Source organism: Nomascus leucogenys, chromosome 10 (genome assembly GCF_006542625.1).
Source record: "Nomascus leucogenys isolate Asia chromosome 10, Asia_NLE_v1, whole genome shotgun sequence".
Classification (NCBI taxonomy): domain Eukaryota; kingdom Metazoa; phylum Chordata; class Mammalia; order Primates; family Hylobatidae; genus Nomascus; species Nomascus leucogenys.
Window position 1 is genome coordinate 89714353 of NC_044390.1, and position 144179 is coordinate 89858531.

At 42.7% G+C, this 144179-nt stretch overlaps 1 protein-coding gene and 2 pseudogenes across 2 annotated transcripts; all 3 read left to right on the forward strand.

The window, feature by feature from the left end:
* Positions 1-2405: 2405 nt before the first annotated feature.
* Positions 2406-96688, forward strand: KNTC1 (kinetochore associated 1). Its single transcript, XM_030821571.1, has 63 exons — positions 2406-2534; positions 5839-5959; positions 9459-9574; positions 10792-10870; positions 13139-13216; positions 14680-14714; positions 15254-15364; positions 17264-17357; positions 17710-17762; positions 18513-18628; positions 19328-19382; positions 21140-21238; positions 22724-22767; positions 22863-22928; positions 23030-23105; positions 28747-28872; positions 28963-29052; positions 33249-33302; positions 33975-34036; positions 39679-39790; positions 41102-41245; positions 42290-42346; positions 42439-42540; positions 44645-44764; positions 44854-44997; positions 45995-46093; positions 47280-47383; positions 47537-47636; positions 48674-48808; positions 49482-49601; positions 51347-51419; positions 52048-52115; positions 54154-54434; positions 55744-55916; positions 56359-56456; positions 57119-57257; positions 58189-58245; positions 59229-59392; positions 60270-60374; positions 62175-62303; positions 62921-63037; positions 64474-64583; positions 67896-68103; positions 71309-71398; positions 72339-72510; positions 72599-72657; positions 72797-73013; positions 74319-74392; positions 74629-74839; positions 75072-75181; positions 79171-79217; positions 80600-80678; positions 82895-83013; positions 83409-83544; positions 84769-84864; positions 85248-85304; positions 88428-88482; positions 88574-88637; positions 90190-90319; positions 91895-91984; positions 92451-92596; positions 94887-94977; positions 96480-96688. The coding sequence occupies exons 1-63, from the start codon at positions 2406-2408 to the stop codon at positions 96498-96500; spliced, it is 6627 nt and encodes a 2208-aa protein (XP_030677431.1). The 3' UTR covers positions 96501-96688.
* A 41214-nt stretch (positions 96689-137902) lies between these two features.
* LOC101178893 lies at positions 137903-138649 on the forward strand (annotated as a pseudogene). The gene has a single exon (XR_178929.2). The product of XR_178929.2 is annotated as a glutaredoxin-1 pseudogene (transcript).
* Positions 138650-139227: 578 nt separating this feature from the next.
* Positions 139228-139339, forward strand: LOC115837178 (annotated as a pseudogene).
* Positions 139340-144179: the final 4840 nt, after the last annotated feature.

Consider the following 144179-nt stretch of genomic DNA (forward strand, 5'->3'; position numbering starts at 1 on the left):
ATCACTGTTTCCTTCAAATCATTTAGCACTTTTTGTAATTATTTGTGCATTTGCTTTTCTGTAGAGGTAGCGTAACAAGCTGCATATTAACTATTTTATTTTTGTCCGTTTTTCCCGCAAAAACATAAACTTCATAATGGCAAAGACATTTTGTGCTTTGTTCAAGCTATATTCCCAGTTCCTAGAAAGGTGCCTGGCACATAGTAAATAGGTATTCAATAAACATTTGTTGAATAAGTAAATATGGCAGTTATGGGCGGTTTCTCTATTTCACAGATGTGGGAAATTGAGACCCATAAAGGTATTCATTCCAACCTGTCCCTCCTTCTTCATCTCCTCACTCCCACCCAAACACCAGCCACTGAAACTGTTCTCTATTCTCCAAACAGGTTTTGTTTCTATTCCCTTGCTTGTGCTCTTAGGAAGAACTCTTTAAACGTTTGTAAAACTATGATCTTCAATTCTCAGCCCAAGTGTTACCTGCTTCCACCAATAACAAATTAGCTAACACCTAAAATTGAATGTTTGCCATCAACCAAGCATTGTTCTGTGAACATTTAAAACTCAAAACATTGGGAGGCTGAAGCAGAAGGATTGCTCGAGCCCAGGAGATCAAGGCCAGCCAGGGCAAAATAGTGAGACCCTCGTCTCTCAAAAAACCAGAAGTGAAAAATAGAAAACTCCTTCAGGTGGGTACAACTAAATTAGTCCCTTGGTGTTGGTATCCATGGAAGATTGGTTCCAGGACCTCCCACAGATACCAAAACCCTAGGATGCTTAAGTCCCTGTCATTAAATGGCATAGTATTTGTATGTAGCCTAGGAGCATCTGCCTGTATACTTAAAATCATCTCTTGATTACTTATCTTGCCTAACAATGTAAATGTGCTGTGCCTGTAGGTGGAATCTAGGGATGTGGAACACGTGGATATTGAGGGCCAACTGTATATATATATATTTTTTCCAAGACGGAGTTTCACTCTTGTTGCCCAAGCTGGAGTGCAGTGGCACGATCTCGACTTACTGCAACCTCCGCCTCCCGGGTTCAAGCAATTCTACAGCCTCAGCCTCCTGAGTAGCTGGGATTACAGGCGCGCACCACCACGCCCGGCTAGTTTTTTGTATTTTTAGTAGAGAGGGGGGTTTCACCATGTTGGCCAGGCTGGTCTCAAACTCCTGACCTCAGATGATCCACCCGCCTAAACCTCCCAAAGTTCTGGGATTACAGGTGTGAGCCACCGCGCCGGCCTGTATATTCCTATTTTATAAATTAGAGAATTGAGGAACAGAAAGATTAAGTGATCACCCAAGGACCGCTGCCTAGTCATTGGGAAAGAGTACCAAGTCAGAAATTGTTTCTTCCTTGTGCTATACCTTTTATAGATATTGAAACATACTTCTAGTAGCACTTATGAAACCAATTGTAATCATTCGATTATCATTCCCTACCAGTCTTGATCCAAGGATTGTTTTTTTCCTTAGTGTTCTTTTCCCACCCAGACTTCAGGTAATATGGTTTATGTAAACCTTTGCTTTTTGAGATGGGTAAACCTCATAAGGTTTCAAGCTTAGTCTTTGGTCCAGAAACCTAATTCATTTTTTTCTCCTCCCCTTATCATTTTTATTTGTTGTATAATAATACTATGATAGCATCAATGGACTTTTTCTGAACTTCATCTGGAATCTTATCATCCTATGATATCCCAGACAATCTGGCATCTAAACCTTCACTGTTTGCTGCTATACTGGTTAAAGGTTTATTTCTTTTTTTTTTTTGAGACGGAGTCTCGCTCTGTGGCCCAGGCTGGAGTGCAGTGGCACAATATCGGCTCACTGCAAGCTCCGCCTCCCGGGTTCAAGCAATTCTCCTGCCTCAGCCTCTCCGAGTAGCTGGGACTACAGGCACCCGCCACCACGCCCGGCTAATTTTTTTGTATTTTTAGTAGAGATGGGGTTTCACCGTGGTCTCGATCTCCTGACCTCGTGATCCGCCCGCCTTGGCCTCCCAAAGTGCTGGGATTACAAGCGTGAGCCACCGCGCCTGTCCTAAAGGTTTATTTCTAATGAAAACTTGGTATAATTCCAAACTAGACACACAAAGTAATGGAAGCTCTAGGATAAGATCAGAATTGTTGGTTTGTGTGCATAAACCAATATGTTGTTCTCTGGTAACCATCATAGCTCTAGTTCCATTTATGTTATTGGCCCAAAGTGTTTAGTGGCCACAGCAATAACAAGAAGACAAAGATGTCTGTATATGTTAATGTTAGACTTTTGTTTTTGTTTTGTAAGTAAGCGATCTCATTTCCCAAGGAACCGGGTTCTATGCAACAAGATAATATGGTGTCTAATTTTATGTTACAGGAAAGACAGTGGTTCCTGACTCAGGAAGGCAGTCTCAGAAACATGTGGAATGATATTGAGCTGCTAACAAATGATGATACCGGAAGTGGGTACCTGAGTGTCGGTTCAAGAAAAGAACATGGAACTGCTTTATATCAAGTAGATGTGCTAGTGAAGATCTCTTCTGAAAAGGTAGTGATTATTACACTGAGTGTTTGATTCACAGAATTTTTACTGAGTGCTTAGTAGGGCTAGTGGCCCACAGTAAATATTTTGTGAATGAATATAGCACTTCCTCAGGGAATCAAGATTCAATCTCAGATTGAATCCACAGGCTGGAGTGCAGTGGTGTGATCACGGCTCACTGCAATCTCTGCCTCCCAGATTCAAGTGATTCTCGTGCCTCAGCCTCCCAAGTAGCTGAGATTACAGATGTGTGCCACCATGCTCAGCTAATTTTTTGTATTTTTGTAAAGATGGAGTTTCACCATGTTGGCCAGGCTGGTCTTGAACTCCTGGCCTCAAGCAATCCACCCACCTCAGCCTCCCAAAGTGCTGGGATTACAGGTGTGAGCCACCGCGCCCGGCATACAAAGAATATCTACTACTGACTTAGGAAATAAAATGTTACCAATAGAGTTGAAGGCTCTGAGGGTCCATCCCTGAATCTGTGTTCCTCCTATTTCCTACCAGAGTCAAGCACCCTGCTGAGTATGAGGTTTATCCGTGCATTTCTTTCTACATTTTAACTTTCTTCTGTCAGTAATTGCACCATTCTTGCTCCACGCCTGAAACCTTATTCTTTGCTTTCCATAGAAGGTACTATTAGCTGGGTGTGGTGGCACGCACATGTAGTCCCAGCTACTTGGGAGGCTGGTATTTAATTCTTTCTTATTTTTTAACGAAAAAAATTTTTTTTTCACTCAAATGGAATCTGACAGATAAGGCAGGGCATCCACTGGGGACGTTATTCCTAAAGGGAATAAAATTTATGCTTTTGACTTTTTTTTTTAAACTGGCTGATGGGATTTAAAAAAGAAATCATTCTTTATGCAGCTTTAAGCTGGTGTCTGTGGAACTGTGCTGCTTTTTCTTTTTTTTTTTTTTTGAGACAGAGTCTCACACTGTTGCCTAAGCTGGAGTGCAGTGGTGCTATCTCAGCTCGGCTAACTGCAACCTCTGCCTCCTGGGTTCAAAAAATTCTCCTGTCTCAATTTCCCAAGTAGCTGGGATTACAGGTGTGTGCCACCATGCTACTAAAAATTTTTGTATTTTTAGTAGAGATGAGGTTGCCCAGGCTGGTCTTGAATTCCTGGCCTCAAGTAATCTGCCTGCCTTGGCCTCCCAAAGTGCTGGGATTAAAGGCATGAGCCACTGTGCCTGATTTGTACCGCTTTTAATGTACCATGAATCATGTTAAAGGCAGTATAATCCAACAATAAGATAATTAGTATAAGATAAACGTTAGTTATGAGTAGTACAAATCTCATTGTATTTTTTGTCATTAAATTATTTATTAGAGGCAAAAATTTAAAGTACAGCATAATTTCTTTTTTTTTTTTAATTTTTTGAATCCTTCAAGACATCTGAAAGCACAGTTTCTATAATGAGGAAATAACGTCTATTTTTTAGTATTTTTGTTTGTTTGTTTGAGATGGAGTCTTGCTCTGTCGCCCAGACTGCAGTAGAGTGGCGTGATCTCGGCTCACTGCAAGCTCTGCCTCCCGGGTTCACGCCATTCTCCTGCTTCAGCCTCTCAAGTAGCTGGGACTACAGGCGCCTGCCACCACGCCCGGCTAATTTTTTGTATTTTTAGTAGAGACGGGGTTTCACCGTAGTCTCGATCTCCTGGCCTCGTGATCCGCCCGTCTCAGCCTCCCAAAGTGCTGGGATTACAAGCGTGAGCCACCGCACCCGGCCTTAGGCTGTTCTTAAGAAGGAGAACAGTCTAGAGAGAAGAGTCTAGAGAGAACAGTGTGGACAGATCCCTAGAAGATATAGTGCCGTTCCTTTTTTTTTTTTTGAGGCAGAGTCTTGCTCTGTTGCCTAGGCTGGAATGCAGTGGTGTGATCTCGGCTCACTGCAACCTCTGCCTCTTGGGTTCAAGTGATTCTTGTGCCTCAGCCTCCCTAGTAGCTGAGATTACATGCATCTGCCACCACGCCTGGCTAATTTTAGTGTCATTCCTTGTTGGCAGTGCCTTCGTATAACCTTTTACTAGTTGAAGAAGCAAGTAAAAAGATAAGAAGGAGGCCGGGCACGGTGCCTCACACTTGTATTCCCGGCACTTTGGGTGGTTGAGATGGAAGGATCGTTTGAGTCCAGGAGTTCTAGACCAGCCTGGCCAACATAGTGAAAACCCCATCTCTATAAAAGAAAAAAAAAATTAGCCTGTTGTGGTGGTGTGCATGTGTAGTCCCAGCTACTTGAGTTGGGGAGGCATGAAGGTCCCTTGAGCCCAGGTGTTTAAGGCTGCAATGAGTTATGATGGCATCACTGCATTCCAGCCTGAGCAACAGAGGGAGACCCTGTCTCAAAATAAAGAAAAAAATAAGGTAGAAGAGGGATCAGAATGTTGGGGAATTTTCAAGGATTACACCTGGAGAAGATGACTTTTGAAATAGTCATAAAATGAGGTGATTAGCTGTATTTTGTCAGGGAAGAATAGGACTGGTTAACATTTATTGAGTATATACTATGTGCAGGACTCTCTCCTAAGCCCTTTACATGAATTCATTTAATCTTTATTCAGGTGAACCTTGTAGGTATTATTATTGTTACTCTTTTACAGGGAGTTAGTTGACGCATTTGCCTAAGATCACTTAGCTAGTAAGGGACTGAGCTTCCTCAACCACTAATCTGTCCAAGTGCTTCAAGACAGCTATGTGTGGGAAGCTCTTGGCAACAGAAACTGAATACTGGAGACTCTGATTTGGCTTGTCTAGTGTTTTTAAAAATGTTGACTTAGCTGCCAATATTTAAAAATCAGAACATTTCACATAAAGATCCAGCTTCTGTTGATGAATTGGGAGATATGGCCATGCCAGTGCTGCATCCCCACCGGGCTTCCCACTGGCTGGTGTGAAGTAGATTCTATTCTTTCGTGTCTGTGGGGGCATGGACCCTCCAGTTCACAGTTCACCACCGTTCCCCTGCCTAGGGTACCCACGGCACCAAGACTTTATGCCAATCTTGATTAATTCATTATGTTAATGTCTGGCTCCTGCAGCATAAAGTCAATCCTGGGGAAACAAGGACTTGAACATGAGAATCCTTTGCCCTTCCTGCTCATCCTAAACTGTTTTTCTACTTAGGATCCTGGATGGATTCAAGAGATACCATACAAACTCGATGATTAATTAGATAGAGGGGCTAAAGAAAAAAAGCCTGTCAAGTATTAAAGTGGGATATTTGGGAATTTGATGATACTATTAGTGAGTATTGTTAAACGCGTATAAAAATGTTTGAATTTTCGTCATGCTTTTCTCTCCCACAGGCCTCATTAAATCCAAAGATACAGGCATGCAGCTTAAGTGATGGGTTTATTATTGTGGCTGACCAATCAGTGATATTGCTTGACAGTATTTGTAGATCACTTCAATTGCATCTTGTCTTTCGTAAGTATAATGTAATGAAGTAAGATAAATTGGAAGTCAAATATATCTGCTGCCAATTTCTGCTGGATTGCCTCCTCTTTAGTCCATTATTTCTAAGATTTCAAATTAGACCAATTTCAAGTAATTAAGCTTGAGTGCTTAGTGCCTTATTTGCTTTGGGCACTAGAGTCAAAGGACACTGAGATGATCCCTTCTCTCAATACATCTGAGGGGAAATACACATGTAAAGCAACAACTTAGTTTACTTGCTTGTGTTAGAATACTGTGGAAAACACGAGCTCATTTGTGTTCAAATTCCTGAATCTTGTACAGAATTTCAGTATCATTAATGGGTATTTGCATATTTGTAGAATTAATAGCTCTCTAAAAATCCTTTAACATACTTATAATTATGAATTAATTCTTCATCGAGCTACAAGGCTTTAAGTACATGCAAATGTGGATTTGAGAGTGAATTAAAGCTGGGTGTGGTGGCTCATGCCTGTAATCCCAGCACTTTGGGAGACTGAGGCCACCGGATCACTTGTGGTCAGGAGTTCAAGACCAGCCTGGCCAACATGGTGAAACCCCGTTTCTACTAAAAATACAAAAATCACGCCTGTAATCCTTGTACTTTGGAAGGCCCAGGTGGGTGGATTTCCTGAGCTCGGGTTTGAGACCAGCCTGGGCAACACAGTGAAACCCTGTTTTCTCTACTAATATACAAAAATTAGCTGGCTGTGCTGGTGTGCGCCTGTAGTTCCAGCTACTCGGGAGGCTGAGGTAGGAGAATTGCTTGAACCTGGGAGGTGGAGGTTGCAGTGATCCAAGATCACGCCACTACACTCCAGCCTGGGTGACAGAGCAAAACTCTGTCTCCAAAAACAGCAACAACAACAAAAATTAGCTGGGCATGGTGGCATACGTGCCCAGTGAGCCAAGATTATGCCATTGTACTCTAGCCTGAGTGACAGAGTGAGTCTTGTCTCAAAAACAAAAAAAAAAGAGTGAATTAAGGGGTAAGTCAGTGATTGTACTGAGCTTAGGCAAGAATATTATGAAAGTTTTGTTTTTGTTTTTGTTTTTTTTTTTTTTTGAGATGGAGTCTCTCTCCCTCTGTCATCCAGGCTGGAGTGCAGTGGCACAATTCAGTCCACACCATTCTTCTGCCTCAGCCTCCTGAATAGCTGGAACTACAGGCGCCCACCACCACCCCTGGCTAATTTTTTGTATTTTTTTTTTTTTTTTTTTTTTTAGTAGAGACAGCATTTTACCATGTTAGCCAGGATGGTCTCGATCTCCTGACCTTGTGATCTGCCCGCCTCGGCCTCCCAAAGTGCTGGGATTATAGGCGTGAGCCACCACACCCGGCCCCGAAAGTTTTTTTCTTTCTTGAGTAGAATTTTTTTTTTTTTTTTTTAAGATGTAGTCTCGCACTGTTGCCTAGGCCGGAGTGCGGTGGTGTGATGTCGGCTCACTGCAACCTCTGCCTCCAGGGTTCAAACAATTCTCCTGCCTCAGCCTCCTAAGTATCTGGGACTACAGGCGCCCATCACCATGCCCTGCTAATTTTTTTTTGTATTTTTAGTAGAAACAGGGTTTCACTATGTTGGCCAGGCTGGTCTCGACCTCATGATCCGCCCGCCTCGGCCTCCTGAAGTGTTGGGATTACAGATGTGAGCCACCGTGCCAGGCCTTTTTTTTTTTCTTTTTCCTGAGACAATCTTGCTCTGTGGCCCAGGCTGGAGTGCAGTGGTGCTCTCTCAGCTCACTGCAACCTCCACCTCCCAGGTTCAAGAGATTCTTCTGCCTCAGCCTCCCAAGTAGCTGGGAATACAGGCGCCTGCCACCATGCCTGGTAATTTTTGTATTTTTAGTAGGGTCGGGTTTCACCATGTTGGCCAGGCTGCTCTCAAATTCCTGACTTCAAATGATCCACCCACCTTGGCCTCCCAAAGTGCTGGGATTACAGGTGTGAGCCACTGCACCTGGCCATTAAATAGAAATTTTAAGAGAAAGATAGTTGTTGAAACTTTTACATAAGAACTTAGACAACTGAAAAGGAAACAGAACGCATGCATTTTGGAACATATCTTGATTGCAACATGGAGGCAAGAAACTTGTGTTTTATGGAATCTTGACATATTGACCCTGATTGGTCCACAAGATTCACAGTTTCTTCTATGAAATGGTGGGATGTGTAACGATGATCCATTTGTGGAAAGACATTGTGGCGGAATAACCTGAGTTCGTAAGCCAGTTACATACTATTGTTTTTCTCTCTTGTCCCTTCTCTCTTTGCTTTGTTTTCTGTTACCTTGGCCTTCTTGCTTTTGCGTGAATACAACAGGCACTTCCGACTCGATCTTTCCTCGAGCTGTGCCCACCATCTGAATGCTCTGAATGCTCTTCCGTCTTAGTCATTTGGCTAACTTCCTCACCTCTTTCATGTCTCCTGTGAGCTTTCTAATTAACACTGCAAAATGCACCATTCTTCTGAGCTCTCTTACCTGGCTCTACATTCTTTTTCCCAGAACATCTATCACCTTTTTACATGTCTTACAGTTTGTTTATTATGCTAATTGTTTATTGTTTTTTTTTTTTTTTTTTTTTTTTTTGAGACGGAGTCTGGCTCTGTTGCCTAGGCTGGAGAGCAGTGGCGCGATTTCGGCTCACTGCAACCTCCACCTCCTGGGTTCAAGCGATTCTCCTGTCTCAGCCTCCTGAGTAGCCTGGATTACAGGCACATGCCACCATGCCCAGCTAATTTTATATTTTTAGTAGAGACGGGGTTTCACCATGTTGGCCAGGCTGGTCTTGAACTCCTGACCTCAAGTGATCGGCCTGCTTCGGCCTCCCAAAGTGCTGGGATTACAGGTGTGAGCCACCACACCTGCTCATTTATCAGCTATTTCTATCTTAGAATATGAGGTCTGTGACAGTGGTAATCTTTTGTTACTGTTCTCAGATATATGCAAAAGGCCTAGAACAAAGTTTACCATATAGTAAGTGCTCAGTAAATATTTCTTGACCAGCTGCATGCAGTGGCTCATGTCTGTAACCTCAGCACTTTGGGAGGCAGAGATGGACAATCGCTTGAGCCTAAGGAGTTCGAGACCAGTCTGGGTAACATGGCAAAACCTCGTCTGTACAAAAAATACCAAAAATTAGCTGGTCATAGTGGTGTGTACCTGGGGTCCCAGCTACCTGGGAGGCTGAGATGGGAGAATTGCCTGACTGAGCCCAGGAAGTCTAGGGTGCAGTGAACTGAGGTGGTACCACTGCACTCCAGCCTGGGTAGCAGAGCGAGATGCTGTCTCAAAAACAAAACAAAACAAAAAATATTTGTTGACTGAATAAAAGTCAACAACATTCTTTTTTACTTTCATCACATCTGTTTTGCAGTATTTAGAAGTAACTTAAGTAACCATTGGCTTTTTAATGAGAAAAATTTGTATTTTTTTGTATTGAAAATAAGGATTTTCGAAGGAAGCTTGTAACTTTGATTTGAAATTTTCAGATACTGAAGTGGATGTAGTTGGCCTTTGTCAAGAAGGAAAGTTTCTTTTGGTTGGCGAGAGAAGTGGCAACCTACATCTTATTCATGTAACATCAAAACAAACACTACTCACTAATGTAAGATCTTGTTATATTTTAATTTTCATTATTTAAATTCTAAATAATCTCTTAGACAACTAGAACTCTAGCAAACTATTACTCGTGTTTTAAATTAAAACAATGTTTTTTTGAACAATTAAGCTTTGAAGGTGTTACCACAGCTTGGATCCTGAGTTCTTGGCTCTCGTGTAAATAGAAATTAACACCAGGTCAAACAGAAATTTTCCCAGGGAATGTTTAGTAGGATTGTGGCTCAAGGAATCTCAAGGAAACAGCATATGGGAAAGGGATCCCAAGTGCTAGCTCCCTGAAGGGCTTAGCTCTTGTCATTTTGAGGAACCTGAGGTGAAAAAAGGAGTGATTTGTAGGCATGTAGAGGCAGGGAACTTTTAGCACCTGTGAATTTTGATTGCATCCTTTTTCATGTGTTGTATATCTCATTAGCATGTTAAATCTCCATCCCTGGGTGTGATTTTTAGTATCATAATTAGATTAAAATGAGGAAATACTTGGTGAAAGGCCAGAGCTGAAGTTCATCTTGTCTTCAGTTGGCTGGATCTGGTCAGGTGCTTAGCAGGACTGCTAGTGTCCTGATTTAGTAACCTTGGAAGATGGTCAGGTTTTTATTAGGAATGCTAGAGTCCCACTTTAACAACTTCGGGAGAAGTAACTCCAGGAGACAAATGATTAGGTTCTTGTATGGTTGGGAATTCAGCTTGGTCAGCTAAGTCAGGAGCAGGCAGCTTTCTGCTGTGTGATTCCAGTCAGCTTGTTAAGGGAGGCAGGAAGGTAGAGGAGGGAATGCCCAGACATATGAAGCCTTTGGGGTCTTGGTTACCATGTCTCCTGCCTGCCAGGATTGAGTTTCTTCCCTATACTGAATGGTATTTTAAATTAAAAGAATGTTTTTTTGAAAAATTAAGCTTTGAAGGTGTTACCACAGCTTGGATCCCGAATTCTTGGCTCTCACATAAATAGAAATTAACACCAGGTCAAACAAAAATTTTCTTAGGTCAGGTTTAGTAGGCTTGTGGCTCAAGGAATCGCAAGGGAGCAGTCTCGAAGGTTATTTAGTACACTTGTCCAAAATAGTTTTCCATTTTAAAAGTAAGATGTTTAGAATATAGGCAGAATTACTGCTAATGATAATTGATAACTCTAGAGTTTAAAGAATAAAATCCTTGATTGTATTTTTCTGTGTTTAATTTTATTATTTGAAATTAATTTGCATTTAGGCATTTGTTCAGAAAGCTAACGATGAAAATCGGCGGACTTACCAGAATCTTGTCATTGAGAAGGATAGTTCAAATGAAGGTAAGTTTTCTTGAATTTTTTTTGAATGACTTTTTTTTTTTTTTTTAAATGGGAGTCTCCCTTTGTCGCCCAGGCTGGAGTGCAGTGGCGCAATCTCAGGTCACTGCAACCACCAGCTCCCAGGTTCAAGCGTCTCCTGCCTCAGCCTCCTGAGTAGCTGGGATTACAGGCATGTGCCACCACGCCTGGCTAATTTTTGTATTTTTAGTAGAGATGGAGTTTCACTATGTTGGCCAGGCTGGTCTCAAGCTCCTGACCTCGAGTGAGTGATCCACCTGCCTGGGCCTCCCAAAGCACTGGGATTACAGGCGTGAGCCACTGCACCCAGCCTGAATGACTTCTGACTAATACCCAATCAAAAATTCAAATTTGTGGTTAATAAATTATATAAAATCATTATTATGCTACCTACATTTTTTCTGATTTTTTTTTTTTTTTTGAGACGAAGTCTCCCTCTTGTCCCCCAAGCTGGAGTGCGATGGCGCGACCTCTGCTCACTGAAACCTCTGCCTCCCGGGTTCAAGCAATTCTCCTGCCTCAGCCTCCCGAGTAGCTGGGATTATAGGCACCTGCCACCATGCTCGGCTAATTTTTTGTTTTTAGTAGAGATGGGATTTCACCATGTTGGCCAGGCTGGTCTCGAACTCCTGACCTCAGGTGATCCACCCGCCTCAGGTGATCCGCCTGTGAGCCACTGTGCCCGGCTTTTTCTGTATTTTTTTACACATTTTTTCCTATCAATGCAATTAATATCGTAAGAAACAATTTTTAAGTTTTTGAAAAAAATTTTTAAAGCTCTTTTTAGATGTTTAAATATATACTTTTCCTAAATATAATATTCTAAACTTATTTTTACAGTTTTGAGATTTCTATAGGTTACCAAGGAGACATTATATTCTTTTAAAATGTGTTTCTGGGCTTCAGTATATTTATTATATTTTTACTTCAACAAATGTTAACTGGTCCTTAGTTTATTTTGATATGTCTGAGATTTTTTTTTTCTGGCACATGAAGTTTGTTGTTTTAATAAAAGTTTCAAAAGAAGTTAACAGTGTTTTTGCAAATAACCTACTAGTTCTTTGTAAATAAGTTTTATCTGTAACATTACTATAATATTTGATCATTAGAATTTAAATGAGCAGGCTGTGTGTGGTGGCTCACATCTGTAATCCTAGCACTTTAGGAGGCTGAGGTGGGAGCATCGCTTGAGTCTAGGAGCTTGAAACCAGCCTGGATAATATAGAGAGACTGCCACCTCTACAAAAAATAAAAAATTAGCCAGATGTGTTGGTGTGTGTCTGTAGTCCTACTTTCTCAGGAGGCTGAGTTGGGAGGATCTCTTGGGCCTGCAGTGAGCTGCGATCGTGCCATTGCACTCCAGCCTGGGAGATAGATTGAGACCCTGTCTCAAAAACAAAAAACAAAAAACAAAACTTCAAATTGACATATTTTTAAGGTAGTTCCAGGTACTGTTTGTTTGTGCTTGCCTGCCTTCTTTCCTTCCTTCCTTCCTTCCTTCCTTCCTTCCTTCCTTCCTTCCTTCCTTCCTTCCCTCTTTCTCTCCCTCTCTTTTTTTTTTTTTTTCTGAGATGGAGTCTCACTCTGTCGCCCAGGCTGGAGAGCAATGGCGCAATTTCGGCTCACTGCAACCTCCACCACCCAGGTTCCAGCAATTCTCCTGCCTCAGCCTCCTGAGTAGCTGGGACTACAAGCACGCACCACCACAGCCAGCTAATTTTTGTATTTTTAGTAGAGACAGGGTTTCACCATGTTGGTTATGCTGGTCTGGAGCTCCTGACCTCGTGATCCACCTGCCTTGGCCTCCCAAAGTGTTGGCGTTATAGGCCTGAGCCACTGTGCCCTGCCTCTTTCTCTCTTTCTTCGAAAGCCACATTCAAACAGACACTGGTTTAAATTTTATATCCATGTGCCTTTTAAAGTAACTGATTCCCGGCCGTGAGCGGTGGCTTACGCCTGTAATCCCAGCACTTTGGGAGGCTGAGGCAAGCAGATCACGAGGTCAAGAGATCAAGACCATCCTGGCCAACATGGTGAAACCCTGTCTCTACTAAAACTACAAAAATTAGCTGGGCATGGTGGTGCACGCCTGTAGTCCCAGCTACTCGGGAGGCTAGGGCAGGAGAATCACTTGCACCCTAGAGGCAGAGGTTGCAGTGAGCCGAGTTCGTGCCGCTGCACTCCAGCCTGGCGACAGAATGAGACTCCGTCTCAAAAAAAAAGAAACTGATTCTGATTTTATTTCAATAGGTACCTATTATATGCTACTTCTTACATACAGTGGATTTTTTTGTATTACAAACCTTCAGCTTTTAAAAATTCAACAAGGTAAGTAATACATTATATTTTTGTTATTGATTTGCAGCAATATTTACTAGTTTTATTAATTTAATAGTAAAATTTTAAGTACTCTCTTTAAGCTTATTTTATCTTAATTGTATTTAGTTATAATTGGGTATACTTTTAAGTATTCAGAGTACACTTATTCTCTATTAGAGCTGGAACAGTATCTGAATAAATGTAATTTTGGTATGGCCTTCAAGGAGCTTAGTTTGGGGAGATAAGCTTCAACAGTTTGGTTGAGGAGACAAGACATATGCTAGCACAATAATAAATGCTTTTTAATGTGGTGAATGAACCTGGAAATGGAAATGACTATGTAGTGTTAATAGTGCAGAACAGGGCTGGGGTGGTGGCTCACGCCTGTAATCCTGGCACTTTGGGAGGCCAAGACGGGCAGATCACCTGAGGTTGGGAGTGCAAGACCAGCCTGACCAACATGGAGAAACCCTGTCTCTACTAAAAATACAAAATTAGCCAGGCAGGGTGGCAGATGCCTGTAATCCCAGCTACTCGGGAAGCTGAGGCAGGAGAATAACTTGAACCCAGGAGGCAGAGGTGCGGTGAGCCGAGATCGCGCCGTTGCACTCCAGCCTGGGCAGCAAGAGCGAAACTCTGTCTCAAAAAAGAAATATATAGTGCAGAACAATAATGTAAAATATGTTTTAAGCTAGTAGTCTGGACCATTTATCCCTCTGAGCCAAGTGAAATTATTTGAGGAATGGATTTGGAACAGGTATTTAACATTTTATTTTATTTTATTATTTTTATTTATTTATTTATTTTTGAGATGGAGTCTCGCTCTGTCGCCCAGGCTGGAGTGCAGTGGTACGATATTGGCTCACTGCAACCTCTGCTTCCCAGGTTCAAGTGATTCTTGTGCCTCAGTCTCCCAAGTAACTGGGATTACAGGTGTGCGCCACCACACCTGGCTAATTTTTGTATTTTTACTAGAGGCGGGGTTTCACATGTTGGCCAGGCTGGTCTCGAACTCCTCACATCAAGTGATTTGACCGTCTCGGCCTCCCAAAGTGCTGGGATTGTAGACATGAGCCACTGCGCCTGGCCTAAGTGATATTTTAAAAATATTGACTTGCCAGGCCTGTGCTACGTCTTGGGTATATGACAAGATCGAAGATTTGTTTTCCATAGCTTAATGGTGCAGCTAGAAAAGTAAGAGCTATTCCAAACAGTGAGAAGCGCAGGAGAGTTGGAGTATGGAGAAGATCCCCTTAGTAGGAAGAGAGGTGGTAAGGGTAGGTATGGAGAGGTACTGGCTGGTGCCCTGAATTTAACATGTCACAGCATATTTTGGTCAGGGGCAAAACTTGATTATCACCAGTGTTCTTTGAACTAGATTGTACTTAATTTTACCTTGACACAAAACAGGTGACTCGTGTTATTTTATAGATTAATACTATACATTTGGCCTGCTTTCTTTTTTAATGCAGCAATTGAGAATGTAGACTTCAGAACAGCAAAAAAGGTAAGAAAATAAATCCATATTGTCCTCTTAAAAAAATTACATTTAATGTAAATGTAGTAGAGTGTTTCTGTATATAATTGGTCTACTTCTTGATATTTTAGAAATTATTATGATATAATATTTTAATAACATTTTTATTTAAAAATACATTTAGGCCGGGCGCGGTGGCTCATGCCCGTAATCCCAGCACTTTGGGAGGCCGAAGGGGCAGATCACTTGAGGTCGGGAGTTCGAGACCAGCCTGACCAACATGGAGAAACCCCATCTCCACTAAAAAATACAAAATTAGCTGGGGGGTGGTGGCGCATGCCTGTACTCCCAGCTACTCGGGAGGCTGAGGCAGGGAATTGCTTGAACTCGGGAGGCAGAGGTTGTGGTGAGCCAAGACTGCACCATTGCACTCTAGCCTGGGCAACAAGAGCAAAACTCTGTCTCAAAAAAAAAAATTATAACTGATTGATATCAACTGATTTTAGTGATTTTATGGAGCATAAATATGTATTATGTATGAGACATTCTTGTTGTTTTTAATTTTGCAGTTACAAGGACAAATCAAGTCCAGTTTTATTTCTACTGAAAATTATCATACTCTTGGTTGTCTCAGTCTTGTGGCTGGAGATTTAGCAAGTGAAGTTCCTGTGATAATTGGGGTAATTGTTTTTATACAGTTTTGTTTTTTGTTGCCTAAAGCATTTTCTCACAAAAATGTTTTTGTTTTGGTTAAATTGCAAAATAATTTGTAACATATATCCGAAACAAGGAAATTATAAAATTAAGGTAATTAAAAATAACTCAAATAAATTTCTGTCTTGGAAAAAATATTGCATCTTTACTTTCCCTAGTCTTTACCTGAAGTACAGCATTTTTTTCAATTATGAGAGCAGACAAAAATGATAGAAAACAAAACCAAAAAATTCCATTGTTATAGTACCTGTGACTTTGTCATTTATGGAAAAACAGCACAGTATTGCAGGTGTCTTGAAATAAATATTTACACACCACTACTTCAAAATTATGGTCATCATAGGTTTTCTAATAGGAAGTGTAATTACTACTGGTGACATACTCACAGGGACTGCTGATTCTACTGCTTTTTGTTTTTTGGGGTTTTTGTGGCCTACATTCATAAGTGAAAGAAATTCTGTTTCAGATGGAGATTAGTGAAAATAAAGATGTAAATTTTTTGCCCATGCAGCTTCACAGATCCCTTGAATCTTGAAATAAGTCAGGTTAAGAACCTTGGTGTTAGAGAATGGTCCTAAAGAGTAAAGTGTATTTGATGTAATCCCTGCCTCCTAAGTGATTCTACGTTATTCTTAGTCTTGGCTAGCTAGGCTACTTGCAAGTTTTGTTATTAGTGAAATGGGAACGTGGACAAGGATGCACGTAGAAAAGCACAATTCATTCACAACCATTGGCATGTATACCTTGCCGTATAATGTCTTATATCTCATGTTGCATGTAAAAAGTAACATTTCATTATTGGTATGTCACTTCCAATAACCCTGATCATAATTTCTTTGAATTTTGGGGAAAAATACCTAATGTTATATTCAAAGAATAGGCAGAAACTCAATATAATTACGACGTTTACAATATTTTTACTTGCCAAATTTATATATTAAGAAGTAGTCAGCTGCGTCTCATGGCATGCCTCTATGGTCCCAGCTACTTGGGAAGCTGAGGCAGAAGAATTGCTTGAGCCCAGGAGTATCAGGCTGCAGTAGCTCTGATCACACCCGTGATCACGCCATTTCACTGCAGCCTGGCAACACAGTGAGATCCCATCTTTAAAAAGAGAAGAAACAAAACAGAGAGAAAAGAAGCAGTCATATTTCCACATTGAGCATATCTAATTTGACATTTCACCAGGGTTTCAAATAATTTAAAATTAATATTTATAAATTTTTTTCCAAATATTTATATTTTAATGAAAATACTTATCAAAGACTATATTTTAATCATAATCCTGGAAGAGGTCTTAAAAGTTCACTGCGTGTCTTTAGTGCTAGTTGCCTAAATAGACTCATTAAATATTTATGTGAAGGCTGGCATGGTGGCTCATGCCTGTAATCCCAGCACTTTGAGAGGCTGAGGCGGGAGGATTGCTTGCACCCAGGAGGTTGAGACCAGTCTCAGCAACATAGGGAGACCCTGTCTCTACAACAAATAGTAAATTAGCCAGGTGTGGTGATGCTCACCTGTAGTCCCAGCTACTGGGGAGGCTGAGGTGGGAGGATTGCTTGAGCCCAGGAGTTTGAGGCTGCAGTGAGCTGTGATCACTGCCCTCCATCCTGGGCAATGGAGTGAGACCCTGTCTCAAATTAAAAAAAAAAAAAATTGTAATAACCATGAATTCCAATAGTACACTGTTTTTTTCATTCTCTTCAGAAACCAGGAGAGGAACTAGAAGATGAAACCTAGTTAAGTTAGAATATGTAAATATATTTTAAAATTAGTAACCTATAAAACTTACATGTTTCTACTTTGAGGAAGGTTCGGGTCTAAGAATGAAATTTGCATTCGAAGTACTGTGTTCATTTTTCCAGGGAACCGGTAATTGTGCATTCTCAAAATGGGAACCAGATTCTTCCAAGAAAGGAATGACAGTTAAGAACCTTATTGATGCAGAGATTATTAAAGGTAAAATAAGTTAATGAAACTACTTTAGACAATTATTAGTAAGTTTTAATTTTTATGTCAGTGTACTTAGGCTGACATATGGGTCATTTTACCCTACCAGTCTTTGAAACAAACCAGAATAGTTTGATTGTTGTTCACATACAGAACAGTTCTTGACATGTTACAGTTGTTACTCTTCATTTTGGGAGGTTTTACATATTAGTAATCACCTAACAGAAATAGAGGCAGGAATAAATGAAAATGGGACCCAGTAATTATATAGTTCTGCCTTTCTGTGAATATGTTAGTTTACTATTTAGATATATGAAATATTGAAATAAAATCCTTAGACATCTTATTTTCTCTTTTGTAGGTGCAAAGAAGTTCCAGCTGATAGACAATCTACTTTTTGTTCTTGATACTGATGTAGGTTTCTTGTTTCTCCTTCAATATTTTTACTTGATATGTTTTACAACAAATATGTTGTCAGACTTACAAAGGCAAGGGTTTTAGCTAGGGTGGTTAACTATCTTGTGTGCTGTGCTTTATTTCAGTATACGTACCAAAAAGTTGATCCTGAACTGTAAATTTTTTTTTTTTTTTTTTTTTTTTGAGATAGAGTTTCGCTCTTGTCGCCCAGGCTGGAGTGCAATGGTGCGATCTCGGCTCATTGCAACCTCCGCCTCTCAGGTTCAAGCGATTCTCCTGCCTCAGCCTCCCAAGTAGCTGGGATTACAGGTGCCCACCACCACGCCGGCTAATTTTTTGTATTTTTAGTAGAGACGGGGTTTCACCATGTTGTCCAGGCTGGGCTCGAACTCCTGACCCCAGATGATCCACCCACCTCGGCCTCCCAAAGTGCTGGGATTACAGGCGTGAGCCACTGCGCCTGGCCTAAAATGTAAATTTTTAATCATTAAGAAGACGCGTAGGCTAGGTGCGGTGGCTAGCCTACTAAAAATACAGAAAATACAAAAATACAAAAACTTAGCCAGGTGTGGTGGTGGGCGCCTGTAATCCCAGCTACTCGGGAGGCTGAGGCAGGAGAATCTCTTGAACCCGGGAGGCAGAGGTTGCAGTGAGCCGAGATTGCACCATTGAACTCCAGCCTGGGCGACAAGAGTGAAACTCTGTCTCAAAAAAAAAAGACATGTAAATGAAATGTCTCTATTGCAGAACGTGCTGAGTTTATGGGATATTTACACTCTAACTCCTGTATGGAACTGGCCCTCTCTTCACGTAGAAGACTTTCTTCTTACTACAGAAGCAGACTCTCCTTCATCAGTCACGTGGTATGTTATGACTATGGCTAGTAGTCATTTCCCTTCTGTTAGTACCAGGTATCTTGTCTGGTTTTGTTCAGATCATTTATTTTTTTTATTTTACATTCTAAACAACACTGTGAGACAGTCTGACAGAGTAAAGACCGTTTGCAAAATTCATTGGGAACACTTAGGCAATATGAACCTCCAAGTCATTGTGTTAGAAACTGTCAGTCTGGGCATAAACATGGAGAAATGGAATACAGTGTCTATTACATTTTATTTATTTATTTATTTATTTTTTGAGATGGAGTCTCGCTCTGTCACCCAGGCTGGAGTGCAGTGGTGCAATCTTGGCTCACTGCTAGCTCCGCCTCCCGGGTTCACGCCATTCTCCTGCCTCAGCCTCTCCGAGTAGCTGGAACTACAGGTGCCCGCCACCACACCCGACTAATTTTTTTTTTTGTATTTTTAGTAGAGATGGGGTTTCACCGTGGTCTTGATCTCCCGACCTCATGATCTGCCCGCCTCGGCCTCCCAAAGTGCTGGGATTACAAGCGTCAGCCGCTGCACCTGGCCTACATTTTATTTTTTTATCAAGAGTGTTACTTTAACTTAGTTTATATCTTGTAATTGGCAAAGCTTTGTTTTTAAATTGATAGATAATATTGTATGTTTTTATTGTGTAAAAGCTTACTTGAATTATTTAAAGCTTCTTTTCTCTTTTAGGCAAGGAATTACAAATCTCAAATTAATAGCTCTGACAGCATCAGCTAATAAGAAGGTATTGGAAAATTTTATTTTGTGCTTGCCTATATTATGTGTTACAAAAAGCATTAGTGAATACAAAAGTAGACGTTAGATAGTACAGCATATTAGCTTAGTTCACACAGAAACTTGACAATCAGAAATAATCCTGCAGAACTCTTTTTAAAGTAAAAAGTTATAAATCTTGACTCCATATTTTAAATGGAGCACTTCAGGAACCAAAAATGCCCATAGGAAAGTGTTTATTTTATTTTGTTATTTTTTTTTTTTGAGATGGGGTCTCGCCCTGTCCCCCAGGCTACAGTGCTATGGCACAATCTCGGCTCACTGCAACCCCCCACCCCCTGGGTTCAAACGATTCTCCTGCCTCAGCCTCCCAAGTAGCTGGGATTACAGGTGCCTGCCACTACGTCCAGCTAATTTTTGTATTTTTAGTAGAGACGGGGTTTCACCATTTTGGCCAGGCTGGTCTCTATTTCCTGACCTCGTGATTTGCCTGCCTCGGCCTCCCATAGTGCTGGGATTACAGGTGTGAGCCACTGCACCCGGCCCAGGAAAGTGTTTATTAGAGTGACTCTTACGTAGTTCTGGCACTGAGGAATTACATTTCACCTTAAATACAAACTGTAGAATGGACTTAAGGCATATATATGGATTTTCATTCAACAGATTTGGAATATGGGGTAGAACATCATTTCATATGTAACATTTAAATCATATAGTAACAAGCTGGGTGCGGTGGCTCACACCTGTAATCCCAGCACTTTGGGAGGCCAAGGCAGGTGGATCACCTGAGGTCAGGAGTTTGAGACCAATCTGGACAACATGGTGAAACCCAATCTCTACTAAAAATACAAAAAATTAGCCGGGCGTGGTGGCGTGCACCTGTAATCCTAGTTACTCGAGGGGCTGAGACAGGAGAATCGCTGGAACCTGGGGTGCAGAGGTTGCGGTAAGCTGAGAGTGCACCAGTGTACTCCAGCCTGGGCAACAAGAGCGAAACTCCATCTCAAAAAAAGTAAAATGAGTCATACGGTAACAGACTTACTTATAAATGCTTATTGTTTTGCATTTAGCTTTGTACTGTGTGTTTTATTTATTTATTTAGAGACAGTCTCACTCTTTCACCCAGACAGGAGTGCAGTGGTGCAATCTCGGCTCACCACAACCTCTTCCAGGTTCAAGCAATTCTCCTGCCTCAGCCTCCCAAGTAGCTGGGATTACGGATGTGCACCACTATGTTCCAGCTAATTTTTTTGGTATTTTTAGTAGAGACGGGGTTTCACCATGTTGGCTAGGCTGGTCTCCAACTCCTGACCTCAAGTGATCCACCCGCCTCGGCCTCCCAAAGTGCTCCCATGTGTTTTTTTTGTTTTGTTTTGTTTTGTTTTTGAGACAGTCTCACTCTGTCGCCCAGGCTGGAGTGCAGTGGCGCAATCTCGGCTCACTGCAACCTCCGTCTCCTGGGTTCCAGAGATTCTCCTGCCTCAGCCTCCCCAGTAGCTGTGATTATCCCAGTAGCTGTGATTACAGATGCACACTGCCACACCCGGCTAATTTTTTGTATTTTAGTAGAGACGGGGTTTCACTGTGTTGCCCAGGCTGGTCTCGAACTCCTGAGCTCAGGCAGTCCAAAGTGCTGGGATTATAGGCATGAGCCACCACGCCCAGTCGCTCCCATGTGTTTTAATCTGCTCTTAATTGTGAAGTGCTGTTTTGTACTTGCACGTTTAAATTGATCTGCTAAATTAATTGCTCTGCTATTTTTCTTAGATGAAAAACCTCATGGTTTATTCATTACCTACAATGGAAATACTATATTCTTTGGAAGTATCTAGTGTTTCTTCTCTGGTCCAAACAGGAATTAGCACAGTAAGTTTATTTGCATTTTAAAGTATTCTTTTAACTACTTTTTTCTTCATCCATTATCTAATCAGTGATCATTAAAAGCCTTAATAATTAAGCTAAGCATTAGTGGAACCTAGTGGAAACCTGGATAAATTTCAGGTTTATAACTGTATTTATTAATAGAGATCCTCAAATATACTTACTTGATAGTCTAAGGTTAGTCATCGAATTAAAAAAAAAAAATCAAAACATCAGTTATCTGCTTATTCTTCTTTCTTGTGTCTCTACAGGAAGTATAGATGATAATGGGAGATGGAGACTATTGCTGTTACATATTTATGTAACTATTTTTCATATTTATGTAACTAATTTACATATTTAAAAAATATTTTACCATATTTGTTTAATTTCTTTTTACACACACACTATAGTTTTCCAAACTTTGGAAATTACTTGTAGACATCATGACCTGTCACGCCTAAATCTTCAGCAGGTATCTCCTAAAAATAAGGGCATTCTTCTATAATGCAATTATCATACTCAGAAAATGTAACATAAATACAGTACTATTTATTATAAACTCTTCTAGATTTAAATTTTACCAATTGGGCCAATTACTTTAAAGCTATTTTTTTTCTTATTCATGATCTAATCACGAATCACTCATCAAATTTAGTTCTCTATGTGTTTTTGTTGTTGTTGTTGTTGTTGAGACATGGTCTTGCTTTGTTGCCCAAGTTGTAGTACAGTCGCTCAATCATAGCTCACTACAGCCTCCAACTCCTGGGCTCAGGTGGTCCTCCTGCTTCAGCCTCCTGAGTAGCTGGGACTACAGGTGTGCACCACCAGGCCTGGCTAATTTTTATATTTTTTGTAGAGAGGGGGTCTCGTTATGTTTCCTGGGCTAGACTCAAGCTCCTGAGCTCAAGTGAGCTTCCTGGCTCAGCTCCCCAAAGTGCTAGGATTACATGTATGACCCATTGCATCTGGTCCGTTTTTTGTCTTTTAAGACATTGACAGTTTTGAAGAGTTGCCACCTTGTGGTTTTGTAGACTGTTTCTCTATTTGGATTTGATTGTTTCATCATGATTAGATTCATGTTAAGCTTTTTTGGCACAAACACTGCACAGGTAATACTGTTTTCTAACCACATCACATTAAGAGGCTCATGGAATCATTTGTCCTGTTATGGGTGATTTTAAATGTGACCATTTGGTTAAGGCAGTTCTGTCAGATTTCCCCATTTGTAAAGTGTTTTTCCCTTAATAGAAAGTAACTTGTGTGATATTATTTTGAGTCTATGGGGTTTATCTTTCCTAGCCATTTTTTTTCCAGTGTTTTTTTTTTTTCTTAAATTTTTGTGGGTACATAGTAGGTATTTATGGGATACCCAGTTGTTTTAAAGTCCATTGATGGATAATTCATGCCTGAACCAGTAGTTAGTCTAGTAATTATAAAATGCATTGCTCTTATATTGGAATTTTAATCATGTTTTTGTTGTTATTGTAGGACACCATATACCTTTTAGAAGGAGTTTGCAAAAATGATCCAAAGTAGGTCATGTTTTATAGTGTTAAGTAATAGCTACATTAAATTTCACGTATTAATATTAAAAGACAAGCGCATTTATAGTTAAAATTTTTTCTAGGTTGTCTGAAGACTCAGTCTCTGTGTTAGTACTCAGATGTCTTACAGAAGCTTTACCAGAAAACAGGTAACTTCTCATTTTTTTTTTTTTTAGCTTTACCCTTTAGTGAATAACTTAAATTCCCTGACTAATAAGCTTTTAACAAAATTTATTTTCCAACTTATCAGATTGAGTCGGTTACTTCACAAACACAGATTTGCTGAAGCCGAGAGTTTTGCCATTCAGTTTGGACTAGATGTTGAGGTAATCATTCATGTATTCATTTGTTCACCAAACAAGTATTTCGTCATGTGCTAGAGGCTGAGGGGACAGACATGTAATATATAATTGGAATTTAGTGTGATTAAGGCTGTAATTAAGATATGACTGAAGTTGATTAGAGATTCAGAGGAAAGAGTGACCCATAGTGGGGCTGAAAGATGTTACTGAGGAGGTCGTTTTCAGGTCAGGTCTTTTTTTTTTTTCTTTTGAGATGGAGTCTTGCTCTGTTGCCCAGGCTGGAGTGCAGTGGTACAATCTCAGCTCACTGCAACCTCCCCCTCCTGGATTCAAGCGATTCTCCTGCCTCAGCCTCCCGAGTAGCTGGGATTACAGGCATGCATCACCATGCCCAGTTAATTTTTGTATTTTTAGTAAAGATGGGGTTTCACCATGTTGGCCAGGCTGGCCTTGAACTCCTAACCTTGTGATCTGCCTGTCTTGTTCTCCCAAAATGCTGGGATTACAGGTGTGAGCCACTGCACCTGGCCTCAGGTCCGGTCTTGAAGGTGTTCCAGACAGACCAGGGAGGGGAAGGGATTCTGGGTATGAGGTCAGCATGGACAGAATGAGGGGGACTTGTGATGCTTCAGGAACTCCTGCTGATTAGGTGGGACTAGGATGTAGGTTATATGGGCAGCAGAGTAAAACAAGATGATGATGCAGAAGTAGGGGCTTCTGTCACCCAGGCTGGAGTACAGTGGGACAATCACAGCTTACCGCAGCCTTGACTTCCCAGGCTCAAGTGATCCTCCTGCTTCAGCCTCCCAAGTGGCTGGGACTATAGGTACATACCACCATGCCCAAGTAAGTTTTAAATTTTTTGTGGAGACAAGGTTTTGCCATGTTGCCCAGGCTGGTCTTGAACTCCTGGGCTCAAGAGATGTTTCTACCTTGGCCTCCCAAAGTTTTGAGATTACAGTCCTAAGCCACCACTTCTGGCCAGGAGTGAGATTTGATTTTGCAGGTGATAGGAACCTATTGACAGTTTTAAGCAGGAGAGTATCTTGATTAGGTTGTCATTTTGGAAAGATAAAGAATTTGGAGAAGGGTAAATACATTGGAACTAAGTACTTTTCTCTAGGAGACCTGAACCAGGGCAATGAAGTACAGATATAGGTGAGACAGAAGGCTGATAAGAGAGGAATATAGGCCGGGTGCAGTGGCTCACTCCTTTAATTCCAGCACTTTGGGAGACTGAGGCAGGCAGATAACCTGAGGTCAGGAGTTCAAGACCAGCCTGGGCAATATGGCAAAACCTAAAAATACTATACTAACAATACAAAAATTAGCCAGGTGTGGTGGCACATGCCTGTAGTCCCAGCTACTCGGGAGGCTGAGGCAGGAGAATTGCTTGAACCCAGGAGGTGGAGGTTACAGTGAGCCAAGATCACACCACTGCATTCTATCCTGGGTAACACAGCAAGACTCTGTCTCAGGAAAGAAAAAAAAAGAGGAATATAGTGGGTGAAATCAGCAGGACTTAGTGATCAAATGAAAGGGAGGGCAGGGGACTTGAGGTTGACTTGCTTTAGTCTGGCTCAGCATACACATTGGGTGACGATGTCATGACCTGAAATGAGGAATATGTGTGGAAGAGCAGTTTAGGGATAAAAGATGAAAAGTTCTGCTTTATGAAAATTGGATGTGAGCTGAGCACAGTCGTGCATGCTGGTAGTCCTAGCTGCTCAGGAGGCTGAGTCAGGAAGATTACTTGAGCTCAGGTGTTTGAGGCTATACTGCAATAAGATTGGCCTGTTAATAGCCACTGCACCCCAGCCTGGGCATCATAGTGAGCCTCTCAACTCTAAAAAAAAAAAAAAAAAAAAAAAATGGATGTGAGGGGTCTGGTGAAATAGAGATGTCTGGTGGGAAGTTGAGGAGTGGCCTACACTGCTTCTAAGGGTTGGAGACACCAGTGTAATGGCTCAGATGACTCCAGCAAATGCAGAGAGTGAAAAGACATCTGAGGATGTGATGTGGGGGCAACAGCATATGAGGGATGGAGGAGGAAGGGCTGTACACATATTTGGGAAGAAATAAGGGAGAAAAATTGTAAGAATGTATGATTATGGAAGCCAAGAAAGCAGTAAGTTTTAAATGTACTGGGGAGTGATCAGCAGTTTCAAGTACTACAGAGAAGATCAAGTATAAAAGCTGAAAGATGTCTGGAGGATACAGCAATTAGGTCATTGATAATCCTTGAAAAGTCAGTTTTTGGGGAAGCAATAAGAGAGAAAGCTTTACTGTAGTTGGTTAAAGAATTAATATTTACTAAGTGGGTGCTTGCTACTCATGTGCTTGTTTTAAAAATATAACGGTTTTAAACATACAGAATACCTCCTTAAAAATATATATATATATATATTTGTATTTTTTGTAGAGGCGGGGTTTCACCATGTTGGCCAGGCTGGTCTCGAACTCATGACCGCAAGTGATCCACCTGCCTTAGCCTCCCAAGGTGCTAGGATTACAGGCATGAGCCACCACGCCTGGCCAAAAAATATATATTTATTTCTATATATATTTTGTAAAGACAGGGTCTTGCTATGTTGCCCAGGCTGGTCTTGAACTCCTGACCTCAAGTGATCCTCCCTTCTCAGCCTCCCAAAGTGCTGGGATTACAGGCGTGAGCCACCATACCCCGCAAGAATAATTGCGTGTATTGTTTAGAAATGTATACAAGTTAAGAGACAAAGTAATCAATGGAATAAGTACAAAATACAAGAATAATGTATACTTCTGGTTGGGAGGAGGAGGATGATGTATTTGGGAAGACAACAGTGGGATCTGAAACTATTGGTAACAGCTGCTTTATTTTTTAAGCTAAAGGTGATGAGTACATTATTATAGTATTTATAATTATTACTTTTTTGAACATCTGAAAGATTTTAGAAGTAATGTTTAAAAAGAGACAATGGAGCAAAAAAACCAAACCAAAACAAAATCCGTGAAAGAAATGAGGGGAATATTCATGAATGAAACTACTCTTTGTTGTCATTTATAGTTTTCAGAACCAGAGAGTCCCTGTCAAAGTTGGTATTGTGTCCATAGGAAACAGAACCTGAAATTTGAGTATTTCTAACTTTAACCTTTAAAGAACTTTTAGTAGACTTAGAAAATTGGTTGTCTTTAAAATCCAGTTTCATGAGCTGGGTGGGCATGGTGGTGTGCGCCTGTAGTCTCAGCTACTTGAGATGCTGAGGCAAGAGAATTGCTTGAGCCCGGGAGTTCCAGGCTGCAGTGAGCTATGATTACACCGCAGCATTTTAGCCTGAGTGACAGAGCGAGACCTTGTCTCTAAACAGACAAACGAAATCGACTCTGTCACTTTTGGACTGCATAATTTCAGACATGTTACTTAACCTTTCTTGGGTCTCAGTTTTCTTGTTTGTAAAATGGGGATATTAGTACTTATCCCATAGTGTCGTGATGACGTGTAAATGTTTACTTCTTAGGTTTTCATAATTTAAAAAGACAATTCATATAAATCTCTTTCTTCGGTTGATAAATAATCGTATATACTTGACCGGGTGCAGTGGCTCACCTTTGTAATCCTACACTTTGGGAGGCCAAGGTGGGTGGATTACTTGAGGCCAGGAGTTTGGGACCAGCCTGGCCCACATGGCAAAACCCTGTCTCTACTAAAAATACAAATATTAGCTGGGCATGGCAGTGGATGCCTGTTGTCCCAGTTACTCGGGAGGCTGAGGCAGGTGAATCGCTTGAATCAGAAGGCGGAGGTTGCAGTGAGCTGAGATTACACTTACTGCACTCCAGCCTGGGTGACAGAGCAAGACTCTGTCTCAAAAATAAAAAAGAAGGGCTGGGCGTGGTGGCTCACGCCTGTAATCCCAGCACCTTGGGAGGCCAAGGCGGGCAGATCACGAGGTCAGGAGATCGAGACCATCCTGGCTAACACGATGAAACTCCGTCTCTACTAAAAATACAAAAAATTAGCCGGGTGTGGTGGCAGGCACCTGTAGTCCCAGCTACTCGGGAGGCAGAGGCAGGAGAATCGCTTGAACCCAGGAGGCAGAGGTTGCAGTGAGCCGAGATCCCGCCACTGCACTCCAGCCTGAGCGACAGAGCGAGAGACTGTCTCATAAAAATAAATAAAAAGAAAAGAATGATTGTATATACTTTTGATGTGCAATGTGGTGATTTTATACATTTACAATGTGCAATGATTAAATCAAGCTAATTAACATAACTCACCTCACTTATCTTTTTTTGTGGTGAGAACATTTAAAACCTACTCTTTTAGCAATTTTTTTTTTGAGATAGAGTCTTGCTTTGTCTCCCAAACTGGAGTGCAGTGGTGTGATTTTGGCTCACTACAACCTCCACCTCCCAGGTTCATGTGATTCTTGTGCCTCAGCCTCCTGAGTAGCTGGGATTACAGACGCACACCACCATGCCTGGCTAATTTTTTGTATTTTTAGTAGAGACCGGGTTTCGCCATGTTGCTCAAGCTGGTCTTGAACTTCTGAGCTCAGGTAATCCACCTGCCTCGGCCTCCCAAAATACAAGGATTACAGGTATGAGCCACCACGCCTGGCTCTTTCAGCAATTTTGAAATAGATATTATTACTAACTACAGTCATCATAGACCTCTGAAACTCATTCCTCCTTCTAACTGAAGCTTTGCAGCCTTGGAACATCTGTGACACCTCTGTATCCCCCAGCCCCTTCCCCTGGGCTCTAGTTAATCACCATTCTACTCTCTATTTTTTTTTTTTTTTTGAGATGGAGTCTTGCTCTGTTGTGCAGTGGCATGATCTCTGCTCACTGCAACCTCTGCCTCCTGGGTTCAAGGATTCTCCTGCCTCAGCCTCCTAGGTAGCTGGGATTACAGGTGCCCACTAACGTGCCCTGCTAAGTTTTGTATTTTTAGTAGAGATGGGTTTTCACCATATTGGCCAGGCTGGTATCGAACTCCTGACCTCAAATAATCCTCCCGCCTCAGCCTCCCAAAGTGCTGGGATTAGAGGCGTGAGCCACCGTGCCCGGCCTCTACTCTCTACTTTTATGAGTTTGACTATTTTAAGATTTCACATGTAAGTGAGATCAGATAGTATTTTTTTTTATTGTGTCTGACTTATCTCACCATAATGTCCTTCAGGTTTATCTATGTTGTTGTTGCAAATGACAAATTTTCCCTCCTTTTTTTTTTTTTTTAAATAGGGTCTTACCATGTTGCCCAGGCTGGGCTTGAACTCCTGGGCTCAAATGGTTGTCCTGCCTCAGCCTCCTGAGCAGGCTGGCACTACACCTAACTTCTAGACTGAACAATATTTTACTGTGCAAATATACTACATTTTATTTATTCACTTATCTGTTGATGGATATTTAGATTCCATATCTTAGCTCATATAAAGCTCTTAGTAAGTGTACTGCTTGACACGTTTAGTAAGGACTCAACAGAAATGGTTCCCATACCTGCTAATAATCTGGTTCGTCTCTCAGATATCTGAAAGTTACTTTCTTTGAATCTCATTCCTGGAGCGCATGAGGATTCACCTTTTTCATAGTAGTTTGTTTCACTCAGCTTACTCTGAGAATAAGCCATCTGCAAGTATTATTGTACATCAAATTGCTTGATGTGGACATGTTTATATTATAGCTTGTTTACAAGGTCAAGTCAAATCATATATTGGAGAAATTGGCATTGAGTTCTGTGGATCCCAGTGAACAGACCAAATGGCAACAACTTGTAGACGACGCTAAGGAAAATCTACATAAAATCCAGGTATGTTTTTCTTGTCACGTACTACAGTATTTAGATTGATGTGTTGATCAACATTAGGTTGCCTTACTGTATCTGGCATTTGTGAAACAGGACGATGAATTTGTGGTGAATTACTGCCTGAAAGCTCAGTGGATAACCTATGAAACCACTCAAGAGATGCTGAATTATGCCAAAACCAGGGTAGGTTCGTTTTTTTGTATTTGTTTTTTTGGGGCAGGGTAGAATTTGCTTTAATCTCTCATAATCCTGCCTCATATATTTTTTCCTCCTATCTGCTATGTGTATTATTAGTAAAAAAGTTTTTATAACAGCTTAATGGAGATAATTCACATCCTATACAATTCACCTATTTAAAGTATACAGTTCAGTGGTTTTTAATATATTCCTTGAGTTGTGCAAGCATCATTATTGTCAATTTTAGAACTTTTAAATCTCCCCAAAAAGAATCTCTATCCCAGGCCGAACGCGGCGGCTCACGCCTTAATCCCAGCAATTTGTGAGGCTGAGGTGGGTGGATCACCTGAGGTCGGGAGCTGGAGACCAGCCTGGCCAACATGGTGAAACTCCGTCTCTACTAAAAATATAAAAATTAGTTGGGCGTGGTGGCACGTGCCTGTAGTTCCAGCTATTGGGGAGGCTGAGGCACGAGAATCACTGGAATCTGGGAGGTGGAGGTTGCGGTGAGCTGAAATTGTGCCACTGCTCTTCAGCCTGGGCGACAGAGCGAAAATTTTTCTCAAAAACTAAAATTAAGGCTATGTGCGGTGGCTCACTCCTGTAATCCCAGCACTTTGGGAGGCCAAGGCGGGTGGATCACCTGAGGTCAGGAGTTGAAGACCAGCCTGGCCAACATGGTGAGACCTCATGTTGTCTCTACTAAAAATACAAAAATTAGCCGGGTGTGTCCCGTAGTCCCAACTGCTTGGGATGCTGAGGCAGGAGAATTGCTTGAACCTGGGAGACGGAGGTTGCAGCGAGCTGAGATCACGCCACTGCACTTCAGCCTGGCGACAGAGCGAGACTCTGTCTCAAAAGAAAAAGAAAAAATATTAAATTAAAAGATAAAACTCTTAAATGTCTGGGTGAGGTGGCTCATGCCTGTAATCCCAGTACTTAGGGAGGCAGAGGTGAGTGGGTCACCTGAGGTCAGGAGTTCAAGACCAGCCTGGCCAACATGGTGAAACCCCATCTCTACTAAAAATATGAAAATGAGCTGGGTGTGGTGGTGCACTCCTGTAGTTCCAGCTACTTGGCAGGCTGAGGCAGGAGAATTGCTTGAACCTGGGAGGCAGAGGTTGCGGTGAGCCAAAACTGCGCCACTGCAGCCTGGGCAACAGAGTGAGACTCTATCAAAAAACAAAAGAAAACAAAACCTCTGTGCCATTAATAGTCATTCCCTATTTTCTCCAGTCCCCCAGCTTTAGGAAGCCACTAATTTACCTCCTGTCTCTCTAGATTTGCCTATTCTGAACAGTTCAAATAAATGGAATCATATATATCTCCTTCATGTCTGGCTTCTTTCACTTAGCATAATATTTTCAGGGTTTAGGCTGGGCACGTTGTTTCACGCCTGTAATTCCAGCACTTTGGGAGGCCGAGGTGGGCAGATCACAAGGTCAGGAGATTGAGACCATCTTGACGAACATGGTGAAACCCCATCTCTACTGAAATACAAAAAATACAAAAAATTATCTGGGCGTGGTGGCATGCACCTGTAGTCCCAGGAGGCTGAGGGAAGATAATCGCTTCAACCTGGGAGGTGGAGGTTGCTTTGAGCCGAGATCGCACTTCCAGCCTGGCAACAGAGCAAGACTGTCCCAAAAAAAATAAAAATAAGAAAAATATTTTCAGGGTTCATCCATGCTGTAGCACGTGTCAGTGCTGTATTTCTTTTTATTGCCACATAATATTCTGTTTTGTGGATATACCACATTTTGTTTCTCCATTTATCAGTTGATGGACATTTGGGTTATTTATACTTTTTTCCCCAAATTTTGTTTTTATTTTGTTAAAAAATACATAACATGAAATTCACCATTTTAACCTTTTAAAAAAAATTATTTTATTTTATTTTTGAGAGGGAGTCTCGCACTGTCGCCCAGGCTGTAGTGCAGTGGTGTGATCTCGGCTCACTGCGACCTCCACCTCCTGGGTTCAAGTGATTCTCCTGCCTCAGCCTCTCAAGTAGCTGAGATTACAGGCTCCCGCCGCCACCACACCTGGCTAATTTTTGTATTTTAGTAGAGACGGAGTTTCACCATGTTGGTCAGGCTGGTCTCGAACTCCTAACCTCAGATGATCTGCCTGTTTTGGCCTCCCAAAGTGCCGCAATTATAGGCATGAGCCACTGCGCCCCGCCTATCTTAAGCATTTTTAAATTTAATGGTGTTAAATACATTCATAATCACATTCGGCCATCATCCGTCTCCCCAACTCTTTTCATCATTATGAAACTGAAACTCTGCCCATTAAACATGGACTTCCCATTTCTCCATCTCCCCAGCCCCTGGCAAACCATCTGCTGTCTATGTATATAATTTTGACTACTCTAAGTACCTTATATTAAATGGAATCTTACAGTACTTGTCTTTTGTGACTGGCTTATTTCACTTAGCATAATATCCTCCAGGTTCATTCATGTTGTTGCAAATGACAGAGTTTCTTTCTCTTTTGTTTAACCGTGGTCCCTGACTCTGACCCTAACCCTGACTTCTTTAGTTATTTCCACAGTTTTGCTGCTGTGAATAATGCTGCTGTAAACATGGGTGTACAGATGTCTATTTGAGTCTCTCTTTCAGTTATTTTGAGCATATACCCAGAAGTGGAAATGTTGGGTCATATGCTAATTCTGTTTTTTTGAGACAGAGTCTCACTGTCTCCCAGGCTACAGTGCAATGGCGTGATGTTGGCTCACTGCAACCTCTGCCCGCCCCCAGGCTCAAGTGATTCTCTCACCTCAGCCTCCCAAGTAGCTGGGATTACGGACGTGTGCCTCCACGCCCAGCTAATTTTTGTATTTTTAGTAGAGATGGGGTTTCACCATGTTGGCCAGGCTAGTCTTGAACTCCTGACTTCAAGTGATCCGCCTGCCTTGGCCTCCCAAAATGCTGGGATTACAGGTGTGAGCCACCACACTGGGCCCTAATTCTTTTTTAAATTTTTTAAGGAACTACCTTGTTTTCCATGGTGACTGTGCCATTTCACATTTCCAGCAACAGTGCATACGTGTTCAAATTTCTCCACATCTTTGCTAACACTTTTTGTTTTTGAGACAAGGTTTTGCTTTCACCCAGGCTGGAGTGCAATTGTAATGCATTGCAGCCTCAAAATCCTGGGTTCAAGCAATCCTCCTGCCTCAGACTCTCGAAATGTTGGGATTGGGCCAAGCACGGTGGCTGTAATCCCTCCACTAATGTATGTAAGGTGGGAGGGTACGTTTTGATATAGTTTGTATATACTAGTCTTATGCCAAAGAAATAATTTTTAAAAAATGGATTCTTGGCTGGGTGCAGTGGCTCACACCTATAATCCCAGCACTTTGGGAGGCCCAGGAGAGTGGATCACTTGAGGTCAGGAGTTCAAGAGCAGCCTGGCCAGTAAGATGAAACCCCATATCTACTAAAAATACAAAAAAATATTAGCCGGGCCTGGTGGCACATGCTTGTAATCCCAGCTACTTGGAAGGCTGAGGCAGGAGAATTGCCTGAACCCAGGAGGCGGAGGTTGCAGTGAGCAGAGATTATGCCACTGCACTCCAGCCTGGGTGACAGAGCAAGACCCTGTCTCAAAAAAAAAAAATAGTAATAATAATAATAAATAAAAAATGGATTCTTTTTCTGTCAGAGACCTTTTTTGACATGCAGTTTTTGCAGTGACCTGTGAGTATTGTTGCTATTTATTTATTTGTTTATTTTTATTATTATTTTTTTGAAACGGAGTCTCATTCTGTACCCCAAGCTGGAGTGCAGTGGTGCGATCTTGGCTCACGTCAACCTCAGCCTCTCAGGCTCAAGGGATTCTCGTGCCTCAGGCTCCTTAGTAGCTGGGACTACAGGTGCGCGCAACAATGCCTGGTTAATTTTTTGTATTTTAGTAGAGATGGGGTTTCACCGTGTTGCCCAGGGTCATCCCGAACTCCTATGCTCAAGCAGTCCGCCCGCCTCAGCCTTCCAAAGTGCTGGGATTACAGGCGTGAGCCACTGCCCCCAGGCAAATGCATTATTTTAAAAACATGTCAGTTCTTTATAGTTTACTATTCATTTCACACTTAAATGCAATTTATTTAAAAAATTTGTTATTTCACAGAAAATCCATCATTTAGGAAATAGCTAAAGAGGGATATTCTTCTAACTGTATTTCTTATTATTCTTACTTAGCTTTTGAAGAAAGAAGATAAAACTGCTCTCATTTATTCTGATGGCTTGAAAGAGGTAATTACATTAGATTTCTAGGTTAATATGTGGGTGAATATACCTTTATAATATGTTTTCCATTCAAAAGAGACCCATATTTTATCAAGAGCAAGTTATTTCAATACCTTAGTTTTCTTATCTGCAAAATGGTAATATTAATAGGTACTTACTTTATAAGGTCATTTTGAGATCAAAGGAAATAATTCATATAAACTGTTGTACATAGTACCTGGTACCTGCTAAACATTCAAATGAAGATAAACTGCGATGTTGATTATGATGGTGCCAAAATACATGTGTGTGTGTGCATGTGAGCATACAAATATTCAAATTCTTAGTTCAAAGTAAGTATTGTAATCCAGCTGGATTTTACCATAAGAACTCGATTTTACCATAAGAACTTAGAAATCAGTGAGAAAACTGATTTTAAAGAGTTCCTACAATTAATGGGTATGTGCCTTTATAATTGGATGTAATTGGAAATGTTTTTCTTGTCCCATGTTTTGTGTGTGTGTGTGTGTGTGTGTGTGTGTGTGTGAGAAATAAAGGCAGTCCTATGGGAATTGAGTTGTGAAGTGAGATAAACGTAAATGTGTATAGACATGTGAAATGTAATGATTAATTTTTAATGTTTTTTAATTTCAATATTGTTGCATATAAATTCAGATTATTAAATTATTTTTTCTTCAGGTGCTAAGAGCTCATGCAAAATTGACTACTTTTTATGGAGCATTTGGACCAGAAAAATTCAGGTGTGTACATTTTTTGTTAAAACTTTTTAGGCCAGGCATGGTATCTCACGCCTGTAATCCCAGCACTTTGGGAGGCCGAGGTGGGCAGATCACCCGAGGTCAGGAGTTCGAGACCAGCCTGGCCAACACAGCAAAACCCCATCTCTACTAAAATACAAAAATTAGCCGGGCGTGGTGGCGTGCATCTGTAATCTCAGCTACTAGGGAGGCTGAGACAGGAGAGTCGCTTGAACCCGGGAGGCGGAGGTTGCAGTGAGCTGAGATCGTGCCACTGCACTCCAGCCTGGGCGACAGAGCAAGACTCGGTCTCAAAAAAAAAAAAAAAATTTTTTTTTTTAGATTATAAGTTACATAGAAATTTGGAATGTCGTAACAGGTATAGCATTCCTCTTGCTGAATCTGTGTTTCTATGAGGGGTGTTGAGTGATAGAAAATACTATCTTTTCAGCAACAAAAACTGGCTGAACATCCTTGTTGTCATTTCTTCTTTTTTGAGACAGGGTCTCACTCTGTCACCCAGGTTCGAGTGCGGTGGTGCGATCATAGCTCACTGCAGCCTCAACTTCTTAGGCTCAGTAAAAATCTAACTATCCTGGATAAATCAAATATTTGGTTCCTTATCTGCAAAGAAGTAAACTCTCTTAAAACCATTTCTAAGTTTCAATGTTATAAGATTTTATAGATTTATATTGGTTCTGTAGCTGACATTACTATTTAACGGTAATAATTATGTCCTGTATGATGCTAAACATTGTTTATATTGCAAGGCATTATGGAAACCTTTGATGTACAACAGCTACTCCAAGACACCTGCTAACCCACAGCTCCCAGGTCATTCTCTGCAGGCTCAAGCAGCCACTCCAAGGCAGCCACAATTATTTTTTTTTTCCTAGTAGTAAATTTGCCCAGGAATTTTTTCACTAGGCCACCCTAGCAGTGAGAAGGGCAGATCTTCATATGTGTAAGTCCATCTTTTCTATCCTATTGATTAATAGCCATAAAAATTGGATTTACTTATATTAGTGAAAATATCACCTCTTTAGAATGATCTGGCTCTTCTTGTAACGCCAGTCGTGCCCATATGATGACTCTTTCTACAGTTTTCTCAGCTTCAGCAGGAGGCACTTCAACAGAAGGAGACAGTCTTCACCCTATAAACAGGGTTTGAAAGGAAGAAAAAACAGCTGGTATTTTCAAAGGACAGTGTAGCCTTACCTCTTTCTTTTCTATTTAAAGATAAAAATGCATCATTTGGAAAAACATTATGGTTCAATGTTCTTTATATATTTTTTGAAACGGAGTCTCGTTTCAAATGTTTTTTATATATTTTTGAAATATAGTTTATATATTTTTTGAAACGGAGTCTCGCTCTATCGCCAAGGCTGGAGTCCAGCAGTGCTATCTTGGCTCACTGCAACCTTTGCCTCTCGGTTTCAAGCAATTCTTGTGCCTCAGCCTCCCAAGTAACTGGGATTACAGGCACCCGCCACCATGCCTGGCTAATTTTTGTATTTTTAGTAGAGACAATGTTTCACCATGTTGGCCAGGCTGGTCTCAAACTCTGACCTCAGGCAATCCACCCACCTCGGCCTCCCAAAGTGCTGGGATTACAGGCATGAGCTACTGCACCTGGCCTTATGGTTCAATGTTTTAATAATCTGAAAATCCATTTCTGATGATAGCAAACAATAAAATAAATTTAAAATATAATTCTAAGTAATGAAGATTTATTTAATTCTTAGTCATTGCTACGATTATAGAATCGTATAAGAATAATGACATTTAAAAACACAATTAAAGAGAACCCACACTCCATTCTAGAATTAAAGGGTCCTAAAACATATAAAACTGAGTCTGGCCTAGGTGCAGTGGCTCACGCCTGTAATCCCAACACTTTGGGATGCCAAGGATACCTGGTATCCTCCCTGGTGATCCTCCTACCTCAGCCTCCCAAGTAGCTTGGGACTACAGATGTGCACCACCACATCTGGCTAATATTTTTTATTATTTTTTTAGAAATGCAGTCTCTCTATGTTGTCCACGCCAGTCTTGAACTCCTGGGCTCAAGTGATCTGCCTGCCTCGGCCTCCCAAAGTGCTGGGATTACAGGCGTGAGGTACCACGCCCAGTGGTCATTTCTTTAACACAAATATTTTTACCCTTGATCGTAGTCAGATTCTTACCATATCTTCTAATTGCTCATTTCCGTTCATTGTTAATTTATTCTGATAAATAGATTAAAAGTAAGTATACCTCTAATTTTAAGTAATGATATTTTGGTGTACATGGAAGTGTATCTGTGGATTCAATTTCTGGAGGTGCAGTTGCTAAGGCAAAAGGTTATTCACCGAAACTTGGCTTCCAAAGCATTTTTTCCAATAGAATGAGTAGGGGAGGGCCCATTTTCTCACTCATTCACCAACAGCATGTTATAGAACTTGTTTTTTTGCTAATCTGATATATGCAAAAAAAAAATTTTTTTTAAATATTACCACATGGATTTGATTTCCATTCTTAATTTTGGTTGAAATATTTACTTTCTCAAGGTGAAAAGCCTTTTGTTTTTCTCCTTACATCCTTGGTCCCTCTTTCTCTTGAGTTGTTTTTTTTAAAAAACAGCTATTTCTGTGGTTTTATTATTGTTGTGTTTTTAGAGACAGGGTCTCCCATGTTGCCCAGGCTAGTCTCAAATTCCTGGGCTCAAGTGATCCTCCTGCCTCGACCTCCCAAAGTGCTGGGATTACTGGCATGAGCCACCATACCTGGACCGAGTTGTTTTTTTCAAAATTGACTTTAAAGTTCTTTGTGGGTATTTCAAATTCTCCTCTAATTTGGCATTTTTTAATTGATTTTGTTATTTTTTTTTTTTTTTTACAAAAAATTCAGAAGTTTGTATTTTTATGTCTGTTTGGAAAGATATTACCCACTCAAAGATTAAAAATAAATTCTTGGCCAGGCGCAGTGGCTTATACCTGTAATCCGAGCACTTTGGGAGGCTGAGGTAGGCGGATCGCTTCCCAGGAGTTCAAGACCAGCTTGGGCAACACAGTGAAACCCTGTCTCTACATAAAATACTAAAATTTGCCAGGCAACTTGGCCAGGTGCTTGTAGTCCTGGCTACTAAGGAAGCTGAGGTGGGAGGATCACCTGAGCCTGGGAGGTCGAGGCTGCAGTAAGCCGTGATTGTGCCACTGCACTCCAGCCTGGGTGACAGTGAAACTCGCCTCAAAAAAAAAATAAATAAATACATTCTCTTGTATTTTTTCATTTTTATAGTTTCTTTCTACATTTAAATCTTTTTTTTTTTTTTTTTTTGAGACAGAGTCTAACTCTGTTGCCCAGGCTGGAGTGTGGAGTGCAGTGGCACGATCTCGGCTCACTGCCACCTCCGCCTCCCAGATTCAAGTGATTCTCCTGCCTCAGCCTCCTGAGTAGCTGGGATTACAGGTGTCTGCCACCACGCCCAGCTAATTTTTGTACTTTTAGTAGAGACGGGATTTCACTGTGTTGGCCAGGCTGGCCTCGAACTCCTGACCTCGTGATCCGCCCACATCAGCCTCCCAAAGTGCTGGGATTACAAGTGTAAGCCACTGCGCCTGGCCTAAATCTTTTTTTTTTTTAATGAGACAGAGTCTTGCTCTTGTCGCCCAGGCTCGAGTGCAGTGGCTCGATCTTGACTCTGGCTCACTGCAGCCTCTGCCTCCCAGGTTCAAGTGATTCTCCTGCCCAGTAGCTGGGATTACAGGCATGTGCCACTGCACCTGGATAATTTTTTTTTCTTTAATACGGAGTCTCACTTTGTTGCCTAGGCTGGAGTGCAGTGGCGTGATCTCAGCTCACTGCAACTTCCGCCTCCCATATTCAAGTGATTCTCCTGCCTCAGCCTCCCGACTAGCTGAGATTACAGGCATGCACCACCACGTCTGGCTAATTTTTGTAGTTTTAGTAGAGATGGGGTTTCGTCATTTGGAGCAGACTGGTCTCGAGCTCCTGACCTCAAGTGATCCACCCGCCTTGGCCTCCCAAAGTGCTGGGTTACAGGCGTGAGCCACTGCACCCAGCCAACTTTTGTATTTTTAGTTGAGACAGATTTTGCCATGTTGTCCAGGCTGGTTTTTTTGTTTGTTTGTTTGTTTTGCTTTTTGTTTTTTTGAGGTGGGGTCTCACTCTGTCACCCAGGCTGGAGTGCAGTGGCATGATCTCAGCTTACTGCAGCTTCAACCTCCCAAGCTCCGCCACCCAAGTAGCTGGGATTACAGGTGAGCACCACCACACTCAGCTAATTTTTTGTAGAGCCTGGGTTTCACCACGTTTCTCAGGCTGGTTTTGAACTCCTGGGCTCAAGTGATCCTCCTGCCTTGGCCGCCGGAAGTGCTGGGAATATAGACATGAGCCACTGTGGCTGGCTGCCATCTTTCGTAAAGGATGTGGTGAGGTAGCGATTAAAAAAAATTTTTTTTTTAATTTGAGACAGTTTTGTTCTGTTGCCCAGGCTGGAGTGCAATGACATGATCTCGGCTCACTGCAACCTCTGCCTCCCGGGTTCAATCGATTCTTCTGCCTCAGCCTCCCGAGTAGCTGGGATTACAGGCACCCCCCACCACACCGGCTATTTTTTGTATTTTTAGTAGAGACAGGGTTTCACCATGTTGACCAGGTTGGTCTTGAACGTCTGACCTCAAGTGGTCCACCTGCTTCGGCCTCCCAAAGTGCTGAGATTACAGGTGTGAGCCACCATGATCAGCTGATTTTTAAAAATGTTTAACCAGCTACCTTACTGAATTTCTTTATTATGCATAGTAATATTTAATTTGATCTTGTTTTTTCCAGGTATATAATTTTATATTCAAATAATGAAATTTTATCTTATCAGTTCTGATTTTCTTTTTTCCTCGTCGAATTCATTATAGAACACTTACTTATTTAAAAAAGAGGCCAGGTACGGTGGCTCATGCCTGTAATTGCAACACTTTGGGAGGCTGAAGTGAGTGGATCACTTGAGGTCAGGAGTTTGAGACCAGTCTAGCCAACATGGTGAAACCCCATCTCTACTAAAAATACAAAAATTAGCCAGACATGGTGGTGCACGCCTGTAATGCCAGCTGCTTGGGAGGCTGAGGCATGAGAATCTCTTGAACTCAGGAGACAAAGGTTGCAGTGAGCCGAGATTGTGCCACTTCACTGCAGCCTGGGTGACAGTGAGACTCCAGCTCAAAAAAATAAAATAAAATAATATAAAAATGCCTGTAATCCCATCTATTCAGGATGCTGAGGTGGCAGGATTGCTTAAGCCCAGGAGTTCAAGTCCAGCCTGAGCAACATAGTGAGATCCCACCTCAAAAAAAACAAAAACAAAACAAACGAGTGAAAAATAATTATTTCTACTTGTAGTGATTATCTGAGGAGGGTCCTACAGGAAGCTACATGGCTCTGAGGAAGATGTCGGGAGTTCTAGGGTCTGAGATAAGAAGGAAATATACTTTGCACTGTGTGTCTTTGGAACTGGGTTTTTTTTAGTTTTTTGTTTTTACCTTTATGAAGAAGAAAACTAATTAAAATGCATTTAAAGATAATCCACTTAAAAGGTATAACCTTAATTTTTTTTAAAAAAACTGACTTTTTTCCCTTCTTTGTTTATTCAGTGGCAGTTCTTGGATTGAATTTCTAAATAATGAAGATGATCTTAAAGATATTTTTTTACAGCTAAAAGAAGGAAACCTTGTTTGTGCACAGTATCTTTGGCTTCGACATCGGGTAACATGTTTTACATTTTTTCCTTAACAGCTTTATAGCTCCTGAGTTAGGTGATTGAATCAATGTTGGAAACTAACAGGGTGCAAGTCTGACTGGGTGATGGGGTGTTTTTTGATTGGTTCTTAAAATATTACTTGCTTTTGTTTGTAAAGGGCAAGATAAAAAAGACTTTCCCCATGGGCTGGGCACGATGGCTCATGCCTGTAATCTCAGCACTTTGGGAGGCTGAGGCGGGCTGATCACTTGAGGTTGGGAGTTCGAGACCAGCCTGATCAACATGGTGAATCCGTGTCTCTACCAAAAATAAAAAATTAGCCGGGCATGGTGGCACGTTCTTCTAGACCCAGCTACTCAGGAGGCTGAGGCAGGAGAATTTCTTTAACCCAGAAGGTGGAGGTTGCAGTGAGCCGAGATCACACCACTGCACTCCAGCCTGGGTGACAGAGTGAGACTCCGTCCCCCCAAAAAAAAAAAAAAAAAAAAAATTTTCCCAGAGAAAATTGTCCTCTGATAATATTAAATCAGAAGAAGTACAGTGAATGTACAGTAGAACCTTATTTTATCCAATCATTGAGAATCTAGCTTCTTGGGAGCTAAATGATGAGAACACGTGGATGCATGGGGGGAAACACACACTTGGCCTTTCAGAAGGTGGAGGGTGAAAGTATCAGGAAAAATAACTAATGATTAATAGGCTTAATAGCTGGGTGATGAAATAATCTGTACAACAAACCCCCTTGACTAAAGTTTACCTACACTTTTACCACCGAACTTAAAATAAAAGTTAACCAAAAAAAGAGTCTAACTCCCAATCTTAGCTCAAAAGGCAACATATTATCTGGTTTATTAGTGAACTTTCTAATGTAGCATTGGTGAAGAAGATGTTGCTACTGCAGCTCACATTGTGGTAAAAGATTGCCCCTTAAAATTGCTTGTCTCGATCCCTTTAAGATTGGCTGAAGTTGGTATAGAACATTAGATCCATAAAGTCATAACTTGTCGTGATGCCATTAATGGCTGCATTGCTTGTTAGAATTCCTACTATCACCCCCAGTTAAGTTTTCCTTAGAATACTCTCTCTGCTGGTTCTTCTGCTACATGATAAACTATTTGGCACTCAGCGCCGTGACATTGCATACAGTATGCAGCTCCCAACTAGAATCATTTGCATAGTGTGAATCTCCTTTAGCACTCATTATTAAATCAGTAGGCTACTCCTTAAAATGACTTCCTAAAATATCTTTGTCAAACATTTGGAAGGCTTTTGGTTTAAATTTGTCAGATCTTAATTTCTCGCTCCTTATAATTTAGGCAAATTTTGAAAGCAGATTTGATGTGAAAATGCTAGAGAGCTTGCTCAACTCAATGTCTGCATCAGTCTCTTTGCAAAAGCTGTGTCCATGGTTTAAAAATGATGTGATTCCATTTGTAAGAAGGACTGTGCCTGAAGGACAGGTGAGTTGTCTTCAGTATTTCCACTCTTGATGACTTTATTTCGTTTTTTACATTTGATCATTGAAGATTAAGTCATGTTAACACCAGTTAAACTATTAACTAACACCTGTGTTAATTAAAGTGTCTCTTAAAAGACAACTGTGATTCAGAACGAGATGTTATCATTTGCAACAATATAGATGGAACTGGAGATTATTATGTTAAGTGAAATAAGCCAGGCATGGAAAGACAAACATCACATGTTCTCACTTATTTGTGGGATCTAAAAATCAAAACAATTTAACTCATGGCCATAGAGAGTAGGAGGATGGTTACCAGAGGCTTGGAAGGGTTGTGAGGTGATGAGTGAGAGGTGGGGATGGTTAATGGGTACAAAAAAATATATTTAGAAAGAATGAGGCTGGGTGCAGTGACTCACGCCTGTAATCCCATCACTTTGGGAGGCTGAGGTGGGTGAATCACCTGAGGTCAGAAGTTTGAGACCAGCCTGACCAACATGGTAAAACCCTTTCTCTACTAAAAATACAAAAATTAGCCGGGCATGGTGGCATGCCTATAATCACAGCTACTCGGGAGGCTGAGGCAGCAGAATTGCTTGACCCAGGAGGTTGCAGTGAACTGAGATCGTGCCATTGCGTGAGATCCAGCATGGGCAATGAGCGAAACCCTGTCTCAAAAAAAAAAAAAAAAAAAAAAAAGAATGAATAAGACATACTATTTGATTATACAAAAGAGTCAATAATAACTTAATTCTATATTTAAAAATAACTAAAAGAGTGTAATTGGACTGTTTGTAACACAAAGGGGATGAATACCCCACTCTCCATGATGTGATTATTTCACCTTGCATGCCTGTATCAACACATCTCCTGTACTCCACAGTATGTACACCTACTATGTACCCACACACACGCAACAAAGACAATCGTGGATAAGACGTTTATGGACAAAATAAATATCTAAAGGAAAAAAGAAATCGTGGAGGTTTTTAGTTATATGAATGATTATCCATTAAAAATTTTATTTTTAAATGATCTATTTCAGATAATTCTTGCAAAATGGTTGGAACAAGCAGCCAGGAACCTTGAATTAACTGATAAGGTAATACTGATTTAATTAACAGTAAAAAGACATTTTGCACACTCCCAACAACATAAAACATTGTTTTGAACTGTCTGTAATCTTTTTTAAAGGCAAATTGGCCAGAAAATGGACTTCAATTGGCAGAGATATTTTTTACAGCAGAAAAAACAGACGAGTTGGGATTGGCATCTTCCTGGCATTGGATTTCCTTGGTATGATGTGGAAAATGGGTTTTTAGTAATGAAACAGTCAGTTTACCTGAAAGGGTTTGTCTGCATATATGTGAAGTGTCTGGAAATATATCTGCTTCTTAAATTTTCTGTTTTTGTGTGCCTTTTTTTTGTTTTGTGCCTTTCAAATCCATATGTAGGAAAATTTGCTTTTTCTTTCTTTCTGATTTGTGTTACAACTTCAACCTATGTTTTTAATTTATTTGTATATTTATTTATTATTCATTTTTGAGACAAGGTCTCACTCTGTTGCCCCAGCTGGAATGCAGTGGTGCAACTATGGCTCACTGCACCCTCAACTTTTGGGCTCAAGTGATCCTCCCACCTCAGCCTCCTGAGTAGCTGGGACTACAGGTGCGCATCACCACGCTTGACTGATTTTTGTATTTTTTGTAAAGAAGGGGTTTTGCCATGTTCCCAGGTTGGTCTTGAACTCCCAGACCCAAGCGATCTACCCACCTGGGCTTCCCAAAGTGCTGGGATTATAGGTGTGAGCTACTGTGCCCAGCCCTCTCAACCTTTTTTTTTTTTTTTTTTTTTTTTTTTTTTTTTTTGAGACGGAGTCTCGCTCTCTCACCCAGGCTGGAGTGCAGTGGCGCGATCTCGGCTCACTGCAAGCTCCGCCTCCCGGGTTCACGCCATTCTCCTGCCTCAGCCTCTCCGAGTAGCTGGGACTACAGGTGCCCGCCACCACGCCCGGCTAATTTTTTTGTATTTTTAGTAGAGACGGGGTTTCACCGTGGTCTCGATCTCCTGACCTCGTGATCCACCCGCCTCGGCCTCCCAAAGTGCTGGGATTACAAGCGTGAGCCACCGCGCCCGGCCTTTTTTTTTTTTTTTTTTTGAGATGGAGTCTCACCCTGTTGCCCAGGCTAGAGCACATGGTATGATCTCAGCTCACTGCAACCACCCGCTCCCAGGTTCCAGCAATTCTCCTGCCTCAGCCTCCCATGTAGCTGGGACTACAGGCACCTGCCACCATGCCTGGCTAATTTTTTTTTGTATTTTTAGTAGAGACAGGGTTTCACCATGTTGGTCAGACTGGTCTCAAATTCCTGACCTCAGATAATCTGCCCTCCTTGGCCTCCCAAAGTGCTGGGATTACAGGCATGAGCCACTGCTCCTGGCCCCCCTCAACTTGTTTTAATGAACAGTTTTTCTCTATTGAACCAACCAAAAGGGGAACTATATAAACATTCTGCTAAGTGGTATAATTGGGATTTTCTGCATTAGCAGCATTTCACAATCCTTTGAAAAATTAAATCTTGGCTGGGCATGGTGGCTCACGCTTGTAATCCCAGCACTTTGGGAGGCTGAGATGGTCAGATCATTTAAGGTCAAGAGATTGAGATCAGCCTGATTAACATGGTGAAACCCCGTCCCTAGTAAAAATACAAAAAAAATTAGCCAGGCGTGGTGGTGGGTGCCTGTAGTCCCAGCTATTTGGGAGCCTGTGGCAGGAGAATCGCTTGAACCCGGGAGGCAGAGGTTACAGTGAGCTGAGATTGTGCCACTGCACTCCTGCCTGGGTGACAGAGCATGACTCTGTCCCCCCAAAAAAAAAGAAAAAAAAAATTAAGTCTTGATAGTACACTAATACTAGTTTTCAAAGGTTGAATTTGTCAAGTCACCTTTTCTATATAAGAGCTTTTTCCTCTTGCTGTAAAACATTATTTTTATCTTTTCCCTGTTAACTTTTATCAATATTGAAGGTTCTGTTCTTTGTATATAATTTTAGGAAATGTTATGCCTTTATATCTGGTTATGATATATAATCTCTATAGATAGATGGGACACTGAGCACTACCTAAATGATGCCATGTACTAAGTATACTTGGGTTCTGAAAAAGTATTATACTAATATTCTTAATTTTTCTATTTAAGAGAAAGTATCTTTCAGATTCTGATCTATACTAATTTAGTTAAAATACTACAAAATTCAGAGCATAAGTTGGCTTAAAGTTGCAGGTTTCCTCTTACGTGCATTACCGGGGTTAATTCTTATTTTATCTGAAATAATTCTGATTCTATTTTTCTCTCATACTTTTATTTTATATCGTTAACAACTTTAACACTTTTGTTTTAGAAGGATTATCAGAACACAGAGGAAGTATGTCAGCTAAGGACTTTGGTAAATAACTTGCGAGAGTTGATCACATTGCATAGGAAGTACAACTGCAAATTAGCCCTCTCTGATTTTGAGAAGGTAAAGTCCAGGGTCATAAGAATTATTTTGTATGTCAAGTTATGGGTAGAGTCTGTATTTATGCCATCTTTCTTTCTTTTGGCATCCAGGAAAATACAACCACCATAGTGTTCCGAATGTTTGATAAAGTTCTGGCCCCAGAGCTTATTCCTTCTGTCCTAGAGAAGTTTATAAGAGTTTACATGAGAGAACATGACTTGCAAGAGGAGGAACTTCTCTTGCTGTACATAGAGGTAACTTTTCCTTTAGATCTAGTCTTATTTCTTGGATCTATGCAGTGTAGCACTGTAGTAAATATTTAACTCTTTAAGGAATGTCATATGTTTTCTCAGTAGGACTCATGCAGCATATTGAATTGGTTAAAAATGTGGGTTTATTCTGCTACTAACCATCTTGAGCAAAGAGGGGGACACGTGAGGACTGTGAACCCGGAAAATCTGAGACAGTTCTCTGTTAATTTAGAGAATTTATTTTGCCAAAGTTGAGGATACACCCATGACACAGCCTCAGGAAGTCCTGACGACATGTACCCAAGGTGGTCCGGGCACAGCTTGGTTTTATATATTTTAGGGAGAGACATGAGGCATCAGTCAGCATATGTAAGAAGTACATTGGTTCGATCTGGAAAAGTGGGACAACTTGAAGCAAAGGCAGGAAGACTCCAAGCGAGAGGGAGCTTCCAGGTCACAGATAGGTGATACAAAACGTTAAAATTCTTTTGAGTTTCTGATTAGCCTTTCCAAAGGAGGCAATCAGATAATGCAGCTGTCTCAGTGAGCAGAGGGGTAACTTTGATAGAATGGGAGGCAGGTTTGCCTTAAGCTGTTTCCAGCCTGAGTTTTCCTTAGTGATTTTGGGGGCCCAAGATATTTCCCTTTCACAGTACTTTCTTCAAAGGGCTATTGTGAGACCACAGGAGTATGAGCTCAATAAATATTAGCAATTATTTCTTGTGGACATTATTAATGTGCTACAGTAATCTGATTTGTAGATTCTTCAAGAATGTTTCATTCTTAAATTTTCTATACCATATAAAACTAAAGGCTAATGTTTTGGCAGTTTTGTATTTTTAGACCATTGTTCAACATTTATGACTAATTAGAATTTTTAGGGTTTTTTTCTTTTAACACATCTATCAAGGCCATATAATATCTGTATCTAGCTGTAGGTGGCATTTTTTTAATGAGAATTTTTAATTTTTAAAAAACATACATGTTTATCCCTTTTTAGGATTTACTGAATAGATGCAGCTCAAAGTCCACATCACTCTTTGAAACAGCATGGGAAGCAAAGGCCATGGCAGTAATAGCGTGTTTATCTGACACGGACGTAAGTAAATAGTGACCATTTGCTTTTCCCTTTTGAGCATTACATCTTTTCTGAAAGCTTTTTTCTGTTCATAAAAGCGACATATATTTGTTTTTGTTTGAGATGGGTCTGGCTCTGTCACCCAGGCTGGAATGCAGTGACATGATCATGGCTCACTGCAGCCTCAACCTCCCTGGCTCAAGCAATCCTCCCACCTCAGCCTCCTGAGTAGTTAGGCCCATAGGCGTGTGCCACTACGCCCAGCTAATTTTTGTATTTTTTGTAGAGACAGGGTTTCCCAGGCTGGTCTTGAACTCCTGGGCACAAGTGGTCTGCCTGCTTCGTTCTCCTAAAGTGTCTGTTTTCTTTAATTACAGAAAATAAAAAGTGAATGTTTACTCATTTCCACCCCCAGGAGAACCTCCATGGACAGTTGTATGCATATCTTTTCAGGCTTTTCTGTGGTTATGCGAACGTGGAGACTTTTCTTTTTCGGTTATTCCCTGCAATGTGAGACATTTTTTAATATGTTGTAATATGCGTTTATTTTAACTTCGTACTGTTATTACCACTATAAAATAGAAATAAAATAATGAAAACTGTTTTTAAACCAGAGACTGAGGCTGGACACAGTGGCTCATGCCTGTAATCCCAGCACTTTTGGAAGCCAAGGCAGACAGATCACCTGAGCTCAGGAATTTGAGACCTGCCTGGGCAACATGGTGAAACCCCGTCTCTACAAAAAATACAAAAATTAGCCAGGTGTGATGGTGCTCACCTGTAGTCCAAGCTACTTGGGAGGCTGAGGCAGGAGAATCGCTTGAACCCAGGAGTTGGAGGTTGCAGTGAGCTGAGATCGCACCACTGCACTCCAGCCTGGGCAGTGGGAATGTGACCCTGTCTCAAAAAAACAAAAAAACCCAGGGATTGTAGAGATCGTAGAAAGCAATAACACTGTATGTCTTAGCTTACAGGAGAAAAAATACTCTTCTGAATTTTTCTGAATAGTCAAATTGTTTTCTATATGTGAAAACTGAAGAAATAAATGGTTTTCCAGTGAGTGGATGAAATATTCTCAAACTACCATGTGGTTGATGTAAGACCTGCTGATTAGACTGTGCTATTCACTTGCATGCATCGTAAACCTGAGGGCTGTTCCTTGTCCATGCGTGCATCTTTTGTAGCTCATATTTGATGCCGTTTGTAGCTCATATTTGATGCCGTGCTCAAGATCATGTATGCGGCAGTGGTTCCTTGGAGTGCAGCTGTGGAGCAACTGGTGAAACAGCACCTGGAAATGGACCATCCCAAGTAAGATTACAGTCTACGAAACAATGTTTTTGTACTCTGGAGAAACATTGTGATTTGAGTTGACGTTCATTTATGTTTCTGTATTGTTTGCTGTGTCCCATAGTACTTCATAATAAAGACAATCCATGTTAATATGGTTAAATTTGCTTTCAGAGTCAAGTTATTACAGGAAAGTTACAAACTAATGGAGATGAAAAAACTTTTACGAGGCTATGGAATAAGAGAGGTAAATCTCTTAAACAAGGAAATAATGGTAAGTACACTCTTCGAAGAGTCTTTTTTCTCTTTCATTTCTAGGGCAATATGGGAAACTTAATGAGGATTTTATATTCTAGGAGGCTAATAGAGCTAGGTTTTTCTGCTACATTTCTTTTGTTAGATATGATGTTAATAAGGTGTTCAGTTATTTATGAGAGTATTTATTCTTTTTGACACGGAGTTTCTCTCTTGTTGCCCAGGCTGGAGTGCAGTGGCGCGATCTCGGCTCACTGCAATCTTGGCTCACCACAACCTCCGCCTTCTGGGTTCAAGCGATTTTCCTGCCTCAGCCTCCCGAGTAGCTGGGATTACAGGCATGCACTACCATGCCTGGCTAATTTTTTTTTTTTTTTGTATTTTTAGTAGAGATGGGGTTTCTCCATGTTGGTCAGGCTGGTTGGTCTTGAGCTCCCGACCTCAGGTGATCTGCCTGCCTCGGCCTCCCATAGTGTTGGGATTACAGGCGTGAGCTACTGCTCCTGGCCTTTTTATGAGAGTATTAAAGACACCAAATAGGCCAGGTGCGGTGGCTCACACCCGTAATCCCAGCACTTTGGGAGGCCAAGGTGGGTGGATCACGAGGTCAAGAGATCAAGACCATCCTGGCCAACATGGTGAAACCTCGTCTCTACTAAAAATGCAAAAAAAATAGCAGGGTGTGGTGGCATGTGCCTGTAGTCCCAGCTACTTGGGAGGCTGAGGGAGGAGAATCACTTCAACCTGGGAGGCGGAGGTTGCAGTGAGCCGAGATTGCGCCACTGCACTCTAGCCTGGCGACAGAGGGAGACTCTGTCTCAAAAAAAAAAAAAAAAAAAAAAAAAAAAAGACACCAAATAGTAAATTAAGAAGCTGTAGAAGAAAGAAGACAGGACTGTGGAATGATCAGAATATAAATCATGTTTTAATCTTTCATACAATTTAGTTTTTTGCTACATTATTTAAATTTTTTGGCTACTTTGCTCTTACGAGCAAATGATTTCTTGGTTTTCTGTGAGTTTTATAACAAAGAAACGTTCATATTGTCTTTTGCAGAGAGTGGTTAGATACATTCTCAAACAAGATGTCCCATCTTCTTTAGAAGATGCTTTGAAGGTAGCCCAAGCGTTTATGTTATCTGCTGATGAGATCTACAGTCTAAGAATTATTGACCTGATTGATAGAGAACAGGTTTGTAAGTTTTATGTTGTCATTTTGTATGGCTTCTTTGTTTCTGTGTTGTTGTCATTGTTGTTGTTGTTTTGTTTTGTTTTTTTTGTTTTTTTTGAGACAGGGTCTCGCTCTGTTGCCCAGGCTGGAGTGCGAGTGGCTGTGTTTCACCATGTTGGTCACTCTGGTCTCAAACTCTCGAGCTGAAGTAATCCACCTACCTTAGCTTCCCAAAGTGCTGAGATTACTGGTGTGAGCTACCGTGCTTGGCCTATTGTGTTTTTAAATGTCATTATTTTTATATGATTCTATAATCATAGCAATGCCTAGGAATTAAATCTTCAGTATCTAGGATCATACTTTAAATTTATTTTATTGTTTGCTGTCATCAAGAATGGATTTTCAGCATCAGGATGGATAGCTGATGCATGCAGGGCTTAAAACGTGGATGACAGGTTGACGGGTACAGCAAACCGCCATGGCACATGTAACAAGCCTGCACTTTCTGCACATGTATCCTGAAACTTAAAGTAAAATAAAATAAAAATGGATTTTTGGATTATTAAAACATTGAACCATAATCTATTTTTCCAAATGATGTATTTTCATCTTTAAATAGAAAAGAAAGAGGTAAGGTCACACTGTCTTTTGCAAATACCAGCTGTTTTTTCTTCCTTTCAAACCCTGTTTATAGGGTGAAGACTGTCTCCTTCTATTGAAGTCTTTGCCTCCTGCTGAAGCTGAGAAAACCGCGGAAAGAGTTGTCATATGGGCACGACTGGCATTACAAGAAGAGCCAGATCATTCTAAAGAGGTGACATTTTCACTAAGTAAAATATAAGTAAATCCAATTTTTATGGCTATTAATCAATAGGATAGAAAAGATGGACATGTGAAGATCTGCCCTTCTCACTGCTAGGGTGGCCTAGTGAAAAATTCCTGGGTAAATTTACTGCTAGGAGAAAAAAAACAACTGTGGCTGCCTTGGAGCGGCTGCTTGAGCCCACAGAGAATGACCTGGGAGCTGCGGGTTAGCGGGTGTCTTGGGTCAGCTGTTGTACACTAAAGGTTTCTATAATGCCTTGCAATATAAACAATGTTTTGTGTTATATAGAACATAATTATTGTCAAATAGTAATGTCAGCTACAGAACCAATATAATCTTATAACATTGAAACTTAGAAATGGTTTTAAGAGAGTTTACTTTTTTGCAGATGAGGAATACTTGATTTTTCCAGGATAGCTGGATTCTTACTGATTTTTAATTTTTTCTCTTTTTTTAAATATTATATATAGGAGATGAGGTCTTGGTATGTTGCCCAGGCTGGTCTTGAACTCCTGAGTTTAAGTTCTCTTCTAGCCTTAGCCTCCCAAGTAGCTGGGATTACAGGCATGCACCACCATGCTCAATAGTTGGGTTTTTTTTCTTTTCTTTTTTTGAAACAGTCTTGCTCTGTTGCTCAGGCTGGAGCGCAGTGGCACGATCTTGACTCACTGCAACCTCTGCTTCCCAGGTTGAAGCGATTCTCCTGCCTCAGCTGGGAGTAGCTGGGATTACAGGCGCCCGCCACCACACCTGACTAATTTATGTATTTTTACTAGAGACGGGTTTTACCATGTTGGCCAGGCTGGTCTCAAACTCCTGACGCCAACTGATTTGCCTGCCTCGGCCTTCCAAAGTGCTAAGGTTACAGGTGTGAGCCACCACACCTGGCCAATAGTTGGGTTTTTAAACCCCTAAGGATAGATACCTCCCAACTTCTCTCAGTCCATTTCAGTAATGTTTTTTCCTGTTGGAAAATGAAGTTGTTGTTGTTGTTTTTAACACCTAATATTTACTATGCAATAGGCGTTAGGTTAAATAGCTACTTCTTGTTCATAACAAAGGTGTAAAGTAGTTCCTATTGTTGTCTCCTTATATATTAAGTTCAAAAACCAAAATATTAAAGTAAATGACGTTTTTCCAATGTTGTTAGACAGGGGCAGAACCTCAGCTCAAACTGTCTATCTAATACCATAGTCTGTATTCTTAAGTACCAGTTTGAATTGCTCCCGTTATGAAAATATTTGAATTTTTTTATTGGCGAGGCACTTACTAAACATTTTACATACATCATGTCTTTTAATTAAAGCGCCTCCTTTTTTTCCTTCTCTTAAAAAAATTTTTTTAAATAATCACTGGAAGGTAGTGATTATTTATTAGATTTCTGTTCTCTAGGCCATTTTTTAGACTTCTGTTCTTTTTAACTTTTCCAAATGTTTTTTCAAATAGTAAATAACTCTAAAAGAGAATAAGGATCTGTTAATCATAATGTAGTTGAAAGGTTATTTGGGAGAGTTGCATATTCTTTGATATTTCTAAATCATATATCCAGGAGTTCATACTGGAGTTTTTCAGGTCTACCCTGTATAACGCTCATTAACGATCCATTTCTCAGCTGCCCAACTCCTCCATGATTGTTTTTTCTGCTTCTGTGGTTTTCGTGTATTTGCATATGTACTACTGAAGTGGTCAGAAAAGGAAGTAGATTTTATTTCGCTTTATTTATTTATTTTTAGGGCAAGGCCTGGAGATTGTCTGTAGCGAAGACATCTGTGGACATTCTTAAGATACTATGTGACATTCAGAAAGGTAGCTTTTACTTCTGTTTTCTCATCTTAGTTTTGTTCCAAAGCTCACCCTCTTCAGAAAGAGGCATTGATGACAACTCTTACCATACTCACAGTTTTTCTGGTTCTGATTGTCTTTATTGATCTTACCCATTTTGCTTCATGAAAAGTCTTCCTTTATTCCTTAATCAGCAATTCAAGAACAGACGCATGCAAAATCAACCTATCATTTGTTTATATGCTCACTTACTATTTAGTGCTCGACTAGATTTCCTTAGTGTCTCGCACTCATTGCTCATTTTTCTCATTTATCAGTTGCTTATGATGGTGGGGAGAAGCCATTTGAACTGGAAGTTAAATAAAACAGTTAAGAAAGTAACTTTCCAGGGAAAAAAAAGAAGCTACAATTTACTTCAGAAAAATAACTTTTTTTGTAACACAAACTTCTGTTTTCTACCTCCCGAAAGAATAATTAGATTTTTTTCAAATTAGATCTCTTTTTGTACTTAGTTACTATATATTATCATCTGAGAAGAACTACTGAAGACTTGAGATGAGAGAACTAAAGCTAATTAAAATTTCTTCTTTTTAAAATTCTGATAATATGAGAATTTGCATGTCTGCTATAACTTTTAAAAATTTAATTACAGACAAGATGCAGAAGAAGGACGAATGTGAAGAAATGTTGAAACTATTCAAAGAGGTTGCTAGCTTACAGGTAAACATATTGAGCCATGTTAAACATTATTACTTGACCAATCAGTGCATTTGTCCCTCCTTAAAGTTTTCTGTATGGCTGGGTGCAGTGGCTACCCCTGTAATCCCAGCACTTTGGGAGGCCGAGGTGGGTGGATCACAAGGTCAGGAGATCGAGATCATCCTGGCTAACACGGTGAAACCCCGTCTCTACTAAAAATACAAAAAATTAGCCAGGCATGGTGGCACTCACCTGTATAGTCCCAGCTACTCGGGAGGCTGAGGCAGGAGAATCGCTTGAACCTGGGAGGCAGAGGTTGCAGTGAGCTGAGATCGCGCCAGTGGACTCCAGCCTGGGTGACAGATCGAGACTCCATCTCAAAAAAAAAAAAAGTTTTCTGCACCAGCCTTTAGGGACTGGAGATACTGGTTTTCCTTTTGTCTCTCTCTCTGTCTCTCTCAACAGCTGTATTGAGATGTAATTTACAACCATATAATTCATCCACTTAAAATATACAATTCAATGATTTTTTTTGTTATGTTGTATTATTAATTTTTTTTTTTTTTTTTTTTTGAGACGGAGTTTTGCTCTTGTTGCCCAGGCTGGAGTGCAATGGCGTGATCTTGGCTCACCACAGCCTCCACCTCCCAGGTTCAAGCGATTCTCTTGCCTCAGCCTTCCCAAGTAGCTGGGATTATAGGCATGCGCCACCAAGCCTGGCTAATTTTGTATTTTAAGTAGAGATGGGGTTTCTCCATGTGGGTCAGGCTGGTCTCGAACTCCTGACCTCAGGTGATCTGCCCACCTCGGCCTCCCAAAGTGCTGGGATTACAGGTGTGAGCCACCGCGCCCACCCTTTTTTTTTAAGACAAAGTCTCACTCTGTTGCCCAGGCTGGAGGGCTACAGCACGATCTCAGCTTACTGCAGATTCTGCCTCCCAGGTTCAAGAGATTCTCCTGTCTCAGCCTCTTGAGTAACTGAGACTCCAGGCGTGTGCCACCACACCTAGATGGTTTTTATATTTTTAATAGAGACGGGGTTTTGCCATGTTTGCCAGGCTGGTCTCAAACTCGTGGCCTCAAGTGATCTGCCCGCCTCAGCATCCCAAAGTGCTGGGATTATAGGTGTGAGCCACCGTGCCTGGACGCATTATTAATTTTGTTAAAATACTTACAACAAAATTTTCCACGTTAACAGTTATTTAGTTTGTAATTCAGTGGTGTTAATTACATTCACAATGTTGTGCAACCATCACCTCTCTCTACTTTTTCATCACCCTGAGCAGAAACTGTAGCCATGAAACAATAACTCCCCTTTCCTGTCTTCCCACAGCCCCTGGTTATCTCTACTTTCTGTTGCTGTGAATTTGCTTATTCTAGCTATTTCATATAAGTGGAATCATACAATTAAGTGTGTAAAGGAGTCCTATGACCCAAAAATTTGAGACCAGCTGTAAATAGCTTTCTCTGTGAAAAGCATCTGGAGGCCGGGCGCAGTGGCTCATGCCTGTAATCCCAACGCTTTGGGAGAATGAGGCTAGAGGATCACTTGAGCTCAGGAGTTTGAGACTAGCCTAGGCAACATAGTGAGACCTCATCTCTACTAAAAATAACAAAAATTAGCTGGGCGTGGTGATGTGTGCCTGTAGTCCCAGCTACTTTGGAGGCTGAAGCAAGAAGATGGTGTGAGACTAGGAGGTGGAGGCTGCAGGAGCTGTGTTTGTACCACTGCACTCCAGCCTGGGCAACAGAGTGAAACCCTGCCTTAAAATAAATGAATGAATGGATGGATGCAAACAACTGGGAACTACCTGGCTGAGGTGGGGAGGGGAGGAGGGCAAAGGTCAAAAAACTACCCATCAGTTACTATGCTGGGTGATGGGATCAGTTATACCTCAAACCTCAGCATCACACAATATAGCCAGGTGACAAGCCCAGACATGTACCCCTGAATCTAAAATAAAAGTTGAAATTATGAAAAAAAAACCTAATAAAAATGATTATTTTAAACAATAGATTAAACAGACTTGGGACTTTGCCTTGCTTACCTTTGCTACAGGAGAACTTTGAGGTCTTCCTTTCATTTGAAGATTATAGCAATAGTTCCCTGGTAGCATATCTCCGTGAGCAGCACATTAAAGCTCACGAAGTTGCACAGGCGAAACACAAACCCGGGAGCACCTCAGAGCCCATAGCTGCTGAGGTGAGGAGCCCAAGCATGGAATCAAAGCTGCACAGACAGGCGCTGGCCCTGCAGATGTCCAAACAAGAGCTGGAGGCAGAGCTGACCTTGAGAGCCTTGAAAGATGGGAACATCAAAACAGCACTGAAAAAATGCAGGTGACATTCCAGATCCCTGAATTGCATAGCTTCTCTGAAAGTAAATTGCGGCTGGGCGCGGTGGCTCATACCTGTAATCCCATCACTTTAGGAGGCCAAGGCAGGCGGATCACAAGGTCAGGAGATCAAGACCATCCTGGCTAACATGGTGAAACCCTGTCTCTACTAAAAATACAAAAAATTAGCCAGGCATGGTGGCACGTGCCTATAGTCCCAGCTACTAGGGAGGCTGAGGCAGGATCGTGGCGGGTTGCAGTGAGCCGAGATCACACCACTGCACTCCAGCCCGAGCTACAGAGCGAGACTCCGTCTCAAAAAAAAGAAAGAAAGTAACAATTGCCTGATTTCTTTCTTAAGTCATAAAGGTAGGGCCAGTGACACTCTTTTTTCACAGAAGCTATTCTTGATTTCTCACTTTCAGGGTGTATTTTGGGCCTCAGTGTCAGAAAGTAGTAGCATAAAAGGTAAGTAAGCAATACTGCAGAGTTAGGTAACATAACCGTTAAATTTAGGTTACTGTGCACTTCAGCATTTAATGGTATCCTTAGTCATTTGAAAAACAGGCTGGGGCCAGGTGGGCTGACTCACGCCTGTAATCCCAGCACTTGGGGAGGCTGAGGTGGGCAGATCAGTTGAGGTCAGGAGTTCAAGACCAGCCTGGCCAACACAGTGAAACCTTGTCTCTACTAGAAATACAACTTATAGTCGGGTGTGGTGGTGGGCGCCTCTAATCCCAGCTACTTGGGAGGCTGAGGCAGGAGAGTTCGCTTGAACCTGGGAGGTGGAGGTTGCAGTGAGCCGAGACCATGCCAGTCGAGACTCCAGCCTGGGTGACAGAGTGAGACTCAGTCTCAGAAAAAGAAAAACAGGCTGGGCACGGTGACTCACACCTGTAATCCCAGCAATTTGGGAGGCCGAGGCAGGAGGATTACTTGAGCCTAGGTGTTTGAGACCAGCCTGGGTAACATAGTGAGAGCTCATCTCTACAAAAAAAATTTAAAAATTAGCCAAGTGTGGTGGCACACACCTGTAGTCTCAGCTACTTGGGAGGCTGAAGTGGGAAGATTGCTTGACCCTGGAGGTTGAGGCTGCAGTGAGCCATGATTGTGCCACTGCACTCTTGCCTAGGCGGTAGGGCTAGAGCCTGTCTCAAAAAAAAAAACAAAAGAAAAACTATACTATATACCATGAGAACATTTAAAAGACATTTAATGTGTTGGTGGTGGTGGTGATATATTAATCCAAGAAAGACCATGTGTTTACTTTCAATGTCAGTATTCTAACTACCAATACTTTCTTTCTTCCAAAGAGACTTGTTTAAGTATCACTGCAATGCTGACACTGGGAAATTGCTTTTTCTGACGTGTCAGAAGCTTTGTCAGATGTTGGCTGATAATGTCCCAGTGACAGTGCCTGTGGGACTGAATCTTCCTTCCATGATACATGATCTAGCAAGCCAAGCTGCCACCATTTGCAGTCCAGGTGACAATATTTATAATATACTTAGTTTTATATTCTCTGGTTCATGTCATACTTGTCTCCCAAATGCTGTCTCTTTACAATTGGACATCATGGTAATCAGACTAGAGATAGTATCTGCATTTCACAAAGGGAAGCTTATAATTGATTCTCTTTGAGGATTATTGTTTGAAAGTATTTCAAAATACTAACAATGTCATTTCTGACTGTTGACATTACTCACTTTTGTAGGATTATGAAATTCCTTGCCCCCCATATCTGATCTTATTTTCAAGCCAAGCTTGAGAAAAAGTTTAACTTTTTAGGGTAGTCAAAGCTATATAGAACCTTTCTATCTACATTGTGGCCTTCCTTAGAATTTTAAATGGTAATCGTAAAAAGGTTGTTTTCATTATCCTAAAGACATGAAAAATGAGTTTAATGATTTTTCTCCATTTTGTTTCAGATTTTTTACTAGATGCTTTAGAACTATGTAAACATACTTTAATGGCTGTAGAGCTTTCCAGACAATGCCAAATGGATGACTGTGGAATCCTCATGAAAGTAAGTTACTTTTGAGTTTTTTCCCTCAAATCCCAGGCAACCCATTATGCACCTTTTTTTTTTTTTTTTTTTTTTTTTTTTTCAGACAGGGTTTTGCTCTGTCACCCAGACTGGAGTGCAGTGGCATGATCAAGGCTTACTGCAGTCTTGAACTGGGCTTAAACAGTCCTCCCACCGCAGCCTTCTGAGTAGCTGGGACTACAAGGGTGTGCCACCACGATCTGACTAATTAAAAAAAAATTTTTTTTTGCAGAGACAGGGTCTCACCATCTTGCCTAGGCTGGTCTTCAATTCCTGGGCTCAAGTGATTCCCCCACCTCAGCCTCTCAAAGTGCTCAGATTACAGGCATGAGCCACTGCACCTGGCCCGTTTTTTAATCATTTGCAAAGTTTATGAAAATACTGAATCCATGTCTTATATTTTCTTACCCTAGACTGGAAAACAACATAAGGGCATGAGGCCACTTCTCTGTTCCAGTCACTTTATTGGCTTTAATTTGCACTATCTTTCAAAACACTGGGCCTCCAGCAAGGCCTCCCTCGGCATTGTCCTTCTGTTAGAGTTTAACTTAAAATGAAATTTCTATAAGCCATAGACCAGAAGAAACAATGTGTTGTGCAGCATACTGACTTCTCTCTTTTTTGTATGCTTTGGCACCTAGGCTTCTTTTGGGACACATAAAGATCCGTATGAAGAGTGGTCTTACAGTGACTTCTTCAGTGAAGATGGAATTGTTCTTGAGTCACAGATGGTGCTTCCGGTGATTTATGAACTGATTTCATCTCTTGTCCCTCTAGCTGGTAAATCTTGTGTCATTATTTTCTATGTATTTCTGTCTTATGTAAATTTAAACTGTAGAGGTTTGGAGCTAGAACTACACACAGTAATGTGGGTGAACCTTATAGGCATAATGTGGAGCTAAAGAAGCAGATACAAAAGAATAAATACTATGTGATTTCATGTATGTAAAGTACAAACACAGGCTAGGACTAAGCTGGTGCTGTTTGAAGTCAGGGCAGTGGTTACCCTTGAGGGTGGGAAAAGGAAAGGAGGGGGCTGGGGAGCTGGCAATGTTTTGTTTCTTTTTTGTTTGTTTGTTTTGTTTTGTTTTTGAGACGGAGTCCTGCTCTGTCACTCAGGCTGGAGTTCAGTAGCATGATCTCAGCTCACTGCAACCTCTGCCTCCTGGGTTCAAGCAATTATCGTGCCTCAGCCTCCCAGGTAGCTGGAATTACAGGCTCATGCCACCACGCCCAGCTAATTTTGTATTTTTAGTAGAGGTGGGGTTTCACCATGTTGGCCAGGCTGGTCTCAAACTCCTGACCTCAAGTGATCTGCCCGCCTCAGCCTTCCAAAGTGCTGGGATTACAGGCGTGAGCCACCGCGCCCGGCTGATGTTCTGTTTCTTGATCTGGATGCTGCTTCTTCAGTCTGTGGACGTTTATCAGGTTATACACTTACCTGTGCATATTCCTGTGTGTATCTATTTATTTTTAAAGCATCAGTTTGCTTTAGAACTTTTTTTATAATAGTGAAATATTTACACATCTGTGCGTGTATGTGCTGTGTGAGGGTTATTTTCTTTAGTGTTATTTATTTATTTATTAGTTGTATAAATTTAAGGGGTCCAAGTGCTATTTTGTTACATGGATATATTGCATAGCGATGAAGTCTGGGCTTTTAGTGTGGCCGTCTATTTAGTGTTGTTTAACGTTTTATTATCTTTTGTAGAAAGCAAGAGATATCCCTTGGAGTCTACCAGTTTGCCATACTGCTCCCTTAATGAAGGTATTTAGCATACGAAATATATGGCATTCTGTTAAGATTTCTTTCTTTATTTATTTATTTAATTTAATTTTTTAATTTTTTTTTTGAGAGAGAATCTTGTTCTGTTGCCCAGGCTGGAGTGCAATGGCATGATCAGAGCTCACTGCAACCTCTCCACCTCCCGGGTTCAAGCAGTTCTCCTGCCTCAGCCTCCCAAGTAGCTGGGATTAAAGGCGTGTGCCACCACGCCCAGCTAGTTCTTTTGTATTTTTAGTAGAGACAGGGTTTCACCATGTTGGCCAGCCTGGTCTTGAGCTCCTGACCTCAGGTGATTCACCTGCCTCGGCCTCCCAAAGTGCTGGGATTACAGGCGTGAGCCACCACGTCCGTCCTTAAGATTTCTTAATAGAAAGAAATGGTGGTGTGCTCCTGTAGTCCTGGTTACCTGGGAGGCTGAGATGGGAGGATCTCTTGAGCCCAGGAGGTCAAGGCTGCAATGAGCTATGATGGCACTACTGTACTTCAGCCTGGGCAACAGAAGACTCTATCTCTAAAAAAACAAAAAATCGTAGTTCTAGAAATTTCTTGAAATTCTAAATATGAATGTGATTTAATATCCTTAATGTAATTGTTATTATTTTTACATTGTTATTTGTTTAAAAGTTCAGTAGATTATGTGATTTGGCTTATAGTGTTAACTTCTATGAATTTGTTTATAAATTTTTATCTTTCAAATGGAGAAATGGTTTTTCTTCAGCTAAAAATTTAAACATCTCAATTAAAATAGGCAAGTTACAATCAAAGTATCTCATTAACTAGTGGACTTAGTTATTTTCTGGTTTAAGTCAAGCCTCATGTTAACTTCTCATTAACTAGCTTTGAGAACAAACTCCATGACTGTTATCTGTATTGAAGAAGCAGGCTGTCCCTGAAAACAGTTTTCAATAATATGATCTTTCTTTCTTTAAAAAATCTAAATATTAAAATCCTTTATCACTCTGCAGGAGATGACCTTGTTTTACCTGTTATAAATTCCATCTCTGCCCTGCTTCAGAATCTTCAGGAATCTAGCCAGTGGGAGCTGGCCCTAAGATTTGTGGTTGGTTCATTTGGTACCTGTCTTCAGCACTCTGTGTCAAACTTCATGAATACCGGTTTGAGTGAAAAGGTATAGCTTCAAGAACAAATACTTTGTCTTGTGGTGAATATAGATGTAAAAGCTCTAACAAAGGAATTTGGAGTCCACGTTTTCCTATTGTCTTTGTAGCAAGGAAATTGGTAATTCGTCAGATTTAAGAACATTTGTTGAACATCTCTGAGAATCTAGTGTGGGAATAAGGTGCCTGCACACATTTTCATACTCATTCTTTACAACAGCCCTGAGAGTTTCCAGTTTACGAATGTGGAAACTCAGCTCAGATTCAGGGAGGTGGAATAAGTTACCCAAGGTTTTATATTGTAGTGGTAAGTCTTCACACTCTAATCAGTGCAGTGTCCACTATACCACATTTGGTCAAAGTATCTGCTGTTTGTTTTTTTATCACCTAAATGGCCAAATTGTTATAATTACTTCCGAGAGTATCATTGAGCATCATTGAAGAGATTCTAGAAGACAAAGTAACTGTTGATAACTTGCTTATGAAGCTGGGCCTCAGAGGGAGTTGTCTTCATTTCTACTATGCTGTTGATATGTATTAAATGCTGGCTCTTTTTTAATGAACCGTATTGAGGTATAACTTTCAAAATTAAAATGCACATTTTAAGTGTATCAACCAATGTATTCACCTTGTCACCAGCACCACAGTGAAGACTTAGTGTATTTTTTTTTTGACTTAGTGTATTTTTAATGCTTCCTCTTTGCTCCCTCCCAGTCAGTACCCCACCCCTTTCTATCACTATAGGTTAAATTCTGATACTTTTTGGATATAATGATGAATTTTCACCAATATTTCACCAAGGAAATATTAAGTTCCTTAATATTTGAAAAAATTTTCAGAATGATATATAGAACTAGACCTAAGTATTTTTTTCTTCTTTTCTAAAAGTTATTTGGAGAGACTGCATTAGTTAAATCAAGGCATGTTGTTATGGAATTGAAAGAAAAAGCTGTTATATTTATCAGGGAAAATGCTACAACACTACTGCACAAAGTAAGTATTTGTTCTTGGTAAAAATTTTGGGTTTTTTTTTGCCTTTTACCTCAGTTAACTGCATATGACTCAATAGTTTATTTTTCAGTACAGTAGTATTTTACTATTCAAAAACTTCAAGAAACTGTCATAGCTAATCAGTTGTATTTTTTATTATGGTAATTGACATGCTGTAGAGCTTTTATGAAATAGTAGTCAATCTTGTCCACTGTCGTCTCCTGATTTTGGTTACTTATATTTATATTTATTTATTTTTTAGAGATGAGGTTTTTCTCTGTCACCCAGGCTGGAGTGCAGTAGTATGATCATAGTTTGCTGCAGCCTTGAACTTCTGGGCTCAAGTGATCCTCCTGCCTCAGCCTCCCAAGTCACTGAGATTATAGGCATGAGTAACTGTGCCCCACTCTGTAGTTATTTATTTTACAGATTAAAGCATTCCAATGATCCTTTTACTTATTTCTATTGCAGAAATCCTAATTTTCCATTACCCTTTATTTTTTAAAAGATTCTAATATTTTAAATATTTGATTTTTTATTAGATTTTTTTAAATATTAGAAATATTTAATATTTCATCAACTATATTTGATGAAAATATAGTTGCATTAGGCATTTAATTTTCATTTGTCAGATTACTTCTTTAAAAAAATTTCGTGTTTTTTTTTTTTTTTTTTGGAGACAGGGTCTCATTATGTCACCTAGGCTATAGTGCAGAGACACCATCATAGCTTACTGCAGCCTTGAACTCATGGGCTCAAGCAACCCTCCTGCTGCTCAGCCTCCTGAGTATGTGGGGCTGCTGGTGCACCACCATGTCTGGCTAATTTTTAAAAATTTTTTGTAGAGACAGGTCTCACTATGTTGCCCAGGCTGGTCTTGGACTCTTATCCTCAAGCAGTCCTTCCACTTTGGTCTCCTGAAATGCTGAAAATACAGGCATGATATTGTGCCCGGGCCCCAAATTTTTTTTTTTTTTTTTTTTTTTTTTTTTTTTGAGACGGAGTCTCGCACTCTCATCCAGGCTGGAGTGCAGTGGCACGATTTCGGCTCACTGCAAGCTCTGCCTCCTGGGTTCACGCCATTCTCCTGCCTCAGCCTCCTGAGTAGCTGGGACTACAGGTGCCCGCCACCACGCCTGGCTAATTTTTGGTATTTTTAGTAGAGACGGGGTTTCACGGTGTTAGCCAGGATGGTCTCGATCTCCTGACCCTCGTGATCCACCCTCCTCAGCCTCCCAAAGTGCTGAGATTATAGGCATGAGCCACCGCACCTGGCCTAAAATTTTTTATTTGGAGATAATTTCAAAGTTTCAGGAAAATTTTAAGAATAGTACAAAGATCTTGGTATACCCTTTACTGCTTTATCATTTTCTGGCATGCTCTCTTTCTCTGTTTTTTCTATTTATATATAAAATCATTTCATATTTTGTATATATTTTTTGTATTTACAATTTAGTTACATACATTATGACTCTTTACCCCTAAATATTTCAGTGCCCTATAGAACTTGTAGTTGCTTTCCTTACTCTTCGGATAGTGATAAAGGACATTAAACCTAAGCAAACACATTAGAACTATGTTACTATGACTTTTCATGAAACACTTGTTCTTCCGTAGTGTCTATAATTCAATTTAGTGGTAAATAAACCTTGAGATACTGAATTCTGTTTTTTTTCTTTAAAAAGTTTTTTTAATTACAAATTAAAATTATTCCTCTTTATTTGTATTTCTGCCCTTTGTGAACAAAGTTAATTCTGTTTTGATTGTGAAGAATTTGCTTCTTTTGCTGCTTTCTTCCTGTAGGTATTTAATTGTCGCTTGGTAGATCTTGACCTGGCGTTGGGTTACTGCACTCTCTTACCTCAAAAAGATGTGTTTGAAAATCTCTGGAAGCTCATAGATAAAGCATGGCAGAATTACGACAAAATCTTGGTATGTCCTAAGGAAGCACACCTTCAATTCTTGAAGTATTCAAGATTTGGGGGCAGAAATGAAGTTGGTTTTGCCACCTGGTCTTAAAGATTTAGTAGAAGAAATGTTGAGCTAACTCGTGATTTCTACCAACTTCTGCTTGACTGGTGACATACTGTTGCCTGTATATGCAAGTTATGAGCATTGTTCAACCCAAAGAATTACAGTTTTTTAATTTCTTAAAATCTATGTACACCCTTAGAACCTCAAATCTTATTTTGGTGTAGTTGAACCTAGACCCATGAATCAGTTTGTTTTTGTAGGGTAAGTTTAACAGATAGAAAATTTCTCTTGGATATTGTGTTAAAATTTGCCTTTTACGGGGATTTTCTTGCAAGATAACTAAAATTTGGCCTTTTATTATAAAGGAAAGCCAGGCTAAATGTATAGCATTATACAAAAAGCTGAATTACCTAAATATTACATGAGAAGTAACGACTGTGTACAAAATAATACGTAACATTCTACACGGCTATCACAAAGAAAGTTATGATTTTTATTGTTGTGTTTCATCTAAAAGGTGTTATAAGAATACATTCTACTTATGATTGAACTTTAATTCTATTTTAACTTTTTAGGCAATATCTCTCGTGGGCTCTGAGCTGGCAAGTCTCTATCAGGAAATAGAAATGGGGCTTAAGTTCCGTGAACTCAGTACTGATGCCCAGTGGGGCATTCGTCTTGGTAAACTTGGTGTGAGTATTCTTTGTACTGCTGTCATCGATTCTGATAATTACCCAGTTGGAAAATTTAAAACAAAGATTTTGTTGTCCTTTACTTTTGGGAAGAGAGTGTATGTGTACTGCCTCATACATTTTATTAAGTACACACATAGGTGCTTTCAAAGAAATAAGGAACTTTTTGCCTCATTTCTTTTTTTCTGTATTTTTAAGGAAATTAAAAGGGGCCTGACATTTTCAGCTGCTTAACTTTCTCATTTATAGGTATATATCTAGTATCAATTGACATTTATGCTATTTCAGGCCTAGCCTTTAGCCTCATACTTTTGTTTTCTGCTGCTGTTATTTAAAGATAATATTAAAATGTATATACAGCTATACCATGCTTCAAGAACTCCTAGCAGAAGGAACGTAAATGGCCTTTATTTTTCTCTCTTTTTTCTTTTTTTTTTTTTTTTGAGACAGAGTCTTGCTCTTTTGCCAGGCAGGAGTGCAGTGGCACGATCTCAGCTCACTGCAACATCCGCCTCCCGGGTTCAGGCAATTCCCCTGCCTCAGCCTCCCAAGTAGCTGGGACTACAGGTGAGCACCACCACGCCTGGCTAATTTTTTGTATTTTAGTAGAGACGGGGTTTCACTGTATTGGTCAGGATGGTCTCCCATCTCTTGACTTCGTGATCTGCCCACCTCGGCCTCCCAAAGTGCTGGGATTACAGACGTGAGCTACCTCTCCCAGCCTTGCCCTTTATTTTTGACATTGTAAAAGAACAGACAAGCAGGCAGGGCGTGATCTTGTCTTTGTCAGGATCTCACTTTGTCACCCAGGCTGGAGTGCAGTGGCATTATCACGGCTCACTGCAGCCTTGACCTCTAGGGCCTAAGTGATCCTCCCAACTTAGCCTCCTGAGTAGCTGGGACTACAGGCATGCACCACTGTGCCCAGCTAATTGTTTTGTATTTTTTTGTAGAGACAGGGTTTCCATGTTGGCCAAGCTGGTCTCAAACTCCTGACCTCAGGTGATCCACCCACCTCAGCCTCCCAAAGTGCTGGGATTATAGGCATGAGCCAAAACCCTGTTTTCTTTACCAAAAATATAAGACAGTTTATTTGCAAACAGTTGACTTATCAGGAAGGTAACCAGTACAGAACTGCTATATGTTTTGAAGCTTAATTCTTCTGCAGTAATGGAACCGATGTTCTGCTGACATTAACAATCAAACTTTTCAGATGAAGAGGCAATGGTTAGGATGACTAAGAGGAGTTTCGGACCCATGTACACCTCAAATCTCAGAATGATGGCTGGGTTGGGTAGTGTGAAATTGGAGGAGCTACAGACAAATGTTTCTTTTTAAAAAAGGATACTAAGAAGGCAAGTCATCATGTTGCCCTTACTCTGATACATTTCAGTGTAGAGGGTTTTTTTGGTTTGTTTTTTTCTTTTTGTTTCTAGATTTCTTTTCAGCCAGTTTTCAGGCAACATTTTCTCACCAAGAAAGACCTCATTAAAGCTCTTGTGGAGAATATAGATATGGACACAAGCCTCATTTTGGAATATTGCAGGTAATTCTTTAAACATTAACGGTATTTTTGCTGTTAACAAACTGGTAATTGTTATTGCAAGAACACAGTAATAACGATGATTATTTTATGAGGTCCATGGACCGCTGATATTTTCTTTTGCTCATTCCCAAACTGAGTAAATATGAAATCAAATTAGAGTCTCTTTTGATATCACCATTTAAATTCACTATTTAGTGTTTCCCAAACTTGTCTCCTGATAAGCATTGCCTAGGGCACTTGATTTCAAATGCAGGTTTCTGGGCCTCTCTGGCAGTTCTGACTCAGTGGGTCTGGACCGAGGCCTAGAAATTGCTGGTCTCTAATAGGAGCTCAGGTGATTCCTATGATCAGAAAAGTTGGAGAATATTCTTCTGAGTAATAAACTTCTAAATCAGGTTAACTAGGGAGCAAAGTAATCTTAAAAATTAATGAAAAGTATGATTTAGGGAGAATTTCTATTTTCCTATTAAAAGTATTTATAAAAGAATTTTTATTTAATTAATTTATTTATTTGAGACCGAGTCTCCCTCTGTCACCCAGGCTGGAGTGCAGTGGCGCAATCTCTGCTCACCACGACCTCCACCTTCAAGCGATTCTCTGGCCTCAACCTCCCAAGTGTGGGATTACAGGCATGCACCACCACACCTGGCTAATTTTTATATTTTTAATAGAGATGGGGTTTCACCATGTTGGCCAGGCTGGTCCCGAACTCCTGACCTCAAGTGATTCACCCACCTCGGCCTCCCAAAGTACTGGGATTATAGGTGTGAGCCACTGTGCCTGAACAAGAATTTTTAGAACTAAGATAAAATGTGTTATTTATAGATTCAGCTTACTTTGATGAGTAGGGATAAATGATTTGTACTTTATATCTCAGATGTTTCTAGCTAGTAAATACAAGGACTCGTTTTCTGGTTTCAGAATGCTTTCAGATACGTCACCTCATTTAATTTTTACAGTTCTTATTGCATATGTTGCCAGTTGATATATGAGAAAAACCCATAGTATGTGACCTGCTCAAGGTCAAATTATTAATGACAGCTTCTAAAATATTATGGGTGCTATAACCCCCATCTGATTTGTAACAGATTAATGGAATCTGAGTTATTGAGAATGAAACTGCTTGGTGCATTTCCTGCACCGGGCAGGCATCTAGTTCTTTGTCTCTGTGGATAGTGGGGAAAGACCGTGGCTGTCACCATCCAGTACCTGTAAGTCAAGGACTATAGGCTGCCCATAGCTTGAAGGAGCACTGACTAAAGAGTAGTTTGAAATAACAAAACTATGTCATTCTTCAGTTTAGTGTTATAAATCCAGAATAGGGTACGCACACTCTTATCTTTTTTATTAATTTGAACTTCTGCTAGATTCTTCTGTGATGTTTTATGGTGCAGGACACTTTTTTGAAATTTAAATAGCTATAATGTCAAGTTAATTTCATAATGATTCTACTTATGTGGCATTGATGATTTGTATTCATATGATAGTGACACTTCTGCCTCAGGCAGTCTACATGAATAAATTTAGATAACCTTTAGAATATCAGAGAGTGACTTGAAAATGGTGGTACTTAAGCCTTTTATTGATATTTTAGTTACTCTGTATAGCAAATTAAACTATCACTGTCTTATTAATAGGGTCTAAAAAGGCATTTCAGTTGTCATTTTGTCTGTAGTAACCAGATTCTTTTTTTTTTTGAGACGGAGTCTCACTCTGTCACCGAGGCTGGAGTGCAGTGGCGCGATCTTGTCTCCTCCTGGGTTCAAGTGATTCTCCTGCCTCAGCCTCCTGAGTAGCTGGGATTACAGGCGCTCACCACCATGCTGGGTTAATTTTTTGTATTTTAGTAGAGATGGGGTTTCACCATGTTGCCCAGGCTGGTCTCGAACTCCTGAGCTCAGGCAGTCCACCCGTCTCGACCTCCTAAAGTGCTAGGATTACAGGCGTGAGCTACCATGCCTGGCCTAATTTTTATATTTTTGGTAGAAATGGGGTTTCACCATATTGGTCAGACTGGTCTCCAACTCCTGACCTCAAGTGATCCACCTGCCTCGGCCTCCCAAAGTGCTGGGATTACAGGCGTGAATCACTGTGCCCAGCCTGATTTTTTTTTATCTTTGAAAAAAAAAAAAAAAAAAACAGCTTTTTGGCCAGGTATGGTGGCTAACACCTATAATCCCAACACTTTGCAGGGCCAAGGCGGGAGGATCGCTTGAGGCCAGGAGTTGGAGACCAGCCTTGGTGACATAGTGAGAGCCCCATCTCTACAAAAATAAAAAAATTCACTGAGTGTTGTGGCTTATGCTTGTAGTTCCAGCTACTTGAGAGGTTGAGGTGGGAGGATTACTTGAACCCAGGAGGTTGAGACTGCAGTGAGCCTTGATCATGCCGCTGCACTTTAGCCTGGGGAACAGAATGAGACCCTGTCTCAAAAAAACAAAAAAAATCCAACTTTTTGTTTTGTTGATCCTTGGTATTGTTTTTGTTTCAATTTCATTTATTTCTGCTCTGATCTTTATTACTTCTTTTCTTTTACTAATTTTGTTTGGTTCGCTCTTCCTTTTCTACTTCTTTAAGATGTATTGTTAGGTTGTTTGTGAATTTTTTCTACTTTTTTGATGTGTAGGCACTCATAGGTATAAACTGTTTTCAGCTTTTAATTATTACAAAGAGTTGCTGCAGAAGACATCCTTACTAATGTGTATCTTTTTCTTCTTAGGTGAAATTTGTAAATGTTGCATTGTTATACTAAAGAGCATAAGTATTTTCAATTTTATTACAGATTTCTCTCCAATATTCTAACAGTTTACACACCCACCAGGAATAATACCTGATTTTTTTTTTTTTTGAGATGGAGTCTTGCTCTGTTGCCCAAACTGGAGTGCAGTAGCGCAATCTTGGCTCACCACAACCTCCACCTCCCGGGTTCAAGCAATTCTCCTGCCTCAGCTTCCCGAGTAGCTGGGACTACAGCCATGCGCCACCATGCCTGGCTAATTTTTGTATTTTTAGTAGAGATGGGGTTTCACTGTGTTGGCCAGGCTGGTCTCAAACTCCTGACCTCGTGATCTGTTCACCTTGGCCTCCCAAAGTGCTGGGATTACAGGTGTGAGCCACTGCGCCCGGCCTAATATCTGATTTTTAAAAGGCAATAATTAGCTTTGATGACAGGTAGTTTGTCTGATTTTGAGACTGGACAATGACAAGGTTAAATTTCAACAATGGAAGCATGTACCCAAGTGTTTTGTCAGATACTTTGCATGGAAATGCCTGCAGATAGGGAGATTGGTGTGTATTGAATGCTTCTTTTAGCACATTTCAGTTGGACTGCAATGCGGTTCTTCAGCTCTTCATTGAAACACTGCTCCACAACACGAATGCCAGCCAAGGCCAGGGAGATGCAAGCATGGACTCTTCAAAGCGGCGGCATCCCAAACTCCTGGCCAAAGCCCTTGAGATGGTTCCTTTACTGACGAGCACAAAAGATTTGGTCATCAGTCTTAGTGGAATACTACATAAGGTAGACACACAGTGAAATGAATTGGGTCATCTCAGTCATCCCTCCCACCCTTACTAATTAGATACATTAGTAACAAACTGGATGTATAAGTCTATATTTTTATCAACTTTTAATTTGAAATATTCTCTTGATTTCTATATTTTTAACAAAGTTAAATACAATTTTCCCATTTTTCAAAATAGAAATAGCTTTTCTTCCCCAGATTTTTGAAAACCTTACGCATTCTTTGAATTTATATGAGCTAGAGAGAAATGTATAAATCAAAACAAGCAATTTCCCTATAACCCCACTCCCTAGAGATGAAAATGTTAATAGTGTGGTATAGCAACTGTCTTAAACTAAATATACTCTTCTGTGACCCTCTTTTTTCACTTAACATATTGTCATTATATGTCAATACATACACATCTATCTCAAAAGAAACAATTTCTTTTTCATGGTTCTGCCGGAAATGTCTTTTTTTCTTTTTCTTTTTTTCTTTTCTTTTTTTTTTTTTTGAGATAGGGTCTCACTGTCACCCAGGCTGGAGTGCAGTGGTGTGAACATGGCTCATGGCAGCCTTGACCTCCTGGGCTGAAGTGATCCTTCTACTTCACCCTCCCAGATAGCTGGAACTGTAGGTGCATGCTGCCATACCCCGGTAATTTTTTTAATTTTTAAAATTTTTTAAATGTTTAAAAAAATTTTTTTGTGAAGATGAATCTCACTATGTTGTCTGGGTATGGCTGGGTAAATTTTATTATTATAAATGTTATAATTAATATCTTCATATATGTTTTTATGCTTTTGTCTGATTTGTTTTTTTTTTTTTTAAGAGAAGGGGGTCTCACTATATTTCCCAGGTTGGCCTCTAACTCCTGGGCTCAAGTGATCGTCCTGCTTCAGCCTCCTGAGTAGCAGGAACTACAAGGACTATACCTGGCTTCTGCTGAGTATTTGTTTAGGAGATCTTCTGATCTTCTGAGAATTGGAATGTTTGGTCGGGGTAGTTTAATGGAGAAATGAAGGTGAATGGCGGGGAAATAAATATTTTTTTTTTTTTTCTGAGATGGAGTTTTGCTCTTGTTGTCCAGGCTGTAGTCTAATGGCGCAGGTCTTGGCTCGTTGCAACCTCTGCCTCCCAGGTTCTCTTGCCTCAGCCTCCCAAGTAGCTGGGATTACAGGCATGCACCACCACGTCCAGCTAATTTTTTGTATTTAGTAGCGATAGGGTTTCATCATGTTGGTCAGGCTGGTCATGAACTCCTGACCTCAGGTGATCCACCTGCCTCAGCCTCCCAAAGTGCCGGAATTACAGGTGTGAGCCACGGCGCCCAGCCTGGAAATAAAATTTTAAGCCTGAAATAAATATTTCAGTTTTATATTTTGCTTGTAATTCAGCCAAAAATTACATAGATTGCTCAAATTTTCTAGGTACAATATTTCATCTTCCCACTTTGTTCAATGTTTTTCACACGACTTTTGTTGTCATTTAAAAAGTAGGCCAGCCTGGGGAACATAGTAAGAATTTGTCACTACAAAAAATTTTTTTTAATTAGCTAGGTCTAGTGGTACGTGCCTGTAGTCCCAGCTATTTGGGAAGCTGAAGGTGGGGGATTGCTTGAGCCCAGGAGGTCAAGGCTGCAGTGAGTTGTGATTGCACCATTGCACTCCAGCCTGGGTGATAGATAGAGCGAGACTCTGTCTCAAAAATAAAAAGGAAAAAAGTAATGGTGTGTGGGTAGAAAGAAACAAAGAACAAAGAGAAGACTTCCTTGTTGTTTTTTGTTGTTGTTGTTGTTTTGATGTGAAATCTCACTCCGTTGTCCAGGCTGGAGTGTAATGGCACGATCTCGGATCACTGCAACCTCCGCCTCCTGGGTTCAAGCGATTCTTCTGCCTCTGCCTCCTGAGTAGTTGGGACTACAGGCACGCACCACCACGCCGGCTAATTTTTGTATTTTTAGTAGAGACAGAATTTCGCCATATTGGCCCAGCTGGTCTCAAATGCCTGACTTCAGGTGATCCGCCTGCCTTAGCCTCCCAAAGTGTTGGGATTACAGGCATGAGCCACCGTACCCAGCCTGACTTCCTTTCTTTTTATGTTAATATGTATATATGCCACACAATTAATTCTTGCGCTATAGTATATAGTTAGAGCTAAAACAGAATCCTTTGAGAAACTTGCTTGGAGGCCCACAGTTTTACTCATGTCATTTCTAAGAAAAGGATCAGTTTCTTTCTGTTCTAATTTTCCCATAGTAAATGAAAGAAATGGAACTTTAATTTCAAAATCTTATAAAATTTTGACCATACCCCTACCCTTTCTATGCTTTTAGTATCTTAAGAGCTTCCTTCTTTTTTTTGAGACTTAGTCTGGTTCTTTTGTTCAGCCTGGAGAGCAGTGGTGTGATCTCAGCTCACTGCAACCTCCACCTCCCAGGTTCAAGTGATTCTTCTGCCTCAGCCTCCCAAGTAGCTGGGACTACAGGTGCATGCCACCACACCCAGCTAATTTTTTTATTTTTGGTAGAGATGGGGTTTCACCCTGTTGGCCAGGCTGGTCTTGAACTCTTGACCCCAGGTGATCCACCCACCTTGGCCTTCCAAAGTGCTGGGATTACAGGCAAAAGCATCCTTCTTTACTAAAACAATACTGCCTCGTGCAGTTTTTTAAAACAGCCTTTGAGACCTTTTTTAGCATGTATGTTTATCTTCACAGGTAATTTTAGAGGTGAGAAAATTGTAGCTCTTTATTTTTTTATTTATATTTATTTATTTATTTACTTTTGAGATGGAGCCTCGCTCTGTCGCCCAGGCTGGAGTGCAGTGGCGTGATCTCGGCTCACTGCAAGCTCCGCCTCCTGGGTTCACACCATTCTCCTGCCTCAGCCTCCCGAGTAGCTGGGACTCCAGGTGCCCGCCACCACGCCCGGCTAATTTTTTTGTGTGTTTTTAGTAGAGATGGGGTTTCACCATGTTTGCCAGGATGGTCTTGATCTCCTGACCTCGTGATCCACCCACCTTAGCCTCCCAAAGTGCTAGGATTACAGGCGTGAGCCGCCGCGCCTGGCCGATTCTAGCTCATTTTTAAGGGAGTAATTAATTTAACAATGTAGTGCAGTGAGATTTTTATATTTGTAATCTGTGCTGATGATTGTAATTGAATGAAATTTCAACATGGCAAAGTCTTATCAAGTTTTGATATATTTTTGTTTTTATACAGTTGGATCCTTATGACTATGAAATGATTGAAGTTGTCCTGAAAGTTATAGAACGAGCTGATGAAAAGATAACCAATATTAATATTAATCAGGTATAAATATATCAAAGATGTAAAAATCATCTTTCTGCTTTTATTTGGATCATAAATCATATCATTATCCAGGGCCTTTCCAAATTATCCATTGAATTCCCTTTAAACTCTGTGGTTTATTTTAGGTCTTTGAAAATCTTTACAAATCTTTAAAAAAGGAAAAAGATTTTCATGACATTCCTATTTTATTACTTCATCCTTTTTTTGCTGTTTTGAGGTGATTTAAATAACCTCTCCTGCTGTCGAAGAGTATGAAGTCACTACAGAACTAATGGTGACGAATTAAGGCAACATTTGCCATGTAGTAAGTGAAAAAGGCCATGGGACTGAGAGTTAGGTCAGCTCTGTGTATTAATGGGTAGGTCCAAGACCTACTCAATTGTGTCTCAGTACTTTCATTAACTTCTTCATCGTTTCTGAATTTTGGTCATAGTGGCTTTTATACTTTTTAATTTGATTTTAGAAATTAATATTTTAGAAATATTTTAATATTATGTTAATAAGACATTATATAAGAAAATATATGAATTCAAAAGATTATACAGTTCCGTAATATAAAATATAAACATAAGAAAGATAAGAGCATAGAGAATTAGTTTAGATCTGTAGCCTCTATATTTAAAATGAAATCAAGTATTTTGAATTATATCTCAAATTATTTGAAGAGCAGATAACAAACTGTTAAGCTCTTATTTACAAAACATCCTACCAGCAACAAGGCACCAGTGGTTTCTCCTCATAGGATTCCTTTAATCATTGTATATAAATTATAGTTTAGATGAATAATGTTAAAGGGAATACTAGAAAAGGTTTTGATCCTCTTTCTGAAAACAAGATGGTCTCAGGAATGGAAACTTTTGATGATATACTGTTAGATGATTTTGTGACAGTTTAGGATTGGGTTACTCTTACTGGACAAAAGTTTTTTATTTTAATATAGGCATTGAGTATTCTGAAACATCTGAAGTCATACAGAAGACTTTCTCCTCCCGTGGATCTAGAATATCAGTATATGTTGGAACATGTCATAACTTTGCCATCAGCTGCCCAAACTAGACTGCCTTTTCACCTGATATTCTTTGGCACAGCACAGAACTTCTGGAAAATTCTCTGTATGTGTTCACTAACTTTTTATGAATTTTACTGGATAGCCAAATTTTTTTTCTTAAGCAAATCATACTTTCCTCATTTCCTTTCTAGCTACAGAACTCAGTGAAGAATCTTTCCCAACATTGCTCTTAATTTCGAAATTAATGAAGGTAATGGGTTAAAACGTTGTAAGACATTTCTGTATTCTGTAATTAATTCTGACCCCGTATAGAAGATTTTTCTGCTGCTTTCATGTAAAACCTTCTATGTGAATATGTGCTTCAGCCATAACCTTCCTTTTCTTTGAAGTTCTCTCTGGACACTCTGTACGTGTCTACGGCAAAACATGTTTTCGAAAAAAAACTGAAGCCAAAGCTCCTGAAGTTAACACAAGCTAAATCCTCAACACTGATTAACAAGGAAATAACTAAGATCACACAGACCATCGAATCCTACTTACTCTCTATAGTCAACCCAGAGTGGGCTGTGGCTATTGCCATCAGCCTTGCCCAGGATATCCCTGAAGGTAAGAGCTCTTCTTTTAAAATTGTAGTTCAAAAAAAAAAAAAAGAGTACTCTTTTTGCATCTTTAAGGTGAAGCAGGATGGTAGTTTTCAAATGTATGTGCCTGCTCTCTTAACTGTGGTGAATGATGAAACACTCAAGGGCAGTGGTCACGGGCAGGGAGGCAGGCAATTTCCAGCTTGTCCTTGTGCCTTCTTTGCGGTGTGACCATTGCTAGGAATAGGCAGTGATGGGTACTTCCTAATATCCAATCACACTTTCTTTTTTTTGAGATGGAGTCTTGCCCTGTCGCCAGGCTGGGGTGTAGTGGCATGATCTTGGCTCACCGCAACCTCCACCTCCCGGGTTCAAGTGATTCTCCTGCCTCAGTGTCCCGAGTAGCTGGGACTACAGGTGCGCGCCACCATGCCCAGCTAATTTTTGTATTTTTAGTAGAGACAGGGTTTCACCATGTTGGCCATGATGATCTTGATCTCTTGACCTCGTGATCCGCCCGCCTCGGCCTCCCAAAGTGCTGGGATTACAGGTGTGAACCACTGCACCTGGCCCAATCACACTTTCAATAAGGAATCTTTAGATAGTCTCACATAACCAAACAGGTGCACAAGCATAGGCACTTACTGCTACATTTTTGGTTGTAACAAAAGTTGAAAGTGACTTTTTAAAAAATGCTCAGGTCAGGAACTGGTTAGAAAATAGGGTGTATTCATAGAACGAAATATTATGGGGCTGATTTGGAAAGATATCCAAGATATGAAGTGAGAACAGCAAATTATACTAGAATATGTATGGTATTACCCATTAGGGTTAAGATGCACATGCATGCATGTGTGAACACAGACAGACACACACACAGAGAAAACTCCTAAAGGCATATAAGAATCTAGAGAATAGGAATGGAAGCTGATGAGAGGTCCTCGGTGGACTTTTTTTTTTTTTTTTTTTTTGACGGAGTCTTGCTCTGTCGCTCAGTTTGGAGTGCAGTGGCGTGATCTTGGCTCACTGCAACCTCTGCCTCAGCCTCCTGAGTAGCTGGGACTACAGGCGTGCGCCACCATGCCCAGCTATTTTTTGTGTGTTCAGTAGAGACAGGGTTTCTCCGTGTTGGCCAGGGTGGTCTTGAACTCCTGACCTCAGGCGATCCACTTGCCTTGGCCTCCTAAAGTGCTGGGATTACAAATGTGAGCCACTGTGCCCAGCCATGAGTATGCATTTTTGTAATTTTAAAAAAGTTGCTAATTTGACCAAAATACATTTTCTTGAAAAGATTAAGACTTGCCTATAAATCTTTATTTATTTATTTTAGGTTCCTTCAAGATGTCTGCTTTGAAATTCTGCCTTTATTTAGCTGAGAGATGGCTACAGAATATCCCATCGCAGGTGTGTCTGAACTATCAGATTGGCGGCTTTTCTTCTTCCTAATTAAATTGTACTAGCTTAATTTATCTTCTCATGCTGCCCTGGTGCCTAAAATGGAGAAAGAAGACCAAGGCTTTATGTAGATGCTTAGGAACATAACTGAGGAAGGGAGGGATTGTGATTGATAAAGATGGATGCTTGGTTTCAACTGAGACTTACAAAGTAAGATTTTTTTTTTGCTTGGAATTGTTTAAAAGGATGAAAAACGTGAAAAAGCCGAGGCTTTGTTGAAGAAGCTTCATATCCAGTACCGGCGTTCGGGCACAGAAGCTGTGCTCATAGCCCACAAGCTGAACACTGAGGAATATTTAAGAGTGATCGGAAAGCCAGCACATCTTATTGTCAGTCTCTACGAACATCCTAGCATCAATCAAAGAATTCAGAATTCATCTGGCACAGATTATCCTGGTGAGGACAAAACAATTTTTTTGTTGTCCAAGAAAAGCTATTATTTTGATTCCCAGTTTTATGTATATATGTACGTGTACATATTTATTACTTACATATGCATATATATGTATATACTTAAACATACTTATATGTGTATGCGTGTGCATATATACACATACACATACAAGTATTCAATATAAGTATTTAAAACTTGAGTTTTTCTTTTAATTCTTTATTTTTAATATCTTAGATATTCATGCAGCAGCTAAAGAAATAGCTGAAGTCAATGAAATTAATTTGGAAAAAGTCTGGGACATGTTGTTGGAAAAATGGCTATGCCCTTCAACAAAACCTGGTGAGGTAAGTACTTGCTGCCCAAGAGTATCTGTAGTTGAGTATGCACCGATGGCTTCTTCTCAAAGGCTAAATATTTATCCCACATGATACAGCCTTCTAATTAGGAGCACAGACTCTTCAAAGAAGGAAGTTTCTTTGTTTGTTTTGTTTTGTTTTGTTTTTGAGACAGAGTCTTGCTCTGTTGCCCAGGCTGGAGTGCAGTGGCGCAATCTCGGCTCACTGCAACCTCTGCCTCCTGGGTGCAAGTGATTCTCCTGCCTCAGCCTCCCGAGTAGCTGGGATTACAGGCGCCCGCTACCACGCCTGGCTGATTTTTGTATTTTTGGTAGAGACAGGGTTTCACCATGTTGGTCAGGCTAGCCTCGAACTCCTGACCTTGTGATCCTCCTGCCTCAGCCTCCCAAAGTGCTGGGATTACAGGCGTGAGCCACCACCCCTGGCCTCTTCTTGTTTGTTTTTTAAAGACAGAGTTTTGCTCTGTCACCCTGGCAAGTGCAATGGCACAATCACGGCTTACTGCAGACTTGAACTCCTAGGCTCAAGCAGTCCTCCCCACCTCAGCCTCCCGAGTAGCTGGGACTACATGTGTGCATCACCATGTGTGGCTAATGTTTTGTTTTTTTGTTTGGTTTGTTTTGTAGAGACAGGGTCTCTCACTATGTTGGCCAGGCTGGTCTCAACTCCTGGCCTCAAGTGATCCTCCTGCCTCGATTTCCCAAAGTGCTGGGATTACAGGCATAAGCCACTGTGCCTGTCTGGAGCTTTTGTTCATTTTATTACCCTCTGTTATGTAATAAGTTTTAAAGAGATTGTTTACTTTTTTTTTTTTTTGGATACAGAGTCTTACTCTGTCATCCAGTCTGGAGTGCAGTAGCGTGATCTCAGCAATCTCTGCCGAAGTTCAAGAGATTCTCCCTCCTCAGCTTCCTGAGTAGCTGGGGTTACAGGTGTGCACCACTATGCCCAGCTAATTTTTGTATTTTTAGTAGAGATGGGGTTTCACCATGTTGGCCAAGCTGGTCTTGAATTCCCGACCTCAGGTGATCTGCCCGTCTTGGCCTCCCAAAGTGTTGGGATTACAGGCGTGAGCCACCACGCCTGGCCTGAGGTTGCTTACTTTTTGTTTAAATATTGTTTTGTGGCTGTTTTACCTTTCAATTGATGATTTCAGATGCTGTCTTGTATGAAAGAAATGGCCTGTTCTTTTACTCAGATTCATGTGATTAACTTTTTGTTTTGAAATAATTTAAAACGTACACAAAAATGCAAAAATAGTAAAAAAAAAAAAAAAAAAAAAAGAATTCCTATATACACCTTTCACCCAGATCCATGAATTTTTAACATTTTGCCATATTTGCTTCATCTCTCCTCTATAACTGATACACTCATAATATTTTTCAGAACCATTGGAGAGTAAATTGCATGTGGCATACCCCCTTGCCCCCTGAATATTTTAAGGGTGTATTTCCCAAGAACAGGATTTTCTCTAATCCAACCATAATGTAATTTTCAAAATCAGAAATTTAATGGTGATATAATTGAATTTATGGTCCATTTTACAGTTACACCAATTGTCCTAATAACGTTTTTTATAGTAGTTTTCTCCCCCAGGTCCAGGATCTTGTCTAGGACTATGCTTTGCATTTGTTGGTCATGTTTTGTTTTTGTTTTTTTTTTGACACAGAGTCTGGCTCCATTGCTCAGGCTGGAGTGCAGTGGTACAATCTCAGCTCACTGCAACCCCCACCTCCTGGGTTCAAGCGAGTCTCATGTCTCAGCCTCCCGAGTAGCTGGGATTACAGGCGCCCGCCACCATGCCCAGCTAATTTTTGTACTTTTAGTAGAGATGGGGTTTCACCATGTTGGCTGGGCTGGTCTCGAACTCCTGGCCTCATATGTTCCTTCCACCTTGGCCTCCCAAAGTGCTGGTATATTACAGGCATGAGCCACTGTGCTCGGCCTCTAGTCTGTTTTAATCTATAACAGTTCTGTGACTTTTTCTTGTCTTTTATGATATTGACATTTTTGAAGAGTGAAATCCAGCTGTTTCATAAGCTGCCCTCCAATTTGGGCTTGTCTAATACTGCCTCATGATAATATTCAAATTACTTATTTTTTGCATCATACTGCATAAGTTGTGTTGTGCCCTCCTCAGGGTATGACATTTGGAGGCACATGAGGTCCTTTTGCCCTCACAGGTGATGTTAATTTAGATAACTTGGTTAAGGTGTTGTCTGTTTCTCTACTCCATAATTACTATTTTTCCTTTTGTAATTATTAGAGGAAATATTTTAGGATGATACAACATTCCATTCCTCTTCCAGCTCCTTTCCTCTACCCCTGCACACCTGATTTATTGATGTTTTTGAAGAGCACAGGCCAGTTGGTTTATAAAATATTTCATTTTGGGTCTGCTAATGTTTCTTGTGATTTGATTCAGGTTATGTGCTTTTGGCAAGAATACCGTATAGGTGATGGATTACTTTCAAACGATCACACCAGAAAGCACATAATGTCAGTTTTTAAGAAATAGCATCATTAACATCTAAAATTTAAGATAGGTTTCAGCAAATCCAGATCTTCTGTATCATTTCTTCTGAATTTTCAGGCAGAACTTGAGGTAGATTCTATAATTCCTACATCCACCTAGGCAGATATTCTTGGGGGAACAAAATCTATTTGTAAACAAATAGTGTATATGACATCAGGGTTTTGTTTCTTTGTTTGTTTGAGATAGGGTCTCATTCAGCCACCCAGGCTAGAGCAGTGGCATGATCTCAGTTCACTACAGCCTCCGCCTCCCTGGCTGAAGTGATTCTCATGCCTCAGTCTCCAGAGTAGCTGGGACTGCAGGTGTCCCAGCTACTTTTAAAAAATTACCTGTGCCCAGCTAATTTTTTTAGTATTTTTAGTAGAGATGGGTTTTCGCCATGTTGCCCAGGCTGATCTCGAACTCCTGAGTTTAGGTGATTCACCCACCTCGGCCTCCCAAGGTGCTGGGATTACAGGTGTGAGCCACTGCACCCAGCCACCATTAGGTTTTTAATTAGCAATTTTTATATCATTTGGCGTTTGATTCAACAAGGATTTTAAAAGTATTTACCAAGAGCATGGACTGTGCTTCAGTGGAAACAGGAGTTAGAAACATATCTTGGCCACGTAGAATATGTGATTGACTTTTAGAAACCAGCCTTTACAGATGTTTTAACTTATATGTAAGTTCAAGGTACACACTAAAAGTTCCTTGAGGCCAGAAACTGCATGTATACATAGCAGATAGTACAGTACTTTGTAAATCCCAATAGATATATACTGAATTAACAAATGACTCATTTAAAATTCATGGAGTCTTTTCCCTTTACAAATTATCTAATACGGGGCTGGGCAAGGTAGCTCATGCCTGTAATCTCAGCACTTTGGGAGGCCGAGGTGGGAGGATTGTTTGAGATGAGGGGTTTGAGACTAGCCTGAGCAGCATAATGAGACCCCCATCTCTACAAAAATTTAAAAAATTAGCCACGTGCCATGGTATGCACCTGTGGTCCCAGCTACTTGGGAGGCTGAGGCAAGAGGATTGCTTGAGCACAGGAGGTTGAGGCTGCAGTGAGCCGTGGTTGTGCCACTGTACTCCAGCCTGAGTGACAGAGCAAGATCCTGTCTCCAAAAATAAAAATAAATCAAAATAAAAATCCAATGCATGTCAGCTCCAGGAAGATAGGAACATTTGCTTTATTTACTCAGGCAATCTATATACTTAGAATTGTGCCTATCATATAGTAAGTGCTCAGTGAATATTTGTTGAGTAAACAAATATGAGTAGACCCATCATTTAAGCAAAAATCTTTTCATAAAGTAATTTATGTTATAATTTTTCTATGTAAACATAATATTGTATATTAGGTTTTTTTATCTAATAGATTTTCAGAGAGATGAATGTTTGTTTAGTCATAAACTTTTTCAGTTTTTGACCTTTTTTTCCTACCTTTTCAAAGAAACCATCAGAATTATTTGAACTTCAAGAAGACGAAGCCCTACGAAGGTACTCTTTTCCTTATATTCACCTGTATCGTGATGCAAAATAGAAATCTTACCAGTACGTTTTTCAGCAGTTGATTTTTTTAAAGGGCTTTCTTGATAAAACTGGGGTCAGAGTCTATGAGATGAATCAGTTCACTAATACATGGCTAGGAGTCTGCAGTGGAAAACATCAGAGCCAGCCAAGATCTAGAATGTCTGAACTCCTACAACGGCGAGTGTTCCTAGCACACCTTTAACTGGAAGATGCCTCTCAAGCAGAAGAAAACTCTTAGCTAGGACTTTGGCCCCAGACCCTTTTATGTTCTCTTACCATGCTAAACTGGGTTGGTTCAGATATGGGCCACCAGATTCTTTTTGCTCTTCTAACCTATGACTGAGGCCTAGAAAGGCACATTGATTTTTATCTAATGTGCTAGGTCTGATTGGTTATGGCTTGTATTCTTGAGAAGACTCTATCTGGGCTCAAGTCAGAACGAATGTGGCAATCCATTAATGATGCCTGGCACAGGCATGGATAAGGGAGCATTGGTGGCTCACATGCCAGCCAACTTTTTGTCTTTCTAGCCTAAACCAAAAGTAAGCCAAGTGGCCTGGGAGGCCCTATGTCCGGCCTCAGCCTCGGAGAGCTGATAGAAAAGACATGGAAAAACAACCCCAAGAAACGGATTCCTTCTAGTTTGCAGCAAGCAGAGCTCTCCTAAACCACCCATACCATGCCCTCTTTCCCTCTGGACCCCCACCTTGGCCTCATTTAGTCTTTTAAGGGAAAGGCCACCTTTGTTCTAACAAAAGATAGCTCCTGGTATGTCTACCTGAACTAGCCACGTGGAAAGTCTTGGAGGGAAGCGATTTAAAGAGAGGAGAGAAAAAGGAAATCCCAAAAGGCTACTTAATGCAAAGTTCATAACGTGCTGCTTTTTCCACTAAAAGCTCTGCCCACCCCTCCTCCAGCTGGCCTGATTCATCTTCCCTTCCCGGAGAGGGATCAGCCTGCCTTGAGTCTAGAGGTTGAAATGGGCTGCTAACAAGGTCCTGCATACCAAACACAGAATTCCCCATGTGTAGCATTCAAGGGACTTTACAGCTACAGTTTGTATTAATTTCTTAAATAAAATTTAAGGGATCAGAGATTGACTAGCCATTCTATAGATGAGGAGGCTGAAGCCTGGCATTTATTGCATATATTATCATCTTTAGCAATGAAAGAACTCAAGAAAAGATTAAGCATTCTTTAAAGGGGGAAGCACAAATGTCATTGACCCATTATCCTTCTGATCTGCCCTTGAGTTGTCTAATGACTGTTCCATGGATAGAAAGATAAGTCTATTGTTTTGGTAATCCATCACTAAATTAAAAAATAACTAATTAAAAATTTTTTTCCAGAGTGCAGTATCTCCTCCTGTCTCGTCCAATTGATTATAGTTCAAGAATGCTGTTTGTATTTGCAACATCAACTACAACCGTAAGCTCTAGAAACTTAATCCAAACTCTTCTGTGCATCTCAGCTTAACATTTTTTTCCTGTTTATTTACCATGCTTGATTGCATTAACAGATGATTCAGATAATGCTCACGTACATATGTATTCAAAGTCTATCTCATCTCCTAAGCAAGCATTGTCTTTTGCACCATGCTCCATTTAGTGCTGGCCTCTGTAACATCTCCTTAGCGTGCTGAATGGTGCACCTATTGACAGTTTCCACTGGCTGTCTGCATTCACAGTGGTTAACTCCCTGGTCAGTCCACATTCCTGAAGCCAGGAGCCAAACAAACTGGCCACGAACAAGTCTCCACCAAGGCCTAATCCGGCTGCGTGCTCTAGTCAGACCACCCCTTCTGCCCACTAAATTCTAGCTAGATTGAACTTGCAATTTCCCCTAACGGCAACATGACCTTTAGCTTCAGGTTCTTGCCTATAGAAATGTCCTCTGAGGCAGTTGGAGCAGAGAGAGGAGAAGGGGGTGGAGGCAGTAGGCAAATAATTCTCAGAGGAAAGGAAGAAAAGGAAGTCTGAGGTGCTGATTTTAAAGTCCGTGACAAAAAGGAAAAAGCCTCCCCTTATTTTCTCTACATATAAAGACTTATGACCTAAAAATGGTATTCCATGAAAGGTGGCTAGTGCGGCTCACAGCTCAGCTGTGTACATGCTTTTCCTTACAGTCTGCCTTATGTGCACTCCCCATTAATTAGTATTAGCATGTATTCAAATGGGAATTCACATTAGTATGATATACAGTAATCCCTCCGTATCTGTGGGAGGACTGGTTCCAGGACCCCCAAGGATACCAAAATCTGACGACGCTCAAGTCTTTTATATAAAATGGTGTCGTATTTGCATGTCACCTACATACATCCTCCTATATACCTTAAATCATCTCTAGGTTACTTATAACAGTGCCTGCAAATCACTTCATCCTCATGGATTCAGTGTAGTACTTGGCCTGCAGCAAATTCATGTTTGGTTTTTAGAACTTTGTGGAATTTTTTTTTTTCTTGAATGTTTTCGATCCACTGTTAGTTGATTCCATGAATACAGAACCCACGGAAATGGGGGCCAACTGTGGATCCAAAAGTTGAGATTTAGTAAAATTAATTTTTACTACTTCATCAAGAACATTCTTTTTTTTTTTTTTTTTTTTTTTTTTTGAGATGGAGTCTTGCTCTGCCACCCAGGTCAGAGAGCAGTGACACAATCTTGGCTCACTGCAACCTCCGCCTCCCAGGTTCAAGTGATTCTCCTGCCTCAGCCTCCAAGTAGCTGGGACTACAGGCACCTGCCACCACGCCTGGCTAATTTTTGTATTTTTAGTAGAGACAGGGTTTCACCATGTTGGCCAGGCTGGTCTCGAACTCCTGACGTCAGGTGATCCACCCACCTCGGGCTCCCAAAGTGCTGGGATTACAGGCGTGAGCCACTGCACCCGGCCCATCAAGAACATTAAGTGAAATTTGTCTTTGGTTTTCTTTTTCTTTTTCTTTTTTTTTTTTTTTTTTTTTTTTTTGAGACAGAGTCTCACTCTGTCGCCCAGACTGGAGTAGTGCAATAGCGCGATCTCAGCTCGCTGCAACCTCCGCCTCCGGGTTCAAGTGATTCTTCTGCCTCAGCCTCCTGAGTAGCTGGAATTACAGGCACGTGCCACCACACCCGGCTAATTTTTGTATTTTTAGTAGAGACGTGGGTTTCGCCATGTTGGTCAGGCTGATCTTGAACTCCTGACCTCATGATCCACCCGCCTCGGCCTCCCAAAGTGCTGGGATTACAGGCGTGAGCCACTGTGCCCAGCCATGTCTTTGGTTTTCAATACTGCCAGGGCATGCCTGTAAATACAAGGGCTGCAACAACAGTTGGGGGCCCTGCCTCCATTCTGCTTGCAATTTCACCCACCATTGCTTTTGCACAGTCAGTGCAAATATCAACACAGTGTAAAGGCAAATAACATCTTAGTATCATGAAAACAGCTTTGACCCTTTCCCTCCTGAAGGAGTCTCAGGAATGCCCCTTCAGGGGTCCATGGGCCACATGTTAAGAACCACTGTTACACACAGTGCATTCCATAATTGTAGAGATTGACTTTATATTTTAAAATAATGACGTTGTTTATGTTGCCTATGTTGAAACTCATTTACCCAGCTACAATGTGCAGGTGTTCAACTCTCCAAACCTCTTTTGGTTTTGCAGACACTAGGTATGCATCAGTTAACTTTTGCCCATAGAACTCGAGCTCTTCAGTGTCTCTTCTATTTGGCTGACAAGGAAACTATAGAATCTCTCTTTAAAAAACCCATTGAAGAAGTGAAGTAAGTAGAAATGTTTAAATTGTATTAAAAAATAGGAAACAGATCATTTTTTGGAGCTGTACCTTTTAAGCCCTGAATTCAGAAGAGCGTAGTAGAGTAGCTGTGTGAATACAGTTCTGTTGCCTTGAATATCCTTGACATTTTGGCAAAGGGAAAATAGGGCTTTGAGAACGTCTTGTTTCCATCGTTTCTTGGAGGCATTTAGAAACTGAATGTTTTATTTATCTTGTTCAAATTGATTTCTATCTAATGTTATTATATATTCATTGAATATATTTGGAAGTCCGAAATGGACTTTTAAAACAAACTGGCCTAATATTTCCATATGGTAGTTTTTATTTTAAATGTAAATGTGGCCTATGAGAATGATTCTTAGAAACGTTTCTGTTTTCCAGATCTTATTTGAAATGTATAACTTTTCTGGCATCATTTGAGACTTTGAATATCCCCATCACATATGAATTATTTTGCAACAGTCCTAAAGAAGGAATGATTAAGGGTCTGTGGAAAAACCACAGCCACGAGTCCATGGTAGGTACACCTCACTGCCGCATTCCCAATTCCCTGCCCCTACTCAGAATCCTGAAAGAGAAAACCAGGAATAGTCTTTTGTTGTTGTTGTTGGAGACGGAGTTTTGCTCTGTTGCCCAGGCTGGAGTATAGTGGTGTGATCTCAGCTCACTGCAACCTCCATCTGCCAGGTTCAAGCCTCAGCCTCCCAAGTAGCTGGGATTATAGGGGCCCGCCCACCACACCTGGCTAATTTTTGTATTTTTAGTAGAGGCGAGGTTTCACCATATTGGTCAGGCTGGTCTTGAACACCTGACCAGGTGATCCACCCACCTGGGCCTCCCAAAGTACTGGGATTACAGGCATGAGCCACCGCACCCGACCCAGGAACAGTCTGTATCCCTGAACAACTCTACTGCTCTGAGACCTTTCTACTCTCCTGTCCCAGCGTGTGGATGGATAAGCCAATGTGGAAGGTCCTTTTACCTCTTTTGCCTTAAAGCCCACCAGCTAAAGTCATCCCTGCCAACCAGAGAGAACACTTTTGTAATCCCTTCCACGGCTTATCTGTCCTTATCTGGACAGGGAGAGGAGACTGTCCGGTAGAGAGAGGATATCGTTTCTCTTCCTCTTAGTTGCCTATGGGAATTTAGCCTCTGAGGCAGTTGGAGGCTGGGGCAGGAAGGTTTTCTGGTCCAACAGGCAAACTTTTTCAATAGAAGAAAGAAAGGGGGAGACATCCGAGGTGGTGTCTGAGTCCATGACAGCAAAAAAATAATCCCTTTTTTATCATGTCTTTCATTAGAAAGATGGGGGCCTTCGACAGACATTCACAGATTAGAAGCATATTTTGTGGCTGGGCGCAGTGGCTCATGCCTGTAATCCCAGTACTTTGGGAGGCCGAGGCAGGTAGATCACTTCAGGTCAGGAGTTCGAGACCAGCCTGCCCAACATGGTGAAATCCCGTCTCTACTAAAAATACAAAAATTAGCCAGGCATGATGGCGGCCGCCTGTAATCCCAGCTACTCAGGAAGCTGAGGCAGGAGAACCTCTTGAACCCAGGAGGCGGAGGTTGCAGTGAGCTGAGATCATGCTACTGCACTCCAGCCTGGGCAACAGAGTGAGACTCCATCTCAAAAAAAAAAAGCAGCATATTTTGTATTAAGCTGCCCTACTTTTCCAAAGATGGCTTGATTTACTGGTGTCTTGGAACAGCATGATTTTTTTTCTTTTTTTGGCTTCAGGCAGTAAGATTGGTGACTGAGCTGTGTTTAGAATACAAAATCTATGACTTGCAGCTTTGGAATGGACTCTTGCAAAAGCTTCTGGGTTTCAATGTGGTAAGTAAGACTCAATGCCCTCGACTAAGTATATTTGAAAGCTTTTGCACAGCATCCCCTACACATTTTGGATTGATACTTGTTATGGAACAGATTTATGCTGAAAACACAGTCACTCTCACTGAGTTCATGCCAAACTTAAAGAACTTGGTGTTGGGCCAGAGAGTGCAAAATCCAAAATGACATAAATTTCACTGGAAGCAAATGGAAGGTTCCCTAGCCTTTTTTGATATTTATGAACTTGTAAGTGAACTTCTCTGGCCGTTATCATGGAAGATAAAGTTTTACCAGTACTTCTTCTGGAACTTTAACATCTGGTATTTCACATTGAAATTTTCCATTTTGGTGATCTTTAGAACTTTTTTATTTTTAATTTTTTACAGATTGGTTATCTAAGGAAAGTTTTAAAAGCCATTTCCAGTATCCATTCTTTATGGCAGGTATGTAGTTTTTTAAAATAAATTTTATTGAATTTAGTCTTTATACTTTCTGGCCTTGTGACTGCTGGGGACACGGGATTAAGCAGTCAGCTCCTTCGTAAATAACAGAACTGAGCCAAGTACAGTGGCTCACTTCCTGTAATCTCAACGCTTTGGGCGGCCAAGGTGGAAGGATCACTTGAGCCCAGGAGTTTGAGGCTACAGTGAGCCATGATTGCACCATTGCACTCCAGCTCTGGCCTGGGGAACAGAGCTAGATCCTTTCCCTAAAATAAAGAAAGAAGAAACAGAACTGATCAGCTGTAGGATGATTAAAGTTGTGCCTGGACCTGTTAATACTCAGCTCACATCACCTCCTTAAGATACTGTTTTCCTGAGTTTTCGGGGCCTCACAAGTCACATCTTTATTTATGCTCTCAAGACATTTTGGCTCCACTCTGACTTTTGTCACCATATAATTAATTTTAATTACATGTTGGACTGCCCCTCACAGACTTTGAAGATCTTTCACGTCAGGTACCCTGGCTTGTTCATCTTTTCTACATTTCACATAAGTTGTGTACCCATATAATCATAATATATATTACGTAGAAATATATAATTTATTCTTTGTTTAATAAATTAGGACAATATAGAAATATGCTGAGTAAAACATGAAAATTCCCCCTTACTGTTTCCCTTCATAATTATCTCCCTAAGGGAACAGCTGCTTACAATTTCCTATGTATTCTAGAGATTTCCTAATTTTTTTTTTTTTTGAGATGGAGTCTCGCTCTTGCCCAGGCTAGAGTGCAGTTGTGCGATCTCGGGTCACTGCAAGCTCTGACTCCTGGGTTCACGCTATTCTCCTGCCTCAGCCTCCTGAGTAGCTGGGACTACAGGCGCATGCTGCCACGCCCTGCTAATTTTTGTATTTTTAATAGAGACGGGGTTTCACTGTGTTAGCCAGGATGGTCTCGATCTCCTGACCTTGTGATCCGCCCGCCTCGTGGCCTCCCAAAGTGCTGGGATTACAGGCGTGAGCCACCACACCCGGCCGAGATTTCCTGTTTTACAGGCACGTATGCATGTGTGTGCATATCTACAGTGTATATATGCATTTTTGCACACATAAATGCAATCATATTCTAAACAAAGTGTTGTTTTCACATAACAATGGTCTCTGGAGATTGTTCCATATCAGCACATGTAGATCTATCTAATTGTTTTATTGAGATACAATTCACATGTAAAATTTATCCTTTTTTTTTTTTTTTGAGATGGAGTCTCGCTCTGTTGCCCAGGCTGGAGTGCAGTGGCGCCATCTCGGCTCACTGCAAGCTCTGCCTCCTGGGTTCAAGCCATTCTCCTGCCTCAGCCTCCCAAGTAGCTGTGACAATAGGCTCCCGCCACCACGCCCTACTAATTTTTTGTATTTTTAGTAGAGACAGGGTTTCACCGTGTTAGCCAGGATGGTCTTGATCTCCTGACCTCATGATCCACCCGCCTCGGCCTCCCAAAGTGCTGGGATTACAGGCGTGAGCCACCGCGCCCAGCCCTACCTTTTAAAGTACACAATGAAGTAGTTTTTGGTATATGCACAAAGTTGTACAGCCCCACCATTATCTAATTCCAGAACATTTTCCTCACCCCAAAAAGAAAATTCATATCCATTAGCAATCATTCCCCATTCCCTACTCCCTCCAGTCCCCAGTGACCACTAATTTACTTAGTGTCCGTGGATTTGCCTATTCTGGACATTTTATATCAACGGAATCCCACACTATGTGGGATTTTGTGTCCGGCTTCTTTCACTCAGCATCCACATTGTAGCATGGATCAGAACTTCATTCGTCTTTATTGCCAAATAATGTTCCATTATATGGATATACCACTTTTATTTATCCATTTGCCAGTTGATAAACATTTGAGTTTCTGTTTTTGGTCATTACAAATAATGCTGCTATGAACATTTGTGTACAAGTTTTCACTGAACATGTTTTCATTTCTCTTGAGTGTATACCTAGGAGTGGGCTTGTTGGGTCTTACAGTAACTCTATGTTAAGCCTTTTGAGGTATTTTATTATTTTTAATGCTTGATTATTCTCCAGAATATGTGGTAAAATATACCCGAAGTTACTTAACCACTCCTCTATTGATGGAAGTTTACATTTTCTTTCCTCTTTTTTTTCTTTAAATATATAGAGATGGAGGTCTTGCTATGTTGCCTAGGCTGGTCTTAGAACTCCTGAGCTCAAACAATCCTCCTGCCTTGGCCTTCCAAAGTACTGGGATTACGGGTGTGAGCCACCGCGCCTGGCCAATGTTCTTTCCTTATTCACCTTCTTGAAATTCTTTCTCTTGTCCCCTTCCTCCTTTCCTGTGGCCCTGGCACATAACCGGCTAAGGATTAATTTTCTTTTCTGAGTTGGGTTCTGACTTTTTGCCAAATGGAACAATAATGAATCAGCCAGGACTGTATAGTGAGATCCTGAAAGATACAGTTATGAAGAACATTATGCTAGAACCTTAATCATCTCAAACAGGGAGATATCAGCTTATGATTTTAGTCATCTGGAATATAAACTATAAATGTACAGTTTTGTGACCATTTAACAGTGGCCTCTGGAGAGTGTTCCATGTCAGCACATAGCAATCTATCTAATTTTTTTGTTGAGATACAATTCACTTGTAAAATTCATGCTTTTGAAAGTATACAATCAAGTAGTTTCTGGTATATTCATAAAATTGTACAACCATCACCATTATCTAATTTCAGAACATTTAGGCTGCAATTTAAAGAGAGTTCATAATATCTTTTTTGAGATGGAGTTTCGCTCTGTCGCCCAGGCAACCTCCGCCTCCCGGGTTCAAGGGATTCTTGTGTCTCAGCCTCCCGAGTAGCTGGGATTACAAGCATGCACCACCATGCCTGGCTAATTTTTGTATTTTTAGTAGAGACGGGGTTTTGCCATGTTGGCCAGGCTGGTTTCGAACTCCTGACCTCAAGTGATTCACCTGCTTCAGCCTTTCAAAGTGCTGGGATTATAGGTGTGAGCCACTGCACCTGGCCTAGACTGCAAATTAAAGAGAGTTTGTAATATCCTTAACATGAATATCCCAAACGTGGACTTGTTTTCACAGGTTCCCTACTTCAGCAAAGCGTGGCAGCGTGTGATACAGATACCACTGCTTTCAGGTATTTCACTCTCCTCTGAAACATTGGCTACAGCATTTTATAGTTAAGTGTGTGTATATCATGGTTGTTGTTTTTTTTTTTTTATCTTCAGCCTCTTGTCCTTTAAGTCCTGATCAGCTGTCAGATTGTTCTGAGAGTCTCATTGCTGTCCTCGAGTAAGTAAAATATTTGTTCTACCAAAAAAAAAAAAAGTTTGTTGCTTATAAGATTCCCTTCTAATAGATATCTCTTATGAGTAATTCCTTTTTGTTAGGAAGTTAAGCATAACACTTGTTTTTTTGTTTTTTGTTTTGAGATGGAGTCTTGCTCTTTCATCCAGGCTGGAGTGCAGTGGCACAACCTCGGCTCACTGCAACCTCCACATCCCAGATTCAAGCGATTCTCCTGCCTCAGCCTCCTGAGTAGCTGGGATTACAGGCACATGCCACCATGGCTGGCTAATTTTTGTATTTTTAGTAGAGATGGAATTTCCAAAGTGTTGGGATTACAGGCATGAGCCATCCCACGAGTAGCTGGGATTACAGGCACGCGCCACGCACCACCAGGCCCGGCTAATATTTGTAGTTTTAGTAGAGATGGCCTCCCAGATTGCTGGGATTACAGGTGTGAGGCACTGCGCCTGGCAACACTTGTTTTTTTTTTTGTTTGTTTGTTTGTGTGGTTTTTTTTTTGAGACACAGTCTCTCTCTGTCACCCCGGCTGGAGTGCAGTGGCATGATCTCGGCTCACTTCAAGCTCCGCCTCCCGGGTTCATGCCATTCTCCCGCCTCAGCCTCCTGAGTAGCTGGTACTACAGGCGCCCACCACCATGCCTGGCTAATTTTTTGTATTTTTAGTAGAGACGGGGTTTCTCCGTGTTAGCCAGGATGGTCTCGATCTCCTGACCTCATGGTCCACCTGCCTCGGCCTCCCATAGTGCTGGGATTACAGGCTTCAGCCACCATGCCCGGCCAACACTTGTTTTTATACCAAAATATCTTGATTATTTTTACAATGTCTACTTCCCATTTGTTGTGCAACTAGTAAACTGAGCATTCTCTAAAATGAGTACCTACTGTGTGAGCATAGAGTACTTTTGGTGACTACCCTAAATCATACAGCATTGTCGCATATATTTTGAGTCTTCTGGCTGGATGCGGCAACTCACACCTGTAATCCCAGCACTTTGGGAGTCTGAGGCGAGTGGATCACTTGAGGTCAGGAGTTCAAGACCAGCCTGGCCAACGTGGTGAAACCCCGTCTCTACTAAAAGTATAAAAATGAGCGGGGCATGGTGGCGCATGCCCGTAATCCCAGCTACTCAGGAAGCTGAGGAGGGAGAATCGCTTGAACCCGGGAGGTGTTGGTTGCAGTGAGCTAAGATCATGCCATTGTACTCCAGCCTGGGTGACAGAGCTAGACTGTTTCTCAAAAAAAAGGTTTTGAGTCTTCTGAGAATTTAGAAGCCTATCTTTAGACATCTGTAGGCTTTCAGACATAATCATGGTAGCAAACAGTACCGTGTTCTCGTGTGTAAATTCTTTTATTCTGTGTAGAATGCCGTCAAAGACTCGTGTTACTCATTCCTAAGTATGTGTCATGCACCAGCACTTTAGTGTTTAAAATTATTGAAAACCTGGACAAGTAGATGACTATGGAAAGCTAGAAAGGCCAATATAATCTAGTGAATCTGACATATTATTAGCTAATTAATGCTCTCTCTCGAAGATGTCCAGTCTCAGATGATCTTGACCTGATCGGAGTCGCCAGGCAGTATATCCAATTAGAACTTCCGGCTTTTGCATTAGCTTGTCTGATGCTCATGCCCCACTCAGAGAAAAGACACCAGCAAATTAAGGTATCGTACATATGATTCCTCTGGGCTGCCAAGGAAATAGAAGTTCTAATCCTGCATGTCCCTTGCAAAAGGTCGCATTTTCATTTTAGCAAACCTATAATAAAGCATGAATAGATCAGATATGTGTGAAGCTTGTATGGGGGCTTAGTGGGAGGTAAGACTGAAAGATAGATTAAGGTCCAGCTGAGGGATGTCTTACAAGGGGTTTGGGCCTTATTGTCTATCAGTGGGGAAACAAGTGATTATTTTAGAACAGCAAACTGAAATGATGAAGGAATTATTTTAAAAGGAATAACCCATTAACCCATGTAGGCTTGGTCAGAGGAGGGGACAAGAAGTGAAACTCTTGGGAAGCTGTTGCATTTCAGTAGAATTTTATCCCACTTGATCTCTTCATAGCAACCTTGTGCATAGGTAGGGAAGGCTTGAGGGTTAAGTACCTATGTTAGGGTCTGGTAATGAACTTGAACAAGACGAGAAGGCTACAAGGAAGGCAGCTGACTTAGCAATTGAATGTGGAGATAAAAGAGGGGGAGAGAGGCCGGGCGCGGTGGCTCACACTTGTAATCCCAGCACTTTGGGAGGCCGAGGCGGGCGGATCACGAGGTCAGGAGATCGAGACCACGGTGAAACCCCGTCTCTACTAAAAAAAATACAAAAAAATTAGCCGGGCGTGGTGGCGGGCGCCTGTAGTCCCAGCTACTCGGAGAGGCTGAGGCAGGAGAATGGCGTGAACCCGGGAGGTGGAGCTTGCAGTGAGCCGAGATTGCGCCACTGCACTCCAGCCTGGGCGACAGAGCAAGACTCCGTCTAAAAAAAAAAAAAGAGGGGGAGAGTCAGATTTTATGTGTGGGTGCCCATCAGAAGGAGCCACAAGCATTTTGGGGACAGAACTTTTAAAAATAACTCTCATTTCCTTTATAATAGAGAACAAGTAGAACAAAGCATTTTGGAATGTTTTACAGTTATCTTCCCTGCAGGTAAACATACCAGTAGATAGAGATCTACATAAATGAACATGCATGCATTCATGCTTTTTTGTTTGTTTGTTTGTTTTTTGTATTTTGTTTTTTGAGAGTCTCTCTCTGTCACCCAGACTGGAGTCCAGTGGTACAATCTCAGCTCACTGCAACCTCCCTCCCGGGTTCAAGTGACTCCCAAGTAGCTGACATTACGGGCTCCCGCCACCATGCCCGGCTAACTTTTGTATTTTTAGTAGTGACAGGGTTTTGCTATGTTGGCCAGGCAGGTCTCGAACTCCTGACCTGAGGCAATCCACTGGCCTTGGCCTCCCAAAGTGTTGGGATTATAGGCATGAGCCACTGCGCCCAGCTTAACATGCATATTTTTTATTTGTCATTTGCTTTATTAATTACATTTTTAAAAGCCATCTGTTCTTGTCATTGACTTTTTCCCCTTTTCATCATTCATACACTCATTCCTTGATGTTCAGCGTTTCAGTATTTAAATAGATTTCTTTTGGCACTTAGAACAACAAATTACCTGATCAACAGCTCTTGCTGTTGGAATAAATAATAACACTTTTCTATTAATTCTGCTTTGATTTTTCTCTAGAATTTTCTGGGTTCGTGTGACCCTCAGGTTATTTTAAAGCAATTAGAAGAGCATATGAAGACGGGCCAGCTAGCAGGATTTTCGCATCAAGTAAGAGGCAATTTCATCTCCTTTTTGCTATGGAAATTTTGATACTAGAAGGTAGTCATTTCCCCAAACCAAGAGTAAGCTGAAAACTGCTATGTCTAGCTGTTTGTTTATATATAGAAGTATTTTGCTTTTATTAAAACCTCAGTAAATTTTTTAAAAGGCAGGGACCCTGAGCGTCTTGTTGACTGCTGTGCTCCATGGAAAATGTGTAGCCTTAAGTACTTTTAATTGAAAACAGATCTTCCTCATAAAAAGTCTCAAAGTGCACGACAACAATTACTTTATTTATTGACTGATGCTGACAGGCCTCCTTTCCCTTTTTACCCCCTCAAAAAGGAGGTGCAGTCACAATGCAGTGCTAATTGGGCTTCCTGTTGTCAGAAATGTTTCGATATTGAATAAAGGCTTGATACCTGTCATTCTATGGATTAGAAGTCTGATCTTAATGATACTTGTCATTCTATAGATTAGAAGTCTGATTCTGAATAATATCATCAATAAGAAGGAATTTGGGATTTTGGCAAAGACCAAATACTTTCAAATGTTGAAGATGCATGTGATGAATACCAACAATATCGCTGAGCTAGTAAACTATTTGGCAAATGACTTAAGGTAAGTTAATTTTCAAAAAAAAAACTTACTGTGGAATTTCCTTAAAATCTATCTTTATAAGCTGGGCGCAGTGGCTCACATCTGTAATCCTAGCACTTTGGGAAGCTGAGGTGGGTGGATCACCTGAGGTCAAGAGTTCAAAGCCAGCTTGACCAACATGGAGAAACCCTGTCTCTACTAAAAATACAAAATTAGCCGGGCATGGTAGCGCATGCCTGTAATCCCAGCTACTCGGGAGGATGAGGCAGGAGAATTGCTTGAACCCGGGAGGCAGAGGTTGCGGTGAGCTGAGATCGCGCCATTGCACTCCAGCCTGGGCAACGAGCGAAACTCCGTCTCAAAAAAAAAAAAAAAACTATCTTTATGTTGGAGCAAAATGTCAGCTGTAGAGCTATTTGGTTGTAATTAAAAGCTCAAAGTATTACATCTCTCGTTACTGCACATATCCAAAAGTTAATCATTTAATAACCCAATTTCTTGGAATATGACCTTAGAATCTGACAAACAGGTCATCTGAATCCCCAAATCAAGTGTCTCACAGCCCTGCTCTAAATCCTACATTACAATTTTATGTCTTAGACACTTGCTCAGAACATTAATGACTTTATGTACCATCACTTTTGGTTTTTTGTTTGTTTGTTTGTTTGTTTTTTGAGACGGAGTCTCGCTCTGTCGCCCAGGCTGGAATGCAGTAGTGTGATCTCGGCTCACTGCAAGCTCCGCCTCCCAGGTTCACGCCATTCTCCTGCCTCAGCCTCCCGAGTAGCTGGGACTACAGGTGCCTGCCACCGCGCCCAGCTAATTTTTTGTATTTTTAGTAGAGACGGGGTTTCACCGTGTTAGCCAGGATGGTCTCCTGACCTCGTTGATCCACCCGCCTCGGCCTCCCAAAGTGCTGTAGGCATGAGCCACCGCGCCCGGCCCAATAACATCACTTTTATTAAACCTGGTTATCTAATTTTCCAGCACCCACAAGTTTAGAAACAATAAGCTTCTTGGGATAGAGCTGGGGGTGGACATGGAAACTGAACGGGAGAAGGAAGACTGACACTAAAGAAAGGGAAGTTCAAGACTGCAGTACACACCAGATCCATCCCTGCATGTGGTCTAGCCATGCTGGCGCTTGAGAGGTCTTTCTTTCTCATTACCACTCCATGGATTTCCATCTGCTTGTTTATCTCTTGTGATCCAGCCATAATTAGATATTGTCATTTTTGAGCAAGCATTTTTTGAGTTATAATTGATACATATAATAAGCTGGACATATTTGAAGTCTGCAATTTAGTAAATTTTGACATATGTATACCTATAAAGCCATCACCACAATCAAGAGAGTGAACACAATATCTCCGAAAGTTTCCTCATGCCCTCTGTGAAGCTGATTACATGAATTAGGTCATTCTTGTGATACCCAAATACATCAGAGCCGAGGGGCCCGGGGAAAAACACTCAGAGTACAAAACATTGCTCCAAAAACGTAATTCTGGCCGGGCGCAGTGGCTTACGCCTGTAATCCCAGCACTTTGGGAGGCTGAGGTGGGTGGATCACCTGAGGTTAGGAGTTCAAGACCAGCCTGGCCAACATGATGAAACCCTGTCTCTACTAAAAATACAAAAAGTTAGCCGAGCATAGTGGCGCATGCCTGTAATCCCAGCTACTCGGGAGGCCGAGGCAGGAGAATCGTTTGAACCCAGGAGGTGGAGGTTGCAGTGAGCCAAGATCGCACCATTGCACTCCAGCCTGTGCAACAAGAGTGAAACTGTCTCACAAAAAAGAAAAAAAAGAACAATATGTAACATGTCTCTTTTTCATAAAACCTCTAACCTTCTCTTTGTTCTTTGGACAATCCAGAGACTACCCAGTCTATGTATATGCCCCAAGTTGGAATTATTTCTTCCTAAATAAAACATTAAATTTAGAGATTGGTCTTTACATTTTAATTTTGCCTTCAACGCCACTTTTTCTTTCTTTTCTTTTTGAAATAGGGTCTTGCTTTGTCACCCAGGCTAGAGTGCAGTGGCACAAACGTGGCTCACTGCTGCCTCAACCTCCTGGGTTCAAGCGATCCTCCTACCTCAGCCTTCAGAGTAGCTGGGACTACAAGTGTGCAACACCACACCTGGCTAATTTTATATTTTTTGTAGAGACAGGGCTTTGCCATGTTGCCCAGGCTAGTCTCGAACTCCTGGACCCAAGCCATCTGTACATCTTGGCCTCCTTGAGTGCTGGGATTATAGGCACAAGGCACTGTGCTTGGCCTAACACTTCTTTTTCTTCTTGATTTTGTAGTTTAGATGAAGCTTCAGTCTTGATAAGTGAATATTCAAAGCACTGCGGGAAACCTGTGCCTCCAGACGCCGCTCCCTGTGAAATTCTGAAGGTAAAGCTGATGGAAAGTTCTTATATTCTAAGTTGACATTGTTTATATTCCTAGGGCCTTAAAATTGACCAGCCTTTTCTAGTGTTCTGGAGATAAATGTATTTTTATGTGTAGCTGTAATTTTTATATTTTACTTTTTGTGTTAGAGAGTTCTAAACTAGAAATCAAGAGACCACAGTTCTAATCTCAGCCCTGCCACTGGGCAGCAAAGCCTAGTGTGGGCTTAGTCTTCAGATCTGGACCGCATAGTCTCTCAGGTGCTTTCCAGCGTTACCATTCCTCATAAGGTGGTGTTTTTAATATTGAAGCAGGTGAAAAACTGAATTCTAAAAGGTGTTGATTACTGTCATGCTTGGGTATTAATTGCTTTTTAAATTAATTATTATTCTTTAATTACCTGAAACATATGTTCACTGCAGAAAAAAGAGAAGTATGGCCGGGCACGGTGGCTCACACCTGTAATCCCAGCACTTTGGGAGGCCGAGGGGCAGATTACCTGAGGCCAGGAGTTCAAGACCAGCCTGGCCAACATGGTGAAACCCCATCTCTACTAAAAATACAAAAATTAGTCAGGCGTGGTGGCACACACCTGTAATCCCAGCTACTAGGGAGGCTGAGGCAGGAGAATTGCTTGAGCCCGGGATACAGAGGTTGCAGTGAGCTGAGGTCGTGCCACCGCACCCCAGCCTGGCCGACAGAGTGAGACTCTGTCTCCAAAAAAAAAAAAAAAATTAGCCCAGCGTGGTGGTGGGCGCCTGTAATCCCAGCTACTAGGGAGGCTGAGGCAGGAGAATCGCTTGAACCCAGGAGGCAGAGGTTGCAGTGAGCCAAGATCACACCATTGCACCCCAGCCTGGACGACAAGAGCAAAACTCATCTCAAAAAAAAAAGAAAAGAAAAGAAAAAGGAGAAATATGAAGGAGCCAAAAAAAAAGAAAACCGAACTAAACTGATCTCCAAAATCTCACTACCCAGACATAGGATCACTGTTAACATTTTGCTGTACATTCTTCCAAATTTTTTGTATGTAAAATATGCACATAATTTATTTTTACTCCTGTTTTGAACTTAAGTACCAGGTAAAATTTTTACTTTGATCATATTTTGGTAGCTTTATTTTTTATTTGCTGTTTTTCAGATCGGAATATTTTGGTAGCTTTAGTAAACCTAGGTATCGTGGCTTTTTTCTTCCTTTGGTCCAGATCAGGCATATTAGAATGAGCCCGCATTTTATTACCTCCCATTAATAACTTACAGGGCGTACCTCCAGTTGGTTGTGCTCAATGGCATAAGATTACTTTTTTTTTCAAAAGGGGAGAGTATTGATTCAGGAGACGAATTTGTGGCCTTTAAAATCTGTTTCTCTCTCATCTAAAATGCCAAATAGTTTGATATGTAGATTTGTATCACTTAAGTTTTAAGTTCTGTAGTTTATCTGACCATTTTCAATTTGAAAAACTAAGTGACTTGTAAAAATCACTTCTGTGTTTTTTCCCATTTAGATGTTTCTTAATGGATTATAGTAAATCATTGAACCATTTTTTCAAGAAATACAAGAATTTTGGAGTCTGCTATTAATGGACCATATTTATTACAGTTTTTAAATTATGCAATCTCTGTATTATAGCTATTTGTCCAACATTACCCCACATGTAATAAATAAAACACTTAATACGAGCATAATTGCCCCATAAAGAACTCATGTCCTGAAGTAATAAGTCTTTTCATTGCCAGTCACTTGTGCAATTTATAGAGACTATCAACTTTTTGCACCGTATATGAAGGAAGCAAAGTGCAAAAATAGTTTGCTCTCTCCCTGAAGAAAATTGAGTGCTTATAGCCTATATCTTCCATATAAGAAAGTAACAATATCAGTCTTTTTAATGTTATTCTGAGAAAATATTGGTATAATTTTAGTGGCAGAGTGTATCAGTCAGAAAAATAAAAGCCACTCTAGATATGCCAAGCAGAGAAGAACTTCATGCCAGGGATTGGCTATAAAGTTCTTCAAAAGACTGAAAGAACAGAAGGGAGGTAGAAGGGGGAGCCAGACAAAAGGGAAGAAGGGCTTTGCAGCCACAGATCAGGAGCTGCTCCTGCCCCTGGCTTGGAGCCCCGAGCCCACATTTGCCACTGAGCTTTTGGAGCTGCTGTGGCCACTGCAGTGCTCAGAAGCCCAGGAGTCTCTTTGCCAGTGCTGCTGACAACTTGCTCTGCTGCTGTCCAAGCTGCCAAGCCCACTACCAAAAGAAGAAACATCTCTGCACTTCCTCCAAGCTTCTAATTCTTAGCCCAGTGCCAAGAAATAGCAGAACCAAACTGGAAGCCACCTGACTAGAAGTCTGGGAGGAGCGGTCCGCAACTGTAAACCCCCAGCACTGCAGCCAGTGGCCTAGAAAGGCGTGTGGAGCAAAAAGCCAGCGCACAGAAGTGTTAGTTACACCTGTTATTCTGCCTTTATAGTCTTTTGCCATACTTGCGAATAACTTAAGTGAATTTGCTATTTACTGGAATTAGTTTGCCTTTATTTTGCCAGTTGAAAAAAAAGATTTCTAAAAAACTCATTGAAACATGATTAAACACAGATTTCGAAGTAAAATAAGTCTGGATTTGAGTTCTGGTTCTATCACTTACTAGCTGTGTGGGCCTGAACAAGTTATTTAATTTCCCACAGAGAGAAACAGGGTGGTCTTGCTCTGTCACCCAGGCTGGAGTGTAGTGTTATGACCATAGCTCACTGCAACCCTGAACCCCTGTGCTTAAGGGATCCTCCCACTTCAGCCTCCCGAGTATCTGGGACTACAGGCACACACCACCATGCCTTCCTGATTTTTAAATTTTTTTGTAGAGATAAGGTCTTGCTTTCTTGCCCAGGCTGGTCTTGAACTCTAGACCTCAGGTAATCCTCCCACCTTGGCCTCCCTAAGTACTGGTATTACAGGCATGAGCCACCTTGCCTGGCCCAATTTCTCACCATCTTAATTCCCTCAAACTGAGGACAGTAAAAGTATCTACCTTCTAGTGGCAGGAGGTTTGAATCAGTTCGTATAAAGCATCTAGTCCAGGCATGGTGGCTCACGCCTGTAATCGCAGCACTTTGGGAGACCATGGTGGGCAGATCATGAGGTCTGGAGATCGAGACCATCCTGGCTAACATGGTGAAACCCCATCTCTCCTAAAAATACAAAAAATTAGCCAGGCATGGTGATGCATGCCTGTAATTCCAGCTTCTCAGGAGGCTGAGGCGGGAGAATCACTTGAACCCAGGAGGCAGAGGTTGCAGTGAGCAGAGATCATGCCACTGCACTCCAGCCTGGATGATAGGGCAAGACTCTGTCTAAAAAAAAAAAAAAAAAAAAAAAAAAAAAAATGCATCTAGCACAGTACCCAAGTGCCAAAAAATGCTAGTTATTATGCGTATATAGGCTTCTATTTAGCTAATTGCAAGTTTTTAAATAGCAGTTTCAATAATAAAATTATTTTTTACTTTGAAGGTGTTATACTAAATGTTTCTCCACAATAATTAGTTTAAAAATGCAAGTTACTTAATTTGCAATGATACTTTAATGACATTTGACCTATATTTAAAACATTGTCCAATAACTATTTACATAGGTCTTAGACAGACTTCTAAAGATCATATCATAACAAATAAGAATAGTTGGGCTGGCTGGGCATGGTGGCTCACTCCTGTAATCCCAGCACTTTGGGAGGCCAAGGTGGGTGGATCACCTGAGGTCAGGAGTTTGAGACCAGCCTGGCCAACATGGTGAAACCCCGTCTCTACTAAAAATACAAAAAATAGCCAGGTGTGGTGGCAGGCACCTATAATCCCAGCTACTTGGGAGGCCGAGGCAGGAGAATCGCTTGAACCCAGAAGGTGGATGCGTCAGTGAGCCAAGATCAAGCCACTGTACTCCATTCTGGGCAACAGAGTGAGACTCCATCTCAAAAAAAAAAAAAAAAAATAGCTGGGCTGGGCGTGGTGGCTCGTACCTGTAATCCCAGCACTTAGGGAGGACTAAGTTAGTGGATTGCTTAAGCCCAGGAGTTCGAGACCAGACTGGGCAACATAGTGAAACCTTGTCTTTACTAAAAACTAAAAAATAAAAAAAAATTGACCAGGCATGGTGATGTGTACCTGAAGTCACAGCTACTTGGGAGGCTGAAGTGGGAGGATTGCTTGAGTCCAGGAGGCAGAGATTGCAGTGAGCCAAGATTGTGCCACTGCACTCCAGCCTGGGTGACAGTGAAACCCTGTCTCAAAAGAAAAGTAATAATAATAATACAAATAAATACACCATAGAAAAAAGTACAAAGGGCTTTTTTTCTCCCCACTAGAGATGGAGTCTTGCTCTGTCACCCAGGCTGGTGACATAGCTCACTGCAGCCTCCAACTCCTGAGCTCAAGCAATCCTGTTGCCTCAGCTTCTTGAGTAGCTGCGACCCAGGCTGGTAAAGCAGTCATAGCTCACTGCAGCCTCAAACTCCTGAGCTCAAGCAATCCTGTTGCCTCAGCTTCTTGAGTAGCTGGGACCGTACAGGTGCGTGTCACCACACTCAGCCATTTTTTTTTTTTTTTGTAGAGCTAGGATCTTGGTATGCTGCCCAGGCTGGTCTCAAACTCCTGGCCTCAGGCAATCTTCCTGAGTTGCTGAGATTAGAGATGTGAATCACCGCGCATGGCCCAAAGGGCTTTGGAACATGTGAAAAGAAATAAAACCTCCCTAATGCTAATAAAAATGCAAATTAAAACTACCTTAGATTCCATTTTTTACTTGCCAGAATGGCAAAAATTAAAGTTTGATAACTGTGGACAAAATTATCAGAAAATTTATTCTTATATCTTGGTGGGAATTTAAATTTGTATAAGTTCTTTGGAGGACAATTTGACAATCTCTTCAAAATTACAATTATGCATACCTTTTGACCCAACTATTCCACTTCTAGGAATACAACACACATTTGTCAGTTACTCACTATGCCATTATTCTCAGAGGAAAAGTTTGGAAATAACCAAAGTGCTCATCAGGAGGGGAATGTAGGCCTGGCATGATGGCTCACACCTGTTATCCTAGGACTTTGGGAAGCCAAGGTGGAAGGATCACTTGAGGCCAGGAGTTTGAAACCAGTCTGGGCAACATAGTAAGACCTCATCTCTACAAAGAAAAAATTTTTTTTTAAAGAAGGGAATGGGCTAACTGTATGTGGCCATATACAGAATGAGGAAGCACTCAGTCCTTCTGTACAACAGTTTCTGGACAGACTGGCATCCTTTATTAGCCCCCCTAAAATGTGTTGGAAGACAAAATTTAGATAATGGAAGTACCTTCCTTGATTGATTGACTTAATGGAGACGGGGTCTCACTATGTTGCCCAAGCTGGCCTTGAACTCCTGAGCTCAAGCAGTCCTCCCACCTCAGCCTCCTGAGTAGCTGTCTATGATTTTATTTTTTATTTATTTATTTATTTACATATCATTTATTTATTTATTTTTGAGACAATCTCCTTTACCCAGGCTGGAGTACAGTGGCGAAATCTCGGCTCACTGCAACCTCTGCCTTCTGGGTTCAAGTGATTCTCGTGCCTCAGCATCCCAAGTAGCTGGGATTACAAACACACACCACCATGCCTGACTAATTTTTATATTTTAGTAGAAACGACATTTCACCACGTTGCCCAGGCTCATCTTGAACTCCTGAGTTCAAGCCATCCGCCTGCCTCAGCCTCCCAAAGTGCTGGGATTACAGACGTGAGCCACCGTGCCTAGCCTGTCTATGTTTAAATGAGGAAAACATGTTCTTGGCCCATCCAGAAACCCCAACCAGTCTTCCAAATACCACTAAAACAAAACATTTAACATGCCACCAACAGTTTGCAGAATATAACCTGATTTTTTTAATGCCTGTAAATTCAATATTGGATAAGTTCATGTATCATAAAAAAGCAAAATTAGACTGCCTATCCACATTCAATTTTCTTTCACCCCAATAAATGTATATTGTAATTGAACAGTGAAATAACTTGGCTGGGCATGATGGCTCACACCTGTGATCTCAGCACTTTGGGACACCAAGGTGGATGGATAACCGGAGGTCAGGAGTTTGAGACCAGCCTGGCCAACATGGTGAAACTCCGTTAAAATACAAAATTAGCTGGACGTGGTGGCGCACCTATAATCCCAGCTACTCAGAGGCTGAGGCAGGAGAATCACTTGAACCTGGGAGGCGGAGGTTGCAGTGAGCCGAGATTGCACCATTGCACTCCAGCCTGGGCAACAAAGTGAGACTCCATCTAAAAAAAAAAAAAAAAAAAAAAAAATCAAGAGGCATGATGCTCAGCCCCAAAAGAAAAATAAAAAAACAAAAAGATGCATGATGGTTGCAAAGAACACTTATATATAAAATGAGGCACAACTTTATTTATTTATTTATTTATTTATTTATTTATTTATTTTTAGACAGAGTCTTGCTCTGTCACCCAGGCTGGAATGCAGTGGGACGATCTCGGCTCACCGCAACCTCCATCTCCCAGGTTCAAACGATTCTCCTGCCTCAGCCTCCCGAGTAGCTGGGATTACAGGCATGCGCCACCACACCCAGCTAAGTTTTGTATTTTCAGTAGAGACAAGGTTTCACCATGTTGGCCAGGCTGGTTTCGAACTCCAGACCTGAAGTGATCCACCCCCACCTCAGCCTCCCAAAGCCCTGGGATTACAGGCATGAGCCAGTGCGCCTGGCTAAAATGATGCAAAACTTTAAGTCACACAGCAGAACTTCTGCCATACTCAGTTGAGATAGTCAAAGCCCACCCAGAATCAAGGGGAGGAGGCATAGCCCCCCACCTCATAGTGGAAGAAGCATAAGAATTTGTGGCCATTAAAAAAAAAAAATTGGTTTTACTGTGGCAAAATACATATAATATTTACCATCTTCACCATTTTTAGGTGTACAGTTCAGTGGTATGTGGCCATTTTTTAAAAATCACATGAAGTTTTTAAAAAGCAAGATGTGCGAAATAGTGTATATAAATACACACAGTCTATTTGTAGATCTTTCGATCTTCAAATGTGAAACACTTATAACAGCCACCTACTCCCGAGTTCCTCAGTTATGTCTTATCAAAACGTAAAGTGTTTTTCTCACTGATTGCACAGTGAAGTATTAGCCCCAGAAGAGACAGAAAAAGATTTTCTTTTTTTCTTTGAGACGGAGTCTTGCTCTGTCGCCCAGGCTGGAATGCAGTGGTGCGATTTTGTCTCACTGCAAGCTCCACCTTCCGGGTTCATGCCATTCTCCCACCTCAGTCTCCTGAGTAGCTGAGACTACAGGCGCCCGCCACCATACCCAGCTAATTTTTTTTGTTTTTGTATTTTTAGTAGAGATGGGGTTTCACCGTGTTAGCCAGGATGGTCTCGATCTCCTGACCTCGTGATCTGCCTGCCTTGGCCTCCCAAAGTGCTGGGATTACAGGCGTGAGCCACTGTGCCTGGCCCATAAAAAGATTTTCTATGTATAATTTGCATATTTTGAAGTTTGTTTTGAAACAATGGCTGCAAGTCCCTGGCAAAATTACCAGTCTACGAGAATACAGTTTAAGTGCCTAGGTTTGTTAAGTAGTGAATCTATTAGAAATCAACTGAAGGCCGGGTGTGGTGGCTCACGCCTGTAATCCCAGCACTTTGGGAGGCCAAGGCGGGTGGATCACGAGGTCAGGAGTTCAAGACCAGCCTGGCCAACATGGTGAAAACCTGTCTGTACTAAAAATACAAAAATTAGCCAGGTGTGATGGCACCTGCCTGTAATCCCAGCTACTCAGGAAGCTGAGGCAGGAGAATTGCTTGAACCCAGGTGGCCTGGGCATCAGAGCAAGACTATCTCAAAAATAAAAAAGTTGATTGTCAAGTCAATCTGAAAGAACCTGAGTGCCCACTAGGCGCATAGCACTATTCTAGGTTCTTTGGAGAATACTAGTAGAACACGCAGTCTATGCAATTGCAATAAGAAGAATAAAAATGCATATAGGAGTAAATGCCAAGTCCCTGGTCTGGTAGGCCAGTGATCCTCAAACTTTGCTGTCTATTAGAATCTACGCTCGCCGGGCACAATGGCTCACGCTTGTAATCCCAGCACTTTGGGAGGCCGAGGCGGGCAGATCACGAGGTCAGGAGATCGAGACCACGGTGAAACCCTGTCTCTACTAAGAATACAAAAAATTAGCCGGGCGTGGTGGCGGGCGCCTGTAGTCCCAGCTACTTGGAGAGGCTGAGGCAGGAGAATGGCGTGAACCCGGGAGGCGGAGCTTGCAGTGAGCCGAGATCGTGCCACTGCACACTCCAGCCTGGGTGACAGAGCGAGACTCCATCTCAAAGAAAAAAAAATCTATACTACATATTCAGATGACTTGGATTTTTTGTTGTTGTTGTTGTTGTTCTTTATAAGACAGAGTTTCACTCTTTTTGCCCAGGCTAGAGTGCAATGGCGTGATCTTGGCTAACTGCAACTTCTGCCTCCTGGGTTGAAGTGATTCTCCTGCCTCAGCTTCCTAGGTAGTTGGGATTACAGGCACTCACCACCATGCCCAGGTAATTTTTGTATTTTTAGTAAAGACGGGGTTTCATCACCATGTTGGTCAGGCTGGTCTCGAACTCTTGACCTCAGGTGATCCACGCACCTCGTCCTCCCAAAGTGCTGGGAGTACAGGTATAAGCCACCGTGCCCGGTGCACCTGGGGATATTTTTAAAATCCCAATGCCCCAGTCACACCCATACCAGTTATATAAGACTGGGGTCTTGGAGTTAGGTTTTAGTAATTTTTTCAAACATCCCAGGTATTTTATGCAAATCACCTGGGGAACTTCATTAAATTTCAGATTTGGATTCACAGATCTGGGTTGGGGTCCCAATTCTGCAATTCTTTTATTTTTTTAACAGGATCTGGCTATGTTGCCCTGGCTGGAGTGCAGTGGCCATTCACAGGCCTCCCAAGTAGCTGGGCCTAGAGGCCGGTGCCCAGCCAGATTCTGCGTTTCTAACAAGCATCAGGTGATACCAACCCTGCTTGTTCACTGATCACACTTAAAGTAACAAGGGTCTAGACTAGGGGTCGGCAAATAATGGCCCATGGTGACCAAATCATAATTTTTACCTTCTTAAAGGGTTTAAAAAAAAATCCAAACAATAGTAAAAGAATTGTGGCATTAGTTAAAATTCAGATGTCAGTGTTCATGAATAAAGTTTTGTTAGGACGAAGCCAGGCTTGTTTATTTGCATATCATCTGGGGCTGCTTCACACATCAATGACAGGGTTGAGTAATTTCAGTAGGGACTGATATAGTTTGGCTATATGTCCCCACCCAAATCTCATGTTGAACTGTAATCCTGTGTTGGAAGAGGGACCTGGTGGGAGATGATTGGATCATGGGGGCAGTTTCCCCCTTGCTGATCTCACAATAGTGAGTTTTCACGAGATCTTGTTGCTTAAAAATGTATACTCTTGCTGCTGTCCCTCTCCTCTCCACCATGTGAGGGTGTTTGCTTCCCCTTTGCCTTCTGCCATGACTATAAGTTTCCTGGGGTCTCCCAGTCATGCTTCCTGTTAAGCCTGCGGAAGGCTTTTCTTCATAAATTTTCCAGTCTCAGGTAGGTCTTTATAGCAGTGTGAGAATGGACTAATACAGAGACCATACGGCTGGCAAAGATAAAGTATTTCTTTGGCCGGGTGCGGTGGCTCACACATGTAATCCCAGCACTTTGGGAGGCCGAGGCGGGCGGATCACGAGGTCAGGAGATCGAGACCACGGTGAAACCCCGTCTCTACTAAAAATACAAAAAATTAGCCGGGCGTGGTGGCGGGTACCTGTAGTCCCAGCTACTCGGAGAGGCTGAGGCAGGAGAATGGCGTGAACCCGGGAGGCGGAGCTTGCAGTGAGCCGAGATTGCGCCACTGCCCTCCAGCCTGGCCGACAGAGCGAGACTGTCTCAAAAAAAATAAATAAATAAATAAAAAATAAAGTATTTCTTTATCTGGCTCTTGACAGGAAAAGTTGCTTTCCCTTGGTCTAGAGAAGCACTGCCCAGTAGAAATATCATGCAAGCATATTTGATGCTTTAAATTTTCTAGTAGACACATTATGCTTTAAGGGTTAATTCTAGGCCTGCTGGAAATAATCTGATCTGTTTTGCTAAAGTTTTTGCAAGGCACTGCCCTGGTCAAGGCATGAAACACGGTGATTAAGGAAACATACGGATTATAGTGTTGCCTTGTAGCCAGGGGTTTGAAGATCTTGGGGGTGGTTTGTACCAGCCTGTCACCATTATTTATAACAATTAAATTGATTATTTGCTCCTGGTCTTGGTGAGACCAACTCCACCAAGAAGGTCCTCCTATTGAGGCTATTTGTGGCAGGAATATGCCTACATGACAAGCAAAGTATGAAAAACACCTGAGATGCTATGTTGGACCCTGATTCCAAGATGCTGTATACACACATCACTGGTTCTTGCTCTGGGCGGGGATAGTGTGTCCAGCCACAGCCCTTAACAAAAGGGAGGATTGTGGGAGCCTGCACCTAGTTCTTCAGAGCCTTTGCTCTGAAATACCGGTTGGCCGGGGCGCATATTCTTAATTTAATGCCATTGCTCTATTGAATCCTTTTCTTGTAATAAACGAGGTTTGTAAGCATTGTCATTTTGGGTCCTGTGACACTCCTTTAGGCATTGAACCCTGTTGAAACTGCCACTGTTAATGCACATATTGTAAAAAACAAAAAAAGATGAAAAAAATATATATATATATATATTGTCTTCCTCTGGTCCTTTATCCAGGATAATTTTAATAATATATTTTACTTGCCCCAGTAGCATATCCAAAATCTGTTGACATGTAATCAGTATGAAAAAATTATTAGATATTTTACACTTTTTTTTCCACACTTATTCTTCAAACTCTGGTGAGTGATTTAAATTTACAACATATCAAGCCAGGTGTGGTGGCTCATGCCTGTAATCCCAGCACTTTGGGAGGCCAAGGTGGAAGGATCGCTTGAGCCCAGGAGTTCAAAACCAGCCTGGGCAATGTGGTGAGACCCCGTCTCAACAAAAAATACAAAAATTAGCTGGGTGTGGTTGTGCACGCCTGTGGTCCCTACAACTTGGGAGGATGAGGCAGGAGGATCGCTTGACCCTAGGAGGTCGAGGCTGCAGTGACCTGTGATCATGCCACTGCACTCCAGCCTGGGTGATAGAGTGAGACCCTGTCTCAATAAATAAACAGCATAACTCAATTTGGGCTAGCAACATTTCAAGTATCTAATGGCCATATGTGGCTAGTGGCCACTGTATTGGCCAGTGCAGTAGAGACCAGGATGACCCATGGTTGTACATCCACTTTCCCTTCTTGAGCCCATCGCTTCCCTTCCTGGGTTGTTGTTAATCCCGGTGTCCTTTAAACACGTAGTGCCCCCAGGCAACCACAAATCTCTACCAATCAATTGGAATTGTGTGTCAGAAGAAACTGGCTTACCCTCCTGCTGTAGATGGCTTAACAAGAAGTCAGGGAAGTGCAAAATCAGATTGGACTCTTCGTGGAGGGATTTTCCCTGGAGGATGTGGCTGGAACACTCTAAAAGGGAGAAGAGCAAGAAAAGGCACAAAGCTGGAACTGTGGGGCAGGGTGAGAGGAGGGAGAAAAGCACGTTGGCACCTTGACACGATAACAGGTGATATTTTTACTCAGGGAAATAACAGCGAACTTGATGTTTTAGGAAGATGAACTTGACAGCTGCGGGTAGGATGAATTGGCAAGAAGGATTGGAGTCACTCCCAGATGAAGAACTATTTAAATTGCCCAGGAAAAATTACATGCATTTATTTCTACTTTTTTTGGTGCTTGTGGCCCATCATTCCTTCGAGATTTAAGTGTGTAAAGGGCTGTTTTGAGCAGCTCTGGATGTTGGTTACTCATTAATCTACTCATTAATCAGCAGAGATTTGTCCATGATGCTACTTGTTCCATTTCCTTTAGGGGATAATAACTTTGTGTTATGAATTGCACCTTTATCAAATTAAGAGAAAATGAGAAAGCAGCTTTGTGATAGCAACTTTGAGACCAACTAAAAGAAAACTGACTGGGCACAGTGGCTCACGCCTGTAATCTCAGCACTTTGGGAGGCTGGGGCGGGCAGATCACCTGAGGTCAGGAGTTCGAGATCAGCCTGGCCAACATGACGAAACCTCATCTCTAGTAAAAATACAAAAATTAGCTGGGTGTGATGGTGCGTGCCTGTAGTCCCACCTACTCAGGAGGCTGAGGCAGGAGAATCACTTGAACCTGGGAGGCAGAGGTTGCACTGAGCCAAGATCATGCCACTGCACTTCAGCCTGGGTGACAGAATGAGACTTCATCTCAAAAAATAAATAAGAACTATTTGTTTAAATATAAATATTGGTAAGATATTTTTCCTTTTTAAAAAGTAATGCAGTGTGGCCAGGTGCAGTGGCTCACACCTGTAATCCCAGCACTTTGGGAGGCCGAGGTGGGCAGATCACAAGGTCAGGAGACCATCCTGGCCAACATGGTGAAACCCCATCTCTATTAAAAATACAAAAAACGCACAGTGGTGCATTCCCTGGAGTTTCTTTTTGCCTCGCACATCCCAGACATGGAGTTCAAGAAGCCAGCAACCCAGAAACACCAATGGACACAGATGCAAAAATCCCCCAACAAAAACTTCTCCCTCTAGCCGAAGGACCAGGAGAGAGTCAGCCTAGCAGATAGTAACTGCTCTGCTCCAGCCAAGCACCGCAGAAAACACAGTGGGCACCTGTATTTGTCAGGGTTCTCTAGAGGGACAGAACTAATAGGATGGATGTATATATAAAGGGGAGTTTATTATGGAGTATTGTCTCACTATCACAAGGTGAGGTCCCACAATAGGCGGCCGTCTGCAAGCCAAGGAGCAAGGAAGCCAGTTCGAGTCCCAAAACCTCAAAGTAGGGAAGCCTACAGTGCAGCCTTCAGTCTGGTTGAAGGTCCAAGAGTCTCAAAGCTGAGGAACTTGGAGGCTGATGTTCAAGGGCAGGAAGCATCCAGCATAGGAGAAAGATGTAGGCCAGAAGACTAAACCAGTCTAGTCTTTCCACATTCTTCTGCCTGCTTTTTTCCTGGCCACACTGGCAGCTGATTAGATTGTGCCCACCCAGTTTGAGGGTGGGTCTGCCTTTCCCAGCCCACTGACTCAAATGTTAATCCCCTTTGGCAACACCCTCACAGACACACCCAGGAACAATACTTTGCAATCAAGTTGACACTCAGTATTGACCATCATAGCACCCCCATGTCAGTAAAGGTGGAGGGGAAGCTTGGACTCACCATTGTCAGGTTGACACCAAGTGCCTCCACCTCCGCTCCCAGCTGCGGTGGAATTAGCAGAGGCACAGGGCAACCAGAGCTTCCACCTCCACCCAGCATAAAACTCCTCAAACTGGCCAGGCGCGGTGGCTCACACCTGTAATCCCAACTGTTGGGAGGCTGAGAGGGGTAGATCACGAGGTCAGGAGTTCGAGACCATCCTGGCCAACATGGTGAAACCCCATCTCTACTAAAAATACAAAAATTCACTGGGCATGGTGGCAGGCACCTGTAGTCCCAGCTACTCTGGAGGCCAAGGCAGGAGAATCGCTTGAACCCAGGAGGCAGAGGTTGCAGTGAGCTGAGATCACACCACTGCACTCCAGCCTCAGGACAGAGCGAGACTGCATCTCAAAAAACAAACAAACATGGCCGGGCGCGGTGGCTCACGCTTGTAATCCCAGCACTTTGGGAGGCCGAGGTGGGCGGATCACGAGGTCAGGAGATCGAGACCACGGTGAAACCCCGTCTCTACTAAAAATACAAAAAATTAGCCGGGCGTGGTGGCGGGCGCCTGTAGTCCCAGCTACTCGGAGAGGCTGAGGCAGGAGGATGGCGTGAACCCGGGAGGCGGAGCTTGCAGTGAGCCGAGATTGCGCCACTGCACTCCAGCCTGGGCGACAGAGCGAGACTCCGTCTCAAAAAACAAAGAAACAAACAAACAAACAAAAACCTCCTCAAACTATAACTTAAAATGAGTGAATGTCATAGTATGTGCATTATATGGCAACAGGCTGTTGAAAAACACTAATGCATAGGTGAAGTTACCTGGAAAGTTACACAAGAACCTTCTGTCATTGTCTCTGGGAAGGGAGCAGAGATTTGATTCAAGAGAGAAAGTTTTTGCCCAGTATGTGGTTCCCACAGTTGACAGTTTTTGTCAGGAATTTAAAAAACTATCTGTAGGCCAGGCTCAGTGGCTCACGCCTGTAATCCCAGCACTTTGGGAGGCCGAGGTGGGCGGATCACTAGGTCAGGAGATCAAGACCATTCTGGCTAACACGGTGAAACCCCGTCCCTACTAAAAAAATAAAAAGAAATTAGCCAGGTGTGGGGGCGGGCGCCTGTAGTCTCAGCTACTTGGGAGGCTGAGGCAGGAGAATGGCGTGAACCCTAGAGGCAGAGCTTGCAGTAAGCCGAGATCGCGCCACTGCACTCCATCCAGCCTGTCTCAAAAAAAAAAAAAAAAAAAAAACTATTTGTAAAAATACTTTATGTGGTAGGAACAAAACTTATGTTCATGACGTACTTTTAAACAGAACTTTTACAATGGGCCAGGTGTGGTGGCTCACGCCTGTAATCCCAGCGCTTTGGGAGGCTGAGGCAGGAGGACTGCTTGAGCCCAGGAATTGGAGACCAGCCTGGCAAACACGGCAAGACCCTATCTCTACAAATTTTTTTGTTTTGTTTTGTTTTGTTTTGTTTTGTTTTGTTTGAGATGAAGTCTTGCGCTGTGGCTCAGCATGCAGTGCAGTGGCGCGATCTTGGCTTACCGCAACCTCCGCCTCCCAGGTTCAAGCGATTCTCCTGCCTCAGCTTTAAATTAGCTGGGTATGGCCGGGCACGGTGGCTCACGCCTGTGATCCCAGCACTTTGGGAGGCCAAGGCGGGCGGATCACAAGGTCAGGAGATTGAGACCATCCTGGCTAACACAGTGAAACCCCGTCTCTACTAAAAATACAAAAAATTAGCCGGGCATGGTGGCGGGCGCCTGTAGTCCCAGCTACTTGGGAGACTGAGGAGAAGCAGAGGTTGCAGTGAGCCAAGATTGCGCCACAGCACTCCAGCCTGGGCAACAGAAGCGACAGAACGAGACTCCGTCTCAAAAAAAAAAAAAATTAGCCGAGCATGGTGTTATGCACCTGTAGTCCCAGCTACTTGGGAGGCTGAGGTGGGAGGATCGCTTAAGCCCAGGAGGTCAAGGCTTTAATGAGCTGTGATCATGCCACCACACTCCATCCGGGGCAACAGAGACCCTGTGCCAAAGAAAAAAAGGTATGTATGGAAAATACAAACACTTAGGGTGTGATCAGTTCCTCTGGCAGATTGCCTTTTGTTTCTTATTTCTTTTTTTTTTTTTTCTTTTTTTGAGATGGAGTCTCGCTCTGTCACCCAGGCTGGAGTGCAGTGGCGCAATCTCGGCTCACTGCAAGCTCCGCCTCCCGGGTTCACGCCATTCTCCTGCCTCAGCCTCTCCGAGTAGCTGGGACTACAGGCACCTGCCACCACGCCCGGCTAATTTTTTGTATTTTTAGTAGAGACGGGGTTTCACCGTGGTCTCGATCTCCTGACCTCGTGATCCGCCCGCCTCGGCCTCCCAAAGTGCTGGGATTACAAGCGTGAGTTGTTTCTTATTTCTATGCATCACATGGTTTTATAAAATCATGAGCCTACTGCAGGTACAGTTTTGTACTTTGTATTCTTTTCTCTGCCACTATAAACTTTAAAATATTATTTTTAGTGATCGTGTTTTTATTTTTAATGATTTTTTATTTTTAATGAAAAGCCATGCAAGCTCAGGTTCTAATTCTGCTTCTGTGTATAGGTTTATGAGTCGGACTGAATTTTGTAATCTACCTGAGTCCCTTTTCTTATGCACAAAATGGGGATAATATACCCGCTTCAGTGGTTTCTGTGAGGATCAGATGAGATGGTAGATGTAGGCAATCCTTAGCCCACAGCAAATCCTCAAAACTCTTAGGTCATCCCCTGGAGCTATTCTGCACACTTAGACTGTGCTAATATTTTTTCACTGAGCTTTTTCCATATTTGGAATTATTCCCTTAAGATACATTCCCAGGAACAGATTTGCCAGATCCGAAGGAATGAAGGGAACATTTTAAAGCCTCCAGTTGCAAATTGCCACACTGCATGCATTTCAAAAGGTCTTCCTCACAAATCCCCATTCCCACCAGCAGCGGATGCACGTCCACTTTACTATGTCCTCAAACCATGTTGCTCATCTGATAGGTTAAAATGGCATCTCACTATTCACATTGGTTTTTATTTGTGTGATTGAACCTTAAGAGAACCAGTTAGAAGGCTGCAGTCGCAAATGGAGTCTGGAATTGTCCTCTTGAATGTAAGTGTGCAAGGCCCGGAAGAGGTCAGGTGGTGGCACTAGAACGTAACAGATGTGATGGACTGTCATGCTTCACTGACTCTGGAACTAAGCTAAGAAGGAGTGTTTCCCAACGCCCACGGTGGTTTCTTGTTCAGAATAAAGATCTGATAGGCCGGGCGCGGTGGCTCACGCCTGTAATCCCAGCACTTCGGGAGGCCGAGGCGGGCGGATCACAAGCTCAGGAGATCGAGACCATCCTGGCTAACACGGTGAAACCCTATCTCTACTAAAACCACAAAAAATTAGCCGGCATGGTGGCGGGCGCCTGTGGTCCCAGCTACTCGGGAGGCTGAGGCAGGAGAATGGCGTGAACCCGGGAGGCAGAGCTTGCAGTGAGCCAAGATCGCGCCACTGCACTGCAGCCTAAAAAAAAAAAAAAAAAAAAAAGAATAAAGTTCTGATACATAAAGGGTTAGCTTTCAACATGTTGGAGAAGTCACTTTTTTGGATCATAACTGTATTTGAATTTGTTATATTTATTTATTTAGAAACGGAGTCTCACTCTGTCGTCCAGGATGGAGTACAGTGGCGCGATATCAGCTCATTGCAACCACTGCCTCCCAGGTTCAAATGATTCTCCTGCCTCAGCCTCCCGAGTAGCTGGGATTACAGGAGCCAGCCACCATGCCTGGCTAATTTTTTAATTTTTTTAGTAGAGACAGGATTTCACCATGTTGGCCACCTCAAGTGATCAACCCGCCTTGCCCTCCCAAAGTGCTGGGATTACAGGTGTGAGCCACCCGTGCCCGGCCTGAATTTGTTTTAAAGTAAGATTAAATATACAGTTAGCCAGGATTGGAGCCAGGATGGGGGCCAGGAGTGGTGGCTCATGTCTATAATCCCAGAGCTTCGGGAGGCTGAGGTGGGAGGGTTGCTTGAGCCTAGGAGGTTGAGGCTATAGTGAGCTATGATCGCACCACTGCACTCCAACCTGGGTGGCAGAGTGAGACCCTGTCTCTAAAAAAGAAAAAAGAACAGAAAAAACAGCAAGGTTGCTTCTTGTCATTGTTATATTTATCATATTTCTATTAGCCGTGATTGCCATCATTATTTTTATTATTCTACCCTTGTCTCCATACAGTTATTTTCCATACTGTTGCCTAAGTATATTCTTAAAACATAAGCCGGATCTTGTCACTGGCTGGCCTCAAACTTTTCGCTGGCTTCTCATTTCACTTAGCATAAAACCCAAGTTGCAGAAAACACTTCCCTTCTGTTCAAATTAGAAACAGGGGTCCTCTCCAGGAAAATGGATTGTAAAAAGGCCCTCCTTTGGGCAGATCTAATATAAAAAGACACCCCTTTGGGTAAGGTCAAAGTTTTTTAAAAGCACTGGATTTAAAAGCTGGATTTTGTTTATGGCTCGGTGCTGCCTGCCCATCCATACCGTGGCTTATAAGGTCGGTAAGATCTAGGCCCTGTCTGCCTTTCCAGCCTCAACCCCTGCCACTCCTGCCATCTCTCAGACCAGCCTTCTCTCTAGCCTTACCCGACCAGCCCAACTAGTTGCCATCCCACATCCCCAGTCCCTTGCTGTGACATCACTCTATTCACTGTCTTCCTGCTGCCATCCAGGGTTATCTTTATTTACTTGTTTATTGACTAGCTCACTGGAATATTGGCCGGGCGCGGTGGCTCACACCTGTAATCCCAGCACTTTGGGAGGCCGAGGCAGGTGGGTGGATCACCTCAGGTCGAGAGTTCAAGACCAGCCTGGCCAACATGGTGAAACCCTGTCTCTACTAAAAATACCAAAACTAGCCAGGTGTGGTGGCACACGCCTATAATCCCAGCTACTAGGGAGGCTGAGGCAGGAGAATTGTTTGAACCCAGGGGTCAGAGGTTGCAGTGAGCCGAGACATGCCACTTCACTCCAGCCTGGGTGAAAGAGCGAAACTGTCTCAAAAATATATATCTATTTCTACTAAAATAATATATATTGAAAGATATTGGGAGTATGTGCTCAAAAGTTTCCACTGAGCAGCATGCAAAAAAAAAAGTTGGGGTCATTGGTGTGTTCTTCCTGGGACACCAGCATTGCATAAAAAAGAAGCTATTAGTTACCCTAAGCACGTCTTTATACTTATGTGGCTACCCCCATCTGGATAGAAACAATCAACAAAATTATTCAGTCTTATTCTCTTACTCAAAAATAACTTAAAAACTACCCAAGGGAGGGATTCAATGTGTTTATATAAGCACAGATAATGTATTCCAAATCTCTGGGCCCAAGGAGAAATAGCAGAAAGAAGCTTGAATATCTTCTGTCTCACTGAGCCAGGTTTTCCATCACCACAAAGTGGAATGAAAACACCCCACTAATTCATTCTCTACTCCAAATAGAGAAAAAGAATTTGGCTGCTTCATTCCAAGCAAGAGATGGTGGAAGGAGGCCCTTGAATCTTGAGAATTAAATAGAGCGTCTTCATATATTTAGTGGTTGCTAACTTTCCCCACTTTTCTTATGTATAATGAGGCACTGCCATTTGTTCATGTGATCATGAAGCATCCAAGGAAGAGATTTTACCCTGAAAACGCGTAGCTGAAATTCATTAATTTCATGACTACTTAAGAGTCTGCTACGTGCCAGGAACTGTTCTGGGATTGGGGGATACAAGATGAACACCATGATAAGGTCCCTCCTGATGGCATGGAGTTCTTTCTTTTTCAAGGTGGAGTATTGCTCTGTCGCTCAGGCACAGTGCAATGGTGTAGTCTCAGCTCACTGCAACCTCTGCCTCCTGGATTCGAGTGATTTTCCCACCTTAGCCTCCCGATTAGCTGGGACTACAGGCTCCCACACCATGCCCAGCTAATTTTTTTTTTTTTTTTTTTTTTTGAGACAGAGTCTCACTGTGTCACCCAGGCTGGAGTGCAATGGCATGATTTCAGCTCACTGCAACCTCCACCTCCTGGGTTCAAGCAATTCTCCAGCCTCAGCCTCCCGAGTAGCTGGGACTACAGGCACCTGCCACCACGCCCGGCTAATTTTTGTATTTTTAGTAGAGACAGGGTTTTGCTGTGTTGGCCAGGCTGGTCTTGAACTCCTGACCTCAGGTGATCCTCCTGCCTTGACCTCCCAAAGTGCTGGGATTACAGGTGTGAGCCTCCGCACCCGCCCTGAACTGCTTTTTCTTTCTAAGTCTTAAAAACAAGAACAAAAACAACAACAAAAAAAAACAGCTTTCCTGAGATATACGTAATATATCATACAATTCACTCACTTAAAGTCTGCAATTCAAGCCTGGCAAGGTAGCTTACGCCTGTAATCCCAGCACTTTTTTTTTTTTTTTTTTCTGAGACAGAGTCTGGCTCTCGCCCAGGCTGGAGTGCAGTGGCGCGATCTCGGCTCACTGCAAGCTCCGCCTCCCAGGTTCACGCCAGTCTCCTACCTCAGCCTCCCAAGTAGCTGGGACTACACGCGCCCACTACCATGCCCGGCTAATTTTTTTGTATTTTTAGTAGAGACGGGGTTTCACTGTGTTAGACAGGTTGGTCTCGATCTCCTGACCTCATGATCTGCCCGCCTCGGCCTCCCAAAGTGCTGGGATTACAGGCGTGAGCCACCGCGCCCTGCCTATCCCAGCACTTTTAGGAGACCGAGGTGGGAGGATTGCTTGACCCCAGGAGTTCGAGACCAGCCTGGGCAACAAAGTGAGACCCTGTCTCTACAAAAAATACAAAAATTGGCCAGGCACGGTGGCTTAAGCCTGTAATTCCAACACACTGGGAGGCCAAGGTGGGTGGATTACCTGAGGTCAGGAGTTTGAGACCAGCCTGGCCAACATGGTGAAACCCTATCTCTACTAAAAATACAAAAATTAGCTGGGCGTGGTCGGTGCATGCCTGTAATCCTAGCTAATCCAGAGGCTGAGGCAAGAGAATCCCTTGAACCTGGGAGGTGGGAGTCGCAGTGAGTTGAGATTGTGCCACTGCACTCCAGCTTAGGCAACAGAGTGAGACTCCATATCAAAAAACAAAACAAAACAAAAATAACAGAAATTAGCTGGGTGTGGTGGCAAGCACTTTTTTTTTTTTTGAGATGGAGTCACTCTGTCGCCCAGGCTGGAGTACAGTGGCGTGATCTGGGTTCACTGCAACCTCCATCTCCCAGGTTCAAGCGATTCTCCTGCCTTAGCCTCCTGAGTAGCTGGGATTACAGGTGCACGCCGCCATGCCCAGCTAATTTTTGTATTTTTAGTAGAGACGGGGTTTCACCATGTTGGACCAGGCTGGTCTCCAACTCCTGACCTCAGGTGATCCTCCCGCCTTGGCCTCCCAAAGTGCTGGGATTACAGGGGTGGGCCACTGCCCTCGGCCTGTGGGATGCACTTATAGTCTCAGCTACTTGTGAGGCTGAGGCCAGAGGATTGCTCAAACCCGGGATGTCAAGGCTGCAGTGAGCCATGATCTTGCCACTTGTACTCCAGCCTGGGTTATAGAATGAGACTGTCTCTAAGTGAATAAATAAAGTTAGCAATTCAATAGTTTTTAGTATATTCACAGATACATGTAACCATTATCACAATTTTAGGACATTTTCATCACCTCTAAAAGAAACCCTTCAGCTGTTGTCCCCCAATCCCCCACCCCAATTCTCCCTAAGCAACCCCTTTTCTGCTTTCTGTCTCTTTGGATTTGCCTATTCTCGGCATTTCCTGTAAATGGAACCGTACAATATGTGTCCTTTGTGTCAGGCTTGTTTCACTTCACATTTTCGAGGTTCTCCATGTTGTCGCAGGGATCAGAACTTCATTCCTTTTTATGGCAGAATAATGTTCCGTTGTGTGGATAGACTGCATTTTGTTTATCCATTCATCCATTGAATAACATTTGGGTTTGCATAGGGGAAAAACAGTTTTCTACTACTACACACTCAACACAGAACGCTTCTGTCACCAGATGCTAGGGGTTTTTTCCCCACACCAGGCAGTTCTCCACTTCTCTGCAGACACCGATTTGCACTATCTGCCTGGAGATAGCATGAGATGCCACAGGTTACCAACCCAGTCCCACAAGACTGCCCCCATTGGAGACGCCAATCACAAGTGGTTAGTTCCTAGGTTTTTCACAACTTTTGCCCAACTTGGCTACAAATCAGAGGTTCTCATGACCCCCTTTTTGGTTCTATAATTTGCTAGAGCAGCTCACAGAACCCATGAAAACAGGTTACTTACTAGATTATTGTAAAGGATATATTAATGGCCAGCAGTGGTGGCTCATGCCTGTAATCCCAGCACTTTGGGAGGTCTAGATGGAAGGATCACTTGAGCCCAGAGTTCAAGACCAGCTTAGGCAACACAGTGAAACCCCATCTCTACAAAACAAAAAAGTTAGCCAGGCATGGTGGCATGCACCTGTAGTCCCAGCTTCATGGGAGGCTGAGGCGGGAGGATCACTTGAGCCCGGGAGGTCGAGGCTGCAGCGAGCCATGTTATGCCACTGTGTTCTAGCCTGGGCAACAGAGAGAGACCCTGTCTCAAAAACAAAAACAAACAAACAAACAAAAAAAACAGAGGATATATTAAAGGATTCAAATAAACAGTCAAATGAAGAGATACATAGAGCGAGGTTTGGAAGGGCCCATGTGCAGGAGCATCTGTCCCCATGGGGCTGGGTTGCACCATCCTCTTGGCACGTGGATCTACTGTAGTTCACTAGCCCTGAAGCTCTCTGCATCCTGTAGTTCAGGAATTTTTATGGAGGCTTCATCACGTGGGCATGATTGATTATTATAATAACTCAATCTCCAGCCCCTCTCCCTTTCCCAGCAGATGGGGGATGAGGCTGGAAGCTTCAAGCTTCTAACCACAGTTTGGTCTTTCTGGTGACCAGCCCCCACCCAGGAACCCATCAAGAGTTGCCTCATTAGAACAAAAGATCCTCGTATTACCCAGGAAACCCCAAGGGATTAGGAGCTCTGTGCCAGGAGCTGAGGTCAAAGACCAGATATTAGAACAAAAGAGGCACCATGCTAACATGCTTGTTGCCCAGGAAATTACAAGGGTTTTAGCATCCCAGGAACTGGGGACTAAGACCAAATACATATTCTTCTGTCATAATATCATACAATTGCTTCCACTTTTGGCTATTATTAAAAATATTGATATTTCCTATAGCTTTTTAACCACCTCGACAATTTTAGGGTGATTTTTAATTAACTTGCTTTCAAAATAGATACACAGGTTAAACTCATCCTTAGTCAGTTAAGGACTCTCTGTGAATTACTACTGAAACGGGAAAGGCTTCCTTGTCACAGGAAGTGTGATGGGGGAGTGGTTGGTTTCTTCCGTGCCCTGCTGCTCAAACTGTGCCCGGAATTGGTGGGTTCTTGGTCTCACTGACTTCAGAATGAAGCCGCAGACCCTCGCGGTGAGTATTACAGCTCTTAAGGTGGCGCGTCTGGAGTTGTTCGTCCTCCCTGTGGGCTCGTGGTCTTGCTGGCTTCAGGAGTGAAGCTGTAGACCTTCGCGGTGAGCGTTACAGCTCATAAAAGCAGTGTGGACCCAAAGACTGAACAGTAGCAAGATTTATTGTAAAAAGCGAAAGAACAAACTTCCCACAGTGTAGAAAGTGACCCGAGGGGGTTGCCGCTGCTGGCTCGGGCAGCCTGCTTTTATTCTCTTATTTGGCCCCACCCACATCCTGCTGATTGGTAGAGCCGAGTGGTCTGTTTTGACAGGGCGCTGATTGGTGCCTTTACAATCCCTGAGCTAGACACAAAGGTTCTCCACTTCCCCACCAGAGCAGCTAGATACAGAGTGTGGATTGGTGCATTCACAAACCCTGAGCTAGACACAGGGTGCTGATTGGTGTGTTTACAAACCTTGAGCTAGACACAGGGTGCTGATTGGTGTATTTACAATCCCTGAGCTAGATATAAAGGTTCTCCATGTCCCCACTAGAGTCAGGAACCCAGCTGGCTTCACCCAGTGGATCCGGCACCCGGGCTGCAGGTGGAGCTGCCTGCCAGTCCCCCATTGTGTGCCTGCACTCCTCAGCCCTTGGGTGGTGATGGGACTGGGCGCCGTGGAGCAGGGGGCAGCGCTCATCGGGGAGGCTCGGGTCGCAAAGGAGCCCACGGAGGGGGTGGGAGGGTCAGCCATGGCAGGCTGCAGGTCGAGCCCTGCCCCGCGGGAAGGCAGCTAAGGACCGGGAGAAATCGAGAGCAGCGCTGGTGGGCTGGCACTGCTGGGGGACCCAGTACACCCTCCGCAGCCGCTGGCCTGGGTGCTAAGCCCCTCATTGCCCGGGGCCGCCCGGCAGGCTGCTCCGAGTGCGGGCCCGCCAAGCCCACGCCCACCCGGAACTCCAGCTGGCCCACAAGCGCCATGTGCAGCCCCGTTTCCGCTCGCGCCTCTCCCTCCACACCTCCCTGCAAGCTGAGGGAGCTGGCTCTGGTCTTGGCCAGCCCAGAAAGGGGCTCCCACAGTGCAGCGGTGGGCTGAAGGGCTCCTCAAGTGCCGCCAAAGTGGGAACCCAGGCAGAGGAGGCGCTGAGAGCGAGCGAGGACTGTGAGGACTGCCAGCACGCTGTCACCTCTCAAAACCTCTAGGAGAGCATACAGACGGGCAGGCTGTGGGGCTCCAACCCCAAGGCACCGTCTAGGGGTGCGTGTTTACAGCTGAAGCCCCAGTGGGCGTGTGTTAGTGTGCTCTTTTAGTGTAGCCATCTGTAGGTGGCTTGTGTTAACAAGCTCAATTAGACGCCCTTTCTTATCACAAGGACAGAGGGATTTCTGTATCCGGGGGTTTCTTGCCTTGGTGTACCGGAAGAATCGGATCACACTGGGCTTGGCGAATGAGAGTGCAAGGTTTTATTGATAAGTAGCTCTCAGCAGATGGGGGAGCCAGAAGGGAGATGGTTTTCTCTGGGAGTTGGGCTGCTTCTTCGAGGCCTGGGCTCTCCTCCGACTGCCCAGGCCAAACTCCGCCTCATTTCACCAGTCAATGGCCTGCAGGCATGCCAGTGTCTGTCAATGTGCTCTTCTGCCAGCATGCTACCCTCGACATCCAGCCACCTGTGTCTGCCTGCTAGGGTCTTGGTTTTTTTTTGTTTTGTTTTGTTTTGAGACGGAGTCTTGCTCTGTTGCCCAGGCTGGAGTGCAGTGGCCTGATCTGGGCTCACTGCAGGCTCCACCTCCCAAGTTCACGCCATTCTCCTGCCTCAGCCTCCTGAGTAGTTGGGACTACAGGCGCCCGCCACCATGCCTGGCTAATTTTTTGTTTTTGCATTTTTAGTAGAGATGGGGTTTCACCATGTTAGCCAGGATGGTCTTGATCTCCTGACCTCGTGATCTGCCCACCTCGTGATCTGCCCGCCTCGGCCTCCCAAAGTGCTGGGATTACAGGTATGAGCCACAGCGCCTGGCTGGTCTCGGGTTTTTATAGGCACAGGATGGGGGCGTGGGGGCCAGAGTAGTCTTAGGAAGTGCAACATTTGGGCGCGAAGGCAGGAGTGCCTGTCCTCACCTAGGTCCGTGGGGGTGGAGCCCTAGCCAGGGACCACACCCTCCTTTACCCAGCATTTCCCTTCCCCCCTTCCATATCATTTAAAGGGACCACGCTCTTCCCCTCCCAACACTCTCATATCAGTGCAACCACTATGAAGAAGTTTGGAGGTTCTTTAACAAATTTAAAATAGAGCCACCATATGATCCAGCAATCCCACTACTGGGTATATACCCAGAAGAAAGGAAATCAGTATATGGAAGAGATATCTGCACTCCATGTTTACTGAAACCCTATTCACAATAGCTAAGACTTGAAGAGACCTAAGTGTCCATCAACAGATAAAGAAAATGTTCTACATATACACAGTGGAGTACTATTCAGCCATAAAAAAGAATAAGATCCTGTCATTTGCAACAGCATGGATGAAACTGGAGGTTATTCTGTTAAATGAAATAAGCCAGGTACTGAAAGACAAACTTCGCAAGCTCTCACTTATTTGTGAGAGCTAAAAATTGAAACAATCAAACTCATGGAGATAGAGAGTAAGATGGTTACTAGAGGCTGGGAAGAGTAGTGGGGTTGGGGGAGGAGGAGGACATGGGGATGGCAATGGGTACAGAAAATGGAAAGAATGGGCTGGGTGCAGTGGCTCACGCCTGTAATCCCAGCACTTTGGGAGGCTGAGGTGGGTGGATCACCTGAGATCAGGGGTTCGAGACCAGCCTGGCTAACATGGTGAAACCCTGTTTCTACTAAAAATACAAAAAATTAGCTGAGCATGGTGGCACGTGCCTGTAATCCCAGCTACTCGGGAGACTGAGGCAGAAGAATCACTTGAACCCAGGAGGCAGAGGTTGCAGTGAGCTGAGATCACGCCATTGCACTCCAGCTTGGGCAACAAGAGTGAAACTCCGTCTCAAAAATAATAATAATAATAAAGAAAATAGAAAGAATAAATAAGACCTGGTATTTGATAGCACAACAGGGTGACTATAGTCAATAATAATTTACTTATACATTTTAAAATAACTAAAAGAGTATATTGGGTTGTTTGTAACACAAAGGATAAATGTTTAAGGTGATGGACATCCCATTCACCCTGATGAGATAATTGTGCATGGCATGCCTGTGTCAAAATATCTCATGTATCCCATAAATATATACACCTACTATGTACTCAAAAGTTAAAAATTAAAAATTAACAACAAAAGGCTGGCATGGTGGCTCACGCCTATAATCCCAGCACTTTGGGAGGCTGAGGTGGGTGGATCACTTGAGGTCAGGAGTTTGAGACCAGCCTGGCCAACATGGTGAAACCCCGTCTCTACTAAAAATAGAAAAATTAGCCGGGCGTGGTGGTGCGTGCGCGTAATCCCAGCTACTGGGGAGGCTGAGGCAGGAGAATTGCTTGAACCTGGGAGGCGGAGATTGCAGTGAGCCGAGATTGCACCATTGCACTCCAACCTGGGCAACAGAGCAAGACTGTCTCAAAAATAAATAAATAAATAAAAATACAAATTAACAACAAAAAAAGACTCTCTGGTCAGACTTTTTCACTCCCTGCCTTGTATCCGGGATACAATTGTTTGCATGTTTCATGCTGTTTCAAGTCTTTGCTCCCCTTCCCTCTTTGCCTAACTAACTCCCACTCCCTCTTTATGACATGATAGTTACTTAATATCCAAGTTCCTGGAATTGCTTGAGACTGTCTCGTTTAATATGAATATACATATATGTAGGAAGCATTAGGACATTCCTTATATTCAAAGAGCTAATGTAATGAATCAGGAGGAAATGTTATTACCTCAAAACCAAATGATTGTCAACTCATGTTTTCTGATGTTATTTATGTAGGCTTGTTAATTTGGTTATATCTTAAAAGGGTACATTACTCATAACCCATACTATATTTCATACCTCAAAAGAAGAAGTGGTAATTTACAAAACTTCTTCCCTCCCCCTTCCCTGTGGTACCATGTGCTTGGCAGTTGGTGTTTTGGTCAGATCTAAGAAAAGTTTCATCATCGAACACCTGAACACATGTGCCGGTGAATCTCTCTCTCCCTTTTTTAAATGACTCATAACCGGCCACAGGGTACCACATTTAGGATGACAGCTCTACCATTCACGAGTTTGGCAGGTAAACACAAGATCCCCCCATGCAGATGTATTGATGGGTGGTCTTTTCTCAGAAAGGTACATTCTTCTGGCTCGGTCTAGATTACCGGTGGGATTTTTCTATGTTTCATTTTTACTTCTGTGCTTTCGGAAGGAAAAAGGGAAGCTGACAGTGAGGGTGAAATGAAAACATAAGTGATAAGGGTTGTAAGAAACAATGAAAAAGATGTTTTTTGTTGGCTTTTTTTTTTTTTTTTTTTTTGGAGATGGAGTCTCACTCTGTCCCCCAGGCTGGAGTGCAGTGGCGTGATCTTGGCTCACTGCAACCTCCACCTCCTGGGTTCAAGTGATTCTCCTGCCTCAGCCTCCTGAGTAGCTGGAATTACAGGCATGTGCCACCACACCCGGCTAATTTTTAGTAGAGACAGGGTTTTGCCATGTTCTCCAGGCTGTTCTTGAACTCTTGACCTCAAGTGATTCACCTGCCCTTGGCCTCCCAAAGTTCTGGGATTATAGGTGTGAGCCACCATGCCTGGCCAAAACAACAGAAGTTTATTTTCTCATAGTTCTGGAGGCCAGAAGTCAGCAATCAGGGTGCCAGCAGATCCATGCTCCCTCCAAAGTCTCTAGGGGAGGATCCTTCTCTGTCTCTTCCAGCTTCTGGTGGCTCCAGGCATCCCCTGGCTCGTGGCCACATCACTCCAGTCACTGCTTCTGTCTTCATGTGGACTTCTTCTCTGTGTGGCCTTTTCTGTCTCTTCTAAGGACACTGTCATTGCCCACCCTAATCCTATATGATCTCATCTTGATCCTCATCTTAATTCCATCTGCAAAGACCCCATTTCCAAATAAGGTCACCTGCTGAGGTTCCTGGAAGACATGAATTTAGCAGAGGGCACTCTTCAACCTTCAACCTACTGTGACCTCCTTTCTTAATTGCCACTGCTTCTGCCTTTGGGTGAAGTATAGAATCCTTTAAATAACAGTGTGCTTTCTATGTTATTGATTAGAAATAATAATCTGGCCAGACACAGTCGCCCACACCTGTAATCCCAGCACTTTGGGAAGCCAAGGTGGGAAGATTACACGAGCCCAGGAGTTTAAGACCAGCCTGGGCAATATAATGATACCCCATCCCTAATAACGATGATGATAATAATAATAAATAGAAATAATAATCATAAGTTTTACTGAAGTCAACTAACATACAGAAAAATACAGAAATTATAATAGACTTTCACAAAGTCATCATGCCCGTGTAACAACACGCAGATCAGGTAACAGAACATTCCCAGTATAGATTAGGAATCATATTATTTCCATGTTTTAGTTTTTTAAAATTATAGTAAAATAGGCCGGGCGCAGTACTGGGATTAATTACTCACACCTGTAATTAATCCCAGCACTTTGGGAGGCCAAGTCAGGTGGATCACCTGAGGTCAGGAGTTCGAGACGAGCCTGGCCAACATGGCAAAACCTCATCTCTACTAAAAATACAAAAATTAGCTGGGCGTGGTGGCGCATGTCTGTAATCCCAGCTACTAGGGAGGCTGAGGCAGGAGGATTGCTTGAACCTGGGAGGCCGAGGTTGCAGTGAGCCGAGATTGTGCCACTGCATTTCAGCCTGGGTGAAAGAGTGAGACTGTCTCAAAAATAAAACTTATACTAAAATATACATAAAATTTGCCATCTTAATAATTTCTAAGTGTTCAGTTCAGTGGCATTAAATACATTCATTTTCTTATATAATCATCACCAACATCCATCTCCAGTTTGATCTTGTGAAACTGAAACTCTGGACCCATTAAACACTGACTCCCCATTCTTCCTTGCCCCAGCTCCCGGCAACCACCATCCTACTTTCTGTCTCTGGATTCCACTAATCTAAGGACCTCGTATAAGGGGAATCATGCAAGATTCGTCCTTTTGTGACTGGCTTATTTCACTTAGCATAATGTCCTCAATGATCATTCATGTTTGCAGTGTGAGCCAAAATGTCCTTCCCTTTCAATTTTGTTTTATTTTGTTTGTTTTTTCTGAGAGAAACTCACTCTGTTGCCCAGGCTGGAGTGCAGTGATGTGATCTCAGCTCACTGTAACCTTGACCTCTCAAGCTCAAGAGATCCTCCCACCTGAGCCTCCCGAGTAACTGGGACCACAGGTGCACACCACCATGCCTGGCTAATTTTCATATTTTTTTTGTAGAGACAGGTTTTTGCCATGTTGCCCAGGCTGGTCTCGAACTTCTGGACTCAAGTGATCTGCCTGCTTTAGTCTCCCAAAGTGCTAGGATTACAACCACTGCACCTGGCCAGAATGTCCTTCCTTTTCTTTTATTTCTTTTTTTTTTTTTTTTTTGGAGACGATGTTTCACTCTTGTTGCCCAGGCTGTAGTGCAGTGGCGTGATCTCGGCTCACTGCAACCTCTGCCTCCCGGATTCACGTGATTCTCCTGCCTCAGCCTCCTGAGTAGCTGGGATTACAGGCATGCACCACCACACCTGGCTAATTTTGTATTTTTAGTAGAGACGGGGTTTCTCCAAGTTGGTCAGGCTGGTCTCGAACCCCCCACCTCAGGTGATCCGCCTGCCTTGGCCTCCCAAAGTGCTGGGATTACAAGCGTGAGCCACTGCGCCCAGCCGTCCTTCCTTTTGAAGGCTGAATAATACAGAAACCATAATTTTTTTGAAAGGTGATCAAAACCTCCTTTGGATCTTTATAGGTAAGTCTACTAATTTTCATCCCTGAATATAATTAATAAACAATATGTGCTTTTATTTCCTTCCTGGTAACTCACAGAACAATAATTAAAACTTTCCTTTTATTTATTTAATAAAGACAGTGTCTTCCCATATGTTTGCCCCAGGCTGGGGTCTCAAAACCTACTGGGGCCTCAATCCTTCTAAAGTCCTGGGATTACAGGTGACGGTCTACAACTCGCTCCGGTCAACGATTCTTCTGCTAGCCCTGGAGCTGGATAAGGCGGGCACCATGCAGCTGGTGACTCATATGTACCTTGCTCTCAAGTGCTAGATTATAGGCCTGACCACTGCCTGGCTATTTTTTATTTTTATAGAGATAATTTCATGTTGGCCAGGCTGGTCTCAACTCCTGCTTCAAGTGATCCGCCCACCTCCCTCCAAAGTGCTGGATTACAGTGTAGCCACTGGCTTGTTCATTACATTTTAATTATCCCACTGAATCTATAGAAAAGCTACAGAATCAACTGGTTTCCAAAGTGGATGCGTGCAGCTGGAAGAGAGATTCTCAATGGTCATTTCTTCCTCTTCTTTTTTTTTTTGAGACGGAGTCTTGCTGTGTCGCCCAGGCTGGAGTGCAGTGGCACGATGACAGCTCACTGCAAGCTCCGCCTCCTGGGTTCACGCCATTCTCCTGCCTTAGCTTCCTGAGTAGCTGGGACTGCAGGCGCCTGCCAGCCTCCTGAGTAGCTGGGACTATAGGCATCCGCCGCCATGCCTGGCTAATTTTTTGTTTTTGTATTTTTAGTAGAGACAGGGTTTCACCGTGTTAGCCAGGATGGTCTTGGTCTCCTGACCTCGTGATCCGCCCGCCTTGGCCTCCCAAAGTGCTGGGATTACAGGTTTGAGTCACCGCGCTCGGCCCATTTCTTCCTCTTTCCTCTTCCTTTCTTTGCAGCTGAGTCACAGGCAGACCCCACAGGCCCCTGGCAGTTGTTTAGATTTAGCTCAATGTCCTCATCCTGGCAGTCCCTCAGAAAGTCAGCAGGATTTTGTGTTTTGTTTCCTTTTATTTTAGCACACTTACTCATTGTTTTGGAAATATCTCACATTCCAGGTGATTTAAGACTTTTTCTTTTTTTTTTTTGATAAACTATCTTATTCTGTGGCCCAGGCTGGAATACAATGGCATTATCTCGGCTCACGCTCAGTGCAGCCTCCACCTCCCGGGTTCAAGCCATCCTCCCACCTCAGCCTCCGGAGTAGCTGGGACTACAGGCATGCACCACCATACCCAGCTATTTTTTTTTTTTTTTTTTTTTTTGAGAAGGAGTCTTGCTCTGTAGCTCAGGCTGGAGTGCAGTGGTGCGATCTCAGCTCACTGCAACCTCCACCTCCCAGGTTCAAGTGATTCTCCTGCCTCAGCCTCCCGAGTAGCTGGAAGTACAGGCATGCACCACCATGCTCGGCCAAGTTTTGTATTTTTAGTAGAGACGAAGTTTCTCCAATTTGACCAGGCTGCTCCTGAACTCCTGACCTCAGGTGATCCACCCGCCTTGGCCTCCCAAAGTGCTGGGATTACAGGCGTGTGCCCAGCCAACACCTGGCTAATTTTTGTATTTTTAGTAGAGATGGGTTTTTGCCATGTTGGCCAGGCTGGTCTCAAACTCCTCACCTCAGGTGATTTGCCCACCTTGGCCTCCCAGAGTGCTAGGATTACAGGCGTGAGCCACCACGCTTGGCCTTTTTTTTTTTTTTTTTTTTTCAAACAAGGCCTCACTCTGTCACGCAGGCTGGGTTACAGCGTGGCAATCTTGGCTCACTCTAACGTTCATCTTTCAGGCTCAAGCAGTCCTCCCACCTCAGCCTTCCAAGTCACTGGGACTACAGGTGCCTGCAACCATGCCCGGCTATTTTTGTATTTTTTGTAGAGACAGGGTTTCACCATGTTGCTGAGGCTGGTCTTGAATTCCTGGGCTCAAGCAGCCCACACACCCCGGCCTCCCAAAGTGCTAGAATTACAGGTGTGATCTACCATGCCCAGCTGATTTAAGATGTCTTGACTAAACAACTCACCTCTTTCTAGATAAGACCCGCTGAATATGTGAACTTCCAGCTGAGTAGGGGAAAAAAAAAAAGACCCAAAATGTGAAGATAGAGAGGATTGTAATTTCATAGCCCTATTAGAAATTCTCAGAGAGATAAATCTGAATTCGCCGGGCGCGGTGGCTCATGCCTGTAATCCCAACACTTTGGGAGGCCAAGGGGGGCGGATCACGAGGTCAGGAGATGGAGACCATCCTGCCTAATACTGTGAAACCCCGTCTCTACTAAAAATACAAAAAAGCTGGGAGTGGTGGCGGGCGCCTGTAGTCCCAGCTACTCAGGAGGCTGAGGCAGGAGAGTGGCGGGAACTCGGGAAGTGGAGCTTGCAGTGAGCCGAGATCGCTCCACTGCACTCCAGCCTGGGCGACAGAGCGAGACTCCGTCTCAAAAAAAAAATAAAAATCTGAATTCATCTTCATCCTGGCTAATTTCCTTCAACCTTTATAAACAAGTATAGCACCTTAATCAGCATAGGCACAGGACCTATTTCCCTTAATCCATCACCTGTGAAACAGGTTTTTATTGTAGGTGACTTAAGTCATTTATTTTCATAGTTTATATATTACACAATGACTTTGATCCAAGAGCCAAGAAATATAGTGAGAGCAAGATCAATTCCATCAACACTTGCAAAGTATTAATCCCTTATATGAGCCTTTTTAAAAATTATTATTTATTATTATTTTTTAGAGACTGAGTCTCACTCCATTGCCCAGGCTGGAGTGCGGTGGTGTGATCTTGGCTCACTGCAACCTCGGCCTCCCGGGTTCAAGTAATTCTCCTGCCTCAGCCTCCCAAGTAGCTGGGATTACAGGCCTGCACTACTACGTCCGGCTAATTTTTGTATTTTCAGTAGAGACAGGGTTTCACCATGTTGGCCAGGCTGGTCTCGATCTCTTGACCTCATGATCCGCCCGTCTTGGCCTCCCAAAGTGCTGGGGTTATAGGCGTGAGCCACCACGCCCGGCGGGCATTGATTCCTTTTATATGGCTATATGATATACCATCGGGTGGAAGTAGCATTATTCATTGTGCCTTTTCTTTTTGATAGGCATTCTCTTTGTGGTCAGTTTTCTGCCACATGCACACACACAAAAACAGTGCTCCAATGCACATTCTTGTCCTTAAGTCTTAGTGTCTTCATTTCTTTGGATAGATTCTCAAGAGTGGGATTATCAGGTCAAAGGGCATGTTTAGTTTCCATTTTAACAGATGTTGCCAAATTGCTTTCCCAAATGACTGCAAAACTTCACATCTGAGCGTGCCCTTTTCTCCATATTCCTGCCAGCATTTGAGATTTTTTTTCTCATTTCAGCTTGATGAATCAGCTTAATCTGAGGAATGTAGAGAGATGTCTCATTGCTGCTTTCATTTGCAAGTGTCTGACTCCTGTAAGTTTGAGGGTCTCTTCATACTGTTGGTTTTGCTCCTCCGCAAATGGTCTATTTATAGTCTAAGTCCATTTGTGTATTGGTTGTTTCTCATTTTCAGGACAATTTGTAAAAGCTCTTTATATAGTGTCCGTTTGACTTTTGGCTTTCATCTACAAAGTGATTAAGAGGTTTGGTGCCGGGGCAGGCTGCCAAAGGTCACGTCTTGACTGAGCCCTGACTGGCCACATGACCTCAGCAAATTATTTACCTTCGTTATTTATCCTCAGTGTACTGAACTATAAAATAGTGGTCATCATCACCATCATCACGGTAATTCCTCCATCATAGTGCTCTTAGAGATAATGAGTTAATGCGTGTCAGGTACATAGAATTCAGCCTGGCACACCATAAGCTCATCAATAGAAGGTGGTGACTATTATTTGTATTGCAAATATTTTTTCAGCTCCATCATTTGAATTGGTTTTATTTCTGGTATCCCTTGTCACACAAAATGTTTCAGTGTTTATATGGTCAAATATATCCGTCTTTTTTTCCCCCTAGCTTCTGAGTTCCCAGGCTTGGTAAGAAGGTCTCCCTGTTTCCTTCATGACTAATTTCCTCAGTCTTAAAACAAGAAACATAGGATCTACTATTTTCCTCACTGAAGTACACTGTCCTCTCGGCTCCCTGATCTCCCCTCCCCTCCCCTCCCCTCCCCTCCCCTCCCTCCTTTCCTTAGCAGGGTTTCTCTCTGTCGTCGAGGCCAGAGTGCAGTGGCACGATCTCAGCTCACTGCAGCCTCAACCTCCCACGTTCAAGCAACTTTCCTGCCTCAGCCTCCCAGGTAGCTGAGACCACAGGTGCGCACCACCACGCCTGGCTAATTTTTGTACTTTTTTTGTTTTTTTTTTGTTTTTTTTTGTAGAGACGGGTTTTCACCATGTTGTCCAGGCTGGTCTCAAATTCCTGAGCTCAAGCAATCCACCTGCCTCGGCCTCCCAAAGTGCTGGGGTTACAGGTATGAGCCACCGTGCCCAACCCTCCTTGATCTATTTCATCCCTAAAAGAAAAAAAAACTGTTTTTCTTTTTTTTTTTTTTGAGACAGATTCTTACTCTGTCTCCCCGGCTGGAGTGCAGTGGTGCGATCTCAGCTCACTGCAACTCCCGTCTCCCAGGTTCAAGTGATTCTTCTGCCTCAGCCTCCCAAGTAGCTGGGATTACAGGTATGTGCCATCATGTCTGGCTAATTTTTGTAGTTTTACTAGAGACGGGGTTTCACCATGTTGGCCAGGCTGGTCTCAAACTCCTGACCTCAGGCAATCCACCCGCCTCGGCCTCCCAAAGTGCTGGGATTGCAGGCTCGAGCCACCGTGCCCGGCCAAAATAAACTATTTTTCTATACACTCACAACACTCCTGACACCCACTGTATGGGGTTTCCACACCAAGCAACTCTCTAGTTCTCTTTGGACACTGACTGGGTGTCCTACAATTCAATTCAAATCTGACACTGTCAGCCTGGAGTTAGCATCAGATCCCACAAGTTAAAGAATCCAGTTCACAAGATGGCTTCCATCCACTCCAGACCCCAATCACAAGTCCCAGGTTCCCACTTGTACTTCTTTTTTTTTTTTCTCTTTTCAACTTTTATTTTAGGTTCAGAGGGTACATGTGCAGGTTTGTTCCATGGGTGAATCGCGTGTTGCCGATGTTCGGTGTATAGATTGTTTTGTCACAGGGGTAATGAGCATAGTATCTCATAGGTAGTTTTCCGATCCTCGCCGTCTGCCTCCACTCCACCCTCTAATAGGCCCTGGTGTCTGTTGTTTTTTCTTTGTGTCCACGCCAACTCAAGGTTTAGCTCCCATTTATAAGTGAGAACAGGTGGTGTTTGTTTTTCTGTTCCTGTGTTAGTTCACTTAGGATAATGGCCTCCAGCTCCATCCACATTGCTGCAAAGGACATGTTTTATTCAGTCTTTTTTTTTTTTGAGATGGGGTCTCTCGTTACCCAGGCAGGAGTGCAATGGCACAATCATGGCTCACTTCAGCCTCGACCTCCCTGGGCTGAAGCAATCCTCCCACCTCAGCTTTCCGAGTAGCTGGGAGTACTGCGTGCACCACCATGCTTGACTAATTTTTTGTTTTTCTTTTTTTTTTTGTAGAGACGGGGGTCTCACTATTTTTGCCCAAGCTGGTCTAGAACTCCTGGGGCTCAAGTAATCCTTCCACCTCAGCTTTCCAAAGTGCTAGGATTACAGGCCTGAGCCACCATGTCTGGCCGATTGTGTTTGTTTTTATGGCTGTGTAGTATTCCATGGTGTATATGTACCAGATTTTGTTTATCCAATACACCTGTACTTCCAACTGACCAAATCAAGAGTTCCCACAGCCCAATCCTCAGGTTCAGTAATTTGCTAGAATAGCTCACAAAACTCGGGAAAACACTTTACTTATATTTATTGGTTTGTCATAAAGAATGCAACTAAGAAATAGCCACGTGGAAAGAGAAGCATGGAGGATACAGTATGGGGCGGGAGTGTGCAGAGCTTCCATGCGCCCTCCAGTGCGTCCCTCTAGCACTTCAATGAGTTCACTAACTCAGAAGCTCTCCGAACTCTGTCCTCTAGGGACTTTGTGGAGACTTCATTATGGAGGTGTGACTGATTAAATCACCGGCCACTGGGCCCAGTGGCTCACGCCTGTAATCCCAGCACTTTGGGAGGCCGAGACAGATGGATCGCTTGAGCCCAGGAGTTCAAGACCAGCCTGGGCAACATGGTGAAATCCCGTCTCTACAAAAAATACAAAAATTAGCTGGTGGTGTGCAGCTATAGTCCTAGCTACATGGGAGGCTGAGGTGGGAGGATCGCTTGAGCCTGGAGAAGTCGAGGCTGCAGTGACCCGTGATCGTGCCACTGCATTCCAGCCTGGGTGACAGAGCAAAGCCTTGTCTCAAAACAAAACAAAACCATTGGCCATTGATGATTAAGGCAATCTCCAGCCCCTCTTCCCTCCCAGAGGTCAAGGGGTGGAGCTGATAGCTCCAATCCTGTGGCCATGCCTTGGTCTTTGCAGGGACCAGACCCTGTGCTAAAGCTGTCTAGGGACTCCAGCTACCAGTCATCTCATCAGCATATTAAAAGACAATCACCACACTCTGGGGATTTCAAGGGTCTTAAAAGCTCTTGTGTCAGGAACCAGAGACTAAGACTAAAAATAATTGCAAAGGATGTTCCCCTATCCTCAGGAAATTGCAAGGGTTTTAGAGGCTCTGTGTTAGAAACCAAGGGCAGAGATCAAATATATATTTCTCCTGTCGCACTCCCCTTCACCCTCGCCCCAGTGAGATGAGACCTTTAGAGCACTTTCGCTTCCCCTCTTCCATTTCCCCTGTCCCCTGTTCCCTGAGAGACTCATGAAACACATCTATTCCCCACCCCACTTTCTGAGGTTTGGCTGAGATGATCTAGTATTTCTTATAATTTCCTTTACAGGATATCCGTTTGGTTTCAATAATCCTCTTTTCTAAGGGTCCTTCTCTATTACACAAATCCCAGTCTATCCTGTTCCATTTCGAGTTAAAATGTCATCTGCCTGTGTTCTTTTTTTTTTTTTGAGAGGGAGTCTCGCTCTGTCGCCCAGGCTGGACTGTAATGGCATGATCTCGGCTCACTGCAATCCCCGCCTCCCAGGTCCAAGCGATTCTTCTGCCTCAGCCTCCCAAGTAGCTGGGATTACACGTGTGCACCACCACGCCCGACTAATTTTTGTCATTTTAGTAGAGACAGTTTTCGCAATGTTGGCCAGGCTGGTCTCGAACTCCTGACCTCAAGTGATTTTGCCCGCCTCGGCCTCCCAAGGTGCTGGGATTACAGGTGTGAGCCACTGCGCCCAGCCCTGCCTATGTTTTGAACATGGTTTTCGCTCTCTTTCTTTTTCCCTTTATTAAGTCTTCTTTTCAGGGCTATTTGCAGCTTGATCAGGTCTTTTCCAAGTCGTGCCATCAGATGGAGGGTGCCCCAGGGTTATTCTCTCTGAATTTTCTTTTTTTTTGAGACCAGGGTCTTGCTCTGTTGCCCAGGCAGGAGTGTAGTGGCACAATCACGCCTCACTGCAGCCTCAACCTCCTGGACTCAAGCAATCCTTTCACCTCAGCCCCCCAAGTAGCTGGCACTACAGGCATACACTACTATGTCTGGCAAATTTTTTGGTATTTTTTGTAGAGACAGAGTCTCACCATATTGTCCAGGCTGGTCTCAAACTCCTGCACTCGAGTGATCCTTCCCACCTCAGCCTCCCAGGGTGTTGGGATTACAGGCGAGAGCCACTACACCTGCCTGATTTCTTGAGTATCTTTGAAAATCTAGCTGTTGCTTCAATTGATGAAAAAAAAATCACTGCCCAGGCTAGAGTGCAGTGGTGCAATCTTGGCTCACTGCGACCTCCGCCTCCTGGGTTCAAGTGATTCTCCTGCTTCAGCCTCCTGAACAGCTGAGATTACAGGCACCTGCCACAACTCCCAGCTAATTTTTGTATTTTTAGTAGAGACGGGATTTCACCATGTTGGCCAGGCTGATCTCGAACTCCTGATTTCAAGTGATCCATCTGCCTTGGCCTCCCAAAGTGCTGGGGTTACAAGCATGAGCCATTGCGCCCGGCCAAAAAAAATGTTTTGAGAACAGAATAGAGGATTCTTGGATTGCTGTCCTTTCTCTCTCTTCTCTGTAGATAAGAAGTGTAGATTACTGTCATCTTTCAGTAATGCAGATGAAGTCTGATTCCAGTCTGAGATTTTTTCCTTCGTATCTTCTTTCTCTGCTTGACACTTGTAAACTGTTTTTTTTTAATCTTTCTGAATTTTTACCAGAATAGGCCTCCAGAAGAATCTTTTCAGTGCAGCCAGGAACTCAGTGAGCTCTTTTAATCTGCAGTCTCAGGTCTTTATTAGTTTTGAGGAACTTTACTTCTGTGATTTATCTGTTGCATCTTCTCATTTTAGAACTCCTATTATGTGCATATTAGTTCTTCGGCAGCAGAACTAATATTTTATTTTCTTACTTATATATCTTATTTCTTACTTATATATCTCACTCTTATATTTTCTCACAAGATCTCCATCTCTGTATAATGTTGCTCTGTTCTGAGATCTTTCTTGTACTTTATCTCCCAGACTAATTTGAGTCTCAGTCAAGGCCCTACTGGCTTTTAATTCTTAATGGAATTTCTTAGAGCTAAAATAATCATGTATTTTAGCTCTGAAAGGTCATTTCTTTCTTTTTTTTCTTTTCTTTCTTCTTTTTTTTTTTTCTTTGAGACAGAGTTTCACTCTTGTAACCCAGGCTGGAGTGCAATGGTGCAATCTCGGCTCGCTGCAACCTCCGCCTCCCAGATTCAAGCTATTCTCTTGCCTCAGCCTCCCAGGTAGCTGGGATTACAGGTTCGTGCCACCACGCCCGGCTAATTTTTGTATTTTTAGTAGAGACCGGCTTTCACCATGTTGGCCAGGCTGGTCTTGACCTCAGGTGATCTGCCTGCCTCGGCCTCCCAAAGTGTTGGGATTACAGGCATGAGCCACTGCACTCAGCATGAAAGGTCATTTCTATGCTGTATTTGGATTTCCTCAAGGTGTCTTGTTTATTACTGTTTTTAGTTCAGAGATGCCCCTGTCTGCTTCAGCACTGTGGGTTCTGATTTCTGTGTCGGCTCCTCCTGTGTCTGGGTGCTGGGGCCCCTTCAGTGGATGGTTAATCCTCTTGGTCAGTCACTCGGTCAGACAAATCCGGTTGTTGATGCTTTCCTACAAGGGTAAGTCCCCAGGTAGATGGAGGCGGAACAGCCTCTGCTGCCATGGGCTTGGGATATAGGAGCTGATAGAATTCCGTTGGGGCTCAGAAAACAGTACCCTAAAATGAAGCCCTGATCTGCAGCCTCAGAAGCAAAAGCTTTTCCTTGACCCTCCCGTGTCCTCCTGCCTCGAAGTCCCGCTCTTCCCCTGAGGCCAGCCACAGAAACTAGAATTCATTTTCTCCAAGGCAGGTCATAGAAACCAGAACCCCTTTTCCCAAAGCCAGCCATAAAACCTAAAAATATAACTCTAATTTCCCCTCCACCTTTCTGTATCAAAACTGGCCATTGAAAAATGTCCCACCTTGTTTCACTGTAGCTCATAAAGACCCCCATTCTACAGCGGATCCTGCCCCATACCCTGAAGGAAGGAATGCTGTTCAGAGAGGCCAAGAAGAATCCAGGTGGACAGGCCTTGCCATCTCTTCACACTGATTGCCACTGAGTCCAGCCACATTAGGTGATTTTTTTTTAGACGGAGTCTTGCTCTGTTGCCCAGTCTGGAGTGCAGTGGCATAATCTTTGCTCACTGCAACCTCTGCTTCCCGGGCTCAAGAGATTCTCCTGCCTCAGCCTCCTGAGTAGCTGGGATTACAGGTGTGCACCACCATCACCAGCTAATTTTTGTATTTTTATTAGACACAGAGTTTCACCATGTTGGTCAGGCTGGTCTCGAACTCCTGACCTCAGGTGATCCGCCCACCTCAGCCTCCCAAAGGGCTGGGATTACAGGCGTGAGCCACCACGCCCGACCTAGGTCATACTCTTTTTGTCCAGTTATATTTCTACACAGCTGTCCATAGTTTGTTAAACGTAAGCATAAAAATAGACAATTTCCCCTGTGTCTTTTGGTCTTCCTTCAAAAGGCTTCTCTATCTATACGTTAAATAAATTTATATGCCTTTTCTCCTATTAATTTGCCTTTTGCGAGTTGACTTTTCAGAGGACCTACATTTTAGTGTGGCGAGCAGGGTCACCAAAGCTGCTCTGCTCTTCTGGAAGCCACAGAAAAGGGAACCCAGGACCAGATCAGCTGGCAAAAAGGTAAGAATTGCTTACCAGTTAGGGTCCCAGCCTCTCTCTCTGTGCAGTGTCATTGGGTGAATGGTAAAACTCACTGTTTATCGCTTCTGCAAGGTTTTGATTAATGGGAGTGAAATATTTGTGGGTGGCTAGTCTTGATATCTGGTGTGCCTTTCCCTCCCTTCCTCCCTCCCTCCCTCCCTTCCTTTCTTTCTTTTCTTTTTTTTTCAGAGTCTTGCTGTGTTGCCCAGGCTGGAGGGCAGTGGCACAATCTCCGCTCTCTGCAACCTCCCCTCCCAGGCTCAAGCAATTCTCCTGCCTCAGCCTCCAGGGCTCGTGCCACCAGGCACAGCTAATTTTTTTTTTTTTTTTTTTGTATTTTTAGTAGAGGTGGGGTTTTGCTATGTGGTCCAGGCTGGTCTCAAACTCCTGGCCTCCAGTGAGCTGCCCACCTTGGCCCCCCAAAGTGTTGGGATTACAGGCATGAGCCACCATGCCCAGCCTGGTGTACCTTTTCTTCTTTTGTTTTTTAGAGTCGAGGTCTCGCTCTGTCGCCAGGCTGAATTGGTGTGATCACAGCTCACTTCAGCCCCAAAATCCTGCGCTCAAGCAATCCTCCTGCCTCAGCCTCCCAAGTAACTGGGACTACAGGCATGTGCCACCATGCCTGGCTAATTTTATTTTTGTTTCTTTGTAGAGATGAGATCTCCCTATGTTGCCCAGGCTAGTCTAGATTAGAACTCCTGGGCTCAAGGGATCCTCTTGACTTGGCCTCCGAAAGAGCTGGGATTACAGGTATGAGCCACTACACCCGGCCCCATGGTTTTTTGCTTGCTTTACTTATCTATTGGTACATAACAAAGTAGCTCAAGATGTAATAGCCTAAGCCATCTCTGATGGTTTCTAGGAGTCAGGAATTCAGGTCTCTGCTATACATGTCTGGGACCTCAGCTGGAGACCGAAAGGCTGGGGCTGGGACCATGTGAAGGCACAGTCATGTACAGGTCCAGCTGTCAGGATGGCTTCATAATCTGTGCTTTTCAGTGAACAGTGAAACACAGGGCCCTGGTTAAGAAATGATGAAGAATGTACTGGGGGTGGAGATGGAGAGTGATTAGTAATAGAAATGGAATGTAGTGATGTTTGCACAATTCTGTGAATATGCTACAAACCATTGAATGTTTCACTTTCAATGGGTGAATTTTATAATATATGCATTATATCTCAATAAAGCTGTTTACAGATTATGAAGAATTTCAAAATAGTGATAGCAGAGTATTTAAATGGGCCAGGGGCCCTTCTTAGCACACGACTCTGTGCCTGATACCAGGCCACACATCTGTGAAGCTTGCCCACTGCTGTCGGTTGAGGGCCTAGTTCAAAGTATCAACCAGAGCAGCCCCACGGGGTCTCCCCATGAGATCTGGGCTTCCTCCCAGCATGGTGGGCCAAAACAGAGAGAGAGACAGAGAAGCCAGTATCTTTTTTTTTGAAACAGGGTCTCACTCTGTCACCCAGGCAGGAGTACAATGGTATGATCATGACTCACTGCAGCCTTGAACTCCTAGGCTCAAGCGATCCTCTCACCTCAGCCTCCTGAGTAGCTGGGACCACAGGCACTCACCACCACGCCCGGATAATTTTTTTAATTTTTACTTTTCATAGAGGCAGGGTCTCCCTGTGTGGGCCAGGCTGGTCTTGAACTTCTGGGCTCAAGTGATCCTCCCACCTTGGCCTCCCAAAGTGCTGGGATTCCAGGCGTGAGCCACAGTGTCCGGTCCCCTAACCCTTTTATGCCCAGCTTTTAAAGTCACATAACATCACTTCTACCACATTCTACTCATTAAAAGAAAGTCACTAAGTCTGGCCTGCATTCAAGGGGGAAAGAAATTAGACTCTGTCTTTTGAAGAGAGGAGTTTCAAAGAAATTATTGATATATTTGAAACTACCGCGTTAGTCTTCATATCTAGGCTAAGTGATGTTTCGTGGTCTCCTACCCAGCACATAGGAGACAAAGCCCCATGTGAATTTCCTTGCCAGGCCCCAACAGAAACCAAGGCTGCATTTACACTGTGGGACCTAACTCCGGAAGAATAAGCAGGCTAAAACCACATGGGGAAGGAAGTCTTGTTTCAGGCTTTTTTTCCTCCCCTCTAAATTCCACTTCTGTATTTTATTTATTTATTTATTTATTTTTTGAGACGGAGTCTTGCTCTGTCGCCCAGGCTGGAGTGCAGTGGCACCAATCTCGGCTCACTGCAAGCTCCGCCTCCTGGGTTCACGCCATTCTCCTGCTTCAGCCTCCCAAGTAGCTGGGACTACAGGCGCCCGCCACCACGCCCAGCTAATTTTTTGTATTTTGAGTAGAGACGGGGTTTCACCGTGTTAGCCAGGATGGTCTCGATCTCCTGACCTCGTGATCCGCCTGCCTTGGCCTCCCAAAGTGCTGGGATTACAGGCGTGAGCCACCACACCTGGCCCCACTTCCATAATTTTTCTAATCCTTTTGTGGCATTTCTTCATTTAAAAAAATAAATCATGATTCTAGAGATAGATCTACTGGTGTTTGCTGGGGGCGGGGAAAGGGATGAATGGGGAATGAATGATTGCCGGTGGGCACAGCGTTTCTTTTTGGGGTGATGAAAAAGTTCTGAAATTAGATAGTTGTGGTGATTGTACAAGCTTGTGGATATAATAAAAATGAGTGAGCTCAATACCCCAAGCAATACCTGCAACTGAGGATTCTTCCCGGGGAGATCACAGCCCATCGGCATGGCTCAAGAGTTTGTGAACTGCAAAATCCAGCCTGGGAAGGTGGTTGTGTTCATCAAGCGCACCTGCCGGTACTGCAGGAGGGCCCAAGAGATCCTCAGTCAATTGCCCATCAAACAAGGGCTTCTGGAATTTGTTGATATCACAGCCACCAACCACACTAACGAGATTCAAGATTATTTGTAACGGCTCACAGGAGCAAGAACGGTGCCTCGAGTCTTTATCGGTAAAGATTGTATAGGCGGATGCAGTGATCTAGTCTCTTTGCAACAGAGTGGGGAACTGCTGACGCGGCTAAAGCAGATTGGAGCTCTGCAGTAACCACAGATCTCATAGGAAATGTTCAACAATTCTGTGAAAGGTCACAGGACCCAACTGGAGAAATCATGTGAAAAGCATAGTTGGTCTTGGTGTCATATGGATCAGAGGCACAAGTGCAGAGGCTGTGGTCATGCGGAACACTCTGTTATTTAAGATGGCTATCCAGATAATCCTGAACACTGTGTATTTATTTGATCTAGACTACCAGCGAAGATTAAAGCATGCAATGTAAAACATCTGAGAAAACTTACAGCCCCCTACACCAAGAGTGTATCTGTCAAACAGCTCCTACACTTCGAAAACTTAAGAATCCCTTATCATGAAGTTTGCCTGTTCTAGAATTGTAAGATTGTTAATTTCCTTCAGTCTCTAGTGACAACACTTAATTTCTTTTCTAATAAAAAAATACCTATAGATGAAAAAAAATGAGTGAATAGCATACTTTAAAAGAGTGAATTTGGCTGGGCACAGTGGCTCACACCGGTAATCCCAGCACTTTGGGAGGCTGAGGTGGGAGGATTGCTTAAGCCTAGGAGTTTGAGACCAGACTGGGCAACATAGCAAGACCCCATCTCAACAAAATTACAAAAATTAGTTGAGCATGGTGGCGTGTGCCTGTAATCCCAGCTACTCAGGAGGCTGTCTCAAGAAAATTACAAAAATTGCCGGGCGCGGTGGCTCACGCTTGTAATCCCAGCACTTTGGGAGGCCGAGGCGGGCGGATCACGAGGTCAGGAGATCGAGACCACGGTGAAACCCCGTCTCTACTAAAAATACAAAAAAATTAGCCGGGCATGGTGGCGGGCGCCTGAGCAAGACTCCGTCTCAAAAAAAAAAAAAAAAAAAGAAAGAAAATTACAAAAATTAGTCAGGCGTGGTGGCGTGTGCCTGTAACCCCAGCTACTCAGGAGGCTGAGGCTGCAATGAGCTGTGATTGCACCACTGCACTCCAGCCTGGGTGACAGAGCATGACCCTGTTTCAAAAAAAAAAAAAAAGTGAATGTATTGCTTCTTGGCTTCTTGGCTAAGATGAAGTGTAGTATTTGCTTTTAGTAGTTGTCTACTATGGTCTGAATCTGTCCCCTCTTCCTCCCAAATTTGAAATCCTAACCCCTTAAATGATAGGATGAGGAGGCAGGGTCTTTGAGAGGTGATCGGGTCATCAGGGTACAGCCCTTATGAATGGGATTCATGCCCTAATCAAAGAGACCCCCAGAGAGTTCCCTTCTCCCTTGTGCTGTGTGAGGACACAGAGAGGAAATCTATGTACCAGGTGGCAGGTCCTCACCATCCTCCTCAGACGCTGAATCTGCTGCCGCCTTGATCTTGGACTTCTAGCCTCCACAGGGAAATAAGCTGTTGTTTGTAAGCCACGCAGCCCACGGTACCGTGTCGTGGCAGCCCTGGCGGACTAAGACCGTGTCCTTGGCCGAATTGTGATTGAGAGCTCAATGGTACAGTCCTGGGGGAGCCGTGTGTTGTTTTGGTTTCTCAAAGAACCACTTGGGTTGCTAGGACTCTGGTCTGCATTTGAAGCCGTCTCCTGCCCAAGGACACCTGGTCACCATGGCCAGCGTGCAGCCAGACACCTGGGACCTCTCTGTGGCCACCAGAATTGGTGGATCCATCACTCGTGGGGTTTCTCAGGCTTTGCTTTCGCAATTTGTTGGTTCTCCTCAATTGCATTCTGTTTCCCTCTGTTGGTAATAGAAGACTGACCACAGGCAGTGGTGATGGCAGGGGAAGTCTTGGCTTAGCTTTTAGCGAGAGAGACATGCAGGGCATCGGCGGAAGTTCGAATTGGTGAGCCCAGCCCTGTCCCTCTCAGACCCTCCAGGCGTCTGTGTAAGAGAAAGTCTCCTGCATGTAAGAAAGTGTTCTACAGGCAAACATGACCTTTTGTTTTGTTTTGTTTTGTTTTTCATTTTGAGACAGAGTCTCACTCTGTCACCCAGGCTGGACTGCAGTGGTACAATCTTGGCTCACTGCAACCTCTGCCTGCTGGGTTCAAGCAATTCTTGTGCTCAGCTTCCTGCGTGGCTGGGATTACAGGCATGCACCACCACTCGTGGCTAATTTTTGTATTTTTAGTAGAGACAGGGTTTCGCCACGTTGGCCAGGCTGCTCTTGAAATCCTGACCTCAAGTGATCCACCTGCCTCAGCCTCCCAAAGTGCTGGGATTACAGGCGTGAGCCACCACGCCCAGCCCCAATTTTGCTTAAGGAGGAATTTTATAGTAGATGAATTAATATCTCAGTGGAGAAAAGTACCAGAAGCTCCAAGAGCTGAAATAGTTGTAGGATTCTCTCACTCTCTTTGGGTTCTCAGAACCCACTCAAAGAGTGGTCAAGCTAAAATTTCAACCCAGAGACGTCTGATTCCAAAGGCCATTTTTCTTCACCTCTTCCAGCCAGAGAGTGAATGGTCATGTAGCCTGGGAGTGAAAGCCATGCTGAAGGGTTTGAACTTTTTGTTGTTGTTGATAATTAAAGGGTTTTGAGGCAGAAAAGAAACATAATTCAGTTTTTGTTTTAGAAAGATGGAGCTGGGCATGGTGGTTCATGCCTGTAATCCCAGAACTTTGGGAACCCAGGGCAGGGAGGATCACTTGAAGCCAGGAGCATGAGACCAGCCTGGGCAATACTGGGAGACCCCATCTCTTAGAAAAAAAAAAAAAAGCAAAGAAGGATAATTCTTAGGAGCTTTATGTGAATATTCTTTGTTAGACATAATAACAGATAATACTGAGGAGAGGTTTTTTCTGGGTTGGCTATAATAATTTTTGCAGTTTTGTTTAAAAATTTTTTGATACAGGCTGGGCACAGTGGCTCACACCTGTAATCCCAGTACTTTGGGAGGCCGAGGCAGGTGGATCACTTGAGGTCAGGAGTTTGAGACCAGCACCTGTAATCCCAGCGGCTCAGGAGGCTGAAGCAGGAGAATCACTTGAACCCAGGAGGCGGAGGTTGCAGTGAGCCGGGATCATGCCACTGCACTCCAGCCTGGGTGACAAAGCAAGACTCCGTCTAAAAAAAATATTTTTTGGCCGGGCGCGGTGGCTAACGCCTGTAATCCCAGCACTTTGTGAGGCCGAGGCAGGCGGATTACCTGAGGTCCGGGGTTCGAGACCAGCCTGACCAACATGGAGAAACCCGATTTCTACTAAAAATACAAAATGAGCTGGTTGTGGTGGCGCATACCTGTAATCCCAGCTACTCAAGAGGCTGAGGCAGGAGAATCGCTTGAACCTGGGATTGCAGTGAGCTGAGATCGCACCACTGCCCTCCAGCCTGGTGACAGAGCAAGACTCTGTCTCAAAAGAAAAAAAAAATCTTTTTGATACAGCTCACCAACAGCAAGGGAAAATAAAAAATAATTTTTTAAAAAAGTTAAACTTTTTTTTGCAGGGGAGATAGGGTCTCACTCTGTCTCCCAGGCCGGAGTGCAGTGGTGCAATCATAGCTCACTGTATCCTTGACCTCCTGGGCTCAAGCCATCCTCCCACCGCAGTCTCTCAAAGTGTTGAGATTACAGGCGTGCGCCTGACCTGAAATCTTGACTAAAATATCAGTGTTCAGCCTCTGTGGGAACCCTGGAGACCAGTGTGATTTTTTTTTTGTATCTCATTCACTTTTTATTTTATTTTATTTATTTATTTATTTTATTTTTTAAATTTTATTTATTTATTTATTTATTTTTGAGTCAGAGTCTGGCTCTGTCCCCCAGGCTGGAGTGCAGTGGCACCATCTTGGCTCACTGCAAGCTCTGCCTCCCAGGTTCACGCCATTCTCCTGCCTCAGCCTCCCGAGTAGCTGGGACTACAGGCGCCCGCCACCACGCCCAGCTAATTGTTTGTATTTTTAGTAGAGACGGGGTTTCACTATGTTGGCCAGGATGGTCTCGAACTCCTGACCTCGTGATCCGCCCACCTCGGCCTCCCAAAGTGCTAGGATTACAGGCTTGAGCCACCGTGCCCGGCCACTTTTTAAATTTTTTAATTACTTTATTTCATTTCATTTCATTGAGACAGGATCTCACTGTCACCCAGGCTGGGGTGCAATCATAGCTAACTGCAGCCTTGACCCACCTCCGCACCATCAGCTCAAGCGATCCTCCCATCTCAACCCCTCAAGTAGTTGGGACCACAGATGTGCACCACCATGCCCAGCTAATTTTGTTTTATTTTCAGAAGAGATAAGATCTCACTGTATTGCTCAGGTTGGTTTCAAATTCCTGAGCTCAAGGGATCCTCCTGCCTTGGCCTCCCAAGATGCTGGGATTACGAGCATGAGCCATCTCGCCTGGCCAAAAAGATGTTGTTTTTTTTTTTTTTTTTTTTTTTTTTTTAATGGATTTTGTGGTTTGGTTCCATCATTAAACAAAAGGTCTATGGAGAGAGAAGCAGCAGTTGGGCAATGTTTGTCTGTGAAAAGTCCATCTGTCCGTATCCTACTTTTTCTAAAGTTGAATTTCTCTGCTGTGCAGCACAGCAGGCTTTATGTAAAATTGCATTCAAATTTATAGGCGATAAGTGGTTTTTAAGTAAACACATAGGGTGTTCCGACTGAGCTCTGAAACCTCTGGCTGATGGATGCATTTAAGAAAGATGGTGAGACGCTGTCAGAGCCAGCCCAGGCCATAGCACGGTTCTACAGACTGAGGGGCTTAATCCACAGAAACGGACTTTCCCGCAGTTCTGAAGGCTCCAAGTCTGCAATAAGTTGTTGGCAGCGTGGTTTCTTCTGAGGCCTCTCTCCTTGGCTTGTAGATGGTCGTCTTCTCCCTGTGTCCTCACTTGGTCATCCCTCTGGGTGTGTCTGTGTCCTGACCCTCTCTCCTCATAAGGACATCAGCCATTCTGGATTAGGGCCCACCCTAATGACCTAAATTTAACTCAGTTCCCCTTTAAAGTCCCTGCCTCCAAATACAGTCACATTCTGAGATGCTGGGGTTCTTCTTCATCTCTGTAATTTTATCTTTTTAGGAATATTATGTAAGTAAAATTATATAGTATGTAACTTCTTGAAATTGGCCTTTTTTCCAGCCTGGGCAATATGGTGAAACCCCACCTCTACAAAAATGCCATGATGGTGCCACTGCACTCCAGCCTGGGTGACAGGGTGAGACCTTGTCTCACAAAAAAAAAAAAAAAAAAAAAAAAAAGCCTGTTTTTTCCCCCACTCAGCATAATTTTTATTTTTATTTATTTATTTATTTATTTATTTTTTTTTTTGAGACAAGATCTCACTCTGTCGCCCAGGCTAGAGGGCAATGGTGCAATATCAGCTCACTGCAACCTCTGCCTCCCAGGTTCAAGCAATTCTCCTGCCTCTGCCTCCTGAGTGGCTGGGATTACAGGCACCTGCCACCCCATCCAACTAATTTTTTTGGTATTTTTAGTAGAGATGAGGTTTCACTGTGTTGGACAGGCTGGTCTCAAACTCCTGACCTCTGGTGATCCGCCTGCCTCAGCCTCCCAAAGTGCTGGGATTACAGGCGTGAGCCACCACACCTGGCATCCACTCAGCATAATTTGATGCTTTAAGATCCATCCAAGTATGGCCGGGCATGGTGGTGTAATCCTAGCGCTTTGGAAGGGTTAGGCGGGCAGATCACCCGAGGTCAGGAGTTCGCAACCAGCCTGGCCAACGTGGTGAAACCCCGTCTCTACTAAAAATACAGAAAAATAGCTGGGCATGGTGGTGGAAGCCTGTAATCCCAGCTACTCTGGAGGCTGAGGCAGGAGAATCACTTGAGCCCGGGAGGCAGAGTTAGTAGTGAGCCGAGATTGCGCCATTGCACTCCAGCCTGGATGACAAGAGCAAGATTCCATCTCAAAAAAAAAAAAAAAAAAATCCATCCAAGTTGTTGCCTGTATCAATCATTTATTTCTTTTTTATTGGTAAGTAGGATCCCATGGTATGGACGTACTAGTTTGTTTAACTATTCACCCAT

Coding starts and splice junctions, on each gene's coding strand:
- KNTC1 (XM_030821571.1), top strand. CDS start 2,406: ATGTGGAATGATATTGAGCTGCTAACAAATGATGATACCGGAAGTGGG. Junction 44,765..44,853: donor CCCTCTCTGATTTTGAGAAG/GTAAAGTCCAGG, acceptor TTTGGCATCCAG/GAAAATACAACCACCATAGT. Junction 55,917..56,358: donor TGCCACCATTTGCAGTCCAG/GTGACAATATTT, acceptor ATTTTGTTTCAG/ATTTTTTACTAGATGCTTTA.